General features: G+C 44.3%; 5 protein-coding genes and 1 long non-coding RNA gene across 8 annotated transcripts; 2 read left to right on the top strand and 4 right to left on the bottom strand.

The window, feature by feature from the left end:
• Positions 1-454: 454 nt before the first annotated feature.
• On the bottom strand, positions 455-8,561 carry LOC135539087 (uncharacterized). 3 transcript variants are annotated; one of them, XR_010455551.1, is made up of 4 exons: positions 2,790-8,561; positions 2,119-2,471; positions 1,461-1,511; positions 455-1,078 (listed from the first exon to the last, which is right to left on the bottom strand). It is a non-coding gene; the product is annotated as an uncharacterized LOC135539087 (long non-coding RNA). The 3 variants fall into 3 exon arrangements; XR_010455552.1 differs by having other exon boundaries at positions 2,119-2,861; positions 5,120-8,561; XR_010455550.1 differs by having other exon boundaries at positions 2,119-8,561.
• Positions 8,562-15,674: 7,113 nt separating this feature from the next.
• LOC135539076 (cytoglobin-2-like) lies at positions 15,675-26,394 on the bottom strand. Its single transcript, XM_064964940.1, has 3 exons — positions 25,869-26,394; positions 18,154-18,385; positions 15,675-17,878 (listed from the first exon to the last, which is right to left on the bottom strand). Exons 1-3 carry the CDS (start codon positions 26,024-26,026, stop codon positions 17,714-17,716), a joined length of 555 nt encoding a protein of 184 aa, XP_064821012.1. The 5' UTR covers positions 26,027-26,394; the 3' UTR covers positions 15,675-17,713.
• A 5,956-nt stretch (positions 26,395-32,350) lies between these two features.
• On the top strand, positions 32,351-35,369 carry LOC135526543 (scaffold attachment factor B1-like). The gene is made up of 4 exons (XM_064955015.1): positions 32,351-32,435; positions 33,345-33,609; positions 33,748-33,950; positions 34,401-35,369. Exons 1-4 carry the CDS (start codon positions 32,402-32,404, stop codon positions 34,736-34,738), a joined length of 840 nt encoding a protein of 279 aa, XP_064811087.1. The 5' UTR covers positions 32,351-32,401; the 3' UTR covers positions 34,739-35,369.
• Positions 35,370-35,609: 240 nt separating this feature from the next.
• On the top strand, positions 35,610-58,722 carry LOC135539063 (phosphoribosyl pyrophosphate synthase-associated protein 1-like). Its single transcript, XM_064964934.1, has 10 exons — positions 35,610-36,202; positions 42,832-42,884; positions 45,767-45,833; positions 49,059-49,231; positions 52,497-52,612; positions 52,747-52,802; positions 52,937-53,091; positions 56,072-56,142; positions 57,976-58,122; positions 58,416-58,722. Exons 1-10 carry the CDS (start codon positions 36,120-36,122, stop codon positions 58,572-58,574), a joined length of 1,080 nt encoding a protein of 359 aa, XP_064821006.1. The 5' UTR covers positions 35,610-36,119; the 3' UTR covers positions 58,575-58,722.
• A 3,298-nt stretch (positions 58,723-62,020) lies between these two features.
• On the bottom strand, positions 62,021-63,761 carry LOC135526534 (GTP-binding protein Rhes-like). Its single transcript, XM_064955004.1, has one exon. The coding sequence runs from the start codon at positions 63,510-63,512 to the stop codon at positions 62,877-62,879; it is 636 nt and encodes a 211-aa protein (XP_064811076.1). The 5' UTR covers positions 63,513-63,761; the 3' UTR covers positions 62,021-62,876.
• A 25,905-nt stretch (positions 63,762-89,666) lies between these two features.
• LOC135526526 (E3 ubiquitin-protein ligase TRIM39-like) lies at positions 89,667-93,656 on the bottom strand. The gene is made up of 2 exons (XM_064954991.1): positions 93,407-93,656; positions 89,667-91,529 (listed from the first exon to the last, which is right to left on the bottom strand). The coding sequence occupies exon 2, from the start codon at positions 91,525-91,527 to the stop codon at positions 89,845-89,847; it is 1,683 nt and encodes a 560-aa protein (XP_064811063.1). The 5' UTR covers positions 91,528-91,529; positions 93,407-93,656; the 3' UTR covers positions 89,667-89,844.
• Positions 93,657-121,896: the final 28,240 nt, after the last annotated feature.

Below are 121,896 nucleotides of genomic sequence, written 5' to 3'. Positions count from 1 at the left end.
TGCCTCCCTTTGTGCCCCTGACGTACGAAAACAAACAAGCCAACGAAATCCCCAGGACAACAGGGGAAAAAATCAACAGCAACAACAAGGATTCAATCATTTATTTAATCAGCCAGGAAGCATGGCGTCTTGGATCTCATTTGGGGGCCGAGGAGACTAGGGACTAGGGACCAGGAAGTCAGCTGACACAGTACAGGTCACACTGCTCCGTCTGTTGAGACCCTATATATAGACACCAAATCATATCTGCTTCCAAGAAATCATTCAACTACCAACCACACAGTCCCATTTCCCTCCTGAGCCACAGAACCTCCTATAGAATCAACAACTTCTCAAAAGGATACTTAGTCATGTGGTCTGTAGGTGCACATACTGATATGTTGTGTGTTCTGTTTCCACTGGCAGGCTTCGAACTCTACCAACATTTTCAGACAAAGATACAACAGAGAGTAGCTCAGACAAATCGCTTGTTTATTTAATTGAGGGGAGGGTGGTGTGAGGGAAGAATTGGTCTCTAGCTTCTCGGACCACAGAAGGCCAGACTGTAAACTCTGGTCTCTGTTTGACTTTCCATCATCCTTTATTAGAGTGTAACTCTTGGAGGACATCTGTGTCTTTATATGATTACACCTCTCCAGAATGTCAAACAGCAACTTATCATAGAGGAGTAGACATCATGCTTTGGAACGGTTGCATCCCCTCTGTTCCTCTTTGCTTTCAATGCAGAGTCGGACAAGGTTAGAAATGTATTTTCATGCGTTTTGGTGTCTCTGGTATATAACTGAAGATCTTTGACTCCTCCTCTGTGGCAGCGCTACCTGTGATGGTTTCTAGATGATTCACACCAGTAAGCATTTCAAATCAATCAACGAGGAAGGCTTCATGCTGCTATTGTCCATTTTAGCTGCTGAGCAGTGTGGTCCATGGCTTAGCTCTTCTGTCTGTGGGTGCAGAGGACCTACAGCTGTCTGTAAGTAAGGGCTGGATGACGGGAGGGAAACCAGTCTTGGAAGGAAGGGGAGAAGTGGTTTGAGCCATCCCCAGGCTCGTGGTGAGGATATTTATCCAGGGAAGCACACTGGGAGGGGGAAGAGAGTGGCAGTTAGTTTGTAAGTTAGCTGCTGACTAGCGAACCTACTAATGCTACTGCAACAATGGTGTGACACAGGTTAAAAGCAACGAGACCATCCTCCAAAACACATTTTTGGACACTATTACAAACTGTAACCATTTTGTTTATCGAGTATGGAGTTTTCAGGCTGTAGACGTTTCTCCTTTACCACATGGTTCAAAGACTTTTAACAGCTGACAGGATAAATCACTGTGTAAATATTCCTGTACAGGGAATGGCCAAAGACGAAGTTGTCCTTTGAAACACGTTCCAGGATTCAACTTCAAACAGCACAGATGTCCGCTAGAGTGGTAATCACAAAATCACACAGAGACTTGGATCGACTCACCAGTTGCCTAGCCGTTGAACCGAGGACATGTTCTACATCCTGGACCCACATCTGTGAAAGAGAGAGAGGTAGAGATAGAGAGGGGGAAAAAATGAGATCAGACAGACAAGGGGATGATAAGCAGTTGACACGCAAGGACATGAATCATTCAAAGAGAGCGAGACGTTGTTGCAAAGCAGAATGTCTTTATGCCACATTTTCTCAAGCTAAACCTAGTTTTGCAAAGGGAGCAGTTTTCCGCCTCGCATTGCCATAAAACATTTAGCAGCTTGCTGGATTTCTCCCCAGGAACTGTGTGTACCCTTGGTTTTCCCGTGACCCAGAAGTCTCAAGTCTTGATGGATTGACATTTCTAAGTTGCCTCATCACACAGTCACATACACACACTCCATCCAATCCATCTTTGTACATTCAAAAACGACATAGAAGTGCATTCAGTACGGGGGCTGATCAACAGCATCAGTAAAGGTGGCATGAGAGTAAAACCCTTCCAAGCTATAGTCATAACCCTTAGAGAGTTCACCTTTGTGGATCCCCCCAGGTCGTAGCAGACACACACGACAATTTAGTGTTGGTAGTTTGCCTGAGATGACAAAACACAGAGAGAGTGTGCAGGTGCGAGATGGATGAAGAGAGTTTCAGGTGTGATCTTTCTTACTCTGTGGCTCGGTCTCTTCTCTATGCTCCACTCCCTCACATCTCTCCAGTGCCCTGGCAGGCGAGCACTATCCTCTGCTCCAGGCATGCTGACGAAGCTTCCTCTCTCTCCCTTCTGACTCCCAGACAGTCCCACTCCACTGGTGTTCGGAGTTGTCCCAAACAGAGCTGGGTGTTTCTGGCCAGACCACCCCCTCTTATCGGTCTCAGGTGACTGACACGGTTTCTGTATTGGCAACTTGAGTGGAGACATTGATACTCTGCCCTGTGTGCTCGAGTCGAGTTCCTCAGGTTAGGGCAAGGCTCTTTCCTTGCCATTCAGTACATCCTGCCCCTCGTCACGATCCTGTGAGGCTAAACCATCTCTGACTTAGTCAACTTCAAATATCTGAAAAGCTACTTCAACCTCAATTAGCTGTGCAATTGGACCGGCCATATAACAGAGAGGGCTTTGATGAATGGGAAAGATTATCTATGCATTTCTCTCTGCATTATATAAACGATCTGACAAAGGAAAGACCCATTATTGATGTGAAGACAGATTGAATGATTTACTGTCCTGGCACTGCTGCTGAATCATAATTATTACAAACTGTAGCCATTAGTGGGGTTATATGGATGAATAATATTGAGAAATCAGAAAAGACTAGAATAGAATAATTGGTCTCTCACCTGTTCCTTTTCTTTCCATACAGCCTGGTCACCACTGGTTGCTGCTGCCTGGGGATCTGAAAAGAGGAATTTCTACCAGAAAGTTTAAACCAGTAGACTGTCTTGTATAGGTAGACTCTGTACTATAAAACACATGTTAGCCATGAGAGTTTAGCTTGCCTAGCTAGCCTGATGCACTGCCACCTGGGACTAAAATGCTTTTGGCTCGACTCCTGGACACTTGTTTAAAGTATCCACTACTATAGTCATACCAAGTCTCTGTGTAGTAATCCAGGGCCTGTATTTAAAAAGTGTTTCAGAGTAGGGTCTCTCCTGCCCGTATAATCATATGCATTATGATTTAAAAGGCAAAACGGATCCTTTAGCATCACTCCCACTCAGACACTTTGTGAATGCGGGCCCCGGAGCCTACGGCACCTCACTAGCACTAAGCCTAAACTCTGATTGGGTGGTTATGGATGCTTACCATCCAGGAAGCTTCGCTGGTATTACCATGGAAACACAAAGACTAGCCAGCCAGATGCATTTGGGGAAGATCAGTTCCAGATTCCAATTTGACTAATTTACTGGATTGAAACCAGAGGGAGCAGGTCTTATACTTTTCCCTGAACCCGTTCCCATAACAAGCCTATGTCTCTCTCATGCTCTTTCTCCACATGGTGGAGCAACTAGTGATATGTAGATATGGTTAAACGTGTCAGTTTATCTGTAGAGCTTGACCTCTTATTTACAGTACCAGTCAAAAGTTTGGACACACCCACTCAATAGTGAAGACATCAATTATATTTATATTTGAGTTTCTTCAAAGTAGCCACCCTTTGTCTTGATGACAGCTTTGCACACTCTTGGCATTCTCTCAACCAGCTTCATGAGGTAGTCACCTGGAATGCATTTCATTTAACAGGTATGCCTTGTTAAAAGTTCATTTGTGGAATTTCTTTCCATCTTAGTGCGTTTGAGCCAATCCGTTGTGTTGTGACAAAGTAGGGGTGGTATACAGAAGATAGCTCTATTTGGTAAAAAAACAAGTCCATATTATGGTAAGAACAGCTCAAATGAGCAAAGAGAAATGACCGTCCATCATTACTTTAAGACATGAAGGTCAGTCAATGCAGAAAAATGGAAGAACTTAAAGTTTTTTCAAGTGCAGTCGCAAAAACCATCAAGCACTATGATGAAACTGGCTCTCATGAGGATCGCCACAGGAAAGGAAGACCCAGAGTTACCTCTGCTGCAGAGGATAAGTTCAGTAGAGTTACCAACCTCAGAAATTGCAGCCCAAATAACAGACACACCTCAACATAAACTGTTTTAATTGGAGACTGTGTGAATCAGGTTTTCATGGTTGAATTGCTGCAAATAAACCACTACTAAAGGACACCAATAATAAGAGGAGACTTGCTTGGGCCAAGAAATACGTCCAAATTTGAGATCTTTGTCAGACGCAGAGTAGCTGAACTGATGATCTCCGCATGTGTAGTTCCCACCGTGAAGCATGGAGGAGGAGGTGTGATGTTGTGGAGGTGCGTTGCTGGTGACACGTTCTGTGATTTATTTTCAAATTCAAGGCACACTTAACCAGCATGGCTACCACAGCATTCTGCAGCGACATGCCATCCCATCTGGTTTGGGCTTAGTGGGAACATCATTTGTTTTTCAATAGGACAATGACCCAACACACCTCCAGGCTGTGTAAGGGCTATTTGACCAAGAAGGAGAGTGATGGTGTGCTGCATTAGATGACCTGGTCTCCACAATCACCTGACCTCAACCCAATTGAGATGGTTTTGGATGAGTTGGACTGCAGAGTGAAGGAAAAGTAGCTCAGCGTATGTGGGAACTCCTCCAAGACTGTTGGAAAAGCATTCCATGTGATGCTGGTTGAGAGAATGCCAAGAGTGTGCAAACTGTCATAATGGCAAAGGGTGGCTACTTTGAAAAATCTAAAATCATAAATCTATTTTGATTTGTTGATTTTTCTTTTTAGTTACGACATGATTCAATATGTGTTATTTCATAGTTTGGATCTCTTCACTATTATTATACAATGTAGAAAATAGTATAAAGAAAGAAAAGCACTGGAATGAGTAGGTGTGTCCAAACTTTTGACTGGTGCTGTACAGTATGTCTACTATGCTGCATGGTCTTTGATGTAGGCAAGCTTTCCCACAGCACCAGTTGAACTACAACTTTACTACAGACACAACAAACTGTATTCTTTACTCACAAATTGCAAGTGAACTCCATTAGAGGCCCATGAGGATGACAGGAGTGTGTTTTTGAAGGCTATTTCGGTCTGCAGTACATCCAAATTTACTGTAGTAATTTACCTGCAACTGATGCCTGAAAGCGCAGTGAGCCTCACTTCTCCATGGGCTGCAGTTCTCTCTGCACGTATGCCATCTCTTTCTCCCCCAGCTCGTCCAGATGGCTGAAAGGATGGATGGAAGGAGGAGAGAAGAGGAAAGCAGGGGTGGAGAGGTGGATGGACAGCAGGTGAAAGATCGTATTAGCACTGGAGAGGAGAGTGTGACAGATAAACTCCCACAGCTGAATAACTCTGGGATTTCTAAGTGTAAGTATGGTGACTGCTCGCCTTTTTGGCATGGGCTGTCACCAATCCCTTAGTGAGTCAGTGACTTCCTGCCAGAAAGAGAGAGACAGATTACTCTGAGGACATGATTTTTGGTTGCTTTGTTGGTTTTTGAGGGGGATTCTCCTTTTAGCTGGTCAAGCACAAAGCCTGCACAGTCAGTTTGGTTCAATGCAAAGCAATGCGTCACTGTTTCCAGGTTGGTAGGTAGCAGTATTCCACAATCTGCATAGAACATGTTTGGCGCTTGTAATGTAGTCAGTGTTCAAGATACAGAGGAGAGAATTACTACCCGAGGATATCTGTCAAGCAGTCTGTTTGTGCTTGTAATGCCTGTGTACATTTACATTTACATTTAAGTCATTTTAGCAGACGCTCTTATCCAGAGCGACTTACAAGTTAATTTTTACCTTTTTTTTTTTTTTTTTTTTTTTTTTTATTTAACCAGGCAAGTCAGTTAAGAACACATTCTTATTCTTCAATGACGGCCTGGGAACAGTGGGTTAACTGCCTGTTCAGGGGCAGAACGACAGATTTGTACCTTGTCGGCTCGGGGGTTTGAACTCACAACCTTCCGGTTACTAGTCCAGTGTATGTGTGTGTGTTTTACATGATTTAAAACAAGCCTCAAGAGATTGTACGGCAGGCCAGAGGTTCATAGAGAGAGTGTTAATCAGCTCCAGGGGTAAACAGAAGATATGTGTTGCTGGGTCTCAGTCCCACGGGAGATGATTGAATATACTCAAACCACTCCTGCCACCCCAAGCCCTGTGGCATCTCCATGTGCTGAGCTGATAGGGAATGCTGATGAGCGAATGCTCTTACATAGTAAACTGGGTGGCAGGTCGGAAGGTTGCCTAGCGGTTAGAGTGTTGGGCCTGTAACACATCTGTTGATGTGCCCTTGAGCGAGACACTTAACCCTCATTTGCTCCAGGGGTGTCATACTACTACAGCTGACCCTATAAAACAACACATTTCACAAAAAATGTATTTAATTAAATTACATTTCTTTTGAATCCCAGCCCCCGTCCCCACAGGAGGTCCTTTGCCTTTTGGTAGACCGTCATTTAAAAACAAAATCCAGTGTATCTGGTAGGGTAGCCTAGTGGTTAGAGCATCGGACTCGTAACTGGAAGGTTCCAAGTTCAAGCCCCCGAGCTGACAAGATACAAATCTGTCGTTCTGCCCCTGAACAGGCAGTTAACCCACTGTTCCTTCTTATTGAAAATAAGAATTTGTTCTTAACTGACTTGCCTAGTTAAATAAAGTTACAAAAAAATGTTATATTGCTGAAGAGGTACTGTTACTTAAAGTGTGTTATTTCTTTGGACTGGCTGTGTGAGAGTGATACTGTGGGTGTCTGTAATGTTGTCTGTGTAAGTATGTGCTTGTGGGAATGACTGTCAGGGGAATGTCCTCAGTGGCCTCTCTCTCCAGCAACAAGGCTCTCCAAGGACAGTAGTGTGTCACTCTTTATTTGTATTGTCTAGATAGTCCATCTGTAGATGCTCTACAGATGATCATACTACCAACAAACTATCTGTTGATAAGCAACTGCTTGCTAAGGTTACAGTTACGGTAAGGGTTAGGGCTAGGGTCAGGGTAAAGGTTAAGTTTAGGGTTAGAATATATATATATATTTTTTTTATTGAACCTTTATTTAACTCGGCGAGTCAGTTAAGAACAAATTCTTATTTACAATGACGGCCTACACGACGGCCAAACCCGGACAACGCTGGGCCAATTGTGCTACTCCCAATCACGGCCGGATGTGATACAGCCTGAATAAGGGTTAAGGTTAGGGGTAGGTCTAGGGCTAGGGTTAGTAGATAGTTATTTCAAATGTTACTGATAGTCTGCAAATAGTCTGTAGATCATCTACAGATGGCCTATTCAAATAAAGTGTTACCCAATAGTGTATCAGGCCAATCTAAGACTGACTGTCAGAGCTGATAGTGAAACACTACAGTAGCACTGTCTCACCCAGTCAAATTGATCACACAATAGAATGCTCACATTGGTTGTAAATCTCATGGCGAAAGAACAGGCTGTCCCATCTCCTCCCTGGCAAACTGGCTTTAACTCTAATAACGCCATAATGTCTACCCTCAACCTTTCAACTCAAACTTTTCAACCCGATCACAGCCTGTTCTCTTGTTGCGCAGAGTTAGACAAATGTGAGCAGAGAAAGATTATCTCAAAGATTATCTTGACAAGCATTTTAAGGATGGATTTTAATGGCTTGACAGTAATCCATGAGTCATAATGATACAAAACAACACGTGAGGCGATAGAGGCTTGGGTCGTTTTTGTTGTTGTAAACAATCTTATAGCCCAACTTGAGTTCAGAGTTGACTGGGAGGCTGGCACACCGGGTACAGGCTGGTATTTGGCATCAGCTTGACATCCAAACCACCACACCCAAGCCTCTATAGACAATCCATCCATCATCGTGGTGTTTTTACATTCCTCAAAACAAAATAACCTCACATACTGAACTTTACTTCCTCTCTCACCTTTGCATGAAGAGATTGTCTGTTATTTAGGTATCATGCTGTAGTACCGTAATTGATTTCCTCCCCATGATCTTGAGTTTTATGGCCATATTTACTAGAAACCTCTGGTTTCTCCCAGAATGGTTGTTCCAAGAGCTGTCCTTCAACATAACATTCAGCAGGGAACTAACTGAGCACACTTCACACTAACGATGCCAGCTTCGCAGCACAAAATCACCTTGAATCAATTCAACCCTCGACCCCTGGTGTTTTTCACACCACTTAATTGCCTCTTTTCCCAGACTCTGACAGTCACAGTAAGATGACATTCAAGGACAGGGAGGGCCTTAAGGCTGGGGGGAACTAGAACAAATACATCTGGTGTACTCCGTACTGGCATTATACTCATCACACATAATAGAGATAGAGAGTGGAGACGACAAATGATTGGAAGATGACAAATGATTCTAACAAATGATTCAAACTGAATCTTTCTCATTGCACATCCCACGCAAGAATAAATCCATCAAACAAGACTAGAGCCCTCAGACATCAAACTTAGAGCCCCCAACCAGAGAATGATAGGGATTGGAGCTCTCCGTCTAGACCAGTTAACTTTCTCTATGCCAGACACGGGCAAGCAGGGAATGTAAAAGGGATGCATCGTTTATCGGTGGTTAGGCTTGGATGTACTCACGGTTTGACTCGGTTGTTGAATCGTCTGCGCAGAATGACTGACAGTGTCGAGATGATCAGGATCGTGGTGCACATGATCAACCTGACCCACGCACCCAGCAAGCAGGCCAGGTCAGCATGAACAGCTCATGGGGGCTCCCTGTCCCACAATCCGGAGGGGCCAAGTTAGCGTAGCCTGTTAGCCTGTTCCAGTCCGCTGCCCGTATGTCTTTCCTAGACCCCTGCTAAAACCTGGCTGGATTAGCAGATGGGGATTAGACCAGATGAGATCACTGATACTGCACTAGCGTAAGCCACTATGTGATGTGTATGCACTTTCTCATTAATCTCTAATTAGACACGTATACCAGTTACATATGGAACTTCTGCTTCAGGTTCTAGACTAGAAAAAGTCTCAAGATGAATCATCTTCCTGTTAATCAACCAGCATTATCACTGGCTATCAATGCTACTACCATGATGTGCCCCACAGAAGCCTATATTGACAACTTCCCTTATGGATTACTTTTCATAGGCCCCTGAATGCCAGACCCTTGGCAACCTAATGAACTATTACAGGGAAAGGCACAAAGAAGGAATGGGTGCTTTTTTTTTCTTCATGATCCCAGATGTCAATGAATGCCATCTTCCCCTGTCTTGTTAGAGTGAGGAGATTGTGAATGTGACCCTGGCATCTCGACATGGCCATTCTCATGGAATTCTATCAGCAAAGGAGACGTGAAACTCCTCGCGCCTGTCATGAATGTTCTGAAGCATGGGTATCGGATGGTTTTTGGATCCACAGGAGCAGCGCCAGGAATGTGAATTGTACAAGTTATGTGCGCATCTCATCTCTGGCTTGGAGAAGTGTTCCTAATTGTGGATTCCTCAGGTTTCTCCTCCACAGCCCTGTCATGATGGAGAGCCTCTTGGATCCATAAATCACCCAGAGATATGTATCTAAGAACCACTGCCATGTGTCTGTGGATTTTCCCTCCACCCTTGTACTTGATTGATGAATTAAGGTCACTAATTAGTAAGGAACTCCCCTCATCTCGTTGTCTAGGTCTTAAACCCAAAACCCGCCGCCTTCTGTGGAATGAGTTTCACACTCCTGTTCTATGACATGGTCAAATATATTGTAACGGGTGTTGGAAGGAGAGGACCAAGATGCAGTGTGGTAAGTGTCCATGTTAGATTTATTCGATAAGCTGACCATTGGTAAACAAAAGAACAACCAAAACAGTCCTGTCTGGTAGAGACAGAAAACAACTACCCACAACTCAAGTGGGTAAAACAGGCTGCCTAAGTATGGTTCTCAATCAGAGACAACGATTGCCAGCTGCCTCTGATTGGGAACCATACCAGGCCAAACACATAGAAATGGAAAACATAGAACACAAAACATAGACTGCCCACCCCAACTCACGCCCTGACCAAACTAAAACAGAGACATAAAAAAGGAACTAAGGTCAGGACGTGACATATATCATAACCTGGTACTTTTAACCCTTATTTTACCAAGTTGCAGCAACAACCTGGTCATGAGTTACGGTGGAGAAGAGAGTGTTTCTATGAATCAATTGGAGGCTGTGGATGATTAGGTAGTCATGGTAGTAAGAACAATGCTTATAAAGTCCTCTCCTCTCATGACTAGAGAGGACCTGTATGCTGCTAGGAGTTCAAGTAAGTACCAACAGGGCCTCTGGATGAGTTATGTGTTGACATTACCTGTTGTACCATGAGGAGGTTACATAGCCACATAGGTGATGCATTATTGAGCTGCTGCCAAATGCTGTTCTCTTGTCCCTGACACTGCTGAGTCAGATAGGTGGGCAGGTGTGTGTGTGTGTGTGTGTGTGTGTGTGTGTGTGTGTGTGTGTGTGTGTGTGTGTGTGTGTGTGTGTGTGTGTGTGTGTGTTCCCTTTTCATTCACCGGTACTTCTCACCTTACTGTACAGCTTGGAATGTTGATGTAGGTGCACATGTGTTTGTGTCTTTGTTATCACCATGGGAACCTGGCCAAATGAGTCCCTGACTGTCACCAGCGCCGGCTAGAATGTCAAGCTGGGTGACAAGAGACTGGTCGCCATGGTGAAACGTCACCATCCTGTCAACACAGCACACAGGGGAGCACACACACTTCTAAATAACACTGGAGTTATTCCTCTGCAGATACAGTAGGAGGTGGGAGATGTAGAATATACTACAGGGCTTAATCATTCAATTAAAACCAACATCTGGAAGTTTCCATGATATTGAGAATTCTTCCCGCCAACACTGTAAGACTCCGAGCAGTCATTGCATAAATGTGCAATAAAACAAAGTTATAACCACATCTGATGATACAGTACATGATGATATATCGGCAAGAGACCCGGAATACATTACCATGTGGAATTTAAAAAAGGATGCCTTCTTTTTGAAGCTCCCTCTGATGCCCTTTTGATAAAGAGCATTGCTCTGAGCATCAACCAGCGAACAGGCACGTCCGTTAATCATTGATAAATGACATTTACATCTCATTATTGAATTAGCAGAGTGAAACAGAGGGACTCGCAAACCCAGTACCTCTGGGCACCTGTAGTCTTCTGCACCATAGGAGACAAGGGGAGGGAAGAGAAATAGCCTAGCCTGGTCCCAGATCTGTTTTTGCTCTTGCGAATTAAATTGCTCATTGTCAATGGGTGACAAGGAGTTGACATGATAGCACAAACAGATCTGGGACCAGGCTACTTCTCTTAGACTGGCGCTCTAAGAGAAGAGAATAGAGAACTGAGTAGAATTGACAAACTCATAGGAAATGCTGCACAATCTAGGAAGATGGCGCCGAAGAACATGGTTGACGTTTTACATTCTCCCAACCAAATGGGCTATTTTGTTCATTTTTATTGTGTATATAATGTTACTGCTACCGTCTCTTATGACCGAAAACAACTTCTGGATATCAGAACAGCGATTACTCACCGCGGACTGGAATAAACTTTTTGCTTGAAAGAGTCAGATGAGAAGGATATCCTGCTTTCACTGGAACAGGCCCAGATCCACGCCTTTTGCGTGAAGAAAAGACGCCGGAAAAGGGGCCGCAGATCGGGGATCCTTCTGAGAATCCAGAGGCGAGCGAGTAAACTGCCACTGACATTGTTCTTTTTGCTAACGTGCAATCATTGGAAAATAAAATAGATGACCTACAATTAAGATTATTTTTTACCAACGAGACATCAAAAACTGTAACATCTTATGTTTCACCGAGACTTGGCTGAACAACGATATGAACGATATAGAGCTAGTGGGATTTTCCATGCATTGTCAGAACAGAGACGCTACCTCTGGTAAGACGAGGGGTGGGTGGTGTGACTATTTGTCAATAACAGCTGGTGCGCGATGTCTAATATTAAAGAAGTCTCAAGGTATTGCTCGCCTGAGGTAGAGTACCTTATGATAAGCTGTAGACCACACATTCTACCAAGAGAGTTCTCATCTATATTATTCGTAGCCATCTATTTACCACCACAGAACGAAGCTGGCACTAAGACCGCTCTCAACCAACTCTATAAGGCCATAAGCAAAGAAGAAAATGCTCACCCAGAGCGGCACTCCTAGTGGCCAGAGACTTTAATGCAGGCAAACTAAAATTAGTTTACCAAATTTTTACCAGCATGTCACATGTGCAACCAGAGAAAAATAAATCCTAGACCACCTTTACTCCACACACAGAGATGCATGCAAAGCTCTCCCCCGCCCTCCATTTGGCAAATCTAACCATAGTTCTATCCTCCTGATTTCTGCTTACAAGCAAAAACTAAAACAGGAAGATCCAGTGACTTGGAAGTGGTCAGATGGCGCGGCTGCTACACTACAGAACTGTTTTGCTAGCACAGACTGGAATATTTTCCGGGATTCATCCAATGGCATTGAGGAGTACACCACCTCAGTCATCGGCTTCATCAATAAGTGCATCGACGACGTCGTCCCCACAGTGACTGTACGTACATATCCCAACCAGAAGCCATTGATTACAGGCAACATCCGCATCGAGCTAAAGGCTAGAGCTGCCGCTTTCAAGGAGCGGGAGACCACTCCGGATGCTTATAAGAAATCCCGCTATGCCTTCAAACAAGCAAAGTGTCAATACAGGATTAAGATTGAATCCTACTACACCGGCTCTAACACTCGTTGGATGGGCGTGAAACCTATTACGGAGTACACAACCTAAATGCGAGCTGCCCAGCGACGCGAGCCTACCAGACAAGCTAAATGCCCTTTATGCTCGCTTCGAGGCAAGAAACACTGAAGCATGCACGAGAGCACCAGCTGTTTTGGATGACTGTGTGATAGCGCTCTCGGTAGCCAATGTGAACATAACCTTTAAACAGGTCAACATTCACAAATCCGCTGGGCCAGATGGATTACCAGGATGTGTACTCAAAGCATGTCCGGACCAACTGTCAAGTGTCTTCCCTGACATTTCCAACCTCTCCCTAACCGAGTCTATAATACCTACATGTTTCAAGCAGACCACCATAGTCCCTGTGCCCAAGGAAGTGAAGGTAACCTGCCTAAATGATTACCGCCCCGTGGCACTCACGTCAGTAGCCATGAAGTGCTTTGAAAGGCTGGTCATGGCTCACATCAAGAGCCTCCTCCGGACACCCTAGACCCACTCCAATTCGCATACCGCCTCAACAGATCCATAGATGACGCAATCTCAATCACACTCCACACTGCCCTTTCTCACCTGGACAAAAGGAACACCTGTGTGAGAATGCTGTTCATTGACTATAGCTCAGTGTTCAACACCATAGTGCCCAAGAAGCTCATCACTAAGCTAAGGACTCTGGGACTAAACACCTTCTTCTGCAACTGGATCCTGGACTTCTTCATGGGCCACCCCCAGGTGGTAAGAGTATGCAACAACATGTCTGCCACGCTGATCCTTAACACTGGGGGCCCTCAGGCGTGTGTACTCTCCTGTATTCCATGTTCACCCACGACTGCTGACGACACAACAGTGGTAGGCCTGATCACCGACCACGATGAGATGGCCTAAAGGGTGGAGGTCAGAGAACTGGCAGTGTGGTGCCAGGACAACAACCTCTCCCTCAATGTGAGCAAGACAAAGGAATTGATCAAGGACTACGGGGCATGGGTCCCCAGATCGTCAAAAGGTTCTACAGCTGCAACATCAAGAGCATCCTGACCGGTTGCATCACCGCCTGGCATGGCAACTGCTCGTCATCTGACCGTAAGGTGCTACAGAGGGTAGTGCGTATGGCCCAGTACATCACTTCCTGCCATCCAGGACCTATACAATAGGCTGTGTCAGAGGAATGTCCATAAAATTGTCAGAGACTCAAGTCACCCATGTTATAGACCGTTTTCTCTGCTACCAAGCTGTACCGGAGCGCCAAGTCTAGGACCAAAAGGCTCCTCAACAGCTTCTACCCCCAAGCCATAAGACTGCTGAACAATTCATAAAATTACCACCGGACTATTTACATTGACCCCCCTCCCTTTTGTACTTTTGTTCTGCTACTCTCTGTTAATTATCTATGCATAGTCACTTCACCTCCATCTACATGTACTAATTACCTCTACTAGCCTGTACCCCCACACACTGACTCAGTACCGGTGCCCCCTATATATAACCTCATTGTTGTTATTCTTATTGAGTTACTTTTATTTATTACTTTTTATTTTAGTCTACTTGGTAAATATTTTCTTAACTCTTCTTGAACTGCACTGTTGGGTTAAGAGATTGTAAGTAAGCCTTTCACGGTAAAGTCTACACTTGTTGTATTCGGTGAATGTGACAAATAATGTTTGATTTGAAAGTCAACATATACAGTTGAAGTCGGAAGTTTACATACATTTAAATTGCTGTCATTAAAACTAGTTTTTCAACCACTCCACAGATTTCTTGATAAAAAAACTATAGTTTTGGCAAGTCTGTTAGGACATCTACTTTGTGCATGACACAAGTAATTTTTCCAACAATTGTTCACAGACAGATTATTTAACTTATAACTCACTGTATCACAATTTCAGTGTGTCAGAAGTATAAAAAAAATCATTGTAGACCTCCACAAGTCTGGTTCATCCTTGGGAGCAATTTCCAAACGCCTGGAGGTACCACGTTCATCTGTACAAACAATAGTACGCAAGTATAAACACCATGGGACCATGCAGCTGTCATATACTGCTCAGGAAGGAGACACGTTCTGCAACTGCACATGGGGACAAAGATCGTAATTTTTGGAGAAATGTCCTCTGGTCTGATGAAACAAAAATAGAACTGTTTGGCAGTAATGACCATTGTTATGTCTGGAGGAAAAAGCGGGAGGCTTGCAAGCCGAAGAACACCACCCCAACTGTGAAGCACGGGGGTGGCAGCAACATGCTGTGGGGGTGCTTTGCTGCAGGAGGGACTGGTGCACTTCACAAAATAGATGGCATCATGAGGGAGGAAAATTATGTGGATATATTGAAGCAACATCTCAAGACATCAGTCAGGAAGTTAAAGCTTGGTCGCAAATGTCCAAATGGAAAATGACCCCAAGCATACTTCCAAAGTTGTGGCAAAATGGCTTAAGGACAACAAAGTCAAGGAATTGGAGTGGCCATCACAAAACCTTAACCTCACTCCTATAGAAAATGTGTGGGCAGAACTGAGAAAGCATGTGCGAGCAAGGAGGCCTACAAACCTGACTCGGTTACACCAGCTGTCAGGAGTAATGGGCCAAAATTCACCCAACTTATTTTGGGAAGCTTGTGGAAGGCTACCTGAAATTTAAAGGCAATGCTACCAAATACTAATTGAGTGTATAGTAACTTCTGACCCACTGGGAATATGATGAAAGAAATAAAAGCTGAAATAAATCATTCTCTCTACTATTATTCTGACATTTCACATTCTTAAAATAAAGTGCTGATCCTAACTGACCTAAGACAGGGACTTTTTACTTTGATTAAGTGAGTTTAAATGTATTTGGCGAAGGTGTATGTAAACTTCCGACTTCAACTGTATACTCTTGGTAGATATATTCCAGACACATTCAAATACATAAAACCTACAGTATATGGTCACACATTAAAAGACAGGTCACCCCCCTGAAACAAGTGTAGGTAATTATCACTTTATTGATAGTCTTTGATAATTCATTTCCACAGGTCTGTAAAGGTACACGTCTGTAGTAGGCTGTGCAAACATGCTAAAACAGCACAAAACCACTCCATCTCCCCCAGTCAACAAATGTATATAATCTCAGTCATACACAGTATTCCAAATACATATACAGATAATCATTTTGTTTTCTATATTTAGAAAAATATAAAGTCCAAGCTTTAAAACTGACTGACAAAAAAAGAAAATCACAACAAGAAGTCCCAGATGTGGTATATGATGTCTACATATGCTTAAGTGTGTGTGTGTGTGTGTGTGTTTGTGTGTGTGTGTTCACGAGAGAGTGTCAGGGAGGAAAACTCTGCAGATGGAGGGTACGAGCTTATAGCTGAAGGGAGAAAAAAGATTATGTAGCCATTTTGTGAATTATGGGTGACAAGGGTTTAATAAACAACCTGTCGGGGTGACTCAGGCCTAACACAAATACTCCTCCATCCCGAGCTACTCGGAGGAACAGAGGAGCCTGACCTCTAATGGGGTTGTACTCAAGATCTGACGTCAAATGTTTTGCTAACAGTGTGAGACTGGTGCGTGTATTGTACTGTAGGTGTAATGGGAGAGAGCATTTATTATATACAACAACTTCTACAGTAATCCACCTCATTTCCTCTCATCTACAGCCACTTGTCTCTTGCTGAATGAGTTTGTCATGTTGTGTTAGCTCGACTTCCTGTGTCAGTTAATTATCAGCCATGTAAGCCTACTGTATATCCTTCATCTCATAACATTACTGCTGGCCTCCAAAGGAACAACAAAGGAGAAGGCAGTAGAATATGAGTAGAATTATATTATTAGCCAAGTAGCCATGGCAGCAAAGCAGATAGAGGGATGATTTCTCTCAGAATTTGGCCAGGGGAAAGAAAGGATGAGAGTGTAGGGGAGATATTTGATGAATGACCAGAAGAGGAAGAGCGGAGCCCCATTACTTCCTCATTAATGGTAAATGACAAAGCCGAGAGGGACCAGAGCGCAGGAGTTACCATCAGAGACACAGAGGAGATTGGATCTAAAGTGACATTCAAAATCCATTTGTAGTGTATTCAGGGAAAAGTCGGGAGCAGGGCTCCAACTTGTGTCATCGTATTGTACATGCCAACCCAACATGGTTTAAACTGTACCAAAGTGTCTAGACCTCTTGGTAGGGTTGTAGAGTGCTTAGTATATTAGATTTGGTCGATATGAATATTTTTTCTTACCCCAGTGGTTCAGAGGTAAAAAATATACTGATGCTACTTCAAAGGGTCCGTTGTATTTCCAGAGACCTCCGGAGTCAGTTTCTTAATGAGGAAATGTAAACCAAGTAAATGCTCTGTAAATATTAGCATACAGGTGGTCAAAGTTGGCAGAGCAGTGTATGTGTGTGATTGTGTGTGTGTGCTCGTGCGTGAATGCATGTTTATAAAGAGGAGATGATACTCTAACAGTGGTCTGTCAGCCTGTGGCTCTATCCCATCACTTTGAAACTGTTTAAAATAGCCAATTGCCGTATGGACAGGGTGTTAGCAGATGGGTGTGTTTGTATAGTGCATGAGATGGGCACGGAAAGAGACAGGGTGTATTTGGGAATCCAAAGTGGCATACTTTCAGTGAGCAACAAAACTCCCTAAAATGGAGCCCTTAGTTCCCTTGAAAACATTGAAGATTTACAATACTACAATGAGTGTTGAATGAGGGCATAAGAGAATACACACACTCATTTACTGTACGGTATACAGACAACATCCCAGGAGCTATACAGACAACACCTCAGGGGCTATACAGTAAAGTACACACAATGAGTCAGTAGGGAGAGGGGAACGACTCCCCCAAAAGTTGAACACAACAAGATATTCTATGAACAGTCTCAGCCCTAAAAATCACCTTCCTCCATCCCTGTTCCTTTCATTTTGTCTTGGACAGGGGCATTACAGAGACCAAACTTCCCCTTCAGGATCCATACAGACCGTCACAGCCCTGCACTCCCCTGCTATCGCCCCTCACACTGCCGAGCTGGAGAGCTGCACCCATCCAACCTCTGTGTAGGCACCCGTCACATGCCAGTACACCGCCCCCATCAGTTTGGTCCACACCATTTGCACTTCTGCTGTGAAGAACTCTGGGAAGTCCTCCGAGAACACCTCCAGCATTACACCACACAGGATCTAAGAGATGGAGGAAGGGAGGAAGTGAGATAGACAATGAGGAGAAAAATAAGAGGAAGAGGATGGTAAGATGTAAGTCAAAATAAAAATTGGTAGATGAAGAACGAGAGAGGAGTTAAAATGGAGGAGAGCAATCTCATCTAAAAAAAACACCCTCAAAGCCTTTCCAGTTGGCCTCAACTTGAAACAGAGAGGAACGCAACTTCCGTCCTCTCCACTCGAAACCTTTCAGAGGGTCATTAGGGACTATTAACACAGACAAGCCACGCCCTCACCTTAAAGTACATAGGCTCCACCTTGTGTTTGACAGCATGCGCCTTGCCCACCAGAGCCAGAACAGAGGACACTTTCTCTGGGTCGTGGAGGTTCTCCACCACTGTGTTGATGGCGCTCATCACCCGGCGGGCGTGGTGCCTCAGCTGGACACTGCGCTCCATCTCCTCTGGGTCATCCATGTCCTGAAACTGGCTGAAGTACTGCTTGGCCGACGGGAAGTTCACAAAGAACCTGGAGGACAGAAGAGCAATAACATTCTTACTCTGTGACTTTCCTGGAACTTCTAGTGACAAGGTGTATCTATGGCTCTGGGTAGAGGTTAGTGTACTCATAATATCATAATACCCACAGAACGACTGTGCAATCAAACAATATCAGGGGGCAAAAGAGCCAGGGTTAGAGTTTGTACAGAGCCATGGTGGTACAAGCACAGTTTACGTGGATATCATCCACGCTGGTTTCAGTTGTTCCAGGACAATGATATTCTAGTGAGACAATAACACTCTTATTTCAATGTCCTCATCATCCACACAGAGCAAAGCAGAAGATATCAACATGCCTACAGGCAATCAAATGATGTCAGTGCACAAATGAAGGATGAATAATATGGCAGTTAATACCCTCGGCAAAAGTCACTGAAATGGCTGGAATCGGCACTAGTGGGGAATATGTACGCTTCATAACATTTGATCGAAGCGTTCAAGCGTGAAGATTTCTGAATCTGGTCATTGAATGGGACGCCCCGTGGCCACAAAGTCACGCGAGGTAATAAAACATTTCCAGAGACATTATCGCTCATTGTAATGTGTGACCGAGAGCTAATGAAAACTACCCAAAGTTTTCAAAGTGCACAATGTGCCTCAAGTTGTAATCAGCCTCGTTAACATAGCCTCATCTGCACCTAGGTGATTGGGTTTACTTATCACGTGTCACGACTTGGGCTTACGACTCAAGTCTCTTTGACGTCCTGGTGAGTGGAGTGTTTATGTCCTGCGAGTGGAGTGTTTACGCCCTGCGAGTGGAGTGTGCTTCTCATGGCTTCTCCCAACTACTTGGAGCCTTGGAGAATCTGCTCCAGGTGCCAACAACACGCAATGCGGGGTGATTGACAGGCGGGAGCAGCAAAGTGGTGCTGATGAGGCGAGGAGCATTAAGATATTTACGTTTCTTTGAGTGTAATTAGAGGCAGGTCCTGCTGGGGACCGAGACGGGTGGCAGTCGATGTTCCTCTCGGAGCAATTCACCCGAGGTGACTGTGCGTAGGAGGTTTCCTCTGCTTGAATGCTTTGGCATTGATTATGAGCCACATAACAATACCTGCCATACACAGTGATGAAAGATGGAAAAAAAATTAAAAACTCAATGTCCTGTGACTGCTTTGTCATCTACAAAAGTGACAGTAGATACCATCCTTGCATGTCACAAAGGGCTTTTGTCAAGTCCTTCCCTCCCTAGTCACAGATACTCTATATCCTGCAGAACTACACACTTTTCCTGAATGGATTACTTGACTTCGCGAGGATTACTTGACTTCGCACAGAGGGTACTATGACTGATGTGTCTATGGACTAATTTGAACTGCACGCTATTATTTAGGGCCATACAGTAAAGGCCATTTCCCCAGCCATCCTATGAGATGTAAGCTGAGAGAATGGGAATCGCCCAGCTCTGTTATGATTGAAGGTCTACAGTTTTTACGTCCCCACCGCTGAGACTGACCACGTCGGGGCACCTCAATTAGCGGCTGTGTATTTTTGCCGACAAGACTATAATGAAGTTTCCACAAGCTTACAAAGCGGTGCACTGCTCGTACAGGGAGATATGTGGGGGATATTTTTAGATTTTTGACTCACCCTTTCTGGTGAAAGCACAGCATGCTGTATATGTAAACAAATGAATAATTGAAACACACACACACACACACACACATACACTCTCATCTTGTTTCACCCCAGACCCAATTTGACTCGTGTAGTTGCTTTACACCAGTGCGGCTGACTGGGTACGAGGGTTTAGTTACTCAGCGTTGGTTAGGTTTGGCCCCTGGCAGCGGCGCTACACTACACTACACTGCATCCCCGCAGATCCTGTGACATGCTATGCTATGCTACGCTAAAGAGGCGCCTGCTTGCCCATCGCTGTCCCCAAGCCAAGCTCACCCAGCTGTCGCTGCTTCACTTTGTCTTTGAAACAACAAGGGACACTAGCATGTTGTTCCTTGCAGATAAACATGAAAGTCCCTTAGAGCTGTGTGAGGAAAGGACTTTTTCTCTTAGAAGTCAGAAATGAAGGACTTTTTTTTCGTATACCTTGCCAATCCTCTTCAGGGACCCCTTTATAGGTACAAGAGTACTGTGCAATATACTGTTAAATATACAAACGGTGTATATCCACTTTTATATCTGCATGTATATTTCTACAGCTCTATAATGCAAGACTGTTAAAACATTTGCCCTGAAAGCCTAACACAACCAGAACCAGAGAGTGAGAGTGGAGTGTCTGGAGTGTCAAAGATGCTCTCACACTGAATTCCCCCAACCTGTCGCTGCATTTCAATGAAGTCATCAAAGCAGCACCATTAGTGGTTTTTTAGTCACATTCTAATTAGTCTTGAAGGGTTCTTTTCGGGAAGGCAACACGCTTCGAGTACTGAGAAAAAGGACCTTGACAAACCTGTGCGAGCATTAGACACAGAGAGGTGGTTTCTCTTTATGGTCATTCAAAGCACCTCCGTGAAATCAAATCAACTCACATCTCCTCGGTCATCAAGATGGACCACTTTGGAGATGTATCCATCATACTAGTATCAGAAGCATCCAGTCACAGCCCAATACTATTGCTCGATGTTTGGCGATTTCATTGAGCTGCCATTTGTACAGTACTCGAAATGGCTGGAGGTGGTCTCCTCATTGGTGAAATTGCATTTGTGCGCATTGATGATGACATTAGCCCAGGCTATTGTCACTGTCTATTCTTTCCAACCATCCAAGCAGAAGGATAGAAATGCAAATAGCTACGCGTTCACATGGCGAACCATGGAAGTCTACCGAACCGTGGAAGTCAACCGAACCGTGGAAGTCAACCGAACCGTGGAAGTCAACCGAACCGTGGAAGTCAACCGAACCGTGGAAGGCTTTGACTGCAGTATCCATCCACTCTTCAACGTGTTTCCAGGATAGCTATTAGACCACTATCCATTCCACACAGATGACCTGCTTACTCGGGCCATCTGCATGTTAATGGGAGCAGGCCAATTAGTGGGAACAGAGGGATGTTAAGACCTACTCACCTACTCATTCAAGGGTTTTTCTTTATTTGTACTATTTTTCTACGTTGTAGAAAACTATGAAATAACACATATGGAATCATGTACTAACCAAAAAAGTCTTCAACAAATCAAAATGTATACATGATTTTAGATTCTTCAAGGTAGCCACCCTTTGCCTTGATGTCAACTTTGCACATGCTTGGCATTCTCTCAACCAGCTTCACCTGGAATGCTTTTCCAAAAGTCTTAAAGGAGTTCCCACATACTCTGCGGTCCAATTAATTCCAAACCATCTCAATTGGTTGAGGTTGGGTGATTGTGGAGACCAGGTCATCTGATGCAGCACTCCATCACACTCCTACTTGGTCAAATAGCCCTTACACAGCCTGGAGGTGTGTTGGGTCATTGTCCAGTTGAAAAACAAGTGATAGTCCCACTAAGCGTAAACCAGATGGGATGGCATATTGCTGCAGAATGCTGTGGTACCCATGTTGGTTAAGTGTGCCTTGAATTCTAAATAAATCACAGAAAGTGTCACCATGAAGGCCTGATTCACGCAGTCTCCTCTGAACAGTTGATGTTGAGATGTGTCTGTCACTTGAACTCTGTGAAGCATTTATTTGGGCTACATTTTCTGAGGCTGGTAACCCTAATGAACTTATCCTCTGCAGCAGAGGTAACTCTGTGTTTTTCTTTCCTGTAGTGGTCCTCATAAGAGCCAGTTTCATCATAGCGCTTGATGGTTTTTGTGATTGCACTTGAAGAAACTTTAAAAGTTCTTGACATGTTACACATTGACTGACCTTCATGTCTTAAAGTAATGATTGACTGTTGTTTCTCTTTGCTCATTTGAGCTGTTCTTGCCGTAATATGGACTTGGTCTTTTATCAAATAGGGCTATCTTCTGTATACCACCACTACATTGTCACAACACAGCTGATTGGCTCAAATGCATTAAGAAGGAAAGAAATTCCACAAATTAACTTTTAACAAGGCACACCTGTTAATTGAAATGCATTCCAGGTGACTACCTCATGAAGCTGGTTGAGAGAATGCCAAGAGTGTGCAAAGTTGTCATCAAGGCAAAGGGTGGCTACCTTGAAGTGGCTACCTTCAAATATAACATTTTTTTGTTTACTACATGATTCCATGTGTGTTATTTCCATGTGTTATTATTATTGATGTCTTCACTATTATTCTACAATGTAGAAAACAATACAAATAAAGAAAACCCCTTTAACGAGTAGGTGTGTCCACACTTTGACTGGTAGAGACTAGTCAAGGACCATATCACCTCCACCCTACCTGACTCCCTAGACCCACTCCAATTTGCTTACCGCTCAAATAGGTCCACAGACGATGCAATCTCAACCACACTGCACACTGCCCTAACCCATCTGGACAAGAGGAATACCTATGTGAGAATGCTGTTCATCGACTACAGCTCGGTATTCAACACCATAGTACCCTCCAAGCTCGTCATCAAGCTCGAGACCCTGGGTCTCGACCCCGCCCTGTGCAACTGGGTACTGGACTTCCTGACGGGCCGCCCCCAGGTGTTGAGGGTAGGTAACAACATCTCCTCCCCGCTGATCCTCAACACTGGGGCCCCACAAGGGTGCGTTCTGAGCCCTCTCCTGTACTCCCTGTTCACCCACGACTGCGTGGCCACGCACGCCTCCAACTCAATCATCAAGTTTGCGGACGACACAACAGTGGTAGGCTTGATTACCAACAACGACGAGACGGCCTACAGGGAGGAGGTGAGGGCCCTCGGAGTGTGGTGTCAGGAAAATAACCTCACACTCAACGTCAACAAAACTAAGGAGATGATTGTGGACTTCAGGAAACAGCAGAGGGAACACCCCCTATCCACATCGATGGAACAGTAGTGGAGAGAGTAGCAAGTTTTAAGTTCCTCGGCATACACATCACAGACAAACTGAATTGGTCCACTCACACAGACAGCATCGTGAAGAAGGCGCAGCAGCGCCTCTTCAACCTCAGGAGGCTGAAGAAATTCGGCTTGTCACCAAAAGCACTCACAAACTTCTACAGAGGCACAATCGAGAGCATCCTGGCGGGCTGTATCACCGCCTGGTACGGCAACTGCTCCGCCCTCAACCGTAAGGCTCTCCAGAGGGTAGTGAGGTCTGCACAACACATCATCGGGGGCAAACTACCTGCCCTCCAGGACACCTACACCACCCGATGTTACAGGAAGGCCATAAAGATCATCAAGGACATCTACCACCCGAGCCACTGCCTGTTCACCCCGCTATCATCCAGAAGGCGAGGTCAGTACAGGTGCATCAAAGCTGGGACCGAGAGACTGAAAAACAGCTTCTATCTCAAGGCCATCAGACTGTTAAACAGCCACCACTAACATTGAGTGGCTGCTGCCTAGACACTGACACTGACTCAACTCCAGCCACTTTAGTAATGGGAATTGATGGGAAATGTTGTAAATATATCACTAGCCACTTTAAACAATGCTACCTTATATAATGTTACTTACCCTACATTATTCATCTCATATGCATACCTATATACTGTACTCTATATCATCGACTGCATCCTTATGTAATACATGTATCACTAGCCACTTTAACTATGCCACTTTGTTTACATACTCATCTCACATGTATATACTGTACTCGATACCATCTACTGTATCTTGCCTATGCTGCTCTGTACCATCACTCATTCATATATCCTTATGTACATATTCTTTATCCCCTTACACTGTGTATAAGACAGTAGATTAGGAATTGTTAGTTAGATTACTTGTTGGTTATTACTGCATTGTCGGAACTAGAAGCACAAGCATTTCGCTACACTCGCATTAACATCTGCTAACCATGTGTGTGTGACAAATAAAATTTGATTTGATTTGATTTGGTACTGTAGGTGCAGATGAAAAGCGTTGCACTCAGGAGGATCATCAGACCCAGCAGAGCATTCGAGCCTGGGCATGTCAAGAGAGCCTGTGATCTTGATGTCAAGGGACAGAGAGAAATGAAAGATAGAAAGAAAGAGACATAGTGAATCGAGAATTGGAGGGAGACTGAGGAAAGCGAGAGAAAGAAAGTGAGGGAGAGAGAGAGAGAGGAACAGATATGGAGAATGAGAGAGAGACAGTGAAGTGCCAAAGCTTGTTGCTGTTAATCACAGATAAGAATGCCACACACATGCACGTATGTACTCACTCACACACACACACACACACACACACACACATACATACACATGGAGAGAGAGAGAGCGAGAGAGAGAGAGAGAGAGAGAAAGAGACAACTCTACACACTCTCTGCCCTCAGAGCTTTCCCTAAGGGACTATCTTGTCGCTTCCACCCAAAATCAGAGCACATCACTGCCTTAGCGACGCCACGCTGTCCGTTTTAACGAGCCCTCTCTGCATTCCATGTGGAACACTGAGACAACACGGAGACAACACTGGGACAACACTGGGACAACACTGAGACAACACTGAGACAAAAGTCAAACGTATCCCAGCTCAGTCAGACAGCGACTCTTTCTTCAGATGCAAAGCCTCAGCATTAAGACCAACACAGACATACAAACAAAGTGACAGACAACTTGTAATATTAGAATTCAATAAATAAAGAATAATAAGCAGTCATCCAGGTGCCACAGAAAGGTACCTGCTAAACTGGTGGTTAAAGTCTAGAGTGAAGATGTGAAATAAGTGTAAAGCATCAACTGAACAGCTGGAACAGGAACGTCTGCCTCAGACAGGAGGACATTTAAGCAGAAACGTGTGCTCTCCCTCAATTATAGTGTCTCACAAAAATAGTCCGTAGAATGAAGAGGGCTGCTGAGAAATGGCTTTTTAATGAGGACAGAAGTGAGTGAATGAGAGCAGAATTGTCTGTGTGTATGTGGTCTGTGCAGTGTGGACTCAATCTCCCTGCCTTTTCCAGAGCCTGCTGTGGGATTTCATAGAAATGTATGAGCCCCCTCCAATCTGCACAAATCTATGGAAACCACACATCCAGCCGTGCTCAGGTGCAGTAAACATCAGTGGAAATCTGTGTCTCTTTGTTGGTCAAGTCTAGTCCCAATTAACCCCAATCACCCTCCACTCACAACTTTTTTTTGCCCAAACTTTTCTATGACTGATAAGATGCTGTACATGAGAACGTACTTTTTAAAATTGTAGACCCCATCTCTGAGGACCCCCCCCCCCCCCTGCCATCCGGTCCCACCAGCTACACAAACCTTAAGAGGACTCCACGTGCCTTATGAGGACCACCAGCTGCAACACTATGAGGACTCTAAGCCCATGTACTTAATGAGGACCATCAGCCCTATGTGTGCCTGAGGAGGACCTTCAGCCCCACCACAATGGCGACCAACAGCCCCATCACTGTGGAGACCAACAGCCCCACCCTTTATGCGGACCCCCCCCACCTGACCCCATACCTTATGAGGACCGACACGCCCACGTCCTCGCAGTTCTCGTAGACGTGCACCCAGGTGTTCTGGATGATCTCCCGCTCGGCATCGGTCAGTGGCTCGGCCCGCTCCGGCCGCTCCCCGCGCTCCATCGTCTCTCCTCCTACGTCTCTTGGCGACTCCATCCGAGACGACCTCCGCCGCAGCAGCTCGGAGGCTCCCGGCAGCAGCGAGCGGGGGAGGTAGGGAGCAAGGGAGGGGGGGAGGGAGAGGGAGAGCTGTGAACCCACGGCGACGGAGACAGAGGGATGGAGGAGAGAGAGAGACGGAGCAGCCGTGAACGCTACCCACCCACCCCCCACCAAAACCACCACTCTCTCCCTTCGCTCTCCTCTCCTTCAAAACTTGTCCTCCACTGTTAATACCACTTGTTTTTTTATTCCCCTCACTCTTTCTCTCTTTCTCCGTTTCTTTGTATCTTTCCTTCTCTAGTAGGGGAGCTGTCTTCCCTCTGAACTTCTGTGTTTGTGAGGACCTGATGGAATGACGGAGGGAGTGGGAGAGAAGGGTGGAGAGAAAAGTGAGGGGGTGGGGAGAGATAGAGAGAGGGGGTAGAATAGAGAGCATCTAGGATCTCTGTATTGTCCTCCCGCCTCCCTCTCACACACTCTCCTCTCTCTCCCTCCTCCCCCCCTCTTTCTCTCTCTCTTTCATTTTGTCTACCTAATGTGCGCACACACGCAAACACATGCACGCACACACACACACACACACACACACATGTATGCACACACATGCACATGTGTTCACGCACATACACACACACAGATCCTAGATGATCTCTATTCTACCCCCTCTCTTTTCTCTCCACCCCTCTCTCCCACTCCCTCCGTCATTCCATCAGGTCCTCACAAACACAGAGGTTCAGAGAGAAGACAGTTCCCCTACTAGAGAAGGAAAGATAGTGAGTGTGTGTGTGTGTGTGTGTGTGTGTGTGTGCGCGTGTGTGTGTGTGTGTGTGTGTGTGTGTGTGTGTGTGTGTGTGTGTGTGTGTGTGTGTGCGCGTGCGTGTGTGTGCGTGTGTGTGTGTGCTCGTGTGGGGTTCTGTGTCGTCTCCTGAGAGAACCTGTATAAACTGTGACAGAAAAAGCTATAGGAAGCATCTGTCTCTCCACAGACTCTCACAGGACATTGTGCCTGACCATTTGACAGGTAAAGCAGATAGAAAAGAGAGAGTAAAAAATAGAAGTTACCATTTGCATTCAGGCTATTGAGAAAGATATGAAATAAATAATGGAGGTCAAGAAATCTCCACTCACAACTTTTTGCCCAAACTTTTCTATCCCCGATAAGATGCTGCACATGAGAACGGAATTTTTAAAATTGTACTCCACTAAAATTGTAGACCCCCAGCCCCATCTCTGAGGACCCCCCCCGCCCCCTGGTCCCACCAGCTACACAAACCTATGAGGACTCCCTGATAAGGGAGGTTAAACATGAATTAAAATGATATGTCATAGACTATTTACTTCTCGATGATTAAATTGTGTTGGATGTAATGATTCATAAAAAAACTTGATGAAACCATTCAAAAGTAAATTAATTCAACAAAAGCCTTGGATCACCTGGTTTGAAATTACACTTTTGATTTGTGCAGTGCAGTGCAGACCAACACAAAAAGATTGAAGAAACCTGCTACTAAAGGGGTCAATCTGCGTTGAAGATATTGAGAATTCCACATTTGACATTCTCTCAGTGGCCCGCCACAGCCAGAGGCGGTTAATAAACTGCTGGCTAGACAAAAGGGGGAGGGTGGGGCTACGGTGACAGTTTTATTGTGCCATGGAGTCTATAGAAAAAGCCTGCCTGCTGTTGAGATAGAGCTGTCACAGCATTTGAAAGGTGACAGATTTATGCACAAAGCCAAGTGTGGCACCCATCAACACTACACTGAATTGCACACTAATGTCTGTCAGACTTTCCACGTGCCACTTTGGCTGCTTTTACACAGGCAGCCCAATTCTGATCTTTTGCCCAATTATTAGCAAAAGCTCTGATCTGATTGGTCATAAAGATCAGAAGTAAGATGCCTGTGTAAATGAAGCCTTAGGGTGAGCAAATATAAGTCTGTGATATAGGGCTTTGTCAAAACCCATACGGACATAATTAAATTACCACCGTCTCATATACATACAGAATACACTGTTCATAGCATAGTATGCGTATAAAGAATTTTCTACTGTGGGAATATAATGTTCTTGGACACTAACATCTACTGTAACACAAAGCATATTGCCAATTGGCAAAGGTTTGCTCAAAATCCCACTAGATTATGAAGACCAAGTCACAGACTACTCATACATGTACTGTATAAAGCATTTGTACTGTGCAAATGTAGCTTTTGCCAATTTAGCGTCTATGATGATGGTGTATGATAGTATTCATATTATCGCCTCTCTATCTCAGACCTTGCAGGAAGTAAGCAACATGTACACTGACGCTTCGAACACACCGACAGGCGTCATTGGGAAAAATAGTACGCAGCGTCATCTGGATATGTGTCGCAACAAAAGTTCAACATTCACCTTCTGCTACCATTTCTGTCAATCTGTCTTCGCGTACGTTCGATAAATCCAACGTATGCAACACACAGAACGCTCTGAAACGCAGTGCTGCAAGGCAAACGCAGCGTTTCATTGGAAATTCGGGTGTCCCAAAATGCAATGATGCTGTCAGTGTGATCGAAGCGTGAGTGTAAAATACATTAGGAAGGCATGCTCTTCCCATGACATAGACTGACCAGGTGAAAGCTATGATCCCTTATTGATGTCACCTGTTAAATCCACTTCAATCACTGTAGATCAGGGGTCCCCAACCTTTTCTAGCATGAGAGCTCATTTTAAAATGTTTATCATATCACGAGGGACACATTTTTTTGTTGTTGTTGCTTGCTGCTCATTCTTCTCTACTCCTCCATGCAACTCTTCCCCGGGTCCTTTTTACACTAATGCTACTCTCTGTTCATAATATATACATAGTCACCTTAACCATACCTACATGTACATACTACCTCAATAAGCCTGACTAACCGGTGTCTGTATATAGCCTTGCTACTCTTATTTTCAAATGTATTTTTTTACTGTTGTTCCCCCCCCCCTCCCACACACACACACACACACCTTTTTTTCGCACTATTGGTTAGAGCCTGTAAGTAAGCATTTCACTTGAAGGTGAATAACTGTTGTATTTGGCGCAGGTGACAAATAAACTTTGATTTGATTCTGTCAGTATACCTGGTAAAATAATGGTTAATAAACAATTCCAAGGGGGGCCCTGTGAAATGTGTGATTTCTATTACAAATTATGTTTTATCTTTTCCCAAATAAGGTTCTCATTTGAATTATTCCTGGATTTAGATTTTGTTTTTTTTCACTCTTAAAATGACAATTGTTGATAGAGAAACAACAAAATTGAATGTTCTGAGTCCATGTCAATGCTTAAATCACATCAGAAGGAAAACAAATGGGTTTGGAAGAACACTAACACATTTTGTGATGAATGTGCCATCTAATGTGCTTGTGTAGCAGTGGTTCACTACTGCTGCTGCTCATTTCATGGCAAAGTTTGCCACTAACGAACAATCGATACAAATGATATACTTTTGCCAGGTAAGCCTACCTTGCAGTTAACATTTAACCTCTACAGGATCGGTCCCCCCCGCATAACGGTTGAGCTAATGTAGGCTAATGTGATTAGCATGAGGTTGTAAGTAACAATAACATTTCCCAGGACATAGACATACCTGATATGGGCAGAAAGCTTGGCCTTTCTCTTGCATTTCAAAGAAGATGGAACAAAAAACAAAAAAACAAACGCATGTTTTTTTCTTTATATTATCTTTTACCAGATCTAATGTGTTATATTCTCCTACATTCATTTCACATTTCCACAAATTTCAAAGTGTTTCCTTTCAAATGGAATCAAGGAATCAGTACATCACTGGGGCCAGGCTTCCTGCCATCCAGGACCTATATATTAGGCAGTGACAGAGAAAAGCCCAGAAAATAGTCAGAGACTCCAGTCACCCAAGTTATAGAATGTTTTCTCTGCTACCGCACGGCAAGCAGTACCAGAGTGCCAAGTCTCGGACCAAAAGGATCCTCAACAGCTTCTACCCTGAAGCCATAAGACTGCTGAATAATTAATAAAATCGCCACCGGACTATTTACATTGACCCCCCCCTCCCTTTTGTACACTTCTGCTACTCGCTGTTAATTATCTATGCAAAGTCACTTCACCCCCACCTACATGTACATTACCTCTACTAGCCTGTACCCCTGCACACTGACTCTGTACCGGCGCCCCCTGTATATAACCTCGTTATTGTTATTCTCATTGTGTTACTTTTTATTATTACTTCTTATTTGAGTCTACTTGAACCGCACTGTCGGTTAAGGGCTTGTAAGTGAGCATTTCACGGTAAAGTTTCCACTTGTTGTATTCAGCACATGTGACAAATAAAGTTTGATTTGATGAATATGCATATCCTTGCTTCAGATCCTGAGCTACTACAGGCAGTCAGATTTGGGTATGTCATTATAGGCAGAAATAAAATGTAAAAAAGGGTCAGATTCTTAATTAATTGAAAGGGTTTTGGGAGAAAGTATTTCTGTCAACCTACAAGATGGTTATCACATCAACTGGCTACACGCAGAGTGATAGACACATGAGCGCACCACACAGACAGACAGGGGCAATATTGTTGGAAATGAATTGGAAGATATTGTGTTAGGTTTGGCTTTTTAGGCCAATAGTGGCTAACCAGGGGTGTGATAATGTCAAGTTGTGTTGATTAAATAGTAGCTGGGAGCTTGAGGGGTCTGATACTTGTGAGATTTGTTTATGACAGTTTGCGGTGGAACACGTAAAAATTGCATGTACTTTCAGAATTGTTTGGCGAGCTACTCATAGGTGGGCTACGAGCTACTGGTAGCTTACGGGTTACGAGCTACTGGTAGCTTACGAGCTACTGGAAGCTTATGATCGACCTGTTGGAAATCGCTGGTTTAAATGAAGAAGAGACGGGTTAAAGAAGAATTTTTAAGCCTTGAGACATGGATTGTGTACGTATTCCATTCTGAGGGTAAATGGGTAAAACAAAAGATTCAACGGCCTTTGAATGGGTATTGCAGTAGGTACCAGGCACACCAGTTTGAGTGTGTCAAGAACTGCAGAGCAGCTGGGTTTTTCACATTCAACAGTTTTACGTGTGTATTAAGAATGGTTTATTATCGAAAGGATATTTAGTCAACTGGACACAACCGTGGGAAGCGTTGGAGTCAAAATGAGCCAAAATGTCTGTGGAATGCTTTCAACACCTTGTAGTCCATGTCCTGACAAATCGAGGCTGTTCTGACGGCAAAAGGGGTGCAACTCAATATTAGGTGTTCCTAATGTTTTGTGCACTCAGTGTAGATGTACGTTTGTCTTCTTCAAAGAGACACTGGTCAAGTAGGTCATCTCTAAGTGTCCTGAATGGCACCCTATTCCTTACCTTTGCACTACTTTTGACCAGGGCGCACTTCTTTTGACCAGAGCCCTATGGGCACTGGTCAAAAGTAGTGCACTATATATAGGGAATAGGGTGCCAATTGGGATACAGTCTAGATGTGTGTTTTTAGGAGTGTGCCTACTCTGGTCTGATGGGGGAGAGACTATTATAATGACTATTGCATAACTATTATGGTGATGTGTTATACACAGGACATTAAGCCTGTCCAATACCTCAGTAGATTTCATTAGCTCCAAGTCACTGTAACAAGACAAGTGCCTTGCGTTGGGCCAGTAACTGAAAGGTCGCTTGTTCGAATCTCCAGGCAAACTAGGTGACAAATCGGTCAATGTGCCCTTGAGCAAGGCACTTCACTCAAATTGCTCCTGTAAGTCGCTCTGGTTAAGAGCGCCTGTCACACGACTAAAATGTGAGAGAGTTGCAGGGGGGCAGAGTGTGTGTGTGTGTGTGTGTGTGTAAGTAAGCGAGGGGGATGGGGTCAAAAGGTGGGAGGTAAGAGACCACCTGAATAATGATGATATTCAAATGTAATTATTCAACACATCATTTCAGTAGCTCTTGACCTGGAGGGTGAATTAAGACATATGAAGTGACACTCACTCTGACTGTTTAAGGTCAATAAAAATGTATCAGATGCAGAATAGAACAATCTTATGTAGGTCAACCATGTATTCCAGATTGCCTGTTACCATGCCAAGTCGTAGTCACAAGTGAATATTTTTTGTATCATGGATTGCACAGAGCATCCAGACCCTTTTCTCTGATGGAATTGACTTCACTCGTCAGAACATACCAGAAACTTTACGCGCGGTACTTTGACCCCATCTTGTGGACACTCCGCGGTCCTGCACAAATTTCGACTCGCCAGTTTTGCCAGATTTCCAGAGAAGTTGAGTTACACGTCAGAATGGAACCTGTACTGGTGAGTGGACGTGTACTGTGACCTCAACATTTTGTGTGTATCAGCTGATCCCGGATATATGCAGATATGGAACGTGTGGTGGAGATGGCAAATAACGGTGGTGAGCCCGACATAAACTGCTACGTCTGACATTACATGTTTTATTGTTCATAAATCCATAACCAGCATTTGTCATTTTTATGCGGCTCGTGTGAATTTCCTGTGCGCGCGCTGGCCCATAATAAACAATGCAACATGTATACTTTAATATTCTAACTGTGTTACCTCTGCATGGGTAGACGTGCCGTGCTGCTTGCACTTGTGCCTGGAATGGCAACGCGTTTTAGCAACTATCCTACATCACCAGGCAAATAGGGGGCTTCGGCTTTTGCTTTGACAGTGACAGTGATAATATCGGCTTTGCTTTTTATGACAGCTGACCCCCAATCGTCAACAAATAGCCTACAGGCCGTTCACAGTTAAATTACGTTTATGATTAAATACTTTGCCAGGGTTGTAATCATTATAGCCTATTCTGTTACACATCGTTTCGCCCTGTTGCAAAATCGTTCTCCAAACGGAAACCGCAAACCAGAGCTTCTCTTGGACAAATTCAAATAGAGCCCCACCCGTTTTCTTTACGCTTCCTTCCTAAACGGAATCGGTTTCCAAAATGTATACAACCCAGGTATGTTTCCCTAACATTCACCAATGTGAACCCCTTATATTCAGCCCAGGAGTTTATCTTGCAGCTCCCTATGAAACATCATGTTGAACTTCCTAGCCTATGCATCAAGATTGTATAAACTAGGTGGCCTACCAGTGGAGTTATTTCCTTACCATCTGGATTGTCTATCTAATTTCTGATGTAGCAATTGAGGAGGAACAGTCAGTGAAGCTTGAACGAGCATTACAGGATAAGTATACTAAGGCCCAGACCTCTTGGCAAAGGTCATATGAGGATTCTATACCAATAGTCTACGACTTGGATATCGCCTCTCACTTTTTCCGTCCCCCTTCCTCTCCCCAGGTTTCTCCCTCGCCGGTCCTTCCACCACTCCCCGCAAGCGACAGGTGCGCTTCTCCGCCCGCCACGACATCCTGCTGCTCCGTGAGGTCATTGCTCAGAACCCGTTCTGTTCCAAGGAGTCGGGTCGTATCTGGGCCCGTGTCGGGGAGATCATTACTGCTGCCCTGCAGGACGAGAGCTTTGAGGTGGACGCCCGGCGTTGCAGGGAGAGGACCATGCTGCTGCTGGACTACTACAAGAAGCAGGACTTCCCCAGCCTACGCAGGTTGGTCAAGACTGGCCAGAAGTTGACATTAGACATGCATACACAAGAGTCTACAAAAGGCTTAATAGGAGGTATGTATTAGAAGCTGATACCCAACCCTGTGTGTCTGTTCATGCTTGTGTGCCTGTATGTGTTCAGGTTTGGGACAGAGAGGCTGTATGCCCAGAAAGAAGACTTACTCCATGAGGTGTTGGAGCTGGAGGCAGAGAAGGGTCTTCTGGCCAGCGGGGAGAGTAAGTACCAGGATGAGGAACTCAGGAAACGAGCCCTGGAAGAGCTGGCTAGTCTACCAGAGCAGGACAAACCCATCATTATCTCTACACAAACAGGACAACCCAAAGGTAAGAACCCCATCCAAGTCTGTTAAGATCTGTGAGGTGAGAGAATAACTTTTAGATCTGTGATCATATCCAAAGGGAGGAAGGAAATAGGACACACACCTGAAGAGAATACTGTTATTATAGCCCTACTGTGACCAAACCAGTGGTTCTCCTGCAATTGCTTAGAATGCTCTGCCCTTGCACCACCTAAAACACTATTCTCCTTTTTTAGAATGCCCTGCCCTTGCCCCACCTAAAACAATATTCCTCTGTTTTAGGTGGCCTGCCCTTGCCCCACCTCTGTCTGTACTCAAGAGACTCTCACAGTGACATGTTTGCTCCTCAGCAAAAATGTTAAGAATGACTACAGACCAAAGTAATGATCACCAAAAAACGTTGACCTTTTTAGACTTTATCCTCCCCATCTCAACTATGTCCCTCTCTATTCTCTCCCCTCCCTGCCCCCTTCAGTCCCCATGACCCCAGAGCCCGAGGAGGAGCAGGAGGACCTGGCGGAGCTCTCACTAGTCTCGGCGGCACCCATGGCCAAGCAGCCTTGCCAATGCTGCTGCCAGACCTACTCAGAGATCCTTAGCTTCCTGGAGAAGCGCTCGGAGGCGGAACAACGACTGCGGGAGGAGGAGCTATCGCTGAGGAGGGAGGAGCTCGAGATCCAGAGGAGTAAAATCACTCTGGAGAGAGAGAGGCTGGGGGCGGAGAGGAAGGAGAGGGAGAGGAGGTTCGAGCTGGAGAGCCAGGAAAGACAGGTCATATTGGACCTGCTAAAGGAGAAGGTGCTCAAAGGATGAGAGGATTGGTGGGCTGGTGGCGGGGGGCAGGTGAGGGGCTGATGTAACCCTCGGTGTATGGTGTGGACATAACATTAAGACATTGGGAGGGTGGTACCTACCTCTGGATCGCACCCTCTGTCCTTTGTTCTACGCCAATGGCCTTAGTGAAGGAATCTGCTGTGACACCCATATCCAAGTGTGGAGATCCATGCCTAGCATTGAGCTAAGCTGAATGACCGTGTTCCACTAAAAATAGGTAGCACATCCTCACACTGTACATACCCATACATTATCTTATTAAACAAACCCTTTGGGGATAGGATAACAAGCTGTTCATCAAAAGTATTTTTTATAGTGAAAAGACAAATTGCCAACAATTCTCCCAATGTCAATTAACTCTGTCAATTCTGACTTTATGGTCATTATTATGAAGCTGTTCCTGCGGAAAATTCCAAGAAAGTACTTACATAACCTACTAATGATATGGATGGCTGCAAGCAATTTAGAAACTGTATTTGTCAATTGAGAAAAGAGTGAAGAAAAGTTTAAATACAGTATGTAGGCAAATTAGATTTGTAGGAAATATGACAAAGTTGTGTAACAATGTTTTACTTGTTTGTATTGTATTGAATTACATATGACCTACCGTTCCCCCTGAAATACCACTTTCTTTAAGCATTTAAAACAGAATATGTTACCTACATGTTTCTTCTTCATATTAACTCAATACTTTAGCGACTCTTTACGTCTTTTGACGCCTGCTACGTAAGGTTACTCTTTGACCTCGCGCTTGATTGAAGTGCTCTGAGTGGTTGAAAATTCGCACAAACCACCCTCCTCTGTTCCAAAGCAGCACTCGCATTGGATTATTCTACTGCCAATAGGTTAATCCTGGGCTACCCAATGAAATTACTCGTTTTCTTCTCTTTGATGCAACCTCATTGCTACAAAGTTTACATTAGCTACGCTAGAAGCAACATTGTATACACTTTTTGAGATTATACGAGTCTGCTATAGTGTACTTCTATTGCAAAATATTTTTTCGAATTGAAGAATTAGGTGGAGCGCGTTTTTCATAGAGTAGCCAACAGATCTATGTGCGAATGTGGAACAACTCAGTTTATCCGTTTCTAGTTTGTTAGACCAGTCATACTGCGATCGATAAATAGACTTGTTTACTTACGCCAGTTATGTAGGTTAGCTACATGTAGGCCAGTGTTTTTGCTTTGAGATTTTGTAACATTCCGCACTCATTCGACGTATTTCCGTGTTCTTAAATCCTGAATTTATAGTCGATAGTCAACGTGAGTAGGCAAAATACGTGGTCATTGACTTTTATTGAGCCTCAAGTCTCGTCTGTCATTCTCACACTTCAACGTTTTCCTATAGTCACTCAACAATGAATATCTCAAAAAGTGGGTACCGTGTCTTTTCTGCCAACTCGACCACCGCATGTACAGAGCTCGCCAAGAAGATCACAGAGTAAGTAAATGCTACGCATTCACATTAATCTCTTGCAACTCACTCAAATTACATTTTTTTTCTCTTCAACTGAAATTTGAACGTAGTTAAAAGAAATTAGTGATGTCCAAGCGCAGTGGTTCCCAAACCTTTTCAGTTACTGTACCACCAACTGAGTTTTGCTCTGCCGGAGTACCCTAGAAGTACCCCCTCGTGCATTTTTACCAGTAGGCCTATGGTCTCATGAGTCTTCTCAAGTACCCCCTGTGGATAGGCCAAGTACCCCTGGGAACAACTGGTCTAGCGTTATAGGCCGCTGCTTCAGAGAACATGTACCGCTGCCAGTGTGGGTTTGAATCCGTCCCAGTGCTCTTTCAGCAAAAACGTTCCTCTCTCATATCCAATAAACAATCAAATAAGTAAGGGACAGGACTGCCCCACTCCTTAAAAAAAAAAGTATTTTGAAAATATCCGAATTGGGCTGTCTGTGTAAAAGCAGCCTATTAAGTCTACTTTTAGGTCGCTAGTCTCCAGAGAATCTGCCACTCAAAATTGCAAGGATGAGAGAGGATGATGTCTCACACAACTTTGAGACTTCAAGCAAACATGGCTAACAAACAGATCCCATTCTCAGCAAACAGTATTTCAAACATAGGAGCAGTTACAGCTGCTGCCCTGGCCCCAGACTGCCCCGTGTTTCCGATTCACATGTTTAAGATACAAGTGCATCGGTCCGCAGACCCCAAACTGATACAAATGTAACATGCATTGGTCAGAAAATTCATTCAATTACATTCTTTCTGGCCTCCCGAGTGGCACAGTGGTCTAGGGCACTGCATCGCAGTACCAGCTGTGCCACTAGAGATCCTAGTTCGAGTTCAGGCTCTGTCGCGACTGGGAGATCCATGGGGCGCCACACAATTGGCCCAGTGTCGTCAGGGTTAGGGGAGAGATTGGCTGGCAAGGATGTCCTTGTCCCATCGCGTTCTTGCGACTCCTGTGGCAGGCTGGGTGCATGCACGCTGACAAGGTCACTAGGTGTACGGTGTTTCCTCTGACACATTGGTGTGGCTGGCTTCCGGTTTAAGCCGGTATTGTTTCAAGAAGCAGTGTGGTTTGGTTGGGTTGTGATTCGGAGGACACACGGCTCTCAACCTTCGCCTCTCCCGAGTCCATACCGGGAGTTGCAGCGATGAGACAAGGCTGTAACTACCAATTGAATACCATGAAAAAGTGGTAAAAAAAGGGTAATTTTTAGGAACAAGAGTTTGGCCATTGCGAAGGTGCCTGGAAAGCAGGCTTACAGCGGAGCCACTGGGGATGCTAAACACCCTTGCCTGGCTGGGCAGAGATAGTTGTTGTTTTATTTTTCTATAGGTTGGCCTAAAGGTTTTTAAGCAAAATAATCCACTCAAAATGGAGAGCTCCTTGAAAATGGGAATATGCCGGGCCAAAATGAATTATGGCCTATTGTATAGATAATAGAACAGTGAACAAAATTTAAGAGATCTGATTTACAGTTTAGAGATACTTTGCAACAATGGCACACTTATCTCTCCACCTTGTTCCTTTCTTTTAGCTTTTAGCAAGTTTACCTTAGCCAAATACATTTAAACTCAGTTTTTCACAATTCCTGACATTTAATCCAAGTAATAATTCTCTGTTTTAGGTCGGTTAGGATCACCACTTTATTTTAAGAATGTGAAATGTCATAATAATAGTAGAGAATTATTTCTTTCAGCTTTTATTTCTTTCATCACATATTCCAGTGGGTCAGAAGTTTACATGCACTCAATTAGTATTTGGTAGCATGGCCTTGAAATTGTTTAACTTGGGTCAAATATTTCGGGTAGCCTTCCACAAGCTTCCCCACAATAAATTGGGTGAATTTTGGCCCATTCCTCCTCACAGAGCTGGTGTAACTGAGTCAGGTTTGTAGGCCTCCATGCTCGCACATGCTTTTTCTGTTCTGCCCACAAATTTTCTATGGGATTGAGGACAGTGCTTGTGATGGCCACTCCAATACCTTGATTTTGTTGTCCTTAAGCCATGTTGCCACAACTTTGGAAGTATGCTTGGGGTCATTGTCCATTTGGAAGACCCATTTGTGACCAAGCTTTAACTTCCTGACTGATGTCTTGAGATCTTGCTTCAATATATCCACACAATTTTCCTTGCTAATGATGCCATCTATTTTGTGAAGTGCACCAGTCCCTTCTGCAGCAACGCACCCCTACAACATGTTGCTGCCACCCCTGTGCTTCACAGTTGGGATGGTGTTCTTTGGCTTGCAAGCCTCCCCCTTTTCTTCCAAACATAACAATGGTCATTTTGGCCAAACAGTTGTATTTTTGTTTCATCAGACATGTTGACATTTCTCCAAAAAGTACAATCTTTGTCCCCATGTGCAGTTGCAAACCGTAGCTTTTTTTATGGCGGTTTTGGAGCAGTGGCTTCTTCTTTGCTGAGCTGCCTCTCAGGTTATGTCGATATAGGACTCCTTTTTCTGTGGATATAGATACTTTTGTACCTGTTTCCTCCTGTATCTTCACAAGGTCCTTTGTTCTGGGATTGATTTGCACTTTTCACACCAAAGTACGTTCATCTCTAGGAGACAGAATGTGTCTCCTTCCGAAGCGGTATGATGGCTGCTTGGAAGGGCGATCTCTTGGGAAAATTGTGTAGTTAAGTGTAACTATCTATATCAGCTGACTGTGTGTGTGTGTGTAAATAATGTATGTCTGTGGTGTATGTACTATGTAGGCACATGAGCTGACCCATAAGGGAGACTAGGCATCTATATTACCTATCAGATTAGGGGAGACATTGTCGCCTATTATTTGTCCCCCCCCCACTTTGGTTCTGAAATCGCCATCACCCACTAATCAAACTTGTCATTTTTGCAGATTAAGTGTCCGAGCTAGGAATGTTTCAATATTTATTGTTTACAAATTATGAGTCAATGAATATATACTGAATGTACAAAATATTAAGAGCAATGGTTTGTTAATATTTGTCTCCCATTCACCCTCTAAATGGCACACACACAATCCATGTCTCAATTGTGAGAGATCTTCTCACCTTGGCCATGCAGTGCGCCTCACAAGTGATTGCTGTCCTTATTATGAATTCATCAACTTTACCCTGTATATCTAAAAATGAGCATATACACTGATTGTTTAATGCAAAATGACCAAAACTATTGCTGATTGTGAACCTAAACAATCTAAATAAAATCTATTGTAAGGCCTGTTCAGCAGGTATAGCCAGATGAGTCCGTTTGGAATCCTGAGTGGCTCAGCCATCTAAGGCACTGCGTTGCAGTGCTAGAGGCGTCACTTCAGACCCAGGTTCGATCCCAGGGTGTATCACAACCAGCCGTGATCGGGAGTCCCAATAATGGCGTACAGTTGGCCCAGCGTCATTCGGGTTAGGCCGGGGTAGTCATCCGGGTTTGGGTAGGAAATCATTGTAAATAAGAATTTCATCTTATCTGACTTGCCTAGTTAGATTAAATGAGTTCTCTCCGGTAATTTACTTTTATTCCGTTAAAAACATTTTCAACAGCACATAGATGGGTCTCCCGAGTGGCGCAGCGGTCTAAGGCACTGCATCTCAGTGCTAGAGTGCCTTAGAATCCAGGCTGTGTCACTACAGAGTCCCATAGGGCAGTTCACAATTGGCCCAGCGTCGTCCGGGTTTGGCCGGTTAACTGACTTGCCTCGTTAAATAACCTAACCTAATTACATAGATTGTCACTCATCTAATAAAGCCTACTATCACGCAAGCTAGTTTAGAATTTGAATGCTGAAAGTGCCTTGCTAATGAGCAAGATCCCGAACAGGCAGCCGACATCACGTTGGTCAGCGTGCGAAGCTGGGCACAGTATGAATTTTACTGGGTTAAATAAAAAAATATTGCCTGAGATTTCTCAGCATGCAAAATGACGTGTAGCTCAGTGACTGTCAACACACGTCACTGCAGTTTGTCACTGAAGGAGAGTACTCATCAGTTGCAGAGTATGTAAGCGGACCGGGGTTGGAGCGAGATTCTCAAAGGCTGGAGCATTGGCCTTCTCGCCTGCTCCAGTAGTGCTCACTTCACGAGCCCAGGGCATGCCCGGCCCAGCATGCATTTGTAGCCTACTTGTGTGCTGCTACAGCCCTTTACTCATGACAGTAGCGAAAGTTCTCTATGAAAATATTTAAAGAAACAAAGATGAGTAAGAGAAGGAGTGTGGTGATGGAGTGTCAACAACTAAATAATCATTGTGGAATCTGAAAAGATAATTATCCCGAAAGCATGATGTGTACTTACTACAGTTGAAGTCGGAAGTTTACATACACTTAGGTTGATGAAACACAAATAGTACTGTTTGGCCATGATGACCATTGTTAGAATGAATAGGGGGGATGCTTGCAAGCCAAAGAACACCATCCCAACTGTGAAGCACGGGGTGGCAGCATCATGTTGTGGGGGTGCTTTGATGCAGAAGGGACTGGTGCTCTTCACAAAATTGATGGCATCATGAGGAGGAATATTTTGTCGATATCTTGAAAATTTGTGTGGATATATTGAAGCAACATCTCAAGACATCAGTCAGGACGTTAAAGCTTGGTTGCAAATGGGTGTTCCAAATGGACAATGACCCCAAGCCTATTTCCAAAGTTGTGGCAAAATGGCTTAAGGACAACAAAGTCAAATTATTGGAGTGGCCATCACAAAGCCCTGACCTCAATCCCATAGAACATTTGTTGGCAGAACTGAAAAAGCAGGTGCGAGCAAGGAGGCCTACAAACCTGACTCAGTTACACCAGCTCTGTCAGGAGGAATGGGCCAAAATTCACCCAACTTATTGTGGGAAGCTTGTGGAAGGCTACCCAAAACGTTTGACTCAAGTTAAACAATTTAAAGGCAATGCTACCAAATACTAAGTATGTAAACTTATGACCCACTGGGAATGTGATGAAATAAATAAAAGCTAAAATCATTTTCTCTGCTATTATTCTGACATTTCACATTCTTAAAATAAAGTGGTTATCATAACTGACCTAAAACAGGGAATATTTACTTGGATTAAATGTCAGGAATTGTGAAACTGAGTTTAAATGTATTTGGCCAAGATGTATGTAAACCTCCGACTTCAACTGTATATAGTGTGTGTACACCCCTTCAAATGAGTGGGTTTTGGTTATTTCAGACATACCCATTGCTGACGGATGTATAAAATCAAGCACACAGCCATGCAATCACCATAGACAAACATTGGCAGTAGAATGGCCTTACTGAAGACCTATGACTTTCAACGTGGCCCCGTCATAGGATTTCAGCCCTGCTAGAGCTGCCCCAGTCAACTGTAAGTGCTGTTATTGTGAAGTGGAAACATCTAGGAGCAACAACTGCTCAGCCGCGAAGTGGTAGGCCACCCAAACTCACAGAATAGGAACGCCGTGTGCTGAAGCGCGTAGCGTGTAAAAATCGTCTGTCCTTGGTTGCTACACTCGCTACCGAGTTCCAAACTGCCTCTGGAAGCAACGTCAGCACAAGAACTGTTCGCCACACACAAGGGAAAGGAGGATACCTTGTCAGTTGTACAACTGAAATGTGTCTTCTGCATTTAACCCAACCCCTCACAAGCCTAAGATCACCATGCGCAATGCCCAGTGTCGACTGGGGTGGTGTAAAGCTCACCGCCATTGAACTCTGGAGCAGTGGAATCGGGGTCTCTGCAGTGATGAATCATGCTTCACCATCTGGCAGTCCGACAGACGAATCTGGGTTTGGCCAATGCCCGGAGAACACTATCTGCCTGACTTCTTAGTGCCAACTGTAATGTTTGGTGGAGGAATAATGGTCTCGGGCTGTTTGTCATGGTTCTGGCTCTGCCCCTTAGTTCCACTGAAGGATAATCTTAACACTACAGCTTAGGGGAAGCCCTTTCCTGTTTCAGCATGACAATGCCCCATGCACAAATGAAGTTCCATACAGAAATAGTTTGTTGAGATCGGTGTGGAAGAACTTGACTGGCCTGCATAGAACCCTTTACCTCAACCCAATTGACCACCTTCGGGATGAATTGGAACGCCTTCTGCGGGCCAGGCCTAGACGCCCAACATCAGTGCTTTCACTTCAGCGGATGGCGAGTAGCCATGTCATAAACAACTTTGTTTGACACTCTCACTGTTCTCACTCAATGTTTTTGAACGGTCAGGGCATTTGGGAAACGAGAGTGGACTAGTTAAGTAGCCTAGCAGTTACTGTTGGGCCATTAACAAATGTTGCTAGTTCAAATCGCCAAGCCGACACGGTGAAAAATCTGCCGATGTCCCCATGAGCAAGGCACTTAACCCTAAATGTTCCAGGGTCACTGTTGGTAATGGCAGACCCGAGGTGTGACCCCACTGTCTGATACTCTCTCGTTGAGTTTGAATATGCAAAAAACACATTTCCAATTCACACGTGCATAATACACTTGTATTATGAAATAGGACAAATATAAGCCTCCACAATAATAATTATTATTCTTATTAATAATAATAATGATGGATGACAGTTGGGCATGTTACTTACAAGGCGGGCATTCCTCCTGTGTGTGGACAATTTAGTTGTGTGTTTACTTGCTGTCAAACATATTCCTTCTCTCCTTGCAGACGGCTTGGCGTAGACTTGGGAAAGTCAGTTGTTTACCAAGAGTCCAACAGAGGTGAGATGCCAGGTTATCCGTTTCAGATTCATACAGTATACACAGTGTACAAAACATTAAGGACATATTCTTAACGACCAGCTCGATTCGGTCTTATTTGGCAAAATTTGAAATAGTTTTATTTTAATTTTTTACATGGGATAAAAGTAGACTTAGAGCTAGAAAATGGTATCATACAGTACAGTTGAGGAACAATTGGGAAAGTACTTCTTCTTTAAAAGTTGATAAACATGTAACCTCACTTTTGATTAAATGGCCCTTGAATGTTTTGTGACACCTATTGGAGAGCTCTTCTTTGTCTACACCTGTTCATTATCGTTCACACCCTCTTAAGCCTTAGCCCCACCCATCTCTTTAAGGATTCACGTGAGGCCATGTGCTAAACCGAGTGAGTACAGTAGTGTACTAAACAAAGATTAAGACTAAAGGTTTACACTATGTTTTTTGACATGTCTGTATACAGTTGTTGCAGTGACACCATGAACATTCTATTGTCGTCCAACATCAAACTTGTCGTTCTGAAAAAGTATAAACACAAAAGACAGGCTGTATGTTGACAGCACCCTGGTGGTTCAAAATGGCATAACTGGTGTATTTTAACACCAATAATCCCATCTGTTTAAAAATGATTTTAGTTTCTGTCAATCTTGAAAACCAGGCAACTAAAAGCAACTTTCTGAACAATGTTTCGGTTAGTTTCTAGCTTTTTAGCTGGCTTGCCAGTTCAAATAATTTACATTTACATTACATTTAAGTCATTTAGCAGACGCTCTTATCCAGAGCGACTTACAAATTGGTGAATTCACCTTCTGACATCCAGTGGAACAGCCACTTTACAATAGTGCATCTAAATCATTAAGGGGGGGTGGTGAGAAGGATTACTTATCCTATCCTAGGTATTCCTTGAAGAGGTGGGGTTTCAGGTGTCTCCGGAAGGTGGTGATTGACTCCGCTGTCCTGGCGTCGTGAGGGAGTTTGTTCCACCATTGGGGGGCCAGAGCAGCGAACAGTTTTGACTGGGCTGAGCGGGAACTGTACTTCCTCAATGGTAGGGAGGCGAGCAGGCCAGAGGTGGATGAACGCAGTGCCCTTGCTTGGGTGTAGGGCCTGATCAGAGCCTGGAGGTACTGCGGTGCCGTTCCCCTCACAGCTCCGTAGGCAAGCACCATGGTCTTGTAGCGGATGCGAGCTTCAACTGGAAGCCAGTGGAGAGAGCGGAGGAGCGGGGTGACGTGAGAGAACTTGGGAAGGTTGAACACCAGACGGGCTGCGGCGTTCTGGATGAGTTGTAGGGGTTTAATGGCACAGGCAGGGAGCCCAGCCAACAGAGAGTTGCAGTAATCCAGACGGGAGATGACAAGTGCCTGGATTAGGACCTGCGCCGCTTCCTGTGTGAGGCAGGGTCGTACTCTGCGGATGTTGTAGAGCATGAACCTACAGGAACGGGCCACCGCCATGATGTTGGTTGAGAACGACAGGGTGTTGTCCAGGATCACGCCAAGGTTCTTAGCGCTCTGGGAGGAGGACACAATGGAGTTGTCAACCGTGATGGCGAGATCATGGAACGGGCAGTCCTTCCCCGGGAGGAAGAGCAGCTCCGTCTTGCCGAGGTTCAGCTTGAGGTGGTGATCCGTCATCCACACTGATATGTCTGCCAGACATGCAGAGATGCGATTCGCCACCTGGTCATCAGAAGGGGGAAAGGAGAAGATTAATTGTGTGTCGTCTGCATAGCAATGATAGGAGAGACCATGTGAGGTTATGACAGAGCCAAGTGACTTGGTGTATAGCGAGAATAGGAGAGGGCCTAGAACAGAGCCCTGGGGGACACCAGTGGTGAGAGCGCGTGGCGAGGAGACAGATTCTCGCCACGCCACCTGGTAGGAGCGACCTGTCAGGTAGGACGCAATCCAAGCGTGGGCCGCGCCGGAGATGCCCAACTCGGAGAGGGTGGAGAGGAGGATCTGATGGTTCACAGTATCGAAGGCAGCCGATAGGTCTAGAAGGATGAGAGCAGAGGAGAGAGAGTTAGCTTTAGCAGTGCGGAGCGCCTCCGTGATGCAGAGAAGAGCAGTCTCAGTTGAATGACTAGTCTTGAAACCTGACTGATTTGGATCAAGAAGGTCATTCTGAGAGAGATAGCGGGAGAGCTGGCCAAGGACGGCACGTTCAAGAGTTTTGGAGAGAAAAGAAAGAAGGGATACTGGTCTGTAGTTGTTGACATCGGAGGGATCGAGTGTAGGTTTTTTCAGAAGGGGTGCAACTCTCGCTCTCTTGAAGACGGAAGGGACGTAGCCAGCGGTCAGGGATGAGTTGATGAGCGAGGTGAGGTAAGGGAGAAGGTCCCCGGAAATGGTCTGGAGAAGAGAGGAGGGGATAGGGTCGAGCGGGCAGGTTGTTGGGCGGCCGGCCGTCACAAGAAGCGAGATTTCATCTGGAGAGAGAGGGGAGAAAGAGGTCAGAGCACAGGGTAGGGCAGTGCGAGCAGAACCAGCGGTGTCGTTTGACTTAGCAATATGACCATATCATATAGCTGACAACGTATTCATTTAGCTAATTTGTATTTATTATTCTAGGAAAATAAACTCACAACAAGATCATTATTTACAAGTTAATGGCAAGCTAATATCTTAAGGTTGTGATTGTGACTAAATAAAATAATTTTAGAACTTTGACACTGTCTCGTTGGCCTAACGTTATATCCTAATTTGTCTTTGTTGCAGGTCATGTTGTTAACATTACTGTCTCTGGTATCCACGCACTATATAAAATACCATACATTTTTATTTGTCACATGCACAGGATATAAAGGTGTAAACGGGACAGTGAAAGGTTACTTGCATAGTAAATGAAACTGATTTGCTTTGTTTTTTTATTTTCAGAAACTAGGGTGGATGTGAAGGAGTCTGTTCGTGGTCAAGACATCTTTATCATTCAGACCATTCCAAGGTGAGAGGATCCGGGTGTCATGTCTTCTACACCGTCTTACGTGTGTATATTCTAGTTGGTGGGATTTGCAGTATCGCCACAGAACCAAATGGGTCATTAGAAACTAGATGAGAGGAAAGTAAATGTATTCTCTTGTGAAATTAGGCAGACATTGCTGATCAGTCAGAATTACACCCGTGGGTCTCTTGTCTCCACCAACATCTTTTCATCCAGTGGTTATGTCATTCATTGGTTGTGAGAGAGAGAGCAATATTAACAGTCAGCTAGGGGGCACTGACCTGTAAAGAGTAACTTTCCTGAACTTTTTATTTATTTAAATCGAAAACCAGGTGTTTTTGGCTTATTTATAGTGAAACACCTCAATTCTGATCTTCATTTTGACAGTTCATTGCAGAAGGGATATGTTTAGGTATTTTAGTAGTAAATCTAACTCTTTTTGTCCCTAGCGGTTAAATTCAACCATTTGAAATCATAATGTAAAGAAGGCACCTTGAGAGGGTGGGAGGCCCCGGTGCACAACTTGAGAGGGTGCCTCTTCAGCTTCTCAAGGGTGGGGTTTGGTATGAAATCCTCTCCCTTCGAGATGTGCTGGGTGGTACCACCTCAAGGCTCACTATTAAAGCAGGTGACAGCACTCCTTATTTACATTGGTCTTCGTAAGTGGAGTGTGGCAATATATTTTGCATGAGGCTTCCTTGACTAAACTACTGACGTTACACAAAATTCAAAAGGCAGAAAGGCACATTTCTACATATGACCAAAGTCAATGTTTTTGATTACCGTTTCATACACTTATGTGCTTTTACGAAGAATAAAAACGGGGGCTATGAGGATTCTACATTTTATATTCGAGGTATATCCATCATAACAAGAAATGAGTGACAAAGGTGGCCATGTCAACTCTGACTAATTTGTGGCTCATCGTTCAATGGTTTGGAGTTCTAATCCCACATGAGCATGATATACATTTTTATTTCAAACATTAATTTACAATATTTATCCCTGGTAGTAGTTGTATTTTACTCGCCAGTTCTGCATCCCTAGGCAAGACATAAAAATTGCCGCCCCTTCAAGAATAGTCCCAGTAAGCAAAAATATGTTGGAAAGACGTTCAATTTAGGTTCTGAATGAAAGGTAAAAATAAATCTATTCCGGACATTGAAATGATGTTCGTTTTCGGTTCTGAATGAAAGTTGACTAGATGTAATTCATAGAGGTCTGTTTGTTCCAAATAAAGGCTGGTCCAGACTGATGCTGACGCCTTTTGGACTTATTTTTTTTGTCCGTCTGTGTTTACTGAGGTATAGCCTACTGCAGGGATGGGGAACTCCAGTCCTTGGGGGTGGGAGGGGAGTCAAACATTTTCCACATCCCTAGTCAACACAGCTGCTGAAACTAATTTCATTCTAAACTGAAGATAATGATTCGTTGATTATTGGTGTCAGATGTGTTATCTAGGGCAAAAATGTGACACGAATCATCCCTGGCCTACAGTGTTGTCTAAAATGTAATTTTATGAATGCCCATGTGGTAGGCCTAGCATTGGTAAAACACAAAAAAAGACGTCCAAAAGACTGTCGGTCCGTGCTTACTGGGGTGCAGCCTACCATGTCAGCCCACAATGGTGTAGGCCCATCATTTGTAAAACAGGCCGTTGCATTGGCTTTATTAGTCCTGATTCCTGTGACAAATCAATTTGGCTATTTAAGCTGTATCACCGATCCAATTTTATCAGTAGGAGTTATCCTGAGCCTATTTGCAATGTGTTTACACAGCGGGAAATAGAGGATTTTCTTTTTTACTAATATCAACTTGTAAAAAATGTACGTATACAAACTTGAAACCACTGATCATGAAATTTATCCCACGGGATGAATGTCCTGGACAGCAATTCTGAGTAGCCTGACTGTCTATTTTACCTTGACCTGTCCTGTCGTTAGGATATGTTTGATAATGTCAGCACATTCTTTATCAGATTGGAACGTCGTTTAGGTTTGGCTATTTGATTGGAGAAACCTGTATGATGTAAAAATACATTTAAAAAAGTGTCCGTCTCATTACGTTGTTATGCATTTTGTCTCCAGCCTGTAGGCTACAGAAAAGGCCACATACTCTTTCTACCATATGCTACATGATTTATGTCATTTCTTTGGATGGTATGTTGGTGGAACGCCGCAGCGCCCTGGAGAGGTGCACTTGGACTGGACAAGATAAATATTTTGCGTCCCTGCTTTTGACAAAGTTTGCACTACTTATCATAGGGCAGCATCAGCGCTCACTTTAAAAGCCCAAATGCCACAGGTTGAGAGAAATTGTCATTGTTTTTGGGTAGTATTACGTGATGTTGTTGGAGGTGAATCTTGGTCAATTTAGCTCAGAAAATAGCGCTCTAGTCAATCTTCCACCAAAGGCGGCCACCTAATCCTACCTAATGAGCGGGCCGGCCCTGGTACCCAAGACCAGTCTGTGTTAATTTGTGAGTCCACATTTAAAATATATATTTTTTGCATCCCAAGGGGGACTCTATCTTAAACCGCAAGTGGCAATAGATGTCAGGAACTTGGTGACTGCGGTTTACCCTCCCCCAAAATTAATATTTTTTTACCCCCCCCCCCCCCACAAATTCTAGCCTGAATGCATTTTTTTAGAACATATGTAGGGTTGGGCAAAGGGTGAAATTGGGGTTGAGGTAACCTAATTATTGTGGTTGGCTTTGCTGTTTCAGGATGCTGCCTTGGCCACTACCGCATTGCACTCTTTGTATTAGTTAAGCTACTAATTATAGTTAGTAACAGTGCATCAAGTCCCCAACAACGGTTGCCTCTGCTTCTCTCATGAACTGGCTGATCTTGAGGCTTAATTATTTAGAAATGCCCCGTAGCTTTCAAGGTTATACTTCAGGGTTTAGGGAACGACTGTTAGTGTGGTGCTCAAGTAAGTTAACGTTGTATGATACTGACGAGCGTCATACTCAAATGTGTGTCAACAAAGACGAGTGTTTAACTCCGAGAGTGAACGTTCTATGGGCTAATGTGGTCTTGAGACGCGCCGACATCTTGAATTCTATACCACGTCAGTTACTACGACATGCAAATTTAAAACCATAACACAAGAGTTTTATTCAACAGTTTACTGAAATATCTACAATAACTACTCTTGACTCTTCTCTTACCTCTATCCATCTGTCTCCATTGCCTTTTTGAATGGTTATTTTGTCCTACACAGAGACGTGAACACGGCCATCATGGAGCTGCTGGTCATGGCCTACGCTCTCAAGACTAACTGTGCCAAGAACATCATTGGGGTCATCCCCTACTTCCCTTACAGCAAGCAGTGCAAGATGAGGAAGAGGGGCTCCATTGTCTGCAAGCTGCTGGCCTCCATGCTCGCTAAAGCCGGTATGTTACTATATGGCTAGTGTATTTTCTCGTTGTTGTGATACCAATCATTTTTGTTGTTGCGTAAATGATTACAATGTTGTAGGAAGATGGTTAAAACTCTGCTAAGATAAGTTGTAGACATGGATAATTTGGTAGGAGTTATACATAGTTATTATGGGAGGGAAAAAATGCTGCTGGCATACTGTGAGGTAACGCAGCCTGGTCTCAAATCAAATTGTATTGGTCACATACACGTGTTTAGCAGATGTTATTGCGGGTGTAGTGAAATGCTTGTGTTTCTAGCTCCAGCAGTGCAGTGAAATCTAACAAGTAAATCTTAACAATATCACAACAATACACACAAATAAGTAAAGGAATGGAATTAAGAATATATAAATATATGGACGAACAATGTCAGAGCGGCATAGACTAAGATACAGTAGAATAGGACAGAATACAGTATATACATATGAGAAGAGTAATGCAAAATATGTAAACATTATTAAAGTAACTAATGTTCCAATTATTGGTGGCCAATGATTTCAAGTATATGTATTTAGGCAGCAGCCTCTAATGTGCTCGTGATGGCTATTTAACAGTCTGATGGCCTTGAGATAGAAGCTGTTTTTCAGTCTCTGGGTCCCTGCTTTGATGCAGCTGTACTGACCTCGCCTTCTGGATGATAGCTGGGTGAACAGGCAATGGCTCGGGTGGTTGTTGTCCTTGATGATCTATTAGACGTAGCAGGAAATGTAAATCCTGGACACGGAAATTGAATGAGATGTTACGTATGCTTACATAAGACAGATGGTCTCAGGCTAAAATTTGAAGTCGGTTGGGTGGGCTTATAAGGCGACCGTCTAGCAACCCAAAGGTTGCGAGTTCGAATTTCATCACGGATAACTTCAGCATTTAAGCTACTTTTCGACTACTTAGCATGTTAGCTAACCCTAACCTTAACCCTTTTAGCTAACCCTAACCTTAACCCTTTTAGCTAACCCTAACCTTAACCCTTTTAGCTAACCCTAACCCTTTTAGCTAACCCTAACCTTAACCGCATCATACGTTTAGCAAATTTGTAACTTATAGTACATTTTGGAAATTTTGAACATATTGTACATTTTGAAAATTTGTGATTTTATTTTTTTATTCAACCTTTAATTTAACTAGGCAAGGCAGTTAAGAACAAATTCTTATTTACTATGATGGCCTACAAAAAGGCCGGGGGCTGGGATTATAAAATAAAATGTAGGACAAAACACACAGCATGGCAGCAACACACCATGACAACAACATAGCAGCAGAGCAACATGGTAGCAGCACAAAACATGGTACAAACATTATTGGGCACAGCAAGAAGGTAGAGACAACAATACATCATGTGAAGCAGCCACAACTGTCACTAAGAGTGTCCATGATTGACTTTTTGAATGAAGAGATGGAGAGAAAACGGTCCAGTTTGAGTTTTTTTTTCTTTGCAGCTCGTTACAGTCGCTGGCTGCAGTGAACTGACAAGAGGAGCAATCCAGGGATGTGTTTGCATGGGGACCTTTAGCAGAATGTGACTGACAGAATGGGTGTTGTATGTGGAGGATGAGGGCTGCAGGAGGTATCTCAGGAGGGAGGGAGCCCTAAGAGGGTTTTATAAATAGGGCTCAACCAGTGGGTTTTGCGACTGGTATACAGAGATGACCAGGTTATAGGGGAGTATAGAGTGCAGTGATGTGCCCCATCAGGAACATTGGTGGCAAATCTGATTGCCGACTGGTAAAGAACATCTAGCCGCTCGAGAGCACCCTTACCTGCCAATCTATAAGTTACATCTCTGTAGTCTAGCATGGGTAGCATTGTCATCTGAATCAGGGTTAGTTTGGCAGCTGGGGTGACGGAGAGGATAGCCTCCAGCTTTGATGTGTACCATCTACCTATACTCCTATGTACTTGTATGAGGTGACTACCTCAAGCTCTAAATCCTCAATCACACTGTGTGGGGAGAGGTGCATTCTTCTTACCAAACCACATGACCTTTTGTTTTGGAGGTGTTCAGAACAAGGTTAAGGGCAGTGAAAGCTTTGTCGTAGAGCGTTTAACACACAATCCGGGGAGGGGCCAGCTGAGAATAAGACTATCGTCTGCATATAAATGGATGAGAGCGCTTCCTTTTGCTTGAGCTATGTTGACATATAAATTCAGCAACAACAAAAAAGTCCTCTCAAATGTACATATGCACATTATTCAATAATTTCATCCACATTGCACTTGTGCGTCAACGAGCGTCTGGGTTGCCGAACGCCAGAATAGAACTTGGTTTGGTCCTCACAAGTTTACAAACCCATGTGGGTGCTTGTAAGACTAATGAGGAGAGAATAAACCAACTGTTTCCCGTTTATATCTTTGATCTGTGGATTAATCGTCAGAGTAGAGGAACACAATTTTTGTATAACCCGTCGGTCTAACATCTAAAAAGAGGACCATATGCATGTCAGGTTAAATAACAATCCAATGTTCATCTCCCAGGCAAACTAGCTAGCAATAGCTAGCTAGATAAATGTCTGAATGTTTTTGTGTCGATCTGCCCCGACATTAATAGAATTGACTCACACTTGGTTTTCACACACGTCGGGATGGACAAGATTATAGTTATATTATAGCACGCGGACCTACGCAAGCCAGTCTAGCCGGGGTGTTGCTTGACCCAGTGGTGGATAAAGTACCCAATTATCATACTTGAGTAAAAGTAAAGATACCTTTTAATAGGAAATTACTCAAGTGGAAGTCACCCAGTAAAATAGTACTTGAGTAAAAGTCTAAAAGTATTTGGTTATAAATATACTTAGCTATCAAAAGTAAATGTAATTGCAAAAGAATAACTCATTTCAAATGGCTTATTAAGCAAACCAGACGGCACAGTTGAATAGTTTATTATTATTATTATTATGGAAGAATAACCAGGGTCACACGACGACATGCAACATTTACAAGCAAAGCATTTATGTTTAGTGAGTCTGCCAGATCACAGGCCGAAGGGATGAATAGGGATGTTCTCTTGATATTTGCGTGAATTGGACCATTTTCCTGTCCTGCTAAGCGTTCAAAATGTAACGAGTACTTTTAGGTGTCAGGGAAAATGGAGTAAAATGTACAGAATTGTATTTAGGAATGTAGTGAAGTAAAAGTTGTCAAATATAAATGGTAAAGTATACATAACCCCCCCCCCCCACAAAAGTAGTACTTTTACTTAAGTATTTTAGACCACTGGCTTGACCCACTTGTGTTATCACAGGGCTGACTCACATCATCACCATGGACCTACACCAGAAGGAGATCCAGGGCTTCTTCAGTTTCCCTGTTGATAACCTGCGTGCCTCGCCCTTCCTGCTACAGTACATCCAGGAGGAAGTAAGACTACATTACCCAGAATCCTCCAGTCACTTGTATAATTTCAATCATATCATGCATTTGTTGACTAAAGTTTAGTTTTAATGTGGTGTTGAACTGTGAAATCATGTTGGATAATGTTTATTTGTTTCTAGATTCCAGACTACAGAAATGCCATTATCGTTGCAAAGTCTCCTTCAGCGGCCAAGAGGTAACATAAAGGTTGGGAGTTTTCCAGCAAGATGGATAGTGAATGATGTGAAGTGTGTTTGTGGCTGCAGATTTGTGGGTAACTGTGTTTGCTCTGTATGTATTTTAAATCCTTTTTGTGTGTGTGTGTTCCAGGGCTCAATCCTATGCTGAGCGGCTGCGGCTGGGCCTGGCGGTGATGCACGGGGAGGCCCAGTGTTCAGAGTCTGACATGGCCGACGGAAGACACTCACCCCCTCCAATGTCTTCAGGACGCACCACCTCTGGTCACCCTGGTCTGGAGCTGCCATGTAAGATACCCCCCCCCAGACACACACACACACACACACACACACACACACACACACACACACACACACACACACACACACACACACTAGAAAATACCCCTGCCTTTGACCCTAACACACAAAAATCACAGTTGCGGTGCTCTCATGTATATAATCTGCCTAATCAGCAGACAGTGGTATGTAACCACGAGTGTCACGGGACAGGATGAGTTGAGCCCTGACTGCTGTCTATCTGAGGAATCCATAGAGACGTAATGAGTCTGAACAGCAGGGTTAAATCCTCACTGCTTATGGGAGTAGACGGCACTGGGATGGGCCTCCCATGTAGCATGCATTAACTTGTGAACGGACATACACCCAGACTCTGATCCTATCCATTGAAGAGCCACTGTAAAACATGGCATTGGGTCAAACGGAGGCTTTACAGAGATCTAATGGAACAGTATTTACAGAAAAGAGAACAAACTATATTTTGCATTTTGCATTTATGGACTGGAAAAGTGGTAATCTGTCCGAATAACAACCCATAGCAAGTTATTATTTACAAATCCAATTGTCACAGAAATGCTATAAAAATATCCAGCCCTGAATGCCCTAAGGCACAAGTAGCAAAGTGGACCTCCACACATTGTCCTCATGCTGACAGTGGACAACTGAATTGTTCAGTTAGTCTGGGCTGTAGTATGTGTTGGTTCAGCAACAAAGCACTCCTTCTCAGCAGCCTGACACTACTGCAGATGCCTGTGAAATACTGCAGGCAATAACAGGCATCCATTCCCCTCTAACCTCCTCGTTCCTCTCCTCCACACAGCCTCTGGATTTCTCTTCTCACCCTCTTTTTTTTTTTTTTTTTCTTCATCCTCCTTTTCATATAGCGGCTGTATTTATTTCTCTCATACTCCTCTCCATTTCTCCTCCTTTATACAGGAACAGGGTACGGACATTATCAAAACAGCAGCTAAATTCAGATACGGAGCAAAGTGACACGTTTAATCTTTGCTTTTTTTCCTGTTTTATTCTTTATATTAAACTTTTTTTATTTGATTGCGTTCCTTGGATAAATAGGACCAGGAGGCCTGTCTTCAGTTGTGGAATTGTCTGTATGCTGCCTTGGTCTGTCTGTCTATTATTTACTCTCTGTAATGAGTGTTGACGTATGCCATTTATCTTTTGAAGACGCAGGGAGGCACCAGGCTTCATTCCCAGGCATAGAGCTCCCAAGTACGACCGTAACGCTCCACTCTCTCTTCCTCTAACCTCCTATCCTGCAATACTATCTGTGATCTTTTATACCTGCCTGCATGTAATGTTGATGTCTCCTGAGGGAGTTTCCATTTTCTAGCAGCACTGACCTTCTAAATTCCCCTTTGTGAAGATCTCAGTTCAGTGTTTAGACCGAGGGCGGGGGTCAAACATATGTGGGGGTTTGAGTTAAAACAAAAACAAACAAACAGTCAGGGGAAAAGCTCAGTCGACATTGAAATGACTAAAACCACATCTGAACTGTGTAGAGATGATAATGGTCCTACAATTATAGTCTCTTCACTTTATACTCAGCCTGCTAGCAGTCATCGAAACGAAAGCCAGACAGTCGTGGGAGCATTGGAAATTCCAAAAGCAATGGATAGAGGACTATTTATTTTATTTTTTAAATTTGGACGGTGAGGAAATGTAGTCAATTTTAAGTGCGGCCTTCCGGACCTCAGTGAAGCCCGAAGACCCCTCCTGGTGTAGACTGTTGGCTGTCACCAAATTTGGTATGATTATTGAAACAAAATATCTGTAAAACAGCAGATTTCTTCACCTCCAAATTGGTGTCAAGGTCTTGGAGAGAATCTCAAGTTTACATTGTACGGTATTCCTCACTTGATACATTTTTGACATTTACATGCCTTTAGGTCTAATACACAATTAACTGTGAACTTCCAAAATTCTAATAATAAAATCATTGCATTCAACCCTACCGATAGCAATAAGAATCTGCTGGATGCATTCATGCAAGCATCATGGACAAATACATGCCTCTTCCCATGTATACTTTGGAGTTGCACAACAATTAATACCCGTTTGAAACTGTGTGGCTTGTCAACATATTCCCTTCAACATGCCTCTCATCCTCAAATGTAGCATTTATCTGACCTTTGACCCCTTCAAAGCAACCAACAAAAGGGCTGCTACTGCAAATGTCTTACCAGAGGGCACCTACTGTATTCCACTGCCAGGTTGGTGATTGGCATACATTTAATGGAGCCAATAATTTCCCCATAAACGTTATGCCATTTGGGCAATTTAACTATGTCTCTATAACTCCAAATGGAGATGAAGGAAGCATTGCAAGCACCTCCGAGGCCCAGTGAGGCATGATGAAAAGCTTGCTTGTGTTCCCCTGCATCCTTTTTCTTGATCAATTCCTAGTTTAGAATTTTTCAGCAACGGTATGATTCTTGTTTATTTAAAAACTCACCCATCTCCCTGAAGCCTTAAATTATTTTATTTTTTAATGTGTAGAGCCTCACGATTCAACCCTGAGAGTTTTTAAATACACGCCTCTGGACTGACGACGAGGACGCTGGTTTGAAGTTGGTTGTGATTTGGCATGGCATGGGGTTGCTGTGTGGATCCCTAAATCCCAAACCGGATGTTTGATTTGTGGAATGGAAGACAGCTCTATACTCGTGAGCCATGTGTTGCTACCATCACAATATGCCTGAAGCTGCTCCATACTTACAGTGGCCAAAATAATTTCACCTTGTTGTCCCTTCTGTCAAAATGAGTTTTCAGTGTTATTCTGAAGCGCTTGTAGCAGTCTGTGGACATTGAGGTAGAGCTGTCTTGCATGGTCTTTGCAGGTGTTGAACTTGATCCCTTCATCCTCGTTCTCCTCAACCAAATAATTTGAATCTCATTTTTTTTTCCCCCTAATTTCCTCTGCACCACTGGTTTGAAAGTAATGATCAACCTCTCTCCTTTTCTCTTTCAGTAATGATGGCCAAGGAGAAACCGCCGATCACTGTAGTGGGAGATGTGGGAGGTCGCATCGCTATCATTGTTGTAAGGATTCTATCGTCTCTCTTATTAATGTTTAACTTTGACCCCTATGGAACAAAAAAACTGCATTGTCCAAGCTATTTTAATAAGCAAGAATTAAATTGGAAGTCGAAAGTTTACATAAACCTTTGCCGAATACATTTAAACTCAGTTTTTCACAATTCCTGACATTTAATCACTTTCTTAGGTCAGTTAGGATCACCACTTTATTTTAAGAATGAGAAATGTCAGAATAATAGTAGAGGGATTTATTTATTTCATCACATTCCCAATGGGTCAGAAGTTTACATGCATTCAATTAGTATTTGGTAGCATTGCCTTTAAATTGTTTAACTTGGGCCAAACGTTTTGGGTAGCCTTCCACAAGCTTCCCACAATAAGTTGGGTGAATTTTGGCCCATTCCTCCTGACAGAGCTGGTGTAACGGACTCAGGTTTGTAGGCCTCCTTGCTCACACATGCTTTTTCAGTTCTGCCAACAGATTTTCTATGGGATTGAGGTCAGCGCTTTGTATGGCCACTCCAATACCATGACTTTGTTGTCCTTAAGCCATTTTGCCACAACTTTGGAAGTATGCTTGGGGTCATTGTCCATTTGGAAGACCCATTTGTGACCAAGCTTTATCTTGATCTTGCTTCAATATATCCACATAATTTTCATTTCACATCATGCCATCTATTTTGTGAAGTGCACCAGTCCCTGCTGCAGCAAAGCACCCCCACAACATGATGCTGCCACCCCCGTGCTTCACGGTTGGGATGGTGTTCTTCGGCTTGAAAGCCGCCTCCTTTTTCCTCCAAATGTAACGATGGTCATTATGGCCAAAAAGTTATATTTTTGTTCCATCAGACCAGAGGACATTTCACCAAAAAGTACAATCTTTGTCCCCATGTGCAGTTGTAAACCGTGGTCTGGCTTGTTATGGCGGTTTTGGAGCAGTGGCTTATTCCTTGCTGAGCGGCCTTTCAGGTTATGTCAATATAGGTCTCGTTTTACTGTGGAAATAGATACTTTTGTACCTGTTTCCTCCAGCATCTTCAAGGTTTTTTGCTGCTGTTCTGGGATTGATTTGCACTTTTCTTACCAAAGTCCGTTCATCTCTAGGAGACAGAACGCGTCTCCTTCCTGAGCGGTATGATGGCTGTGTGGTCCCATGGTGTTTATACTTGTGTACTATTGTTTGTACATATAAACGTGGTACCTTGAGGTGTTTGGAAATTGCTTCCAAGGATGAACCAGACTTGTGGAGGTCTTCCATTTTTTTCTGAGGTCTTGGCTGATTTCTTTTGATTTTCCCATGATGTCAAGCACTGAGGCACTGAGTTTGAAGGTAGGCCTTGAAATACATCCACAGGTACACCTCCAATTGACTCAGGCTAATTGACATAATTTATCAGAAGCTTCTAAAGCCATGACTACTTTTTCTGGAATTTTCCAAGCTGTTTACATACACTAAGTTGCCTGTGCCTTTAAACTTCTGACCCACTGGAATTGTGATATAGTGAAATAATCTGTCTAAACAATTGTTGAAAAAAATGACTTGTGTCATGCACAAAGTAGATGTCCTAACCGACTTGCCAAAACTATAGTTTGTTAACTAACAAGAAATCTGTGGAGTTAATGACTCCAATTAGTTTTAATGACTCCAACCTAAATGCATGCAAACTTCTGCCTTCAACTGTATATAAACTATTTAAGTTTCACCCTCACTGTTCTGAGGAAGTTCTCATGTAAGATGTATTTGGACATACAGTATGATACAGATCTCGTGTGTTATTTAGATGCTAATAACTGTTATTTTGTTCTAAGTCCTTCCTTGTCGTTTCCCTCTCTCAGGATGACATCATAGATGACGTGGAGGACTTTGTCGCGGCGGCTGAGATTCTGAAAGAGAGGGGGGCCTATAAGATCTATATCATGGCCACACACGGCCTGCTCTCAGCAGAGGCCCCGCGACTCATAGAGGAATCCGCCATCGATGAGGTAAGAGGAAGGACACAGGCTGCACTCGCACAGGCTTTTATTGAGCCTGAAATGGCTGTGTTTGGTAGGTAGTCTGTGCTGCTCCGATACTTCAAGCTGCACAAGGTCGGAATTATGTCTATTTGCTAGATAAGCCAATCTATGCTTTCTTCAAAAGACAAGTACACAAACCAATACCCAAATACAGTAATATGCAATACATATGCAAAAAAAACTTTGCGTTCTTATTAAACATAGTCCCTGCTGTAACCTAGCTCTTCATTTTGTCTCCTTGTGCCCCCCCCCCCCCCCAGGTAGTGGTGACCAATACAGTCCCTCATGAGGTCCAGAAGCTCCAGTGTCCCAAGATCAAGACAGTGGACGTCAGTATGATCCTGGCCGAGGCCATCCGACGCATCCACAATGGAGAGTCCATGGCCTACCTGTTCCGTAACATCACAGTGGATGACTGAGCTACACGCACAGACACCTCGCGTTCACACCGTGAGACCAAGGATGTTCAATTCCGTTACGTAGGAACTTGTTTCTTTTCATTCTAATTGACTTCCTTTGTAAAAACAGAATATCTTGCATTCTCAATAAATGTCTACTGTTCATGCATACCACTAGTCCTTTACTGTACTCCGCTATACTATGGGCATGGTAAATACATCGCCCATGCAGACTCTCATGGAGCACAAACTGCACATATATCTTGGATTCATTTCATTTAATCCCACATTGTGTGTATTGTATGCAGCTTTTACAGCATAGCATTTGGTTAATTAAGCCTTTTTGATTAATATGTATTTGCGATCAATTGAACTCTAATATTGAAGCAAGACTGGTACATGCTTAGTCTTTTCGAAGGGTTACTGAATTGGTTTGAAGTTACTTGCCCATGGCCCAAAGCCCTTCGCAGCCATTTGCACTAGAGCAGAGTATTGTTACAAGTGGCAATGCCTATTTTAGTCACAGATACTGATACCTCTTAACTGATATCGGACAAGAATAGACACTTGCAACACAGTCTGTTTTCTGCACACACAAAAAACATAATGAATAGGTTATTTAATCTGCCACTTTGCAAATGATAGACTGAGGTCCTCGTGATTTTTCTATCAGCGTTAATGGGGATTGGATCTCCATTTGCTCATAGATGTAAACGGAATATGCACATCAAGGAATTTACTGAACCCATTAACCACACAGAAGTAGATGAGGCTAAGCCTTTGAAGAGAACAAATGCTTAAATCTGCTCTTACATGCTTTCACGTGTAGTGATAATCTCTTCTCTTGTTCCCTTGAAGCTTTGTGTTCTGCTGAAGTCTCATGAGCAAACAATAGTCTGAATGGTGAAGTACTGGCTCTATGTTCTGCAGAGGTGCATTGAGTTGGCCTGTTCGGTTTCTAGATATTGCGTGCCTCTCCTTTGTCTCACTCACACAGCTGAGTGTTTACCATCCATGGAATGAGATCCAACGTTCATAAGCCTGTCGAGCTGATGTTGAAGGGTCAAGCTGAATAGCTCTGTCAGTTGTCTCTTTCTGCCAGCTTATTCAATAGGCCTACTTCTCTTATGATCTACCACACAATGACTCAATGGAAACATTGTCTCTCTCAAAGTTGACGCTGGTTTTGGTTGCGTGTGTAACATCTGGGTTCCTCTATAAATTCAAATGAAGCCTGTTTGTTTTCCATGTGAACCGTGTCATGAAAGCAAGTGGTACTGGCTTAAATGTATGGCAATGAGGCAAGTGCATGGATCAACTAGTCTTTTAAAGAAGTGAGGACATGTATATTTTGTGTAGTTTTATTTATTTTTTTGCCACGTGTGCAAGTGATATCACACTTTCACTTCTGGTTGTCTGAGGATACAGCATTAATAGCAACTACGGTATATCGCTAAAAGTAGAAGGTCCACAGTTCATTATGGGATAGAATGTGGAGTCAAACGGCACCGACTAACTATGTCGTGCAAGCAGTATATTAAGAGAATTTGTGTATTGTCTCAACCAGCTTGTTTATCTGTCTTCACAGAACACACCACATTTCATAGCAAATGTTTTAGCTTGAGATGCATTGAAGTCGTCAAAAAGAGTCCAGGACCCTGATCTTGTTCTAAACGCCTCAGGATTCTCTGAAATAACTGCTGAGGAGCTTAGACCAAGTCTAGGGGCAGAGACAACTATAGACACTGGACAATCCATCTGAACTGAGGACATGATATGTACTTTTTAACGTATTTCGATTCTCTACAAAAATAAAGCAAGTCATTTCAATACAGTAGGCTGTAGGACTGCATTTAGTAATCACTCATCACAGACAAAAATTATTGTATATGAGAACCAATTTTAGGCATAACAATTAAAACGCCTCAGTCATTTTGTCATTGAATAACACTATTGTGTCTCAAAGGCCTACGTACCTGTTCGACTGTGTGTATGTAGAGATCTCTTCTCCAGTAGTCCATTCTGTGAATGAATAGGGGGAGAGTACGGAAGAATGTTTTAACTGGACAGAAAGAGGAACTACAGGCCTAACGTTCAACAGGCCACTTCCTCATATGAGACAGGAAACAATGCATCTGATGGGGACAGGGGGAAGCACATGGACCAACCACAGCTATTGGTGGAGACCGAGTGTGTTGTACTTTACTTCTATGTTGGAAGCTGTGACCGTGTTGTCTGTGTTCATGACATATAGGGAAAATCCGCATACATATTTCTTTCAGTGTTTTTAACATTCCTAATATGCACAATTACAATGAGCTTCTATTTGATTTATGGTGTAAGGCTTTCGAAACAAGACAGAAATACAGTACTTTGTAAGGGATATGCCTTGTAAAGTAAAAAGATCCCAAGATGGGCTCACTCAAGTGAGTGTGCTAAATACCTTATCAGTTGAGAAAGGTAGCTTATTGTCTCGTGATGATGCTAATTTGCATACAGTACCGAGGCTTGTGGCGCATGCTTAGACTGCTCACAGCAGGTGTAACTAATTAAGCCACATTTTGTCTTTGAGAGCAACGGTCAATGTCTCAAAGGAAGACTGATTTAAATACAGTAATTTAAAGAGATACAAAGATTTATGCTTCTAAAGTTGATCAATATTTTATGAAGGGGGGCGCAGTGAAAGACAACTGTGGTTAGAGGGCGACGTTGGACTGTAATACAGCCTGCACAATTCAGTTCAATGCCTTTTCTGGACCAAGAAGTGGGGCTGTGTGAACTGAATCACAGTAAGCTATATCTGCCATTTTTATAAGCCTATCTTATTCTTTACAGTTAGAAATTAAGGTTTAATCTTAATGTTATTCAATTGTATTCCTGATAATGTCAGCGTAGTCATCTTTAAACATTTTAGCGGAAAATCCCTTGAGCCTTGCGTAACGGTAAGTTATACCCTAGGCCAGGGATAGGAAACTGGCAGCTCTTTTGTAGGCATGCGGATCGATTTCCCCCCCCCAATTTTTTTTTAGCTTAGGGTCCTCAAAAGGCTAGGAACTGTTCTGACTGCATGTGTGGGTATGCAGACCCGTGAGCCACAGTGGCCCCTCATGATGAGTCCCCACCCCCACCAAGATTGCCCATCCCTGGTCTAGGCCTTATCCTACAGTGCAAACGTTCACTAGTAGGTGGGATTTGATTAGTATGTTTTTGTAGTTTGTTTGTGGAAATGTGTTGATACCTGAACCAGACTACAGGTAGTAGATGGGGTCCACGTCATGTTGCACCTGCACATCTATTGGGGCCGTGATGATAGATAGACCGTTGCTATTTGATTGACGTGTGCGATGTCTGGTGTGTGTGACATCCGTTTCACTCCTCCAGTTTGTGTCTGCGTTGTTCGTTCTCTATTGAGAATGCAAATATGTCTCTCATATTCATAATGCAGTTAGTTATTACAGGAGATCATAGCCTTTTTTGTGTACTATTTATTTAGCTTTATGGGGTAAACATTCTGTTGTAAAATGAACACTGGTAAAGCAGTTTTATGTAGAAATCATGGATTTAAAAAAACGTGAGAATATAAAAACATGTTTAAAATAAAACTTGCATGTAGTAGTCATTTGCATGTCATCACTTTTTACACACATTAATCAAGTCATGCTTAGCAAATCGCAAATCGATTATATTTTTTTTAAAAATACAAGCGAGTCTTTTGTAAACAATAATGCTGTGCTACACATGAATTTCCAACTGAATAGATGGTGTTTCACATCAAACCATTAACTTTGCACAAACCCCAGCATATAAATCCTTCCTTTTTGAGTCAATAAATACTCTTCTTGTATGTTTGCAACAGTCAAATGTCTTATTGCAAGTGAATGTCAAACACACGTTTGCAAAATTAGCATCAATTGAATACAAAAGCTATACATTGATCTAAATGGAAACAGCAGAAGCCTGTTAACCAAATAAGCAGCAACACATTACATTAAGTATACAACTGAGCAGTTGAACATCTTTGTTACCTTTTCACCCTCATCTCCCCACCTTACAAGGTTTACATTAGTTGGACCAAGTCCTCTGTCGTCACCATTCATTGTCGCCCATTCTCTTCTCATATCAAACACATCGCTGGTACAAGGGACGCAGACGTGGAATCAAGAGTGTTTGGGAGTTCCGTTCTGTTTCAGCACCCTGGCAGTCCCTTACCTCAACCTTTTCAGCCCATGCAAAGTAAAGTTTCCCTCTCCCTCTTGTACAGCAGCACTTTAACAGGTGTACTAGCCCAATCCTTTCCCTCTCTTTCTACTTCAACCTGCCCTATTAGGAGATGATGCAGGAGTTGGTCTTGTTCATGGGTGGCCGGGAGTGCTTGGGGTCTCCTTTGGGGAAGGTCTCCCTGCGGCGCCTCAGAGCAGGGCTCAGCCGGCTGGACAGGTTGGTTTGCTGCAGCAGCTCCCTGAACACCTCCATCACATTGTTGTTCTCCTTGGCCGATGTCTCCACGTAGCTGTTGTTCCAGTCCAGCTCCACTGTTGACAGTACGTCGTCAGCTGCCACCTGCCGGTCGCTTCCTGCTCGATCTGACTTGTTGCCCACCACCACGATCGGGGTGTACTTGTCCTCCTTGACCTCCAGGATCTCGTCGCGGAGGCTCTTGACGGCCTCCAGCGACTCTGCGTCGTCGACCGCGTAGACCAGGGCGAAGGCGTCGCTATTCTGGATGGAGAGCTTGCGCATGGCAGGGAAGGAGTAGCTGCCGCTGGTGTCCAGGATCTCCACGGTGACCTTAGAGCCACCGATGTCGTACTCCTTGCTGTGCATCTCCTCCACGGTGCGCCGGTGCTTGGCCTCGAAGGTGTCCTGGAGGAAGCGGCGAATCAGGGCCGTCTTGCCCACGCCGGCCGCCCCCAGGAACACCAACCTCACCTGCGTCTTCTCCTTCACCTCTAGAGACATGATACTGATATTTGTCTGGATGACGATATGCTTCTAAAAGGGTCTTTAAACTGGCCGCTCAGTCACTGACAGTCTCTGTCAGTAGACAGGTAGATTAGTACAACGTAAGACCAGTCAAACTCTCTTCTGGTGAAGTTGCTGTCGGTAGAAACAGCTGCGCAATTGCACACTGAGTTTAGATTGTCAGAGATTTCTGTCCACAGATTCTAGCAGAAGGTCTCTGATGGTGCTCAAAGTTCTCTTGTAGTAGGTAGGTGCTTGTCTGCCTCTGCGGTTTTCCACGCTCCCTTTTATGTGTGGTTTTGGTCGCAGGGATTCCATGCCCTCTTCTGGCAGGAGCCAATCAGTTCACGGCTGTCTATTGAGGCATATGAGCGGCCAATCACTAGTCTGCATGCAAATGTGAGTACTAGACAGATTCGAGAGGGGGAAACTAAGTGATATCTGAAAGTGTACAACGAGCTACTGGTAGGAGCAGAAGTCTGATTATCATTCAACGCCGACTCACGTAACATAAGCTCACAGATGAAAGAGCAGCCTGATCATCTTGATATCCTATTTTGTGTTTATGTGCACAGTAAAAACTACATATTTTAGAAATATAGTAAATCCACCTTGACTAGTGATTACAGTATGGACTTCAATGCAATAGAATGTGTTTGAGAGTGATAGCTTGTTGCTTGCTCTGTATTTCCTCATGGTTAAAGTCTCTCAGTCCACATCTAAATTTATTAATAATACATTTTGAATCAAATGATGACGTCCCACTTTATGACTCATGCTTGTCATTGTCGTCTACATGAACAACTCTTTGCCAGTGCAAGGACAGCCTGTCTGGTTTGCTATGGTCCTCCTGGTTAAATAAACCGTTCACCTCACATGACCGTCATGGTAATGTCTATAGGTCACGCTAATACTGTATGACATAGATGATTAGCGTGACATAAATAAGCCCTTTGGCAGTGTTGGTCTGATTATTTAAGAAGCCAAATAGTGAGCTGAATATTAGATCAGATGAAGTTAATCACAACACGCTGAATATTATATCAGATGAACTTAATCACAACACGCTGAATATTATATCAGATGAACTTAATCACAACACGTTGAATATTATATCAGATGAAGTTAATCACAACATGTTGAATATTATATCAGATGAACTTAATCACAACACGTTGAATATTATATCAGATGAACTTAATCACAACACGCTGAATATTATATCAGATGAAGTTAATCACAACACGCTGAATATTATATCAGATGAAGTTAATCATAACATGCTGAATATTATACAATGGGGAGAACAAGTATTTGATACACTGCTGATTTTGCAGGCTTTACTACCTACAAAGCATGTAGAGGTCTGTAATGTTTTATCATAGGTACACTTCAACTGTGAGAGACGGAATCTAAAACAAAAATCCAGAAAATCACATTGTATGATTTTTAAGTAATTCATTTGCATTTTATTACATGACATAAGTATTTGATACATCAGAAAAGCAGAACCTAATATTTGGTACAGAAACCTTTGTTTGCAATTACAGAGATCATACGTTTCCTGTAGTTCTTGACCAGGTTTGCACACACTGCAGCAGGGATTTTGGCCCAGTCCTCCATACAGACCTTCTCCAGATCCTTCAGGTTTCGGGGCTGATTCTGGGCAATACGGACTTTCAGTTCCTCCAAAGATGTTCTATTGGGTTCAGGTCTGGAGACTGGCTAGGCCACTCCAGGACCTTGAGATGCTTCTTTCCTAGCCACTCATTAGTTGCCCTGGCTGTGTGTTTTGGTTCGTTGTCATGCTGGAAGACCCAGCCACGACCCATCTTCAATGCTCTTACTGAGGGAAGGAGGTTGTTGGCCAAGATTTTGTGATACATGGCCCCATCCATCCTCCCCTCAATACATAACAAAAGTATTGAGGGGAGTGGTGTTCCGCGAGGAGTGCAGCCAGGTAGACACTGGAGGAGGTGGTTATTGTTGTTCAGCTGTAACACGCTGACTCAATGAAATGATGTATTAGTGGCACCTCTTTAGGAAATCCTGCAAAATTCAATATAGTCCTCGTAATCTTATTTCACTGAGAAAAAGAAAGGTGTTGTTTGTTGAACATCTGGTTTTCGACTCCAGTAACGCTTGCACAAATTAAATGTGTCTTGAGGCAGATTTGTCCTTATTGCCTGAATATTTAATACATTCTCTTTCCTCAACATCCAATTAGGTGTAGGCTAAAGCATTTCATAGCCTTTGAGTGATATGGACTGAATCACGTCGCTCCTGTGTGAGAGCCAGATGCTTTAAAGAAAGGATCCAATTTCCTTCTTAAATTTCCCCTAGGAACTGCAGCGTTTGACGGACTGTGACTGCCCCTGCCCCTGCCCCTGTCCCTGCCCCTGTCCCTGTCCCTGCCCCTGTCCCTGTCCCTGTCCCTGCCTCGTCAGGCTTTGACAGCGTGGAACCATCTTGAGCTCTGCGGAGGGACTTCCTCCCCACCACGGTGTGTACCCTATCTCAGTTATCTTCTCTGGACCACTGGCTGTGTGATAGGCAGTAGAGCAGCCTGGGAAATATAATCTATACAATCTATGTTCCAAGTCTGCCATGCACTGGTATACTGCAAGGCTGTATGCACTCACAACTCTGGAATTTTAATCAGTGTTCTAGCGTTCTTATTCTTTCACGATGTTCTGTCCACTCTGACATGACCTGAGACATTAGTGGGCATATTTGGGAGCATGTCAAGTGTCCAGAACAACCCATTTCCAGTAAATAGGCCTATCTTCTTTTTATTAGTGTACCACCTCCTTCCCATGTGACGTGGGCCTAATGGGGGGAATCCTCGTAGGGGTGTAGATAGTATATTATAGTACAGTCTGTCCAAAAGCTGCCAATGTCCCATCACCAGGCAAGACACTGGTTCTCCCTGTCCTGCTGTTAATCTCAGGGAAATGATCTATCCCTGTGCTCCTCTCCATCACAGATGAGTCCTCTGATTGTGCCTCAGCCCTCATCCACCCCAAACCATTTTGACTTTCGTGACCGGACCCACAGGTGTAAGGACCGACGCCGGAGTAGAGAAGCAGGTACAGGGAGTCAAACATTTAATCAGGAACAGACATGAAACAAGACAGGAACAGCGTCAGCTCACGAGTAAACAAGGACATAAGACAATCAATGCTGAAGCGGGGAACAGAGCGGGGGAACAGACAGGTATAGTGGAGGTAATGACAGAGGGGATTGAGTCCAGGTGAGTCCAATAATCGCTGATGCACGTGACGGGGGAAGGCAGGTGTGCGTAATGATGGTGGCAGGAGTGCGTATTGCTGGGGGAGCCCAGCGCCCTCTAGCGCCAGGGTGGAAGAGTGGGAGCAGGCATGACAACAGGTGTCTTTGTGCTGTCATGGGGGCAGTGATGGAGAAGTTTGGGAGAATGGGGGGGGGGATGATCATGTGCACTCATGCAGTCCACTTCTTCTCTAATTGCCAGTGTCCTTCTTCTCCTTGACTGTTTAATGTTCCCAAGAAAAAGCCCCTCCACCATTGTTGGACATTAATTAACTGTCATTATAAACTTGGTAGTTTGACTCCTGGATGCTGATTGGCTGAAAGGTGTGGTAAATCACACAATATACCATGGGCATGACGCAAAATTGTTGTTTGTTGTTTGTTTGTTTGTTTGTTTGTGTACTGTTCTTGGGTAAATAGTTTATAACAGCACTAAAGCACCTCGGGGGTTTGTGGTATATGGCCAAGTGCTGTATCCAGGCACTCCACATTGCGTCATGCATACAAACAGCACTAAGCCATGGTATATTGGCCATATACCACACCCACTCGAGCCTTATTGCTTAGCTAGAAACATCACAACAACAAAAAAAACATTTTAAATCCCTTCAATCTTTACAGGAACATGCATTACAAAAACCCTTCATTTTCCAATCATTACAAGAACATACATTTCAATCTAATTAGTTAATACTTTGTGGGCAAATGTTGGGCTGTCCTTGTCTTTCTGAAACAGTATAATTGAAACTGATCCTAGCACCCGGCTTGGTTGATACAGGGAAATACTAACGTGCTATTATTAAAGTGCTGCCTATCAGCATCAGAAATAGACAGGCGCTTGGCTCAAAGCCCTTGTGTAATGTGGACGTGTTCAGTGCCATGATTCCCTAAGACCCTGTCTATGTCTGTAGCCCTGAGAGGAACACAACCACAGGAGGCTGGTGGCACCTGAATTGGGGAGGACGGGCTTGTGATAATGGCTAGAGCGGAATAAGTGGAATGGTATCAAATACATCCCGGTTTCCATGTGTTTGATGCTATTCCATTCGCTCCATTCCAGCCATTATTATGAGCCGTCCTCCCCTCAGCTGCTTACCTATTGCATATTCAGTCTTCCCAGCCTGGTGCAGGTCTACAATTTTGTTTCTGGTGTCCTTTGACAGCTCTTTGGTCTTGGCCATAGTGGAGTTTGGAGTGTGACTGTTTGAGGTTGTGGACAGGTGTCTTTTATACTGATAACAAGTTCAAACAGGTGCCATTAATACAGGTAACGAGTGGAGGACAGAGGAGCCTCTTAAAGAAGAAGTTACAGGTCTGTGAGAGCCAAAAATCTTGCTTGTTTGTAGGTGACCAAATACTTATTTTCCACCATAATTTGCAAATAAATTCATTAAATTCACATTATCCTACAATGTGATTTTCTGGATTATTTTCCTCATTTTGTCTGTCATAGTTGAAGTGTACCTATGATAAAAATTACAGGCCTCTCTCATTGTTTTAAGTGGGAGAACTTGCACAATTGGTGGCTGACTAAATACTTTTTTGCCCCAATGTATTCTGCACTTTCGCACACGCAATGATGTTTGAGGGGAACAAAAGTGTTCGTTGTTTGCAGAAACTTATTTGTTGTTGTAATATATCAAACGGATGCGGTGGTTCCACCAATGAAGGATTCCCGCTTTTAAAAAAATTGTAAATTCTCTTGACTGCGCAATCTTCCCGAGGTTTCTGATTCCCTCAATGAAAAATGATTTTGTAATCAAAGATCCAGGCATGCATGGAGTGGAACATGATCAGATAGACATCTTCCAGTGAACATTTTTCCAATTTTTCAACTCGTCAGTCACGCATCTGCTATGATGGGTTTGACAAATCCATTCTCTATGGGCTTAATTTTAGGTTTAGTGCTTGGACGGATTCCAAATTGTTATTATATTGTATTCACTTGTACTCGCCATGGTTTCCACTCTTCCCTCATCGTAGTATAGCGGTAACTGTTCATATGGAAATGTCATTAAACCAATGTTTTGGTCTTTTGTGTCACATGTGCTGTTGTTGACCAAAGCCCTGTCATTTACACCATATGACTTACAGTCTCTTAGTTTTCCCCCTCCTCGTATCTTAGAATTCCAGAAAGCAGCACCATGTGCACAATTACCTGAGTAAACAAACACTGTCATTTGATCCGGTAATCCAACTCTAGCCAGGCCCATGTCTTCTCAACATTATGGCATTCTTATCATGGCTCATCGGATGTTTGCAAGGATGGATAGTACAGTAAGTCATAGGGGTTCACACAATCTATCCTACTGTACCTCATGTTGCCTTCCACCATAAACACTGTAGATCTCTTTTGACTTGCTTCACACCAACACGCCAGTATTGATGTCATTCTTTCCCTTTGTTATCCTCTGCAGATTTCTGACTTAAGACAGAGAAACAAGGCCCTTTTCTAAATCTTATTCATGTCCTGCGGGGTTGGTTTGGGTTGAGCCACTTCTCCTTTCTTTGGGCTTCAACACGAGTGTCACTCGTGTTTGATTTGTGACATGGGTTGACTGTCCCTGTCCTCTTCCAATATGCTCTCTAAAACGGATTAGGTTTTTGTCTGGAAGGCTGCCGGACCCAGGTCCCCTCTACTTTCTCTGTTCCATAATTAGGCTTGTCGAAATAGCATTGTGCTAAAATAGTTGCTCCTGAGCCCTCATCCTTTCATATTTGCATTTGGTCCAATGGATGTCTTAGGTTAAAACAATGTCCCACACTCCTCTCCTTGCTGTGGATTTATTTGACCAATGTTTCGGATAAAGAGCCTTTATCAGCGTGTGGCAAATAGGTCTTATTGGTGACAGACTCCTGGCATTGACCCACTGTAGGGTCTTTCATGGGCCCATGTTGTAAATAGACTAGTTAACCGGAGGTTATGTCAGCACAACATTTTCCCTCTCCGAACACAATCAAGGCAGGTGAGAAGCCGTGCTGAAGTGCTGTTTAATGCACAGGCTTATTTGGCCTATACCCCCTGCGAGGTGACGGAGAAAAATGCATGGAGGGCAGTGCAGACCAAGGCAGCTGTAATAGAAATCAGCGAGGGAGACACTGTTGTGCATACTCAACAAGGAACCAGCAGCGGCGCATGGGTAAAATCACTGGGGAAGCCAACAGCAACAGACAGTTACTTGACCTACAGCATGGTCAAGCAAGTTAATGTTTCCCACATTATTGGACCACTAAACAACTATTGATTTAGAACCTCAGTGTGTTACCGCTAGTCGCAAGGATAACAGGAGCTGCCTCCACTATTCCAGCACCATTTCAATTTCAACATCATCACATCACCTGTGCTTATTAGTCTAATACAGTGAAATCTAAAAGATACCAAAAACAATTTAGTCCAATCAACGTAAGCTAAGTGTGATGTGGCTGTCCATGATTCTCTCTGTGTGTGTGTGTGTGTGTGTGTGTGTGCGTGTTCGTGCAAGTAGAAAAACTTGTTGACTCATCCTACTTGTAGAGAAACGCCAATGCCATCCTCCTCTCTTTCATGTTGACGAAACAGTCTATCACTCTGTCATACAGTACACACTTATTTTTTGTTGTCCTAGGCTACCTGGCTAAAATGCTTGCTTGGTAGCCCAAGTTACATTCATGGACAACGTTAGCTAGTTAACAATAGCCTTCTACATCTAGCTACATATTGAACTTCCATCCTCTCAGGCCAGGAGCACAACAATATATGAATTAATAGTTGGATCAGAATCACCATTATAGTCGTTGGCCAGTACAGAGAAATAAGTAAAACCACATGTCCAAATCCCTATCTCCTTTCATAGTTAATTTAGGAAAGGACCAATTTCAGCTAGCTGGCTAGCTAGCCACCGGAGGACAACAACACAATGAGATGCAACAATTCAAGTTTTTCTGTCAATAACGTATGCTCTCAATGGGATTTCATAGGAGTGACACCAACACCTTACCACTGCTACACCTGGTGGAGCCTTGTCTGGCAGCGAAACAGCTCTTTTAGCCTCATTTACTGCTCATTAACTGTTCTTACGCTATTCTCCCTCCGCACCAAGTCAGAACCGTAGGCAAAATAAAGGGGGCATATAAACAGACAATGAAAGTTGTTACAATATTTGATTATGATATTAAGACTATTTTTTTCAGTCTGATCAAGTGTAGGCTACTAACAACAGCAGCTGCGTAGTCTAACCTACTATGTGCCCTGTCCCTCTGGCAAGGGTAAACAAAGCCGTAATGTTGTGTATTTATAGCCCATTTGTTTGAGAAAATATGAATGGGATCAAATTTGGTTTATATTCAAACTTGGGCTGACTAGGCTAATTAGACTTTTTCAAACCCAAATTATTAACTGGAATGAATCAATAAACACTAGCTGACGTAGACTGTGAATAAATATTTTATTGTCAAATCGTGTTGCTTTTTCTGTGTATAGGAGACCCCCTTCTTTAAATATAATTAATATGAACAAGTACAAGATTGCTGCAGTTTCACAGGGTTTTCATCCTCCCCAAGGCCAGGAGTTTTTCCAGGAGTTAAAAAAAACAAACATGTGACCTCTGAGCTACATAAACTCTGGTCCCATCATAGCTCATATTAAACCTTTTTACAACATTAAACCTTTTTACAAACAACAGTTTAATCACGTCATACTGTATACGGTCTGGAGTTTTACCTGGTAAGGTTACCAGATCAGGAAAAACTACAGGCCCCAGATTCCCCCCCGCCACACCCAATTTGACTGTAAGCTGTCATGCATGGAAATGATCTGGAGGCATTGTGTGTTAATGTGTAATCATGAGATATGGAGTATGAATATTGAATGTTTATCTTGGATGCCCCTCCACTAACCTACTCAATGATGTGCAAATCGGTTCAGACAAGTTTTATTTGTAGAGAAAATGAAATTGAAACATGGAGATTCCAAAAGGCAGAATAGCATCTTACATTCATTCCTTATCAGAAGACAAGTGGTAAAATGACATGACGGGGGGGATGTTTAACATAGCAGTGGCATAGCGATCAGACTATAGTCCCTGTTTTTGGTATAGGGCTACAACGGCATCATCACTATTTAAACATGCTCCTATTATGGGGGCTGAGTCACTGGCTTACCAGTGCTCTCCCATGCTATCCCTAGAAGGGGTGAGTCACTGGCTTACCAGTGCTCTCCCATGCTATCCCTAGAAGGGCTGAGTCACTGGCTTACCAGTGCTCTCCCATGCTATCCCTAGAAGGGTGAGTCACTGGCTTACCAGTGCTCTCCCATGCTATCCCTAGAAGGGGTGAGTCACTGGCTTACCAGTGCTCTCCCATGCTATCCCTAGAAGGGGTGAGTCACTGGCTTACCAGTGCTCTCCCATGCTATCCCTAGAAGGGGTGAGTCACTGGCTTACCAGTGCTCTCCCATGCTATCCCTAGAAGGGGTGAGTCACTGGCTTACCAGTGCTCTCCCATGCTATCCCTAGAAGGGGTGAGTCACTGGCTTACCAGTGCTCTCCCATGCTATCCCTAGAAGGGGTGAGTCACTGGCTTACCAGTGCTCTCCCATGCTATCCCTAGAAGGGGTGAGTCACTGGCTTACCAGTGCTCTCCCATGCTATCCCTAGAAGGGGTGAGTCACTGGCTTACCAGTGCTCTCCCATGCTATCCCTAGAAGGGGTGAGTCACTGGCTTACCAGTGCTCTCCCATGCTATCCCTAGAAGGGGTGAGTCACTGGCTTACCAGTGCTCTCCCATGCTATCCCTAGAAGGGGTGAGTCACTTCGTGCCATGCTTTTTTCCCTATACTCGAGTTCAGTGGGTTGAGTCACTGATGTGATCGTCTGTCAAAGAAGCTTGGACCTTCTTTTTTGATATTTTCAGTGGTATTGTTAACAGCCATGCCTCCGTAAAGAATATGAGAATTAAAAACAGGTTCAGCCCTTGTTTCGACCGTGATCTTGCAAAGTCACTCCACCTCAAGAATTGCATTGGGCGAAGGGCTCCACACACGCATACTCAAGCTGACTGGCTATCTATCGTTCAGGCAAATGAGAAATAAGTGCACTCAGGCTATCCGGAAGGCCAAAGTTAGTTACTTTAAGGAGCAGTTCTCTCTCTGTGGGTCTAATCCCAAGAAGTTCTGGAAAACGGTTAAAGACCTGGAGAATAAGCCCTCCTCCTCACAGCTGCCCATGACCCTTAAAGTTGATGATGTGGTTGTTACTGACAAGAAGAACATGGCTGAGCTCTTATCACCACTTCATTATGTCAGGATTCCTATTTGACTCAGCCATGCCTCCTTGCCTGTTCAGCATTTCCTCATCTCCCACCCCTTCTAATGTGACTATCCACGATGCTTCTCCCTCTTTTTCCCCTGCCCCGCTACAAAGTTTCTCCCTGAAGGCAGTCACTGAGTCCGAGGTGCTAGAGGAGCTCCTGAAACTTGACCCCAAATATCCATCTGGGTGAGATGGTTTAGACCCTTTCTTCTTTAAGGTTGCTGCCCCTATCATCACCAAGCCTATCTCCAACTTTTTTAACCTGTCTCTACTTTCTTGGGAGGTTCCCATTGCTTGGAAGGCAGCCACTGTTCATCCTTTATTTAAAGGGGAGATCAAGCTGATCCTAACTGTTATAGGTCTATTTCTATTTTGCCCTGCTTATCAAAAGCGTTGGAAAAACTTGTCAATAATCAACTGATGTCTATTATATTCTCTCTGGTATGCAATCTGGTTTCCGCTCAGGTTATGGATATGTCACTGTAACCTTAAAGGTCCTCAATGTTGTCACCGTTACCCTTGATTCTAAGCAATGTTGTGCTGCACTTTTGCCTTATGGTAAGGTGCTCCATCATGCTGGAAAAGGCATTGTTCATCACAATTGTTCCTGGATGGTTGGGAGAAGTTGCTCTCGGAGGATGTGTTGGTACCATTCTTTATTCATGGCTGTGTTCTTAGGCATAATTGTGAGTGAGCCCACTCCCTTGGCTGAAAAGCAACCTCACACATGAATGGTCTCAGGATGCTTTACTGTTGGCATGACACAGGACTGATGGTAGCGCTCACCTTGTCTTCTCCAGACAAGCTTTTTTCCGGATGCCCCAAACAATCGGAAAGGGGATTGATCAGAGAAAATGACTTTACCACAGTCCTCAGCAGTCCAATCCCTGTACCTTTTGCAGAATATCAGTCTGTCCCTGACGTTTTTCCTGGAGAGAAGTGTCTTCTTTGCTGCCCTTCTTGACACCAGGCCATCTCCAAAAGTCTTCGCCTCACTGTGCGTGCAGATGTACTCACACCTGCCTGCTGCCATTCCTGAGCAAGCTCTCTACTGGTGGTACCCCGATCCCGCAGCTGAATCAACTTTAGGAGACGGTCCTGGCGCTTGCTGGACTTTCTTGGGCGCCCTGAAGCCTTCTTCACAACAATTGAACCGCTCTCCTTGAAGTTCTTGATGATTCGAAATATGGTTGATTTAGGTGCAATCTTACTGGCAGCAATATCCTTGCCTGTGAAGCCCTTTTTGTGCAAAGCAATGATGACGGCACGTGTTTCCTTGCTGGTAACCATGGTTGACAGAGGAAGAACAATGATTCCAAGCCCCACCCTCCTTTTGAAGCTTCCAGTCTGCTATTCAAACTCAATCAGCATGACAGAGTGATCTCCAGCCTTGTCCTCGTCAACACTCACACCTGTGTTAATGAGCAAATTACTGACATGATGTCAGCTGGTCCTTTTGTGGCATGGCTGAAATCCAGTGGAAATGTTTTTTGGGATTCAGTTCATTTGCATGGGAGGGGGGATTCTGTATAAGCACTTTGTGCCATCTACTGATGTAAAAATGGATTTATAAATACATTTGATTGTGTGAATCGCTGTGCTAACAGGAAATAAGCAGCAAGCAAAATAACACTCTACACCCTGACAGATAACCTTCATGACTCATGTTGGTGTTGGAGGGAATTCAAATGAAGATCAGATCAATTAATGTATGCGGTTTACAATCGATTTAGCTCTGGAATGGAGACAGTCTAAGATATTTACAGACATAAGACTCTCAAAGGCCAAGGGGGGGCGTGAGCATTGGGCACACACACTACTACACCACTGACAGGACAAGAGTGTTTGTGTGTGTGTGTGTCTGAACGCCTTTAGTTTGTCTGCATGTGAGTGTCGGTGGTGATGCGTGCTATGCATGTGACTCCTGTTTTTTTTCTGTGTGATTTTGTGCTTGAGTCAGTGTTGGTGTATGCATGTGCCTATTTCTGTGTGTGTGCGTGTACGCGTGCGTGTGACTCTACAGCAGCAGTCAGATGGCCTGGCTGCCAGTCTGCGTTGGCCCTAATGGTATGTGACAGGGACAGATCCGTTATGCCACATACTGTGTTATTGGGCCCGTCACATCTCTGCCAAGGGCACGCATAACGAGCTGCCATGTGAGATTAGCTTGGAAACAGCCAGAACATTCCGGAAAGACGAGGTTTATCCTCCTCACTTACTGCTCAGCCTCGGCCCAAATTCTCCTGATGCACAGGTACTGTGTTTAGTCATAGCATCTTTATCACCGAGCGAGGATGAGCCACCTCAATTTGTTGTTTCTGATGAAATCAGTCTAATGAAAAGAGTTGTTGGGCTCTCCTCTCCAGGCAAGCAGATGCCATAGACACACTCTTTAATGTTACCTGGCTACGACAGCAGACATTCAGCCAGTGCTAAGCTGAAATAAACAAAATTATTTGTTTTGTCTGTGTTTGAACCATAATTACACAGTCCCCCCGCTTGCTATGATAAGTATCACAGTGTGTGGCGGTGTGTGTTATTGTACACCAGGAAAGGATTTGTTTAAAAAGCAGCAGGACATCCTTGTAAGGGCCATTATGCAGTGAAATCAGCAAGCAGTAGGAGAGCCCACTTACAGCATGGCCATAAGAGCCCTCTTGTAGGTGTGAGTGTAGTAAGTCATCTCTGTGTAGGTGATATTGTGCAATTCACCCTACATTGCTGACCCACATGGCATTATATTCCACCGAGTCCAATAACAAAAAAACAACATTGCTGTTCAGCCTTACCTTTAAAACATATGTTCATACTCAAACTCAAACCCAGACACACAACCGCAACAACTCAATTCCTTGAAAACTCATATAACAGAATCTTGGGCAGATCTCAACCACTGTTACAGTAATCTAGCTCAAATAAACATAATTTTCCAGAGTCAAACTCAGACACAAGACCCCAACAATCAATTCCTCAGCAGAAGACCTTCTCTTCTTCTGCAGTGCCCCCTGATTCAGGTAACAGAACTTGGTCCATTCTCCACCAGTGTTTCAGTGACCTAAATAAGATCCCAATTAACAACAAGAACAGGTAGGCTCTGACCCAGAAACGCACATCTAATGTGTTTGTCATCCAACCCTTATCAGGCTCACTGTGCAGCATTATAATGACATTTTCCCTATTTAGTGGGCTTGGCAGATGGGTCACCTTCACCTCAGTTCACTTTGTGGTGGAACTGAACCATTATCATTCTAATGTGTGTGGAATTGTTAGAAATTGGTGCACTGCTATTTAACTTTGTCATTACTGCAAACAACTGCATCTAGGGCATTCTACTGTATAGTGTGGGCACACTGTGCATTGATACGTCAGATATAGTAAGTGTTGCTGTTATGTTATATTATGGGTCAGTTAGACAAGGTGTGGTCAGACTTTTCATATACAGTGCCTTCAGAAAGTATTCACACCCCTTGACTTTTTCCACATTTGGTTGTGTGTCAAGGTGGGATTAAAATGGATTTAATCGTTATTTTGTTCATCAAATATCTACACAAAATACTCTAATGTCATATTAGCATTTATTTAAAAAAAATGTAACACTAATATACAGTATCTTAATTACATTAGTATTCAACCCCCTGATCCAATACATGTTGGAATCACCTTTGGCGGTGATTACATCTGTGAGTCTTTCTGGGTAAGTCTCTCAGAGCTTCGCACACCTGAGTTGTACAGTATTTGCACATTATTATTTTTATAATTCTTCAAGCTCTGTCAAGTTGGTTGTTGATCATTTCTAGACAACCATTTTCAAGACTTGCCATAGGTTTTCAAGCCCATTTAAGTCAAAACTGTAACTAGGCCACTCAGGAACATTCAATGTTGTCTTGGTAAGCAACTCAGTTGTATATTTGGCCTTGTGTTTTAGGTTATTATCCTGCTGAAAGGTGAATATGTCTCCCAGTGTCTGGTAGAAAGCAGACAACCAGGGGCCTCATTTATAAAACTGTTCTTAGATTTATACTTGAACTTAGTCGTAAGATCATTTCCGACGGGGTGCTTACGTTCGTTTCATAAAAGATACTAAGCATAAAAAACTTTGCTCACGCAGGTTTTAAGAAGCCCATGTGTAACTTAAGCACCCGTGATCTATAACTGTCAAATGAACTTAAAACTGATGGCACCTGCCCTTCAGTAGTCCGATGGTGCGCTCCACAACCGGCTTTGTTCTGCTGTTAGGGGACCGGCAAAGGGGGTGAAAGCCACGTTTTCAGTGGAGAACCCCGGTCACCTAACCATTGTGTTACATTGTTTTGCACGGTTAATAGGCTATTATACACTTTAGAAAAAATAACTCATAGAGAAGCCACCCGCCTCCACTCTCACCAGCTTCTAGACGCAGGCCTACTCTGATGTGGCACAGAATGAACGAGTGGTGCGTAGACCCTGGCCACTTGGAGCATACATTGAGTAGTCGCATACGGGCATCGCAGCTGATCTGAACATTCAATGAATGGAAATGATTCCTCTTAACATATACATGTTCATCTATAGGCGGTGCGCGTAAGGCAATATGTGTGCAGTCAACTGCACCTATGACCCCTGGGAAATTAAATGAGCGGACAAACTCGGCTTTGACACGTGCCTGTTCGTGGACAATACGTGTAGAATCGCCTCGATCACTTGTGGCAGGATGCAGCTGAATGATGGCTGTGATATACGCGACCTGTCACTCATTTCCCTCTGGAATGTCCCAGTAGCGAGGAATCCAAGAGTGGACAGTACTTGGACAGATACGCGTATAGCATAGGGGGGAGACAGAACATTTCTTGGGAGACAATATCGATTTATAAGCCATGGATCATCATACCCAAAAAAGTCCTTCCGGTCTTTGAAAACTCTCTCCCTTCCATAAGCACGGTTTTCAATGTCTTCCAATAAGGCAAGAACAGCCATGGTTACTTGTTTCTAATTTGACTCACTATTTATAGAACATCCATCCTGTTTTTAATTCAAAACACCTAGTGTCTGGCAATTACTTCCTCACACCTTTAATGGATCATTCTTAACAAATTGTTCATAAAGCTGCCGCAAAGTTCACTACAGGCTTGGACGTATATGCGTCCCAAACTGCAATACCCCTACATAACCAGCAGGGAAGTCACTTATGTCAAGTCTAGACTTTGCGTAGAGATAAGATCCTTTCCACGTTCAAGTGTGGTTTTATAAATAACTACTCATACATGTTTTTCTGCGTAAGTCATTCCTGAGATCAAAATTGATCGTAAGTCCATTTTATAAATGAGACCCCTGGTTTGCCTCTTGGATTTTGCATGTGCTTAGCTCTTTTATCCTAAAAAACTTTCTAGTCCTTGCTTATGACAGGCATACCCATAACATGATGTTGCCACCACCGTGCTTGAAGATATGAAGAGTGGTACTCAGTGATAACATAACACTTGAAGTTAATTATTTGCAGTTACTTGTAGTTACTATTGTGTAGTTACTATTGTGTAGTTACTATTGTGGAGTAACTACAATGTTGTTGATTCATCCTCAGTTGTCTCCAATCACAGCCATGAAACTCTGTAACTGTTTTAACGTCAACATTGGCCTCATGGTGAAATCCCTGAGTGTTTGTAGTGACTGGGTGTAGTGATGCACCATCCAAAGTCTAATAATAACTTCACCATGCTCAAAGGGATAATCAGTGTCTGCTTTTGACATTTTTACCCATCTACCAATAGGTGCCCTTCTTTGCGAGGTATTGGTCTTTGTCTTGGTCTTTGTGGTTGAATCTGTGTTTGAAACTCACTGCTCGACTGAGGGACCTTACAGATAATTGTATGTGTGGGGTACAGAGATGAGGTAGTCATTCAAAAAGCATTTTAAACACTATTATTGCACACGGAGTGTGTCCATGCAACTTATTATGTAACTTGTTAAGCACATTCTTACTCATTAACTTATTTAGGCTTGCCATAACAAACGGGTTGAATACTTATTGACTCAAGATATTGCAGATTTTCATTTTTTTAAACATAATTACATTTTGACATTATGGGGTATTGTGTGTGACAGAAAATCATTGACAGAAAATCTAATGTTAAAACATTTTAAATTCCGTCTGTAACACAACAAAATGTGGAAAAGGCCAAGGGGTCTCAATATTTTCTGAAGGTACATTAAGCCGGGCACAAAGTCACATCAGTGTCCATAACCTGCATTTTTATTGTATTTCAAATACTTTAGATATGATTGATTTAGCTAACATTCAATGTGTCAGGTGACCAGTTTGCACTTTTGAATCTATTCCCATTGGTTCCATCATGCCGGGAAGGCTAAAATGCACCTCAAGTAAATTTGACCCATGTTTGTACCACATGCATATGAGCTGAAATTATCATGTGCATGACAATTATTTTTAAAAAGAGCTCTCAATCTTCATGAAATAAATCACTAAAGCCTATGCATCTCATCATAAAAACATGTCCAAACAGTCCAGTGGCATATCGTAGTTTGCCAAGCTCTGAGCAAGTTCCACCCCAACCCAAAATGTACAGTTTCATGGCAAATGCCATATTCTACACATTTTGCCATGAAGCTGAGAGAAAATATTGCTGTTTCAAAACAAATTTCCTGGAATTCTATATATATTGCCATAGAGCAGAGAGAAAAATATGCAGTTTTATAGCTAATGCCATGCTGTTCTACACAGTTGGCGCCGGAGCAGAAGGCAGACGCTTTACGTGCCCTCAACCGATTGTTTTTTTGTTCATTTATCTGCGTTGTTTGTAACTTTTTATTTTTTACTATTTTTGTACATAATGTTGCTGCTTGCGTCTCTTATGACCAAAAATAACTTCTAGACATCAGGACTGCAATTACTCACCACGGACCAGCAGAATCCTTTTCCTTCTTTCACGAGCCAGAGGCGGAGGATATACGGCCCCCTCGGGAACAGGCCCCGACCCCAGTGATCTGCGTGACGAGGAGGAGAAGAAAGAGGCCGGAGGGAGGGCCCACTGGAGTAGGAGGCGATCTAATAAACCCCCACTCCCCTCAATTATGCTCGCAAACATGCAATCTTTAAACAATAAAATGGACGAGTTATTGGGCAGATTAAACTACCAACGGGATATTAAAAACTGTAACATCTTATGGTTCACGGAGTCGTGGCTGAACGACGACAATATCAACATACAGCTGGCTGGTTATATGATGTACCTCCAGGATAGAACAGCGGCGTCTGGTAAGACAAGGGGTGGCGGTCTATGTATTTTTGTAAACAACAGCTGGTGCATGATATCTAAGGAGGTCTCGAGCCATTGCTCGTCTGAGGTAGAGTTTCTCATGATAAGCTGCAGACCACATTACCTACCGAGAGAGTTTTCATCTATATTCTTTGTAGCTGTTTACATCCCACCATAGTCAGAGGCTGGCACCAAGATAGCATTGAATGAGCTGTATTCCGCCATAAGCAAACAAATAAACGCTCACCCAGAGGTGGCGCTCCTTGTAGCCGGGGACTTTAAAACCTCTTGAGACTAGGGGGCAGTATTTTGATGTTTGGATGAAAAACATGCCCAATGTAAGCTGCCTATTTCTCAGGCCCAGAAGCTAGAATATGCATATAATTGGCAAATTAGGATAGAAAACACTCTAAAGTTTCCAAAACTGTCAAAATTGTCTGTGAGTATAACTGAACTGATATTGCAGTCGAAAACCTTAGGAAAATCCAACCAAGCAAGCAAGCCTATTTTACATTTAAAGGGATATCAACCAGATTCCTTTCCCTATGGCTTCCACATGGTGTGAACAGTCTTTAGGTCACAACTTGCAGACCTGTTTTCGAGTTGCTGTGCTGTGCGTTTTGTTGCCAACCTATTTTGCTACCTGACAATTTTACGGTTTTTACTTTTTAATTACTGTTGTTATACACACACACACATATATATATATATATATATATATATATATACTGACTTTTTTTTTTTTTTTTTTCCACCCACAACTTTTTCACTCCGGACGCTTTATCTGGACACGATTCGTCAGGACCTCCAACACCCGAAGCTAAGTAGTAACATCAGGCTTACGGCGAGGATAGCTGTGCTACAAGCCCGGCTTCAGACGCAATCGTTAGGCAAGGGTAATTTCAGTGTAGGAAAGGATGAAACAGCGTCTGTGCCACCAGCAAGTACAGATAGTAGTATAAATCCCCTGGCACAGTCCCCGCAGCCGGACAACTTTCTCACGGTTTCTGGAAGGAAATGCTGTAGGAACGCTCAACCGGTGTCGCTCATTCAGCCGACAGAAACTTTCAACCGGTTTTCCCCATTAAGTAGCGAGTCGGAGTCAGAGGCCGAGCCTTCTCTGGTCTATACTCCTCCCGTTACGGGGTCTGAGACGCCGAAGCTTCCCACCATTAGCTCTGACAAATTGAAAACTCTAGTCATTGGCGACTCCATTACCCGCAGTATTAGACTTAAAACGAATCATCCAGCGATCATACACTGTTTACCGGGGGCAGGGCTACCGACGTTAAGGCTAATCTGAAGATGGTGCTGGCTAAAGCTAAAACTGGCGAGTGTAGAGAGTATAGAGATATTGTTATCCACGTCGGCACCAACGATGTTAGGATGAAACAGTCAGAGATCACCAAGCGCAACATAGCTTCTGCGTGTAAATCAGCTAGAAAGATGTGTCGGCATCGAGTAATTGTCTCTGGCCCCCTCCCAGTTAGGGGGAGTGATGAGCTCTACAGCAGAGTCTCACAACTCAATCGCTGGTTGAAAACTGTTTTCTGCCCCTCCGAAAAGTTAGAATTTGTAGATAATTGGCCCTCTTTTGGGACTCACCCACAAACAGGACCAAGCCTGACCTGCTGAGGAGTGACGGACTCCATCCAAGCTGGAGGGGTGCTCTCATCTTATCTACCAACATAGACAGGGCTCTAACTCCTCTAGCTCCACAATGAAATAGGGTGCAGGCCAGGCAGCAGGCTGTTAGCCAGCCTGCAGCATAGTGGAATCTGCCACTAGCATAGTCAGTGTAGTCAGCTCAGCTATTACCATTGAGACCGTGTCTGTGCCTCGACCTAGGTTGCGCAAAACTAAACATGGCGGTGTTCGCCTTAGCAATCTCACTAGGATAAAGACCACCTCCATTCCTGTCATTATTGAAAGAGATCATGATACCTCACATCTCAAAATAGGGCTACTTAATGTTAGATCCCTTACTTCAAAGGCAATTATAGTCAATGAACTAATCACTGATCATAATCTTGATGTGATTGGCCTGACTGAAACATGGCTTAAGCCTGATGAATTTACTGTGTTAAATGAGGCCTCACCTCCTGGCTACACTAGTGACCATATCCCCGTGCATCCCGCAAAGGTGGAGGTGTTGCTAACATTTACGATAGCAAATTTCAATTTACAAAAAAAAAATGACGTTTTCGTCTTTTGAGCTTCTAGTCATGAAATCTATGCAGCCTACTCAATCACTTTTTATAGCTACTGTTTACAGGCCTCCTGGGTCATATACAGCGTTCCTCACTGAGTTCCCTGAATTCCTATCGGACCTTGTAGTCATAGCAGATAATATTCTAATCTTTGGTGACTTTAATATTCACATGGAAAAGTCCACAGACCCACTCCAAAAGGCTTTCGGAGCCATCATCGACTCAGTGGGTTTTGTCCAACATGTCTCTGGACCCACTCACTGTCACAGTCATACGCTGGACCTAGTTTTGTCCCATGGAATAAATGTTGTGGATCTTAATGTTTTTCCTCATAATCCAGGACTATCGGACCACCATTTTATTACGTTTGCAATTGCAACAAATAATCTGCTCAGACCCCAACCAAGGAACATCAAAAGTCGTGCTATAAATTCACAGACAACACAAAGATTCCTTGATGTCCTTCCAGATTCCCTCTGTCTACCCAATGACACCAGAGGACAAAAATCAGTTAACCACCTAACTGAGGAACTCAATTTAACCTTGCGCAATACCCTAGATGCAGTTGCACCCCTAAAAACTAAAAACATTTCTCATAAGAAACTAGCTCCCTGGTACACAGAAAATACCCGAGCTCTGAAGCAAGCTTCCAGAAAATTGGAACGGAAATGGCGCCACACCAAACTGGAAGTCTTCCGTCTAGCTTGGAAAGACAGTACCGTGCAGTACCGAAGAGCCCTTACTGCTGCTCGATCATCCTATTTTTCTAACTTAATTGAGGACAATAAGAACAATCCAAAATTCCTTTTTGATACGGTCGCAAAGCTAACTAAAAAGCAGCATTCCCCAAGAGAGGATGACTTTCACTTTAGCAGTGATAAATTCATGAACTTCTTTGAGGAAAAAATTATGATTATTAGAAAGCAAATTACAGACTCCTCTTTAAATCTGCGTATTCCTTCAAAGCTCAGTTGTCCTGAGTCTGCACAACTCTGCGTGGACCTAGGATCAAGAGAGACGCTCAAGTGTTTTAGTACTATATCTCTTGACACAATGATGAAAATAATCATGGCCTCTAAACCTTCAAGCTGCTTACTGGACCCTATTCCAACTAAACTACTGAAAGAGCTGCTTCCTGTGCTTGGCCCTCCTATGTTGAACATAATAAACGGCTCTCTATCCACCGGATGTGTACCAAACTCACTAAAAGTGGCAGTAATAAAGCCTCTCTTGAAAAAGCCAAACCTTGACCCAGAAAATATAAAAAACTATCGGCCTATATCGAATCTTCCATTCCTCTCAAAAATCTTAGAAAAGGCTGTTGCTCAGCAACTCACTGCCTTCCTGAAGACAAACAATGTATATGAAATGCTTCAGTCTGGTTTTAGACCCCATCATAGCACTGAGACGGCACTTGTGAAGGTGGTAAATGACATTTTAATGGCATCGGACCGAGGCTCTGCATCTGTCCTCGTGCTCCTAGACCTTAGTGCTGCTTTTGATACCATCGATCACCACATTCTTTTGGAGAGATTGGAAACCCAAATTGGTCTACACGGACAAGTTCTGGCCTGGTTTAGATCTTATCTGTCGGAAAGATATCAGTTTGTCTCTGTGGATGGTTTGTCCTCTGACAAATCAACTGTAAATTTCGGTGTTCCTCAAGGTTCCGTTTTAGGACCGCTGTTGTTTTCACTATATATTTTACCTCTTGGGGATGTTATTCGAAAACATAATGTTAACTTTCACTGCTATGCGGATGATACACAGCTGTACATTTCAATGAAACATGGTGAAGCCCCAAAATTGCCCTCGCTAGAAGCATGTGTTTCAGACATAAGGAAGTGGATGGCAGCAAACTTTCTACTTTTAAACTCGGATAAAACAGAGATGCTTGTTCTAGGTCCCAAGAAACAAAGAGATCTTTTGTTGAATCTGACAATTAATCTTAATGGTTGTACAGTCATCTCAAATAAAACTGTGAAGGACCTCGGCGTTACTCTGGACCCTGATCTCTCTTTTGAAGAACATATCAAGACCATTTCAAGGACAGCTTTTTTCCATCTACGTAACATTGCAAAAATCAGAAACTTTCTGTCCAAAAATGATGCAGAAAAATTAATCCATGCTTTTGTCACTTCTAGGTTAGACTACTGCAATGCTCTACTTTCCGGCTACCCGGATAAAGCACTAAATAAACTTCAGTTAGTGCTAAATACGGCTGCTAGAATCCTGACTAGAACCAAAAAATTTGATCATATTACTCCAGTGCTAGCCTCCCTACACTGGCTTCCTGTCAAAGCAAGGGCTGATTTCAAGGTTTTACTGCTAACCTACAAAGCATTGCATGGGCTTGCTCCTACCTATCTCTCTGATTTGGTCCTGCCGTACATACCTACACGTACGCTACGGTCACAAGACGCAGGCCTCCTAATTGTCCCTAGAATTTCTAAGCAAACAGCTGGAGGCAGGGCTTTCTCCTATAGAGCTCCATTTTTATGGAACGGTCTGCCTACCCATGTCAGAGACGCAAACTCGGTCTCAACCTTTAAGTCTTTACTGAAGACTCATCTCTTCAGTGGGTCATATGATTGAGTGTAGTCTGGCCCAGGAGTGGGAAGGTGAACGGAAAGGCTCTGGAGCAACGAACCACCCTTGCTGTCTCTGCCTGGCCGGTTCCCCTCTTTCCACTGGGATTCTCTGCCTCTAACCCTATTACAGGGGCTGAGTCACTGGCTTGCTGGGGCTCTCTCATGCCGTCCCTGGAGGGGGTGCGTCACCTGAGTGGGTTGATTCACTGATGTGGTCATCCTGTCTGGGTTGGCGCCCCCCCCCTTGGGTTGTGCCGTGGCGGAGATCTTTGCGGGCTATACTCAGCTTTGTCTCAGGATGGTAAGTTGGTGGTTGAAGACATCCCTCCAGTGGTGTGGGGGCTGTGCTTTGGCAAAGTGGTTGGGGTTATATCCTTCCTGTTTGGCCCTGTCCGGGGGTGTCCTCGGGTGGGGCCACAGTGTCTCCTGACCCCTCCTGTCTCAGCCTCCAGTATTTATGCTGCAGTAGTTTATGTGTCGGGGGGCTGGGGTCAGTTTGTTATATCTGGAGTACTTCTCCTGTCCAATTCGGTGTCCTGTGTGAATCTAAGTGTGCGTTCTCTAATTCTCTCCTTCTCTCTCTCGGAGGACCTGAGCCCTAGGACCATGCCCCAGGACTACCTGACATGATGACTCCTTGCTGTCCCCAGTCCACCTGGCCGTGCTGCTGCTCCAGTTTCAACTGACCTGAGCCCTAGGACCATGCCCCAGGACTACTTGACATGATGACTCCTTGCTGTCCCCAGTCCACCTGGCCGTGCTGCTGCTCCAGTTTCAACTGTTCTGCCTTATTATTATTCGACCATGCTGGTCATTTATGAACATTTGAACATCTTGGCCATGTTCTGTTATAATCTCTACCCGGCACAGCCAGAAGAGGACTGGCCACCCCACATAGCCTGGTTCCTCTCTAGGTTTCTTCCTAGGTTTTGGCTTTTCTAGGGAGTTTTTCCTAGCCACCGTGCTTCTACACCTGCATTGCTTGCTGTTTGGGGTTTTAGGCTGGGTTTCTGTACAGCACTTTGAGATATCAGCTGATGTACGAAGGGCTATATAAATAAATTTGATTTGATTTGATTTGATTTAGACATAGTTTCAGGCTTTTATTCTGAAAAATGAGCGAGAATGATCACATCGCGTCAGTGGATAGCTAGGTGTCCCCATACTTGTGCATGCGCGAGCGCCTGGAGCAAGACCTTTTCTCTCTCTCTCCTATTGAAAAGGCTACCGTCCGGTTGAAATATGATAGATTATTTATTGTAAAAACAACCTGACGATTGATTATAAAAAACGTTTGACATGTTTCTAAGAACTTTACGGATACTATTTGGAATTTTTGTCTGCCCGTCGTGACCTGTGGATTACTAAACAAAACGCGCTAGCCAAATGGAGGTTTTTGGATATACAAATAATCTTTATCGAACAAAACAAACATTTATTGTGTAACTGGGAGTCTCGTGAGTGCAACCATACGAAGATCATCAAAGGTAAGGGATTTATTTTATTGCTTTTCTGACTTTCGTGACCAATCTACTTTGCTGCTAGCTGTTTGTAATGTTTTGTCTGCTGAGAGAGCTGTCCTCACATGGTTTGCTTTCACCGTAAATCCTTTTTGATATCTGACACGCCGGGTGGATTAAGTTAAGCAGTGATTTGGTGTATTGCACTTGTGATTTCATGAACATTAAATCTTTTTTACATTTAATTTGAATTTGGTGCTCTGCAATTGACCGGATGTTGACGAAAATGATCCCGCTAAAGGGATCGGTGCGCCAAGAGGTTTAATGCAGGGAAATTTAAATCAGTTTTAGCTAATTTCAATCAACATGCTAAATGTGCAACCAGAGTGAAAATAACTCTGGACCACCTTTACTCCACACACAGAGGTGCATACAAAGCTCTCCCTCGCTGGAAGCACCAGTGACTAGATCAATAGAAAAGTGGTCAGATGAAGCAGATGCTAAACTACAGGACTGTTTTGCGAGCACAGACTGGAATATTTTCCGGGATTCCTCCAATGGCATCGAGGAGTACACCACATCTGTCATTGGCTTCATCAATATGTGCACCAATGACGTCACACCAACAGTGACCGTACGTACATACCCCAACCAGAAACCATGGATTACAGGCAGCATCCGCACTGAGCTAAAGGATAGAGCTGCCGCTTTCAAGGAGTGGGACTCTAATCCAAAAAGCTTATAAGTAATCCCGCTATGCCCTCCGACAAACCATCAAACAGGCAAAGCGTCAATACAGGACTAAGATCAAGTCTCACTACACCGGCTCTGATGCTTGTTGGATGTGGCAGGGCCTGCAAACCATTACAGACTACAAAGGGAAGCACAGTCGAGAGCTGCCCAGTGACACGAGCCTACCGGACGAACGAAACTACTTCTATGCTTACTTCGAGGTAAATACCACTGAAACATGCATAAGAGCACCAGCTGTACTGGAAGACTGTGTGATCACGCTCTCCGCAGCCGATGTGAGTAAGACCTTCAGACAGGTCAACATTCACAAGGCCACAGGGCCAGACGGATTACCAGGACATGTACTGCGAGCATACGCTGACCAACTAGCAAGTGTCTTCACTGACATTTTCAACCTCTCCCTGTCTGAGTCTGCAATACCAACATGTTTTAAGCAGACCACCATAGTGCCTGTGCCCAAGAACACTAAGGTAACCTGCTTAAATGACTACCGACCCGTAGCACTCACGTCTGTAGCCATGAAGTGCTTTGAAAGGCTAGTCATGGCTCAGATCAACACCATCATTCTAGAAACCCTGGACCCACTACATTTTGCATACCGTCCCAACAGATCCACAGATGATGCAGTCCCTATGGCACTCCATACTGCCCTTTCCCACCTGGACAAAAGGAACACCTATGTGAGAATGCTATTCATTGAGTACAGCTTAGTGTTCAACACCATAGTGCCCTCAAAGCTCATCAATAAGCTAAGGAACCTGGGATTAAACACCTCCGTCTGCAACTGGATCCTGGACTTCCTGACGGGCCACACCCAGGTGGTGAGGGTACATAACAACACATCTGCCACGCTGATCCTCAACACAGGGGCCCCTCAGGGGTGCTTGCCAAGCCCCCTCCTGTACTCCCTGTTCACTCATGACTGCATGGCCAGGCACGACTCCAACGCCATTATTAAATTTGCCGATGACACAGCAGTGGTAGGCCTAATCACCGATAACAATGAGACAGCCTATAGGGAGGAGGTCAGAGACCTGGCCGGGTGGTGCCAGGACAACAACCTCTCCCTCAACGTGATCAAGACTAAGGAGATGATTGTGTGGACTACAGGAAAAAGAGGACCGAGCACGCCCCCATTCTCATCGACAGAGCTGCAGTGGAGCAGGTTGAGAGCTTCAAGTTCCTTGGTGTCCACATCACCAACAAAGTAACATAGTCCAAGCACACCATGACAGTCATGAAGCGGGCACGACAAAACCTATTCCCCCAACTGAAAAGATTTGGCATGGGTCCTCAGATCCTCAAAAGGTTCTACAGCTGCACCATCGAGAGCTGGTTGCATCACTGCCTGGTATGGCAACTGCTCAGCCTCCGACCACAAGGCACTACAGAGGGTAATGCAAATGGCCCAGTACATAACTGGGGCCAAGCTTCCTGCCATCCAGGACCTTTATACCAGGCGGTGTCAGAGGAAGGCCCTGGTCATAGTCCAGCCACCCTAGTCATAGACTGTTCTCTCTGCTACCACACGGCAAGCTGTACTGGAGCGCCAAATCTAGGTCCAAGAGGCTTCTAAACAGCTTCTACCCCCAAGCCATAAGACTCCTGAACATCTAGTCAAATGGCTACCCAGACTATTCACATTGCCACCCACTCCCCTCTCACCATCACTGCCACTCTCTGTTGTCATCTATGCATAGTCACTTTTAATTAACTCTACTTACAACTAACCGCTGCCCCCGCACATTGACTCTGTACCAGCACCCCCCTGTATATATTGTTGTTTTTTACTGCTCCTCTTTAATTACTTGTTACTTTTATCTCTTGTTCTTACCCGTATTTTTGAAACTACGCTGTCGGTTAGGGGCTCGTAAGTAAGCATTTCACTGTAAGGTCTACACCTGTTGGATTCGGCGCATGTGACAAATAAAATTTGATTGGATTTTACAATGAGGCTTAGAGAATTTAGCATTTTTAAAGATAATTCACTGCTATTCTATACATTTTGCCATGAGGCTGAGATAAAATGTTGCAGTTTTACACCTAATTCCCTGTAATTCTAAACATTTTGGCCATGGCTTATGACATGTTCATATGCTATATTGGGAGAAGGGGTTTGGGGCCCCCAGAGCTCGTGTGCCACCCGCCTTGCAGGGGAATGCACACCTGCTTGCTGTTCCCGTCAGACCAGATCGGATCAGGTCAATTAGCAATACCAGGAATGATGTTCCCCACTCTCCTTTGGCATTTTGCTTCAGCCATCAATCCAACATACAGAGACAGATCAACACACACAGAGTTTAGGGAAGTACAGTACTTTTTCTTTATTTTCACAAGAAAAATGAGAGAAACAGTTGCATTGATACATTTATACCTTGAGATTAGCTACATCAGAGTACACACAATATACAGGAATGAAGGCCAGAATTACTAAGTCACTGTATCCTCATCCTAAAAAAAAACAAGCAACTATTTGTTTATATCGACTCACACCCCTAGCACTGGGCCAGTCATGTGACTGACAGGAGAGATGACCAGTGGAGCTACGTTTCTTTTACCATCTGGATACCCACAGTGGAAGTATGGATAGAGTTTCTCAGTGAATTTGTAGCCAGTGAAAGAGCAGATGTGAGATCTGGCTGTGGCATCCACATCATAAATGGAGACCCGACCCTCCTCATAATCCACAAACACCCCCACCTTCTGGGGCTTCTTTTTCAGGTAGTAGTGTACTTTGGGATCATTAGGCACGTAGTCATTATCTGTATCCAGGCCAAAAGTCCAGAGTCCATCCTCAGGGCTCAGTGGTAACCACCCCTGCCTATTGATTGACTCATTGGCCACTCCTAAATCCCATTCAGTCTTCCCCTTCACCTGTACCTCAAAGTAGGATTTCCCTGAGGAGAACCCTTCCTTCCCCAGGACACTGTATGTATAAGTAAACCTCTTTGGGTTCCTCAAGAAATTCTGTGATTGATCCCCACACCTCACTTGTTTCCCATCCATGGACAGGATTAGTTCTGGATGTGCTGTATCAGGGTCCAGAGTCACATCCATTGCATACTGCTGAATCTTCTTTGTCTTAGCTTCACACAACGTTCTCAGCTCATTCTCCATCTCATTATGAAATCTCTTTACCTTACTCATAAGTATGTCCTCCAGTTGAGATACAGCTCTTTTCATGTACCCCATGCGCAGGTGGCTTTGAACACTGATCTCAGACCAGTTCTTGGTCTTTACTGGGAGACACCAGGATGGGGAGCACTGGAGGAGTTGGAGATGGTCCTTAGTGTGTGAGAGCTGCCCCAGCTCAGAGCTTATCCTCTTCAGCTCAGTGATTTCTTGCTCCAGTTCTTTAATAAGACCTTCACCCCACCTGTCTACAGCTTTTTGCTTCTGCTCAACCACACCAATGAGCTCAGCCTGAAATTTCTCAATGGAGTGAACTAGAGCGGTGAAAACCTGCACTTTGCCAAATATATCCATCTCAGTGTGTCTCTTGCTGAGATCTACTGAGTGTTTGATCTCCTTGACCTTCTGCAGATGCTCCTGAATCATCTGCTTCACTTTTGCCTCTGTCTTCCCAAGCTGAGCCTTCCTTTGGTCACATTCTTCTTCCAGAGGTATGCTGTTGTGATCCTTGTGGTCAGTCTCTGAGCAGAACTGACACACACATGTCTGGTCAGTCCTACAGAACAGCTCGAGGAGTTTGTTGTGTTTCTTACATACCCTGTCTTCAAGGTTCTTTACAGGGTCGATCAGTTGGTGTCTCTTCAGGGCTGGGGCTATCTGATGATGCTCCAGATGAGTGTCACAGTACGAGGTCAGACAAATAAGGCAGGACTTCCGAGCCTTGCACTTCCTGCCAGTGCAGACATCACAGACCACTTCTCCGGGCTCTGCAGCGGAATCCTCTATGTCTCTCACTCTCAATCCCTTGAAATGCTCCGCAACTCCTTTGAGTGTTCTGTTGACATCTGGTTCAGGTCTTCTGTGGAACATCTTGTTACACAGGGGACACTGGCACAGATCTGTGCTATCCCAGTATCCTTTGATACAGGCCTTGCAGAAGTTGTGTCCACATGGGATGGAGACTGGGTCAGTAAACACATCCAGACAGATAGCACACTGGAACTGCTCTTCAGACAGGAGACTGCTGGGCGATACCATATCTGAAACACATAATGAACAGTTATTGGAATGAGTGAGCTTTGATAGCTTTGCTTACTAAACGTACAGTGTCTTCAGAAAGTATTCATACCTCTTGACTTATTCCACATTTTGTTGTGTTACAGCCTGACTTCAAAATGGATTAAATATCATTTTTCTCTCACCCATCTACACACGATACTCAGTAATGACAAAGTGAAAACATGTTTTTAGAAATGTTAGCACATTTATTGAAAATTAAATAGAGAATTATCTAATTTACACAACTATTCATACCCCTGAGTCAATACATGTTAGAATCACCTTTGGCAGTGATTACAGCTGTGAGTCTTTCTGGGTTAGTCTCTCAGAGCTTTGCACACCTGGATTGTACAATATTAGAACATTATTATTTTTATAATTCTTCAAGCTCTGTCAAGTTGGTTGTTGATCATTGCTCTATAGCCATTGTTATGTCTTGCCATAGATTTTCAAGCAGATTTAAGTCAAAACTGTAACTAGGCCACTCAAGAACATTCAATGTCATCTTGGAAAGCAACTCCGGTGTATATTTGGCATTGTGTCTTAGGTTATTGTCCTGCTGAAAGGTGAATTTGTCTACCAGTGTCTGTTGGAAAGCATATTGAACCAGCTTTTCCGCTAGGATTTTGCTTGTGCTTAGCTCTATTCCATTTATTTTTATCCTAAAACACTCTCTAGTCCTTGCTGATGACAAGCATACCCATAATATGATGCAGCCACCACCATGCTTGAAAATATGAAGAGATGTAGTCAGTGATGTGTTGGATTTGCTCCAAACATAACACTTTGTATTAAGGAAATAAAGTGAATTTATATGCCAATTTCTTTTGTGGTTTTTCTTTAGGGACTTATTTCAAACAGCATGCATGATTTATAATATAGTGGAGTAACTACAATGTTGTTGATTCATCCTAATTTTTCTTCTATCACAGCTATTAAAATCTGTGCCTCCCTCTGGCGCTCAACGTCTCCGGTGTACTAACAACCGGCCCTGGCAACCGTCTTTGCGCACACCTGTTCCCCGTCGTTAAGCACACCTGGACTACATCACCACCCTGATTAATCTCCCTTCATACTCAGTCATCAAGCAGTATTGGTTTAGTGACGTTCAGTACGCTGCTCCTGTTTTGTATTTTCTTCATGTTTATTATTATTAAACGCACCTTCTGCACCTGCTTCCGGACTCCCTGCTTATACGTTACAGAAATGTACTGCATGGCTGAGGGACCTCACAGATAATTGTATGTGTGGGGTACAGAGATGAGGTAGTTGTTCAAAAATGATGTTAAACGCTATTATTGCACACAAAGTGAGTCCATGTAACTTATTATACGACTTGTAAAGCACATTGTTACCTCTGAACTTATTTAAGCTTGCCACAACAAAGGGGTTGAGTAGTTATTGACTCAAGACATTTCAGCTTTTCTTTTTTGAATTAATTTGTAAAACATTCTAAAAACGTTATTTCACTTTGACATCCATTTCCAATGCTGTCTGTAACACAACTGTTGGATAGAAAATCAAGGGGTGTGAATACTTTCTGAAGGCAGAGTAGTACTAACTGTACATTCATTTAGAATTAGAGTAGTTCAAATTGTATTGGTCACATACACAGCAGAAGTTTATTGCGAGTGTAACGAAATGCTTGCGCTTCTAGTTCCAACAGTGCAGCAATATCTAACATGTAATTCCACAACAACTACCCAATACACACAAATCTAAGTAAATGAATGGGATAAGAATATATACATATACAAATATACATGCAAATATATTTTGTATGCAAATGAGTTTTTAAAGACGAACAAGTAAAAACAGGTGAGGACACAGAAAGGGCTGTGATTAACTCTTTACTCACCTTTGTTTGTGTGTATGAATGTGTCTGTGTGGACACTGCTTTCTCCACCACTCCGGTCCTAGTAGTGCAGCTGTGTATAAGAATCCTCTGAAGATGAGACAAAATGAGACAAGATGTGTTACATTCCACTTCTATCAACTCTCTGATGCTCCTTACCGTCAGTTGAGTGACAGAATACCTGTCTCTATTTCCTGCTCGGGAAGTTCACCATTCACAGCTCATGCACTTATGTCATATCGACATAACTGTTCTTTAAAACCCTTTTGCACCATTCACGATATGGCCTCACCTTTCGGGTATGAAAACCAGCTTGTAAAAGATGAGGGAAGGCTTACCCTTTTACACCAAAACTGTAATATGGTAAAAGAATAATTCTAGTGAAACAACTACTTCCCAGTTTCATAGGATTAAAGAGGTTTATGGGTAGAAACAACAGGAAAGAATGACATAGTATAGAAACACTTATAATTTGGACATGTAATCGATGTGTCAAGGCTGTTTGAGGAGATGAGGTGGGGGAGGATCATTGTTATGGCAGGGCGTGTCATCAAAAGGCTTCTGGATTGACGAGACATTGGCATCACTCCAGACCTAAACATGTAACCCATCCAGACTGTCATGTCTGTGTCGGTCTGGCTGCACGTTACACTGAAGGAATGAATATCCTGATTAATAATGTGGAAGCCAGTTGAGTGCTGAGTGATGGGAAACGCTGAGGAAGGAGGAAGTATCCTGTTTTTGATTTTTTTTCCCGGCAGTTTACTGGAAAATACTTCCTCTATGCATTTGTAGCTGTTGTTATGCAAAAATGTGTTTACAGTCAGTTGAGTCTTGCAAGGCTGTACAGGTCGCACATAGCTACAATTGTCGGTCAGAATTGTCTGACTAAACCTGCTATGATTACCTCATGAAAGGTGCAAGAACAATGTTTTTTTTTCTGCAGTTGTCCTCCCCCCATTGTGGGTATGCTTGAACACTGTCCTCCTAACCTGATTGTAAGGAAGACTCTCAGAAGACTCAGAAATTCTCCTTTGTTTGCTGCTCATGCACAGTTTGACATCACCTCAGATAATAAAACCTCCAGTCTCCAGTATCCTTCCCCTCTATACTCTACCATCACCATACAGTCTGATGTATTTCAGCACAGCTTTGTCAGTTTGCCTTTAAACTGACAGGTGCTTCACCCACAAACGCTTGAGGCATTTTGGCGAGGCTGTCAGAAGTTCTTTATGCAGTCAAAACCAACGCGTTATAGTGGATTTCCATACAATAGATGGCCGTTTACTGATAATGAATTGAAGTAATTGAATAGTCGGTCAAAGGAGACATTTGAATAGAGTTACTCTCGCACTCCATTGGCATTGTAATGTATTAATATATGTTTTTCTCAGTGAACAGATGTCAGGATTATATGTTCTCCTTCACACTGTAATGTATTAATCATACCAGTCAGATTGTCGTACTTATGGTTTCGTATATATATTTAAAAAAAGATGTGTGTGTGTGTGTGTGTGTGTGTGTGTGTGTGTGTGTGTGTGTGTGTGTGTGTGTGTGTGTGTGTGTGTGTGTGTGTGTGTGTGTGTGTGTGTGTGTGTGTGTGTGTGTGTGTGTGTGTGTGTGTGTGTGCGTGTGTGTGTGTGCTGGCCCCAGTTCTGTAATTCTCTGTAAAAATCCACTAAAAGCAAGACTAATCCTAACAAATAAAATAAAATAAATACATAAATAACTGCTGCAATGTGTTCTCTGCATCTCTGACTCCCAAACCTCCTTGCTGTCCAGAAATAGCCACAACAATAAGAACGCGATGTACAAGGGCAGAGAACCGTGAAACCACTCTCAATACCGCCACAATAGTTGAATCGACGTTGTTCCTACGTCATTTCAAATGCCGTGGAACCAACATGGAATAGACGTTGAATTGACTTCTGTGCCCAGTGGGTTATGTTGAACCATCTCACCCTACCGTTCAATCAAAACCTCCTGTCTAGATGAATCAGTATCTGGCTCATATTTTCTAGAAAATAAGTAATTGTGAAATTGTGTGTCCCAAATAAAAATGCAGATTTAGATATTACCCTGCTTTGAGTTGAAGGGCGCTATCCTTTCGAATTAGCCTTCCCACACAGTCCTGCATATGTATATTATCTGACAGGTAGGTCGGGAGAGGCTGGGCACAGGCCTGGGAAACTGTTGCCTCCAGACACCCACGTGCTAAGGATTACATTAGCATGGTCACATGTTGCTCACACACACAACCCTCTGCCGCTTCGGGAACTAACCTCAGTTCTTGTGACTCAGGCTCGCGCCGCATCTAAAAAATATGGGTAGTGTGTGTGTGTATGCTAATCTATGCTGCTCTGTCTCTTTCGCTCTGGTTGTACTGTAGTGGTCTTAGTCTGGACTTAGTCTGGTCCACTGAACCACGAGCTGAACCACTGTTAGGTCAGCAGGTCACCGTCGAAGTTGGATTTGTGACTTGTCCGATGACTATTAAGACGTCTACAGTTGCGTTTCTCTGAACACTGCACTATTCTATTGCCTTCGTTCCTCCTCCATTGTTCTTCTCCAATAGCCCAGAGCCTTATCCAATCCCACTGAAAGTCCTGGAGTTGAACACAGCCAGGAGCCTTGTCTTGTCATCATTACTCTCAACGGGCCACGTGCAAATGGTTTCACTCACATAAAGGGCTTCTTTGCCATGGTCTTGTCTGAATAGACGAGTCCAACCACAGTTTGTGCACCTTGAATGTAGAGGTGTGCCAAGGTTGCGTGTGTGTGTGTGCACGTGCGTGTGTGTGTGTGTGTGTGTGTGTGTGTGTGTAGGTGGCACACTGACAGAAGACTTGGTAAGAGGATGCCAGGTGTAGCAGATGTGTCCTCTTACCCAGAAAGCAGCTTGACTAGTCATCCAAGTCCCAGAGCAATGCATGCTAATGAAAGCCTGCTGCTGACTAAATGTTCCCCCACACTCAGTATTCAACACTCAATTGGCTTTCACATGAGGCAGACTTTGTGCCATTGAATAACTTGTCAGGAAGGAATAAAAATCAGAAAGTACAATTTGTACAATTTGATCCCTTCTTGACCCATTTTAAATGTTCCCATAGTTTACAATGCAGCTGTATGGAATTGCACTGTAAATACGTGCATTGGCTTCACTAATTAGATGAAAGTAAATAGGTAAATTAGGTAAATGCATAGTTAAAACATAGGTAAATACATTCTAAATGACGCAATTGGCAACCAATGATCTAACCCAAAAGAGGTGAGGTAGATGGCAGAATACTGACCATTGGTTGGATGTAAGACTCAAGTCACACCACATATTCTCTTATGAAACATTTTGTCTTTGACAACGAAGGTTCACCAACAGCACGCCTTAAACCAAGCGTACAAAGAGATTAAACATCCAAAACGATTTTCTGCACTCCCCACAGGGTTGGCCGACCTGCGCCTGTGTCCTCACAGTGGGGGAAGAGCGTTCACAGGCACCATGCTGGGTACCAGATCAAACACACTGTCATCTATCTATCTATCTATCTATCTATCTATCTATCTATCTATCTATCTATCTATCTATCTATCTATCTATCTATCTATCTATCTATCTATCTATCTATCTATCTATCTCTCTCTCTCTCTCTCTCTCTCTCTCTCTCTCTCTCTCTCTCTCTCTCTCTCTCTCTCTCTCTCTCTCTCTCTCTCTCTCTCTCTATCTATCTCTCTATCTATCTATCTATCTATCTATCTATCTATCTATCTATCTATCTATCTATCTATCTATCTATCTATCTATCTATCTATCTATCTATCTATCTATCTATCTATCTATCTATCTATCTATCTATCTATCTATCTATCTATCTATCTATCTATCTATCTATCTATCATCTCACAGCCCCAGAAACCCCCCCCCATCTACCTCCACTACCTACTTCCCCTCGCCTACACACAGTATCTGTCTCCCTCCTCCTCTCACCAACATTACTCTCCACTGTGGCTCCGATCATGGCTTTGTGAGACTTCTCTCCATCATGTGGTTAAGGCCTAGGAGGGAAAAATGCCTGGCAGATTAGACAACTGTTTGCTCTGTTGCGGTCCAACCCACCACCATCTCAAAGTTCTTACAGTCCTCTTTATCAGCCCTTTACTTATTCATCAATCACACCTGTCTCTGTGAGCACCTACCACGAATTAAAGTTGAATTAGCCAACTGTGTGCTGTCTCTTGCAGTGTCTCTCCCTACATTCCGCTCAGAGTTATTACCATAGAAACAGAATCATTCTAGTTCCGTGTTTATTACAATCCTCTTCATCAGCCCTTCACTCATTCTCCAATCACACCTGTCCCTCCACCTGTCACAACGTGATGAAGAGCTTCAGTATGGCATTTCAGTGATTGGCAAAAAGCCACAGCGGATCCCTGTGACAATGAAGCTCCTATCCCTCATGTCCCTCCATTTGTCCCCCAGGAAAATAGAAGCAATCAGGCCCCATATGCCAATACACAGGACACAATACACAGACGGAAATCAATCTGAGAGACTACAGTAATAGCTGTACATCCACTTGTGAGCTGGCCCTGGAATTAACTTTCCTAACTTTGCGCTCAGAAGGCATCCTTTGGAAGAAAGTAGAGGTGTCTGTGGAATTTGTAGATCAAATTTGTAAAGATACAGAGGAGCCGGCTAAAACCTGTGAATGGATTGCATTTCAATTGGTTCAGGGGAACGTGATCTGGGTATGAACATGGTGGTGTAGAGACATCAGAAGGAGTCAGTGGAAGTGATAACTCAGCTGCCTGCTGTGACACAGGGCTAACTTCATGTATGGGTTTGAGTCCCGGGTTACGTCCCAAATGGCACAGTATTCCCTTTAAACATAGGGCCCTGGTCAAAAGTAGTGCACTAATTTAGGACACAATGGAGCACTCCCTGCTGCTTATAGCTGTAATTAATATCTAATCTAAAACCACTAACATGTCCCTTGTCGTTGTCATCAAGTGCAAGTCTTTGACGGAGGCTTGGAAGCTTGCTGCAATGCATTGTCGTGACGTTGTATTAGTTAATGTGTTAACCGAATCAAGCAATTATTAGCAATTAACTCATTAACCTGGGGCACCATGGGAAAATACGTTTTTTATTGAGTTTCTATTTCCCAAATGAACTCAAACAATTTCAGAATATCAATTTTACAACAGCCGCTAATTAATCAGTTACCTCTACAATCTCGTTCTGAACGTCGCATAATCCGGGAATCTGCACGGACCCGGGTCTCACCAATGAGTTCGTACCACACCAATCTTAGTTGAGTATTTATTTACTAGAAAGCTAAAATGATGATAAAAGGTACACATACACAAAAACACATTGGGGCGGCAGGGTAGCCTAGTGGTTAGAGCGTTGGACTAGTAACCGGAAGGTTGCAAGTTCAAACCTCTGAGCTGACAAGGTACAAATCTGTCGTTCTGCCCCTGAACAGGCAGTTAACCCACTGTTCCTAGGCCATCATTGAAAATAAGAATTTGTTCTTAACTGACTTGCCTGGTTAAATAAAGGTAAAAAAACATTCTAGGCTATTGATTAGAATTTAGTATAACGGGCCAACACACGTGCATGTTACCCAAAATGGGGATTAAAAAGAGAAAGTACACGAGAGAAATATACATTTGGGTGAATTTTTCAGCTATGCTTATTCTAACCCTAGCCTTGCCCCAAACAGCCGCTCTTACGGGTCAGAATATAATGATGTAATTACGTAGGGAAGGTCTCTGTGGATTCTCCGTGTGGACCGTTCAGGCTGCTCAATGACGCACTTCTCTGGCGCACCTCTCTGGTCGTCCTCACGATGTCAGTATCCTTTTGGCTTAGGAGTCTGTTCCCTCACCCTTGTTCTGGAAGGGCTCTTCTGAGGACAGACAGCTCTGTAGCTCAGAGCTCACAGTGTAGGAATGAAACAGTGGAGATACCACGATTCGATGGGAAGTGGATGCTAGGTGGTTCGACGTGAATTCACCCGCTTAGACACAGCTACTCATCCGTAGCTTGGGTAGAAAAAGATTTATTTGTCTTCAAACTTGTGTTGCGTTTTGGGTTTGTTGACTTTTTAGACCTCGGCTGCAGCTTGGGTCATGTAGTCTTATCTGTAAATTCTTCACTCACAGGTTTTATACCCTCTTGTCAGAAGTGGACATTTTCCATACAACGTACAATGTATAAACATCAAACATATACTAGGTAAACTGTTGACGTTACAATGTTTTCGTAATAACGTAATATCTATTGACCTTTATTAACAAAACAAAAATGACATACATTTTCATATTTCATCTATCGTCATGACCACCAATGTGGCTGACGGAAACCATTGTTCCAAAGTCCCTTTATTTCATGTTTAATGTTCTGAGGCTGGTTCTCCATAGTAACAGGACAAAGGAATTTGTCTGTGGCCTAAGATTTACCAGGGGCGTGAGGGGTCATAAAACCCCCACATCTACAGACCCCTAGATCTCTCCTCCTCTGTTTGTGGTTGAGAGATAATCTGTAGGGTTGTGGTCTCCTGTAACATGACCTGATCAGGACAGTCATGACAGCATACATAATCTAGTATAGTTTGTGTGAGCATTTTATACCAGCAGTGTATACAATGCCTGAATGAAGTAAATATACAGGATATAATCACTGCAATTTAGTTCTCGGTTAACCAATTACCAATTACCGTGTTATCTCCCTTCTCTAGTGGACTTTATCTCTGCATGCTCCGTCATGAAATAAATAGACAAACCAGTCAGGTATTCTACAAGATGAAATGAATGAATAAATCCCCCTTTTCTTTACTGACGGAATGCATCCTCCTTTCGTTCCCGTATCCTCTGAAAGCACCTATTGATCCCTGACGACAGCACCATCAGAAGGCCAGGGGTGCTATTGATCCCTGACGACAGCACCATCAGAAGGCCAGGGGTGTGTCCGACGTGGCAACAGGATGCCATTTCAGTCGCGGCCCTAGCTCTGATCAGCAGGAGAGCATCCGTGTGCATATCTTTCGTAGTGCCTTACTTTCTGTCTTTCCCTCTGTAGTGGGCCCTTGTGCCCTACCTTCCTCGTAGTGCCTTACTTTCTGTCTTTCCCTCTGTAGTGGGCCCTCGTGCCCTACCTTCCTCGTAGTGCCTTACTTTCTGTCTTTCCCTCTGTAGTGGGCCTTCGTGCCCTACCTTCCTCGTAGTGCCTTACTTTCTGTCTTTCCCTCTGTAGTGGGCCCTCGTGCCCTACCTTCCTCGTAGTGCCTTACTTTCTGTCTTTCCCTCTGTAGTGGGCCCTCGTGCTCTACCTTACTCATAGTGCCTTACTTTCTGTCTTTCCCTCTGTAGTGGGCCCTCGTGCCCTACCTTCCTCGTAGTGCCTTACTTTCTGTCTTTCCCTCTGTAGTGAGCCCTCGTGCCCTACCTTCCTCGTAGTGCCTTACTTTCTGTCTTTCCTTCTGTAGTGGGCCCTCGTGCCCTACCTTCCTCGTAGTGCCTTACTTTCTGTCTTTCCCTCTGTAGTGGGCCCTCGTGCTCTACCTTCCTCGTAGTGCCTTACTTTCTGTTTCTCTCTCTGTGGAGAGGGCCCTCGTGCCCTACCTTCCTCATAGTGCCTTACTTTCTGTCTTTCCCTCTGTAGTGGGCCCTTGTGCCCTACCTTCCTCGTAGTGCCTTACTTTCTGTCTTTCCCTCTGTAGTGGGCCCTCGTGCCCTACCTTCCTCGTAGTGCCTTACTTTCTGTCTTTCCCTCTGTAGTGGGCCCTCGTGCCCTACCTTCCTCATAGTGCCTTACTTTCTGTCTTTCCTTCTGTAGTGGGCCCTTGTGCCCTACCTTCCTCGTAGTGCCTTACTTTCTGTCTTTCCCTCTGTAGTGGGCCCTTGTGCCCTACCTTCCTCGTAGTGCCTTACTTTCTGTCTTTCCCTCTGTAGTGGGCCCTCGTGCCCTACCTTCCTCGTAGTGCCTTACTTGCTGTCTTTCCCTCTGTAGTGGCCCCTCGTGCCCTACCTTCCTCGTCGTTGTGCCTTACTTTCTGTCTTTCCCTCTGTAGTGGGCCCTCGTGCCCTACCTTCCTCATAGTGCCTTACTTTCTGTCTTTCCCTCTGTAGTGGGCCCTCGTGCCCTACCTTCCTCGTAGTGCCTTACTTTCTGTCTTTCCCTCTGTAGTGGGCCCTCGTGCCCTACCTTCCTCGTAGTGCCTTACTTTCTGTCTTTCCCTCTGTAGTGGGCCTCGTGCTCTACCTTACTCATAGTGCCTTACTTTCTGTCTTTCCCTCTGTAGTGGGCCCTCGTGCCCGACCTTCCTCGTAGTGCCTTACTTTCTGTCTTTCCCTCTGTAGTGAGCCCTCGTGCCCTACCTTCCTCGTAGTGCCTTACTTTCTGTCTTTCCTTCTGTAGTGGGCCCTCGTGCCCTACCTTCCTCGTAGTGCCTTACTTTCTGTCTTTCCCTCTGTAGTGGGCCCTCGTGCTCTACCTTCCTCGTAGTGCCTTACTTTCTGTTTCTCTCTCTGTGGAGAGGGCCCTCGTGCCCTACCTTCCTCATAGTGCCTTACTTTCTGTCTTTCCCTCTGTAGTGGGCCCTTGTGCCCTACCTTCCTCGTAGTGCCTTACTTTCTGTCTTTCCCTCTGTAGTGGGCCCTCGTGCCCTACCTTCCTCGTAGTGCCTTACTTTCTGTCTTTCCCTCTGTAGTGGGCCCTCGTGCCCTACCTTCCTCATAGTGCCTTACTTTCTGTCTTTCCCTCTGTAGTGGGCCCTTGTGCCCTACCTTCCTCGTAGTGCCTTACTTTCTGTCTTTCCCTCTGTAGTGGGCCCTCGTGCCCTACCTTCCTCGTAGTGCCTTACTTGCTGTCTTTCCCTCTGTAGTGGCCCCTCGTGCCCTACCTTCCTCGTCGTTGTGCCTTACTTTCTGTCTTTCCCTCTGTAGTGGGCCCTCGTGCCCTACCTTCCTCATAGTGCCTTACTTTCTGTCTTTCCCTCTGTAGTGGGCCCTCGTGCCCTACCTTCCTCGTAGTGCCTTACTTTCTGTCTTTCCCTCTGTAGTGGGCCCTCGTGCCCTACCTTCCTCGTAGTGCCTTACTTTCTGTCTTTCCCTCTGTAGTGGGCCCTCGTGCCCTACCTTCCTCATAGTGCCTTACTTTTTGTCTTTCCCTCTGTAGTGGGCCCTTGTGCCCTACCTTCCTCGTAGTGCCTTACTTTCTGTCTTTCCCTCTGTAGTGGGCCCTCGTGCCCTACCTTCCTCATAGTGCCTTACTTTCTGTCTTTCCCTCTGTAGTGGGCCCTCGTGCCCTACCTTCCTCATAGTGCCTTACTTTCTGTCTTTCCCTCTGTAGTGGGCCCTTGTGCCCTACCTTCCTCGTAGTGCCTTCCTTTCTGTCTTTCCCTCTGTAGTGGGCCCTCGTGCCCTACCTTCCTCGTAGTGCCTTACTTTCTGTCCTTCCCTCTGTAGTGGGCCCTCGTGCCCTACCTTCCTCATAATGCCTTCCTTTCTGTTTCTCTCTCTGTGGAGAGGGCCCTCGTGCCCTACATGAGGTTCTCACGACTTTGGCCCAATCCAAATTCAACAGGCTCTGATCCAAGGAGCAGGATCTTCCACACACACACCAAGTGGTGTAGTACTACTTAGTTTTTGTTTGTATCTGTCCTTCACTTTACTATTTCTATTTTTGGACAACTTTTACTTTTACTTCACTACATTCCTAAAGAAAATAATTTACTTTTTACTCCATACATTTTCCTTGACACTCAAAAGTACACGTTACATTTTGAATGGTTCGCAGGACAAGAAAATGGTCCAATTCAAGCACTTATCAAGAGAACATCCCTGGTCATCTACTGCCTCTGATCTGTCGGACTCACTAAACACAAATGCTTCTTTTGTAAATTATGTCTGAGTGTTGGAGTTTGCCCTTGGCTATCTGTAAATATATATTTTTTTAAATTGTGCCATCTGGTTTGCTTAAAATAGGGAATTTGAAATGATTTATACTTTACTTTCAAAACTTAAGTATATTTAGCAATTACATTTACATTTGATACTTAAGTATATTTAAAACTAAATACTTTTAGAGTTTTACTCAAGCAGTATTGTACTGGGTGGCTATCACGTTTATTTGAGTACTTTTCTATTTAATGTATCTTTACATTTACTCAAGTATGTCAATTGGGCACTTTATCCACCACTGTACACACCACTGTCAAAGTCCACAGCTGGGTATAAAAAGCCTCTCTATAATTAGACTGGTGAGTGGTGAATTACCATAACACCGCCACATCTCTCATGCGGTAATGACAGAGATGAGCGTGAGATCCATTTGTCCATTACAGAGAGACTGTTTCATAAGACAGTATTTGTGTGTGTGTGTGTGTGTGTGCGAACGTGTGTGTGTTTGTCTGCAATTTCCCCCCCCCCTCATCCTCCTTCGATAGTAATTCAATCTATTGTACTACTCCACATGATTACAGTAGCGAAGACGGTCCGTTTGGTCCTTACAGCTGCTGCCAATACAGACAGACGGTGGCTTCCTTGCATTGTCCTGCCCTGCAAGGACAGTCCCTTTCCAATACGACACAAACACAGAATGTCACCTACTTCACGTAAGCACAAGAACGCGAGCATGCGCGGGCACTCACACGCCAAACCTCTGCACGAGAATATAAAAAGCAGGTGTCACTGGGCGACGACAATTGATTTGATAAGTTATAAACAATCCGACTGATTCTCAGCCGCATAGCCAAGATTTGCACTATATGTACAAAAGTATGTGGACACCCCTTCAAATGAGTGGATTCGGCTATTTCAGCCACACCCGTTGCCGATGGGGGTATAAAACCGAGCACACAGCCACGCGATCTCCATAGACAAACATTGGCAGTAAAATGGCTTTACTGAAGAGCTCAGTGATGTCTTTCCAACAAAGTCAGTTTGTCAAATTTCTGCCCTGCTTGAGCTGCCCCGGTCAACTTTAAGTGCTGTTACTGTGAAGTGGAAACGTCCTGGAGCAACAATGGCTCAGCCGCGAAGTGGTAGGCCACACAAGCTCACAGAATGGGACCGGCGAGTCCTGAAGCACGTAGCGCGTAAAAATCGTCTGTCCTCGGTTGCAACATTCACTATAGAGTTCCAAACTGCCTCTGGAAGCAACGTTAGCACAAGTGATTCATGAAATGGGTTTCCATGGCAGAGCAGCCGCACACAAGCCTAAGATCTCCATGCTCAATGCCAAGCGTTGTCTGGAGTGCTGTAAAGCTTGCTGCCATTGGACTCTGGAGCAGTGGAAACGCGTTCACTGGAGTGATGAATCATGCTTCACCATCTGGTAGTCCGACAGACGAATCTGGAGTGGATGGATACAGCCCTTAGCCATGGTACATTGGCCATAAACCACAAACCTCCGGGGTGCCTTATTGCTATGACAAACTAGTTACCAATTTAATTAGAGCAGTAAAAATACATGTTTTGTTATACCCATGGTATACCACGGCTGTCCGCCAATCAGCATTCAGGCCTCGAACCATCCAGTTTATTATAACAAATAACCCATACCCGATAGGTCAGGGATGAATAGAGACAAATAGGAGACACCTTCAAAGAGAAATCCCATTTAAACTCTCTGCTGAAGACTGAAAGGAAAATGTGGGCTAGAATGGCAGCTTTGTGGAATGATTGAGTTCCAGTGGCTTTTAGATACTGTTGAAGAGTTTCAAACTGAATGTCGGTTGACTTTGAATAGCTCTCTGTCTGTCCTTGACCAGAGGATCTTTTAATCGTGGATTCAGAAATAGCTGATTCCAGCTATATTGTAGCTACATAGTCATTGGAAAGCACACCATGGCATACATCCAAGAAATTGATTAATGGGATTGAGGTCGTGTGTCAGACTTGCGAATGCAGGATTGTTATTCCCCACTGTTTGCTATAGTATGTTTTTTTGTGATATCCAATTGGTAGTTACAGTCTTGTCCCATCGCTGCAACTCCCATACGGACTCGGCAGAGGCGAAGGTCGAGAGTCATGCGTCCTCTGAAACACAACCCTGCCAAGCCACACTGCTTCGTGACACACTGCTCGCTTAACCCGGAAACCAGCCGCACCAATGTGTCGGAGGAAACACCGTACCTACATCTGGCGACCGTGTCAGCATACCTGTCACAGGCCAGCCACAGGAGACACTAGTGTGTGATGGGACAAGGACATCCCGGTCAGCCAAAGCCTCCCCTAACCAAGACGACGCTGGGCCAATTGTGCGCCGCCTCATGGGTTTCCTGAGTCGCAGCCGGCTAAGACACAGCCCGGGATTGAACCTGAGTCTGTAGTGACGCCTCAAGCACAGCGATGCAGTGCTTTAGCCTGCTGCGCTACTCGGGAGGCCCTTGAATCATGTTTTGTGTAAAAACACAGCCAATTAGACAATTGTCTTTGGGTAAAACTAAAACATTGCACAGACATTCAAACATAATTGTAGTGCAAGAACAACCCTATTTTTGACCTGGAAATCTGGAAGGCACAAAAAATTGCCAAAGACTCCCTAGCCACCCTAGTCATAGACTGTTCTCTCTGCTACCACACGGCACGCGGTGCCGGAGCGCCAAGTCTAGGTCCAAAAGGCTTCTTAACAGCTTCTACCCCCAAACCATAAGACTCCTGAACAGCTAATCAAATGGCTACCCGGACTATTTGCATTGTCCCCACCACACCCCCATTTTTACACTGCTGCTACTCTCTGTTTATTATCCATGCAGAGTCACTTTACCTCTACCTACATGTACATATTACCTCAATGACCTTGACTAACCGGTGCCCCCGCACATTGAATCTGTACTGGTACCCCCTGTGTACAGCCTCACTATTGTTATTTTACTGCTGCTCTTCAGTTTCTATTTTTCTCATTCTTTTATATAATTTATTTTTTACTTCAGTTTATTTGAGTAAATACTTATCACATTTTTTCTTAAAACTGCATTGTTGGTTTAGGGGATTGTCAGCAAGCATTTCACTGTAAGTCTACCTACACCTGTTGTATTCGGCGCATGTGACAAATAACATTTGATTTGATTTGAAATGTGTTCACATCACGGTCCTGGTTGTGCTCATAGTGTCTAAGTCAATGTGTGTTTTGATACAGGCTTTGACACAACATTTGGTACTACTGACCACACTCTCCCTCCTTCATCCTTACATCTCACCTCTCTCGCCAGTCTCCATGGCGATGCCAGGAGACCCAAGCCAGCTCCTTAAACGGGCAAGTGGATTGGCAGAGTGAAACACAAACCCATCTGGCCAGAGAGAGAGCGCTTGTGTTAACCTGGAGCACAACCCCTTCATTAGCTCAAATTATGATTGAACAGAGAGCAGATGCAGGGTAAACAGCACTGTTTCTATGTGCAGAGCATAGCTGACCCTTGTGCTTCACTTTCATATGTCCTCCTCCCTTACTTGACCTTTGAAAGCAGCATGGGTTTGCAAATGATTATCATTTATTTGTTCTGTATATTTGCTGCTCATGCTGTGCCATCACACCATGTTATTACCAGAATTTCATGTAATTGCCTGGTTGTTGTGCTGCAGTGAGAGCAGTGATCTCTATTAGAGGGCTTTTTAGACATGTGGTTAGGGGCAATTTCTACCTCCAGCCAGTTGACGGCTCATTTACATTTGAGTCATTTAGCAGACACTCTTATCCAGAACGATTTACAGTAGTGGGCGGATACATTTTCATCCATTTTACCTACCGGTCCCCCATGGGAATCAAACCCACAATCCATGGTGCTGCAAGCGCCATGCTCTACCAACTGAGCTTCATGGGACAAACCTTCAATAAGAGGAGGTTACAATGCCAAGTTTGGGCCGAGATACAGTACCTGAGGCACATTGTGCAGTTCATCACCTTCCATCCACATTCATGTTATCGCTGCCTAATGGCGTCTTAATGATGTCTACAGTTTTTAGCAGTTGTAATAGTACTGCTTGTTTGTAATCCCTGCGGGACTAACCTGTGTTTAAGTCAGGGGTGAGTCTGAGGTGAGGTTCATAGTGCGTCTGTCCTGCCCTTCTCTTGTGCCAAAACACTGCACATCTGTCATCAGCCCAAGAGTCAGACAAAAGCCTCTGCCACCACTCTACCGTGCCCATCTACAGTAGCTGCACCTGTTCCCCTTCTACCACCTGTCCTCAATGGCATGCAAGGGAGATTGAGTGTATGGAGTATTGAAGCGGGTCCATACCAATCATCCACCCCACCCCACCCCTCCTCCAGGGTGAAAGGCCATCAGCATGTGTGGGTTGACCGCAGTGGAGGCTGTTAAGGAGAGGACGGCTCATAAAATTGCTAGGAACAGAGCGAATGGAATGGCATCATACTTTTACCCCTTTTTCACCCTAATTTCGTGGTATCCAATTGGTAGTTACAGTCTTGTCTCATCGCTGCAACTCCCGTACGGACTCGGGAGAGGCAAAGGTCGAGAGCCTTGTGTCCTCCGAAACACATCTCAACCAAGCCGCACTGCTTCCTTGACACAATGCCCACTTAACCCAGAAGCCAGCCGCACCAATGTGTTGGAGGAAACGCCATGCACCTGGGACCGTGTCAGCGCCCAGCCTGCCACAGGAGTCGCTAAAACACGATGAGACAGGGACATCCCTGCCAAACCCTCCCCTAACCCAGACGACGCTGGGCCAATTGTCCACTGCCCCATTGGTCTCCCGGTCGCGACAAATCCTGGACTTGAACCCAGAAACTCTAGTGGCACAGCCAGCACTGCGATGCAATGCAATGCCTTAGATCACTGCGCCAGTCAGGTGGCTGAAACCATGTGTTTTTATTTGTTTCATTTTTGTTTGATGTATTTGATACCATTTCACTAATTCAGCTCCAGCCATTACCATGATTCCATCCTCTCCAAATAAGGTGCCACCAACCTCCTGTGGTTAACCACTGTTGACCTCTGGTTTTAGGGTTAGTAAACATACAACATTAATTATGTTCATGACTCTCACGTAGAAAGAACAAGCCATGAGTGGTGTGGTAGGTAGGTATGAGCTGGTAGTGCATGTGTTCACGTGATCTAAAGCCACCTTCCCTGTGCTCTAAAGCCAACTGTCGCTCAAAAAGTGATGAACAGGTATCTTGCTCTCTTGGCTAAGCAATTGGCTTTGAGTAGTGTGTTGTTGTGCAGAAGGTTGCTGGTTCGATTTCTGCTCGGGGCAGAACGGAATGCACCCTGTTACATGTACACATGTACTTGCACACCCCTATCCACCCACCATCACTGTGCATGTTCTAAAGCATCAGTCAAATTGGACCGCTGAGCTGAACATCAACTGTCAATAAAACTCAATAGCGAGCACTGCTGAGTTCAAGTATGCCCTCCTATCCGAGGCCTTTCTTTAATTCAATCGGATTGCTTCAAACTATTTTGGGAAAGAGGAGTGGGGTGCTGATTGATTGATTGTGCCTCAAACGTTTTTGAAGACGGTCATTGTGACCCAATAACCAGAAACCCCCTCAGTTCTCCTTTAGCTGTCCTTAGCTGTCGCCCAACCTGCAGGCTGAATGTTCCCAATGGCACTGCATGTCCTTATTCGTTCAAATCAACTGGGGCTTGTTGCTTTGAGTCCTTTCAGGACATTGATGGTCCTAAATGGCATCCTATTCCCTATGGGCCCTGGTCAAAAGTAGTGCACTACACATGGAATAGGGTGCCACTTGAAAAACACCCAATGTATCTATCCATGGAAGGCTTCAACTAATGTAGGATTAAGCAGTCCTTCATTTTCCTGAATGTGTGCCTGCGTTTTAACTTCCAGCACAATGCCCGGTACTGTGGTACAGATAATGAATAAACAAGCTGAAGCGATAGCTACTCAACCCTTAGTTCTAGTATTATCAACATCCACTATCTATGATGTCTGTTTGAATCCAGTCTGTGCTCAGCCATCAATAATACACTGCTCAAAAAAATAACACATCCTAGATCTGAATGAATGAAATATTCTCATTAAATACTTTTTTCTTTACATAGTTGAATGTGCTGACAACAAAATCACACAACAATTATCAATGGAAATCAAATTTATCAACCCATGGAAGTCTGGATTTGTAGTCACACTCAAAATTAAAGTGGAAAACCACACTACATGTCCTTAATAAAAACAAGTCAAAATGAGGCTCAGTAGTGTGTGTGGCCTCCACGTGCCTGTATGACCTCCCTACAACGCCTGGACATGCTCCTGGTGAGGTAGCAGATGGTCTCCTGAGGGATCTCCTCCCAGACCTGGACTAAAGCATCCGCCAACTCCTGGACAGTCTGTGGTGCAACGTGGCGTTGGTGGATGGAGCGAGACATGATGTCCCAGATGTGCTCAATTGGATTCAGGTCTGGGGAACGGGCGGCCAGTCCATAGCATCAGTGCCTTCCTCTTGCAGGAACTGCTGAAACACTCCAGCCACATGAGGTCTAGCATTGTCTTGAATTAGGAGAAACATAGTGCCAACCACACCAGCATATGGTCTCACAAGGGGTCTGAGGATCTCATCTCGGTACCTAATGGCAGTCAGGCTACCTCTGGCGAGCACATGGAGGGCTGTGTGGCCCGCCAAAGAAATGCCACCCCACACCATGACTGACCCACCGCCAAAGCAGTCATGCTGGAGGATGTTGCAGGCAGCAGAACGTTCTCCACGGCGTCTCCAGACTGTCACATGTGCTCAGTGTGAACCTGCTTTCATCTGTGAAGAGTACAGGGCGCCATTGGTGAATTTGCCAATCTTGGTGTTCTCTGGCAAATACCAAACGTCCTGCACGGTGTTGGGCTGTAAGCACAACCCCCACCTGTGGACGTCGGGCCCTCATACCACCCTCATGGAGTCTGTTTCTGACCGTTTGAGCAGACACATGCACATTTGTGGCCTACTGGGCTCTGGCAGTGCTCCTCCTGCTCCTCCTTGCACAAAGGCGGAGGTAGCGGTCCTGCTGCTGGGTTGTTGCCCTCCTACGGCCTCCTCCACGTCTCCTGATGTACTGTCCTGTCTCCTGGTAGCGCCTCCATGCTCTGGGCACTACGCTGACAGACACAGCAAACCTTCTTGCCACATCTCGCATTGATGTGCCATCCTGGATAAGCTGCACTACCTGAGCCACTTGTGTGGGTTGTAGACTCCGTCTCATGCTACCACTAGAGTGAAAGCACCGCCAGCATTGCCACCTGCAGAACCACTCCTTTATTGGGGGTGTCTTGCTAATTGCCTATAATTTCCATCTGTTGTCTATTCCATTTGCACAACAGCATGTGCAATTTATTGTCAATCAGTGTTGTTTCCTAAGTGGACAGTTTGATTTCACAGAAGTGTGATTGACTTGGAGTTACATTGTGTTGTATAAGTGTTCCCTTTATTTTTTTGAGCAGTGTATTTTATAATAACACCTTTTGGAATAACATATTTATTGATTTTTAAAATGTTACTTTTGCTGTACAATGCTTAAGCATACTTATTCTCAGTCAGCACGTGAGATAACAAAAAAAACAACAACAGTTGAGACAAAGGCTTGAGATCCAGACCGTCAGCTGTTCTCGCAGCTGTTCACTCTTTCCATGGATCAAACGAGGACTCACGACTGATGTTTGTTATACCGTCTCCCTAAAGCCCTGGATTAATCTCATACCCAAACCAATATTGTCTCATGTCAACTTTTGATATGTGACTTTGAGGAGGGCGATTTTCATTGACACTGCGCCCGGTCCGGTACATATTTGGAACAGGAGACAACAACCCAAATGATAAATCAATATTTAGATTGGTTCTCATTGGTCCGGTGGGAATATTGATTTAACCAGATTTGGGTTCTGGGCGCCTTGCTGGCTCGTGCCGTCTCTCTTTCCAAATGCATAGTGTGTTTTTTAGTCTGGGTTTGCAGACAGTCGGAAGGCTTAATGTGGGTGTGTTTCCACAAACCCAGTGTCAAAAGGAACAGACGATGTCCGTGTTCTGGGGACATAACAGGTAGTTGCTTCCAATGGGCGCACAGTAGCCTGAGACTGCCAAGCAGATCTGCACAGAAGAACTAATCAGACCACTGAGAGAAGCACGAGATTGAACTTCACTCAACTTTATAGCGTTTTCCCTGTTGGTTAACACTGTCAACGTTTTTCTTTACTCTGGCAAATGTGATCGAATCAAAGCAATTTTAACACATTTCAATGCAACATACCGAAACAAAGCAAACTATGCAAGAGATTCTGTTGTAGGCAGAACGCATCAGAGTACGATTCTATTGTGCACAACTCAGCCCATACTCTACACAGACCTGTGCGCTTAACCAATCAAATAGACCATCGCTTAACCAAGAAAATAGACCATCGCCATATATGGATCTGCGGCCTTTATTTTGAACTGACTGTGTTTACAGCTATGGTCTTGAGTAGATGTGTGCACATGTTGTTCATATCCTCTGCTAGTTAGTGAGTTATTAGCCCAGTTATAGATCATTTGTAGTCAACAATAGGGGACTGATTGCTTCCTAGACATCTTTGAAAAGCAAGTCAGGTCAAGAGCTTTTTTTTGTCTTAAAGGGGCAGTGTTGTATTTTGAGACAGGCTTGAATAAGCTAAGTAGCCAATAGGCAGAGGGGAGCATAATTTGTCTGACTCTGTGATAATGGTATGGGAATAATAATGCATTTTATTGTGTAAAGTGTTTTTTTTTCTTTGCATCAAACAACACAAAGACATTTTCAGTCCCCTCGTGTCTGAAGGACAAGTGGATAAACAGGTTCATGTCAAGTCCTGCATGTTTTTTTCAAAAGTCTCATGGAATGTAGGCCAACATTGAACACCACACATTGGCTGCTACTGTAGGCTAAGTGATAGAAAAGCTTTTTCCATGTTAAAATGTTATGGGATGCATTTTATCCATTGTTTTTGATGGTAGTCCACTCTGGTATGCCTACATTATGAGCAAATAGCCACAGGAACCTACTTGGCCACTGTTAAAACTTTAACTTAAAGCAGGTACACCCTCACTGTTCACAATAAACGCGTGCTGGAAGTTGCACAGAATTTTCAAGTTCAAGTTTGCGGTCAGCAGACCTGAATTTTTTTTGGAGGGTTCCAAATTAAACACTCGCTGGAGAGCAGTATACTCAACCAATCAAATGTATTTTATAAAGCCCTTTTTACATTAGCAGTTGTCACAAAGTGCTATACAGATACCCAGTCTAATACTGTCGACTCTATTGTAGTACAGAAATAGACTAGTGACTATCAACACTTGACTAACATTGTAGCGGTATTGTTGGAGAGAGGTAAAGACAATGATTTTGTTCGGGCGCCAGGCAGATATTAACCCTGCCTAAAGGAAAAGAGTAGGATAGAGAGAGTTCCACTACCAGACCCACACACATCAACAGAAGAGACTGCCTAGAGTGTAGCCTGCCAGATAAGATAAGACACACCATATAAAACACACATAACAGCAAAGGGGTAACCCAACCAATAGGTTATTCCCTCAAATGCTGCACCGACAACATATAAACACTTCATTACCATCTAATGCAGATCATTTCCATTCCAGCCTTGCTGTGTCCCCAGAGTTGCACCTTTTTAGTTACATTTACATTTTAGTAGACACTTATCCAGAGCGATTTACAGAAGCAATTAGGGTTAAGTGCTTTGCTCAGGGGCACAACGGGATTCAAACCAGCTAACCAGTTACTGACCCAACGGCTAGGCTACCTGCCGCCCAGCAATATCACACCCGATTCTACTACTCAATTCATCTTCAAGCCTTTGATTAATTGAATCATGTGCGTTGGTGCTGGGCTGGAACACAATTATGCAATCATTGGAGCACTCTGAGTTTGAGAACCTCCCCCCATTTGAGGGTAAACCCCCAATAATCTCACCTCCTTCCAATCCATTTCAGGGACTCTCTGCTCTTCAAAGGGGCCTCTCATTGTTTTTGCCCTACAGTAGTCCCAAACACCACACACACTGTGTGTGAGGGTGTGTCACCCTCAGCCCAAAATCGGCAGGGTTCTCGCTCTCTCTCTCTCTCTCTCTCTCTCTCTCTCTCTCTCTCTCTCTCACCCCTTTCATCCTCCCTTTTCCTCTCTCTCTCTCTCTCTCTCTCTCTCTCTCTCTCTCTCTCTCTCTCTCTCTCTCTCTCCCTTTCTCTTCCACCCCTTCTCATCCTTCCTTTCTCTCTCTCTCTCTCTCCCACGAGGAGGAAATCTCAGTGGTCTCTCTCTCTCTCTCCTCTGCAGGGCCTCTCTTCACTCTCCTTCCTTTCTCTCTCTCTCTCTCTCTCTCTCTCTCTCTCTCTCTCTCTCTCTCTCTCTCTCTCTCTCTCAGAATGTGAGGTTGGGGGAGGAGGGCTGGGTTGCCAGGCGTTACATAAACACAGCACAACATAGGTTACTTAACCGCCTCCCCCTTTAACGAGGAGGAAATGGCCGAAGCAGTGGTGCATGGGAAAGGTGTGGGGGTCTTCCCTGTTGAGATCCATCTGCAGGGCTATTCTCTGTGTACTCTGTGAATACATTGACCACATGTCCCCATTCAAGCCAGCACCGGCAGGACTATTGACTCATCTGCCCACATGATGAGGACGGCGGTTGGGTCTTTAATTTGAAGGAGCAGAAAGCCATAGATATACATTACTGTAGATTCTTCATAGTTTGGCCAATTTGTCTTGGAACTAGGAATTTTTGAGGCAAGATGAATCTAGAAGTTTTGTAACCATGAGGCTTGCTGTTTATTGGTGCAATCGAACAGGCCTCAGTCATTGCCATGTGCATTCTGCACAATCACGCAATAAGCTTCTTCATTATTTATATTAAATCACATACCTGTATCAGCGGAGGCTGCTGAGAGGAGAGCGGCTCATAATAATGGCCAGAACGAAGCAATTGGAAGGGCATAAAAAAAAACTTGTAAACCATGTGTTTCATGTACAGTATGAGACCATTCCCCTGATTCTTCTCCAGTCATTACCACGAGCCAGTCCTCCCAAATGAAGGTGCCACCAACCTCCAGTGATCTGTATCGCATGGATCAAAACAGTTTGAGAGACAACAGAAAAGACAGGATGGTTCAGTGCATTAGCAGATGGAGGTATACGTGGAATGCTACAGCTGGACTTATAAACAGGGATTTGAATATGATTCTTTCATAGAAGGTTTGAGTACATGACAATTTGGTCCGTATCCAAGGACAACAGATGGAAATCCTTTCATTTAAAAATGCATATTTCCTTGCACAAGATAACTTTTTTTTTTCTTCCCCAAACTAAAAACGGATTTGAATGACGACTTGCTCCCATTTTCATATGTTTATGACCCGGAATTGCAGAGAGTCATACACACTGGACAGCTGTCAACCCATCCAATATCAACCCAGTAAACTGCAGTGGATTCTGTTCTTCTGTGTTCCAGTGTGTTACTGTGTAAGTAGGTTAGTGTGTTAGTGTAACTATTAGTGATGTAGGTGGTAGTATCCGTGTGAACACTGTGTATACTGGTGTTGCCCTACTTACACTCATGGGAGTGTTACTGTGTTGGTGCGCTTGTGTTATTTTGGACACAGTGTTTTTGTTTACTTTGTCCATGTTTTAGTGTGTGGACAGTGTGGACACTACTGGTGTTGGCCTACTGGCATGATGGGCATCCTTAAGCCTGGCATTTAACCTGAATTATGCCATGTGAGCCCAGCTGCTGCAGAAATGAATCATAACACACTGCAAGGCAGGCACGCTGTGGTGTTGACATGTTAGTCACCGTAGATAAGAAACTCCAATATAATAACACAATCATAGAACTATACTAGAGCTAATGCACTATATTGTCACTAGTCAAACAATTGATTATCGTTATCTCAATTGCGTCAATCTTACAGGGGCAATGCAGTTAAAACTAGATTTTTCTTGTTTGGAAAAAATATATATGTATCCACACAGGTCAAAATAACACTTGGAAATTGTGAAAATGATGATAATGCCCTTTTGTGTAAGAGCTGTGAGATAAACCGTGGGGTGTTGGGTTGAGCGTGCGGAGATGAACACAGAAACAGGGAGGTTCTAGTCAACAAACACAACCTTACTAGGCAATAAAATAAACAGAACAACGAAATCACGTAGGTTTGGCTTGGTCCTTCTTCTCAGCTTCTGCTCTGTATCGGTATCTCGGTTCTCCCCCTCGGTGTGCCACAGTGCTCCTTTTATGTGGCCTCTCTGGCTGGTTGGCACGTTCCTCTAATTACCTCTAATTGGAGCCATCCGTGTTGGGGTGCCCAGCCCGTGTACTCCCAGCAGAGGGAGCCACCGTCGCGGCACATACCTCCCCTCTATCACCAAACCCCGGGGTAGACCTCTCGGGTTACCCCCCCCCCTAGCCCTACAGGAAGGAGGCGTGTTCAGGGCTAAGTTTGCATCCCTCCTGGAGAGGGCGTTCGCATTGCCTTGCTGGAGCCCCGATCTGTGGATGACAGATAAAGAGAATAGCTGTAAGGACAGGAATCAGCAGGGGACACATTAATTTGTGTCATTACCTCTTGCCATCCACACAAGGGGGGCATGGTCAGTGATCAGGGTGAACTTCCTCCCGTGGAGGTAATACTTGACAGTGTCCAGTGCCCACTTCACGTCGAGGCACTCCTTCTCGACAATCGAGTACTTCGGGAGGAGCTTCCTGCTGACATACATGATTGGGTGCTCCTTGCCTTACTGCTCTTGGGACAAGACGGCCCCTACCCCTGTGTCAGACGCGTCTGTCCGGACCAGGAGGTGTTTGAGAAGTCAGGGTTGACGAGTACCGGGTGCGAACATAGATGGACCTTCAGGGCCTGGAACGCCGCCTGTGTGTCCTCCTTCCATCACACCGTCTGGGGTAGTCGTGCCTTCGTTGCTATTGCAAGCTCGTTAGGTACAAATCAACTGTAGTAGCCTGCTAACTCCAGGAACGACTTCACCTGCCTCTTGGTTTCGGGGCACCGGCCATTCCCTAATGGCAGTGATTTTTATTCTTGAGACTTCACATTTCCCGGCCCGTTTTGATAGCCCAGGTACTCCTCCATTGGATTCCAAGATGGCGTAGCAGTGCAGACATGTTTTGTTCGTCCTCTCGTGTACTTTTGTATTTTTTGTCTTTTTGTATATATTTAAATTTTATTTTCAATCTCTTCTCCATTTTAGTTCAATTATACCTTCAGGTAACCTGCCTCACCCAATGTGATACAGAACCGCTATTATTTTTCATTATAGCAAGAACCACCTTGCCATCAGAAGCTAACCAGCTAATTAGCTACAAGCTATTTAGTCATTGTTAGAAACTGCTAGCGGCCTTTACATTCTGCACAGCCTTTTTTTTTTGCCTGGATAATACTCGCCAGCCTACCAGTAACGCAATGTCTCTCCACTACAATGCCGGATCCCTGGACCATTACTCCTGATCTTCACAGCTAGCTAGCACCCACCAAGTTACCCAGTACTGAAGCTATCCCTGAGGCTCACCTCCTGGCCTACTCAGTTGTTCACCCGTACTCCACCCAAACAAGTCTAGAACACACTACTCCACTAGATTCTTGCTGTAAGCTCTGGACCTTGGCACCGGATCACCGCTGCTACCGAGTTGCTATAGTGGCTAACGCCCCTGCCCCGAAGTTAGCACCAGTTAGCCGTGGGCCAGGTGCATCTCCCGGCTAGAAAACGAAATTACTACAACTACAATACATCTTTTGCCATCTGACTTGGATCCTTTGTCAACACGGCGCCCTGCCGCTCCTTCACGACAGGTCTGCCTACGAATACTCCATCCGCTGTGCCTTCAACCGGCCTCCGTCGGACATCGGCATCTACTCGCCCCGGGCTACTAACTTTAAACTCAGTGTCGTCAGCGTGCTAGCGTAGTAGCGGCTACTCCGCTAAACTTACCCTCGTAAAACTGACTATCCTACCGATCCTCGACTTCGGCGATGTCATCTACAAAATAGCTTCCAATACTCTACTCAGCAAACTGGATGCAGTCTATTACAGTGCCATCCGTTTTGTTACCAAATCACCTTATACCACTCACCACTGCGACCTGTATGCTCTAGTCGGCTGGCCATCGCTACATATTCGTCGCCAGACCCACTGGCTCCAGGTCATCTATAAGTCTATGCTAGGTACAGCTCCGCCTTATCTCAGTTCTCTGGTCATGATAACAACACCCACCTGTAGCACACGTTCCAGCAGGTATATCTCACTGATCATCCCCAAAGCCAACACCTAATTTGGCCGCCTTTCCTTCCAGTTCTCTGCTGCCAGTGACTGGAACGAATTGCAAAAATCGCTGAAGTTGGAGACTTTTATTTCCCTCACCAACTTTAAACATCAACTATCTGAGCAGCTAACCGATCGCTGATGCTGTACATAGTCCATCTGTAAATAGCCCACCCAATCTATCTACCTCATCCCATACTGTTTTTATTTTATTTACTTTTTTGCTCTTTTGCACTCCAGTATCTCTACTTGCATAATATCTGCTCATTTATCACTCCAGTGTAAATCTGCTAAATAGTAATTATTCGCTCCTATGGCCGATTTATTGCCTACCTCCTCATGCCTTTCGCACACACTGTATATAGACTTTCTTTTTTCTACTGTGTCATTGACATGTTTATTGTGTTATTGCCTTGTTTATTGTTTATTCCATGTGTAACTGTGTTGTTGTCTGTGTCACACTGCTTTGCTTTATATTAGCCAGGTTGCAGTTGTAAATGAGAACTTGTTCTCAATTAGCCTATCTGGTTAAATAAAGGTGAAATAAAAAAATAAAAAATACTCCACCTCGGCATAACCCAGCTTGCACTTGTGGGGATTCGCAGGTCAGCCCCGAATCCCTGATCGCATCCACCACTGCCTGTAACCGACAGAGATGGGACTCCCAACTGTCACTGTGTACAATTATGTCATCCAAATAAGCAGCAGCGTACTCACTGTGCGGGTGCAGGACGTGGTCCACGAGTCGCTGAAAGGTCGCTGTGGTCCCGTGGAGCCTCGAAAGGAAGAACCCAGTTGTGGTATAGCCCCCCTGAGGTGGGGAAGGCTGTTTTCTCCCAGGAGGCCTCTGCCAGCGGCACCTGTCAGTACCCCTTCATCAGGTCCAAGGTGCGGAAGTATCTTGCTTTCCCCAAGTGGTCAATCAGTTCGTCCACACGGGGCATGAGGTAGGCGTTGAAGTTACTGTCCTTGTTCAGGCCCCGGAAGTCATTGCAGAAGCGGACGGTTCTGTCTGGTTTCGGTATCAGCACTATAGGGCTAGACCACTCACTGTGGGACTCCTCCAGTACCTTCATCTCTAGCATTGCCGTCACTTCCCCCTGGACCACTGCCCTCCGGGTTTCTGGTATCCGGTATGCCCGTTTACGCACTTATTCTCCCGGACATGTGTGGATATGATGTTCCACGAGATCCGTGTACCCCGGCACCTTGGAGAACACAGCCGTAGTCCGCTGGACCAACTCTCTGAGCTCTTGTCATCGGGCTGAGGTCTTCCTCCATGGCAACTTCGACAGACGGTGGGTTCTGCTGTGGCCGGGTCCACGTTACACATAGCTTCTCTCGTGCATGCCACTTCTTCAGTAAGTTCACATGGTAAAGCTGGAAGGGTTTTCTCTGCCCCGGTTGGTGGGCCTTATAATAGACGTTGCCTACCTACTCGATGATGTCGTAGGGGCCATGCCAAATAGCCAGGAATTTGCTCTCTGTTGTGGGGATCAACACCAAGACCTTCTCACCCAGGTGGAGCTCTTGTGGTTTGGCCCCCCGGGTGAATACACGCTCCTGGGCGCATTGCGCCTGGGCCATGTGCTCCCTCACCACTGGCCAAATCTGCCTTATCTCCTCCACGTGTTCCACCATGCTTCGATGGGAGGTTGGTTGCTCCTCCAAGACCTGCTTGGCTAGGTCCAGCAGTCCGCGGGCCCAATGGCCATACAGGAGCTCAAAGGGGGAGAACACAGTGGATGCTTGGGGTACCTCGCGCACCGAGAACATCAGGTGGGGCAGCTGCTGATCCTAGTTCCTCCCGTCTCTCTTGATGACCTTCTTCAGCATCTGCTTTAGGGTCTTATTGAAGCATTCAACTAACCCGTCCATTTGTGGATGGTACACACTGGTCCTCACCTGAATGATTTGTAATAGATTACAGACATCTTTCATCACACGAGACATGAATGCGGTGCCCTGGTTCGTCCGGATTTCCCATGGAATACCCTCCCGGCTGAATAAATGGAAGAGCTCCCGTGCGACACCTTTCGCTAACGCCGTGTGTAATGGGATTACCCCAGGATACCGGATGGCGTAAACCACGGTTACCATAATGTATTGGTGTCCCCTCGCGGTCTTCACCAATGGACCCACCAGATCCATCGCCACGCACTCAAACAGCACCCCTATAATGGGCAAGGGAAATAAAGGCTTTCTATAATGTGCCCTTGGAGCTGTGATCTGGCACTACTGCAGGTATGGCAGTAGTTCTCCACTGCGCGCTTGACTCCGGGCCTGTGGAACCGATTCCCAATTCGCTCTCTGGTTTTCTCCTGCGACTGAAATGAACACTCACAGTGATTTATTAGACATACAATGATTTCAAAATATAATTACAAAGACTGCGGGGGGGGGGGGGCTTTAAACCGTCACATGACAAAAAATGCTTATAGAAGGATATGCATGCTACATATCAGATGGAAAATGCAGACAGAGCAGTATCCATCAACCCGGCATTACAGTTTAGCCAACCGTGCGTGGTCTCCCGTGGCAACAAAGCTGTGCTGTGCATGTACTGTACTACTTGACAGCTCACTCACACCACAAAACTCCAGCTCTAATTCGATCACCTAACAATCTGATCCAAAAGATGTAAATGGGTTAAAATGGGCGTGGCAACCAGACTAGGACAAATATCTCTGTTCCAATGAGGGAACGAGAACATGGACAATCTCAGACAGCTTGGTGTGAATGGGGGGTGGGGTGGGGTTTGAGGTATGACTTGGTGCCCTGACACATCCACTTGGGTGTTGAGTTGAGGTGACATTCAGGATGTTAAACAGCTTGTGCCAAAAGTTGTTGACAGTCCCTCTGGGTGGTATTCATTAGGCACCAAACGGAAGGATACAGACAACAGGGAGGGACTACTTGGACATGATCTGATTAAAATAAATGCTCATTTTGGTTTCCGTATTTGAATGTTTTCTGTTGCATGTCCTAACTAACGCGACCCAGGTCTCCTGTTTCTGGCCCTGTGGTACAGCTACATGATGCTCGGACATTGTCGTGCCTGATGGGTAAAATGAACCACTATCCCATCGGAAATGAGAATTGGAAAGAGAATTGCATGAGTGTACTGCTCGTGGGGATTCTAGAACAGAGCACGCTTCTCCTCTGTCCTCGCTCTGGATGCGAGGTAGCTCCGCTTGTTGTGAGGAGATGTCGCCATCTGTGCCAGTTAAACAAGTCTTATGTTTTGGTCTCGCGTCTTAATCTTCAAAAAGACTTTGTCTCTGCAATCTTGATAGTCCTCGACTATATCAAACGATACGAAGGAGAATGTTGTCAAAAGAGCAAGGTTCAGTTCAATGAAGCTTTTCGCTTTGATGGAAGATTTTCTTCCCTATTCTTACACTGCAACCTCTGGTGTAAAGCAGAGCTAGAGTCTCAACACCTTGCTGTTTACATCAAAGTAGCTTGAGCACGACTCCCTTCTGCAATGTTTTCACTTTATTGATTTCCAGAGCAATAGCGTTATATAAGCACAGAATATCTCATTCTCCCTCTGTCTGCATAGAGTACACACAAGTCTATCTATCCCTATGAGATTCACAACAGAAAACATTCCCCATTTACATTATGCCCTTTCATTGAACTTTGACTCCTTTTTCTATGAAGGCCAAAATAATCTGGAGAGAAACTGTGTTATGATAATTGTAGGCCCATTTATAATAACAAATCAATGCCTCTTCTCCCTTTTATTTACTCCCAAGGCTATTAGTCCCAAAGCCAACTGCCATTTTACCTGTTCGTACACTTACCTGTTCTTTACGTAAATCCCAGGCCTGTGTTGACAGAATGGCCCTCGTCACCATGGTGATATGGCCAGCTGTGGATAGGATAGCTCACCTGACCATCGACCAGCAGGCTGTAATGTAAACCACTCTGAGAGGAGTAAACAGTGGCTGGCTAATTGGACAGGGAGAGGAACACACGGCCCCTCTCTGTGTGCGTGCACGTGGCAGAGAGGCATCGGAGGGCTTCTGGTCCCCATGGCATCGGGGCTGCATTCCCCACTGTGTTCCCTGGGTTGAGTGTGTGTGTGACGGAGAAAAAGTGTGTGTGTGTGTGTTTAGAGACAGAGATCAGAGTTGCTATGGCTAACCACTTCACTTCTGAACTCTTTCACTCCTCCAAATTATTTTTGCTGGCTTGGGTATGTAGTGTTTTCAAG

The sequence above is a fragment of the Oncorhynchus masou genome, chromosome 5, assembly GCF_036934945.1.
Source record: "Oncorhynchus masou masou isolate Uvic2021 chromosome 5, UVic_Omas_1.1, whole genome shotgun sequence".
In the NCBI taxonomy this organism is placed as follows: Eukaryota; Metazoa; Chordata; class Actinopteri; order Salmoniformes; family Salmonidae; genus Oncorhynchus; species Oncorhynchus masou.
Note: the sequence above shows the minus strand (reverse complement) of the source record. Positions and strands in the feature narration are given on the sequence as shown.

Excerpts from the sequence above, each read along its gene's own strand:
- LOC135539076 (XM_064964940.1), bottom strand. The coding sequence starts at position 26,026 with ATGGAGTCGCCAAGAGACGTAGGAGGAGAGACGATGGAGCGCGGGGAG. Across the intron at positions 18,386-25,868 it reads GGCGTGTCGGTCCTCATAAG|GTTCTTTGTGAACTTCCCGT; the intron begins GTATGGGGTCAG and ends TCTGTCCTCCAG. Across the intron at positions 17,879-18,153 it reads TGGAGCCTATGTACTTTAAG|ATCCTGTGTGGTGTAATGCT; the intron begins GTGAGGGCGTGG and ends TCCATCTCTTAG.
- LOC135526543 (XM_064955015.1), top strand. The coding sequence starts at position 32,402 with ATGGAACGTGTGGTGGAGATGGCAAATAACGGTG. Across the intron at positions 32,436-33,344 it reads GGAGATGGCAAATAACGGTG|GTTTCTCCCTCGCCGGTCCT; the intron begins GTGAGCCCGACA and ends TCCTCTCCCCAG. Across the intron at positions 33,951-34,400 it reads ACAAACAGGACAACCCAAAG|TCCCCATGACCCCAGAGCCC; the intron begins GTAAGAACCCCA and ends TGCCCCCTTCAG.
- LOC135539063 (XM_064964934.1), top strand. The coding sequence starts at position 36,120 with ATGAATATCTCAAAAAGTGGGTACCGTGTCTTTTCTGCCAACTCGACC. Across the intron at positions 45,834-49,058 it reads ATCATTCAGACCATTCCAAG|AGACGTGAACACGGCCATCA; the intron begins GTGAGAGGATCC and ends TGTCCTACACAG. Across the intron at positions 52,803-52,936 it reads TCTCCTTCAGCGGCCAAGAG|GGCTCAATCCTATGCTGAGC; the intron begins GTAACATAAAGG and ends TGTGTGTTCCAG.
- LOC135526534 (XM_064955004.1), bottom strand. The coding sequence starts at position 63,512 with ATGTCTCTAGAGGTGAAGGAGAAGACGCAGGTGAGGTTGGTGTTCCTG.
- LOC135526526 (XM_064954991.1), bottom strand. The coding sequence starts at position 91,527 with ATGGTATCGCCCAGCAGTCTCCTGTCTGAAGAGCAGTTCCAGTGTGCT.